General features: G+C 42.7%; 1 protein-coding gene across 2 annotated transcripts; it reads right to left on the bottom strand.

The window, feature by feature from the left end:
* Positions 1 to 68,694: 68,694 nt before the first annotated feature.
* slitrk6 (SLIT and NTRK-like family, member 6) lies at positions 68,695 to 109,959 on the bottom strand. 2 transcript variants are annotated; one of them, XM_041199088.1, is made up of 2 exons: positions 109,512 to 109,959; positions 68,695 to 74,405 (listed from the first exon to the last, which is right to left on the bottom strand). In XM_041199088.1, exon 2 carries the CDS (start codon positions 74,384 to 74,386, stop codon positions 71,834 to 71,836), a length of 2,553 nt encoding a protein of 850 aa, XP_041055022.1. In that variant the 5' UTR covers positions 74,387 to 74,405; positions 109,512 to 109,959; the 3' UTR covers positions 68,695 to 71,833. The 2 variants fall into 2 exon arrangements, with proteins under 2 accessions (XP_041055022.1, XP_041055021.1); XM_041199087.1 differs by lacking the exon at positions 109,512 to 109,959 and adding an exon at positions 109,345 to 109,463.
* Between the last annotated feature and the right edge of the window lie 34,220 nt (positions 109,960 to 144,179).

The following is a 144,179-nucleotide window of genomic DNA, read 5'->3' as shown; positions in this document are numbered from 1 at the left end:
CGTAGCTCTCCAGAGTTTATTTTCAACTGACGAACCAACAACACACCAGTTCACAGTTTGGCCACTTCTGGGAAAATACTCAACTCTTTAGCATGCCTGAGCAATTTACCTTGCTTTTGTGATCAGTCCCGTTTAGCTCGGTCATACATCACTTCCATTAGCGCTTCTGGAATTCTATTTTTCTTCTTACTGTCAAATAGAAAATGGAACTTTTTAATAGAGAGCTTGGCTTGCTTATAAACACATTAGTAGTTTAATAAATGGTATCCTGCTGCAGCACTTTTTCGTGTCTGCATCTGTGTGCCTATTGCCTTCTGCCTCTAGCAATCCTTTGTATCTACAACACCTTATGTGTCTGTCAGCCACAAGGCTCCTGGTCCTAATTTCCTTCCTATTGGTACCACTTCCATGTCAAGAACTGCCAAGCCACATGGACTAGCATTTCTTCGCCAAGATATTTTTATAATTGTTCCCTTTACAATTGATACATGCTTAAAAGTCTTTCTTTTTCAAATATTCTTAAAAGTAATTACAAATTCCACAGATATTTAAAAAAAAATAAACATTTTCCTTACTGCAAATGCCATCACAGCCCATAAAGGTAGACATGGCGAAGAATTTTCCCCCCATTAGGGGGGAAATGCAGGAGCAGGCATGGGTGGGCGCTGATCGTGGACCCTGATCGGGGGTTCACCATCATTTTACGTGGGCTGGCCAGGGTGACATCCGCCAGGAAGCGCTATGAGCTCCCAGTGCGGGCGGGGTGGGGGGGGATTCCCTCAGCTGGGAGTGCGCTCTTTCATGCATGTGCATCCACAACCTGCTGTATGTCAGCAACAAATCTGCTTCTCTCATGTTCCTTATGGGGCTGTAACTTAAAACCTGATGATCTTAATCCTGAACTTTTATTTTTTTTAATTTTTTAAAGAAAATCATGCTTTGCTTTCTGATAATTCTAAGTTGTGATGATCAAGAATGAACATCAAGCTGCCTGTTAGTAAAAAAGGACAGCTGATCATTTGTGATCTTTTGTGCACGTGCTCAAAAGAGTGCACTCATCTCCCTGAAGCTAAGCGCTGCCTCAGGGAGATCGGCGCCAAATTTAAAAACAGGGAAGGGATAAAAATAAAATTCCCCTGACATGTCCCCTCGTGTGACACTGTCACATGAGTTGGGACATGTCCATCACTTTAAAACATATATTTATTAAAATTTAAAAAACTCTCATGAAACCTCATCCCGCCCGTGGATGAGGTTTCATGCTTTTTCTGAAGCCCGCCAAGGCTCCCAGCTTGCCCGCCAACCTTAAGGTTGGACGGGCAAGTCCATTAATTATCTCAATTACTTTGTAAATGGCCTCAGTTGGCTGTTGACAGGTCGGCGTACGCACAGTTGATTCGGCTGCGCCCCCGCTGACCTGAAAATGGAAATGATGCATGGTAACGTCGGGAGTTCCACCCAACATCATCCTGCATCATTTTACGTGTCGGCAAGCGAGCCTTGCCCCCCATTCACTGACCTAAAAATCTTGGCCATGAGCGAAAGCTGTGTTGTCATGTAGATAGGAAGTGCTAAAAGATGTGCACTATCATTTTTGTGTACTAGTTCTCTCAGTATTGCTGCATCTCACACCTGTTAAGCTCTTATTAATAACTTATGTGATACCCAAAGGAGATTTGCAGCTAACAAAGGACTTTTGAAGTGTAGTTACTGTTGTAATATAGAAAACACAGCAGTCACTTTTGGAATTGTAAGGTCCCACAAACAGCAATGTGATAATGACCAAGTAAACTGTTTTTGGTCTTTGATGAATATTGGTCAGGACACCAGGGAGGCTTCTCCTGCTCTTCTTTGAAATAGTGCCAAGGGATTTTTTTTGACTGCTTGAGAGGGCATGGTTTAGCAATTCACCTGAAAGAATGCACCTCTAAGACTGCAGCATTCCTTCAGTACTGTACTGGAGTGTCAGTCTAGATTTGGTGCTCTAGTTTCTGGAGTGGGAATTGAACCCACAACCTTCTAACTCAGAGCCAATAGTTCTAGCTCTGACACTTAATGAAACTAATGACTTTTGGGTGTTTGATCTATGGACTGCTTTGGCAGCCAGTGGCATGCCCCTTTCAAAATGGAGTCAGTGACATCACTTGTGTTAATGGGGGCAGTAAGACTACTGACATAATTTTGCCCATTAATGTTCAGCAAAGGCTGTTATAACTGACTCTAATGAGAGGTAATATCTTACAATATTACCACAGTAGTGATGGAGATAAATAGTGCAATCTACATAGTGGATTTTTTTTGGGGTAATTAATCGAATTCCTTAAACTGTAAACAGGTTTAGATCTGCAGGTCTGCATCTGATTTAGTAGCCCAATTTTGTCATCTGTGCCAACATAAAAAAGACAAGACAGGCCCATGTCATCTGATCCAACAGCCATGCCCCTTCCAGACATGGTGCAGCCAGATACACTAACTAACCAACCTCCAGTCACACAACCTCCTGGGCAAGGCAAGACACACAAAAAGAAAAACTCTTACATTTATATAACACCTTCCATGATCTCAGGATGATGAAATATCTTTGATTTGTAGTCACTGTTATACTGCAGGAACAAAGCCATTGTGTATTTTCACACAGCAAGATCCCACAAATAACTAGTGTTAGGAGATAGAGATAGTTTAAGTAAGTTACATTTGTATTTGTGGGTGTTAGGAGTCAGTTTTAGCCTTAAAGTTTAAGTTTGATTTGTATTTCTGCATCTTGGTGTTAAGAAAAGGTCAAATCGAGTTTTAGTTTCACTTTAAAAGGTGCCTGCATTTCTAATGAGAGTTTTATCACTGTCACAGCTAAGTTAAACAGGAGTCCAGAGAGGCAAGTTCATTCCATAGAAATACACAGATAAACTAAAGAAACAGCAGTTTTGAGTTAAGTTTGAAGACAGCTGCCAAACAGAAGCCACCTAGAAGGGACAGATAGCCAGTCCCAAGCTAGATAAAAACAAAAAAACTGCGGATGCTAGAAATCCAGAACAAAAACAGAATTACCTGGAAAAACTCAGCAGGTCTGGCAGCATCGGTGGAGAAGAAGAGTTGATGTTTCGAGTCCTCATGACCCTTCAGCAGAACTAGGGCTAGTTCTGTTGAAGGTTCATGAGGATTCGAAACGTCAACTCTTTTCTTCTCCACCGATGCTGCCAGACCTGCTGAGTTTTTCCAGTCGCAAGCTAGAATTGGTTGAAAGTAGCTACCAGAGAAAGACTGGAGCAAACAGGACAGATAGAACGTCCCAAGCTAAAGAAAAGACCCCAAAATCCAGGGGAGTGGAACGGAATGAAGTCCCAAGCTGACCTTTCAGTCAAAAGAAGGACAGGAACCTTGAAAAGGTCCTGTTAAGTGAAGTTAAGAGTAAGAGTCAGAGAGAAAAGCTCCAAGCTTCAGATTTAAAGAGGAAAAAGCTGCAGAAAGCAGATTTAAAGCGGGAATAGCTTGCAAGAGGCAAGTAGGTCCAAAGAGACAGCTGAAGGTCTGTAACTCGTTGCTATGGGCATGTGAAGTAGTGGTGTAGTGTTGACAGCTGAGTCGGTGAGAGAGGGAAGACAGCTTGAATGCAGGTAGTGAACTAGGGGAGAGGAACATCGGAAGGAGAGTTCGAAACCCTGGAAGTGAATGCTTGAGGAAGGCGGCTGAGAGAAAGCATCAATTTGGGAGAAGATTCCAAAGTAAGTTGTTGGAAAGTGGAGATTGTAAACCCTCATGTGAACGTCTACATGAGACTCAGTGAGACCAGTTGGCTCTTGGTGGGACAAGCCTCTGGGGGGAGTTGATGAGAGATCCATAGCATCTGGTTGAGGCAGCATCTGTCACTTGGTTTCAGAGTGTGATGTGTCTGATCACAGGTTGCCAATCCAGTTACATGAATTGTCCACTTACTGTAAACATTAAAGTATAAGATAGCTTTTGTAACTTGCGTTATCCTTACAAATCTGTGTATAACTTTAAAAGTATAGTTGTGGGTGAAGGAGTATGGTAATATAGTTCATCTTTTCTTGTTTAATAAGTGTTTTATGCTTTTGTTAAAAGTTCATTAGCTGACTCCAGTGAGTCTGGTCAGTAGCCCCTCTCCATGTATCTAAACAAAAAAAAAGTTAGGATCTATCAGGCTGGGTCCCGCCCTGGGATCAGGCGTGTTCAGTGGTAACCTCAGCTGGGGATCAGAACATAAATTAAACAAACAGATAATCTGTTTTGATGGTATTGGTTGAGGGGTAAACGTTGACCTGAACATTTCCCTAAGTTCCATGGGGTCTTTTATGGCTAGCAATTATTTCAGATCTAAAGTTTTTCATGGTTTAATAGTCACCTGAAAGAGGCATCTCCAACAATGCAGTGCTTCTTCAGTACTGCAATGCAGCTCAATTTTTTTCTTCAACCTGTGGTAATTTGAAATGCTCAAGACCTCAGATTCATTTGAAATATAAAAGAGCACTGAACAGAGTTCTGCAACAGTTGTGGTGGGTTTGTTACTTTTATTCTCTGCCTGCTCCATTGGAATGGAAGCAAGTGAAGCCACATGGATGAAGCAGCTATTTAACAGCCTTTGCATTTTTATGTTTACGGTACTTTCATAGTACAGCTAATATCTCACTCAAAGAATTTGGGGCACCATGATCACAAAATTTGGCTACTTAGGGCCTGGTTTTGTGGGTGTTGCAAGTTGTGGTTTTGCCTCCAAAATGGCATCCATGGCATGTGTGCACATTGCTGGAGTGAGTCTCGCTGATGCTATTTTGTTAAGGGTATTAGAGGAGTGTACAAAGATCATCCTGGAAAAGTGTCCACTGGAAGTATACAGAGCAGGTAGATCGTGACACCAATCAGCGTGTAATGTTGATTTGATACCAATGCTGCTATATTTGAACTCAATGCTCTAGATAATGCCATAACTTAAACACAACCAGCTAAACACACATTTGGCAGCAGGGAGGACTCCCTTCCAGCCTATGTAAAGGGATTATCAACTTTTTACGTTAGTTCCAGAATGATTCATTGCACATTGTGAATCCCACACCCATTTGTGGGGGGTGTCAACTTTTGCTTCTAATAGCTATTACTTCTTAAATTAAGTTTCTTTATAGAGCACTTAAAATATAATGGGGAAGAAATTGGTTCTTGTTTGGAATGGAAAATGAGGTGGAGGGCAGATGCAAGGATCAAATTAACAGTACTATACTCCATGCTCCAAAGATGCCTGAAAGACATCCAACCCTACATTGGGCCAGCAGGGTTTTCAACCTTCTTGATAGCCTCCCTAAATAGGCATTCAGCTCTTTGCTAGGGGTCGCTTCCTAAAATTTGGATTCTGGGAGCAGAACCTGCACTAGACATGATCTGTTCAGCTTTCTGGAGTTGATGTAGTCTTACAAGTGGCTGCCACCAAACAGTGGTGATTTTCTTTAAAAAAAATTAGGGGGAGCTAGGCAGAACAGAAGTGCTCAACTGGGCATCACAGCATACCTTGAAGGCCCCAGCTGATCCATGATCATCCTGTGTTGTTTTCTTCCCCCCTCCAAACACCCATCCTACTCCCTAATACCACCTAACATTTACCTGAGGGCCAGCTGCCAACATGCCAGATAACCCAAAAAGGATCCATTAAGGAAGGTGATCTACCTCTGGAAATCTAACAAATACCAGCAACTTGCCCAGGTCATCTCGATGAGACTCAAGTCCCAATTTCCAGTTGGGTTTGAGCCAAGCTTTTCAGGTGCAACAAGAATTTCCTTCTTGGGGTGAAAGAACAACTTTGCCCTCATTATTTCTGAATTGATGTGGTCCAGGATGAAAGGAAGGGAGATCAGGCATGATGCACTGCTCTCAACTTTGGAAGAAGTCCGGATTGCTCAAGAGGGACACTCTGTTTGCCCCCATCTCATGCAGCAAAAAAACCATTTCTCCAGACGTGAACCAAAAGGATCAGGAGCAGGCTTAATCTGTTATTCCCCACCAACCTGCCCCCACCAAAAATAATCCCTCCTCCCCTACCCTGTCAATCTTGACCATGCACACCACTTGCTGGGGCTTACCTGCCTAGACCTGGTGAGGTGCTGGACTTACCTGTAAGTCTGGTCTCCACGGCTCCTCTTCTTCAGGAACTGCCTATATCATCCCAACTGTGGCCACTACTCCTGGTAGTGCTGCTGGGACAAGACAACTGTCAACAATTTGATTCGCTGGCAGCTCTTGGAGTTGGGATTTTCTCTCCAATGGGGGTGCCTCAAGCCAATAATGGTCCAACTGCTGTTAAATGGCTGGATGGTGAGATGGGCTGGGCTTGACTTTTACGCTGGGGAGATGAGGTCACTGCCCATTGTGTAAAATTTTCACTACATGTTCAGTTCATTATTTCCTCTGAACGAAGAGTCCAGAACCAGAGGCCTTAACTTTATTGTTAGAGCTAGGATTATTAGAGCTAGGATGATCGGGGTGATGTCATGAAGCACCTTTTAACATTTAGTGAAAATCTGGAACTTCCCCCAAAAAACAATTGAAAATATCAAAACTGAGACTAATAGATTCTTGTAAAAGTAAGGAAATAAGAACTACAAAAGCAAGGAAGATAGAGGGAATTAAAGCAAAATACTGCAGATGCTAGAAATCTGAAATAAAAACAGAAAATGCTGGAAAAACTCAGCAGGCATAGCAGCACCTGTGGAGAGAGAAACAGAGTTTCATGTTTCAGGTCTGTATGACCTTTCTTCAGAGCTAAAGAGAAGTAGAAATGTGATTAAATTTATGCTGTTTAAAGGGAGTGGAGCAGGTGAAGCTGGATAGAACGTTAGTGATAGGTGGGGACAACAGAGAGATTGACAAAGATATTATGAACAAAAGGACAAAGGGAGTGTTAAAGGTAATGGTAAGGGCTAAAAATGTGCTGGTAGTGACATAAAGGTAAGAAAACAAACTGTGATAATAGCAGAACAAAGGTAAGCATTTGTGTGAAAAAAACAACATGGAACAAGTAATAGATGGTCCTTTTGGAGATGGGGTTGGGGTAGGGGGCAGTGGTGGAGAAAAAAGATAGAAATGGAATAAAAGGAGTGACAAAAAAGTGGGATAAAGCAATGAATGAATGAATAAAAATAAATAAAAATTAAAATAAGTGGATAAAAGTAAAAATGAATGTAGAAAAAGAGGATTAAAAAAGGGGGTGAGGGTAGAGGAGACAGTTCATGGTCTGAAGTTGTTGAACTCAATGTTAAGTCCAGAAGGCCGTAAAGTGCCTAATCAGAAGATGAGGTGCTGTTCCTCCAGTTTGCTTGGGGCTTCACTGGAACATTGCAGCGGGCCAAGGACGGACATGTGGGCATGAGAACAGGGTGGTGTGTTGAAATGGAAAGCGACAGGAAGAGTCAACAGGACAGTTCAGGCATGACCTAATTGAACTGTGAAACAAGCACAAGGGGCGAAATGGCCTATAGATATCCTGTGTTCCTATCATAGATGTTCATGACACATAAAAACCATCAATGCTTAATATTTGAATTTTTACTGTGTTTCATTTTAATTTTATATTGAACAGTTGAAACATTTTCTTTAAAAAATATTGACATGGATTGGTATTCTATGATATACTTATGTTGTCGCAGTTTTCAAAAATCTTTATTTCAAATAGTTAATCACCACTTTTTAAATCTGCAACTTACAACTTCTCTCTGATTTTCTAGCAATGCTTTTTACTGGAGGCAGAAGCTAATGCATCTCTCCTGCTCCAGCCAGTGTCAGTCGTAATGAGCTTCAACATGATAACATTGCAGTCTCCAGGGCTAATTCAACAAGGTCTCAGTTCCACCACTGGGCCGTCCTTCCTGATATATCATGGAGTTTGTACATGTTTGAGGCATGTGCTCCCTCGCATGGAATTCCGTGAGGAGCTAGCTAACCCCTGTGACCACATTCCTGAACTGTGGCCTATCCCTCTACTTCAATTATTAGTAGGTTGAAAAGCGTGTGTGCCAAAAGCAAAAACATTTCAAATATTCACCCCTCACTGTAAAAGAGTGCACAGAGGTCCTGACATTAGTCAGAACCTGTATTTTACCACTGTATTTCTTCTTCCTTGACTTGCACTTGTAGTTTTACTTGAAACAGTACTTTGGGTTAATCTTTTCCATTTGATTAGCGTTTTATATATAATTGACTTTCCACTTTGGGTGAAATTGGGAAATTTTGGCATTAGAGGATCTGGGGAGATTTTTCCCAGACAAGTGCAGGCGGGGTTTCGGTGCATGTGGGGAGTTTAATCCCCTGAAATTGACACCTGGTCAGGATCCCAACATCACACCCCCACCCCCTGCCCCACAAACCACGGCCCTCCCAACCACCTCCGGCTCCTTTGGGTCTCTCAAGGGTAGGTTCCACGTCTCGCAAGGAACCTCCTTATGTCTGGGTGGGAAAACAATTGAGCCAGTTAAAAAGGCAATTAAGAGTGAGGTTGGAGAGTGAGTGCACAGCAAGAGCTCAGCGCAGAGTGAAGCTGACTTGATATCAATAAAGATGGAAATTGGCAAGCCATGTGGTCAGCCTCAACAAAAGACTTGTGCTGACAGAAGAAGTTTTTCCAGACAAGTTCTTTGATTCATTGGGAAAAACAACTTTGTGCAATTTCTATCAAAGGTCTCGATTTCTATTGAAGGTAATCTCATGCATGTGAGACATCTCTGCAACATGGGGTCCATGTATTTTGAGGTTGCCTCAATTTCAGAGGAGGAGGTGCAACGTGCTGCAGCTCAGCAGCCACAGCAACAGGAGGACCAACTCCAGAAAAGGCAGCTGCTGCCTTTTCCACAGCCACATGGGGCTCCATAGGATAGAGAGGACAGACACAGGGCAGCACCTCAAAGGAAACCATACCCTCAGCACATGGTACACAGGCCAGGGCTCAGCCTCCGTGACCTTCCTGAACAGCAGGGCCTCCAAAGGTTCAGGCCCCTGCATCCAGTGGTCAGAAGAAGACCTTCACCCAACAGCAGTAGCCACCCATTGCCTGTACCTGACAAGGCAACCAGAATCCTCAATTTCTTCATGTCCAAATTTTTCCAGGGATCTGCTAGTGACAGATGTAGGTAGGATCTTGCAATCTGCAGCGCGACAAACATCACCCATGTTCTCAATGCCTTGTTTATAAAGACATCCAATAATATTAACTCTAGACAGATGAAGCCAGTCAAATCTAGAGGGCTTTGCTTTCCTCGTAGGATTTCCACAGATCCAGGGCAATATGGCTTGCACTCATGTGGCCATTAAGGCACCATCAGACCAGCCAGGTGTACTTTTTAATTGGAAAAGCTTTCACTCCTTTTAATTTCAGATTTTAATCCAATGGGAACAGATCTATTCAGGTCAGAGGCTTACTTTTCACCTCGACCAATTAAATGCCTGAAGCCATGGAGCATAATATCAGACAGTGTGTAAAGCGGGCATCCAGTGTGATTCCACCAGCCCCACCAAACACGTTAGGTTAAACTTGGAGCTCATGGACATTACTTACATAAATGCTTTACCCAACATCTTAGATTACGTCTGCCAAACAGCTTCCTATTGAAATTAATTAACAACATCAGTAGGAGGTCTTGTGGCGCAGTAGGTAATGTCCCTGCATCTGAGCCAGAAGCCCAGGGTTCAAATCCCACTTCAGGACTTAATGGCCAAGCAAGGTCTATTCATAATGCAGCCAAACTGGTTGAGTGTCAACTCATAATTCCTTCCAATGCAAGCCAATGGCAGGCAATAAAAGCAGGAGAGATTTCTAGCTAGTCATGAAATAGAAATAAATGAGAGCCTCTGCCATTACAATGCATAGCTCCAAGCTGTAAATGCATGTAGAAGTGTATGCTGCCACAGCAACTTGGACTCCACAGGGTGGCCAGTTGACTGGGTTACTGGTGTGGATCTGATTGGTGCCAACTGCATGGCTTTGATCCCTGTTCCAGCTGGGATGGATTCAGGACCTATCCCTTTGATCCCCTTGGTGGAGATCACAGTGCTCTGGGTTGGGCCTGCCTTTGAGCAGAGAACTCAAGAAGAAGAAGTACAACATCAGGTTGAAATTGCATTGTGATATCAGTAACAAAAGCATAAACCCATTCAAAATAAATTGGCTTTTATTTATATTAAAACTGTAGACAAAGGAACACAGCAACTTGTTCAATACTGATCTTGCACAGTAACATGAAATGCTATGCTGGGTGAATACCTGATTTGGAAAAGTTACAAGTAACATTAAATTCTCTAGGAGACACTAAAAGTCTAATCTCGTTCAGACCAAGTGAGTGTGTGCTGCCAATAAAATCCATTATAGTTCAGTAACTAGACACTAGAGTTAGATTTAAATTCTGGGATTTATGCTTGTTTAGTAAAATAGCAACACACAAGCAAGGCACTGAACATAAGCAGTCTGTGTGCAAAGCAGTTACGCCTTAATTTCCTGGCAAGAGTTAGAAATAGCAGAGTGAAAAGAAGGCACAAAAAGTTTTACGTTTCCTCTTGACCATTTCTATTTGGAAGTCATTTTGTTTAGGATGAATGCAGTGCATATCAGAAGGACTAGGAAAAAAATGTAGCCTTTTCTTCCTCAGTCTTTTTTTTTGTTTCTATTCAGATCTCCTCACCAGGAGGTAATAGTTAAATTGGTGAACACGGACAATAGTGAGAATTGTAACATAGGCCAGAATTTTCTAGCCCCTCACGCCGGTGGGATCTTCTGGTCCTGCTGATGTGAATGGAGATTTCAAAGGCTCGGTGGCCCCACCACAGGGGAACCCACCACGGGGGGACCCGCCGCGGGGGTCTGGTGTGGGGGGGGGGGGGGGGTTGGGGGGGGCGGGGGGGTGGGGCGGGGGGAGCTGGAAAATTCTGGCCACAGGGTTGATAAGCTGGATGTGATTTTACTTTTTTACTTTCATATGGTTCATGTGAAATAATTTGTAATATTTGCATATGTAAAAAAAAAATTCAGGTGCTGCCAACCCTGCCAGTTGAATAAATTGATTAGTTATTAGAACATTTAAGAAGTGGAAATCTGATCATTTTATTTGTTTCAATTTTGCTTTTGTTCAATTTAATTATGCTTCTATGAGGAATATTTTACAGGGAGAAATACTTTCAAGTGAGTAGGTTTTGGTTTTGATTTTGACTTTGAAGTTAATAGAAATAAAAAAGTGGGAGCAATCTAAAACAGGCTACGAATTCTCTATCACCCATTTTAGCTGATGGTACAAAGTCAAAATTACCTCCAATATTTCCTAGCTCCTATTGATAACGATTCTACATGAAAACCTATAGCCACCACAAAAGTGAATGACATTTTACAGGTGGATATGTTCTGCTGATGTCAGCACTAGTTTTCGTCAGGGGACCTTAGCACAGAAAACAATCTATAGCCCTGTGCAAGCAGTGATGTTACTTGGGCACATCCACTTTGAAAATGCCTATGTAGATACTTTGATTTTTTTTAAAATGTAAGGCTAGAATCAATACATGGAATTTTAGAGCAAGCAGAGATACAGGTTAGTATTATTTAATCATAGAAGTTTGCAGAATCACAAAGAGAGGCCTTTGGATCGTGAATGTGTCACTCCTAGACTCTTGGCAAAACCAATCCCACAGCCCCGCTCTTCTCCATAGCCTTATAATCTTCCTGTGCATCAAATGTTTATCTATTTTTTTTGAAGTTGCAATGACCTCTGCCTCACTACTATCGCCCCACCACACCCCCGCCCACCATCCATCTCCCACCCCTCCCCCAACATTTATTTTTTTCAACAAACTTCCATGTAAAGAAATGCATCTTAACCTGGCACTTTACCATTTTAATGACAATTGCAACTTGGTGACTACTCAGCAATAACTCACTCAGTAAGTTCTACATTAACATCACTTCAGGCTTAAGTTGCTTTAATCATTAACAAAAACAGCTTTCAAATAGCTAAAAGGATAAAAAAAAATGCTATTTTCTTTTTACTCTGGTATTTATGACCCTTTCTTTCAAATTAAGGCTTAATTGTCTTACATACAGATCCCCATATATTGACTGTCTTGTTCTTATGGAGTTACTTCCCTAATTCCAGCATTACAGTACAATTGCAGGGTATACACTAAAATGGCTTTATAGCTTCAGGAGCTCAAGTGAGCCAATTCCAATATAGTTGCAATAAAGTAAGTTATGCAGGATATTTTTCAATAGAATGAACTTAATTGAGTTTGGTATAACTCAAATCAAAAGTGGCAAAACCACTAATATTTATTGGATTTGCTAAAACATCTGGAAGCAACAAAATAAACTTCTGTGAAATATGAAGTTGATTTGAAATAGCTGTTAGTGTGGTGATGCATTTGTACCCGCGATTAAGACAACTATTTAAATTTATGAAAGCATAAATATCACATTTTAACTATTGCTGAATCTGCATGTGGTTAAATTCTATGAACAAAGATAAAAGAAAACACTTCCAAAATTTTCCATTATGAAATTTTGTTTTGTTAAAATAATTTGCTTTATTATAATTAAATATGCATGATTTCAGGATAATATTAAACCACATTATGATGCAATATCAGTACATTGTTAAATAGATCAAAGATTGTAAGAACAACTTAGCGGTAGTCTTATATAATATTAACCAAGACTATGAAACATACATAAATACTTAGATGAAATAAGAAAAGGGAAATGGAAGATTAAACAGTATATTCCAATATTCGAGTCACATGTCAGATTTGCATACATATTTGTTTCGACTTTGCGATCTTGTGTTCTAAGGGAGCATGAATCGGGACTAGGCCTACAACATTGTAGCTCCAACTCTTCACTCTGCAGTCTCTGCCTGCATGCCTGTCCACTGGGATAGTGGAATAGCCCACTTGGTATGCTGTAATTAGTTTAATTTGAAAGTACTATTTATTACAAATGCCCAATACCACAATATTTGAAGCATATAGGACTGGGGCGATCATGCAACAAAACAAAAGTTATGTAATTTTCAACAGCTGGTTGTGAGGTCACTGAGCTCTATATGTAGGTTGCTTCCACTTTTTAGCATGCTTTTGAATCTGTGTTATAGCTTCACCAAGTTGACACCTGACTTTTGGTTATGCCTGGTGCTCCTCCCTGCAAATTCTTTTGCATTTTTCTACTTACATAGGCACAGTGCGTGCCAGCCATTTCACTTCTGTGTTTGTATGATAACAAATTTAGGCTAACAAATTTATACGCTACATTTAATGCTGATGTAATTTAGTGTGTTAGTATCCAATTTACCTAGCATTTTTTTCAATGTTTTGTAAAGAAATTAGTTTTTGGATTATTGGTAAACATGTAGAATCATTTCCAGAATGTTGTTTGATTGCTGCAGTGATACTAAGGCAAGAAAATTTCCTTTCCCAGTGCACAATACTGTGCTATGCAAACACAATAGGAAAAATTTTCCCCCAGTTGGGGGGGATGTTCAGGAGCGGAACTGTGCGGCCGAGCCTCTGATCGGCGCCCCTGATCGGGGGCACGCCGCCATTTTACATGGGCGGGCCAAATAAGGCCCACCCCGCGTGATGTCCGCCAGGAAGAGCTATACACTCCCTGTGTGGGCAGGGGGATTCCCTCAGCTGGGAGTGCGCTCTTTTGCGCATGCGCATGAAAAAGCGCACTCATCTCCCTGAGGCTAAGTGCTGCCTCAGGGAGATCGGCGCCAAATTCAAAAATGGTACATGTAGACAAATGAACTTTCCCTGACATGGACCCTCATGTCACATGAGTTGGGATATATCCATCACTTTTAAGTAACCTTTTATTACATTTTTAAATGCCTACATGAGACCTCATCCCTCCCATGGATGAGGTTTCATGCTTTTTCTGAAGCCCGCCAGAACCCTTAATGTTGGGCGGGCAAGCCCATTAACTATTCTAATTACTTTATAAATGGCCTCAATTGGCTTTTGACAGGTCAGCGGGTGTATAGCTGATTCGGCTGAGCCCCCGTCGACCTGAAAATTGAAATGATCCGGGGTGATGTCGGGAGCTCTGCCCGACGTCATCCCGCATTATTTTACGTGTCAGCCAGCAGGCCCCACCCTCCGCTTGCTGACCTCAATATCCCAGCCAATATGTAATAGAGTATTAACATACAAGTGCTTCACTACCAGTCCTGACGAGTTGGTATTCCCAGTCCAGCTGTTGAGGTGAAGTGCCTGCTGAGCAACAGACTGGTGCTTCCTCAAATGAAAGATTAGAAAGCTGAAGGCAAGTCTTTTGCTCTGCTTTTCTGTGTTTCCTAGCAACAGGTTTTGAGCACCAGCTGATTCGGCAACATAAATGAGTAACCTATTCATGCTGCTTATTTCAATTAGGACATGGGTTGAATGCTGGCAAGTAGCTGATCAACTGCTCATTATACATCACGCCTAATCATCCTTCCCACAGACTTCAAGGGAATGAGAAATCGAACAGGGTCTATAGATTGATGGCACACCTGCACTATGAACAATCTTTCTCCATTGATTTCTATTCTCTGCTGCCCTCACTGCCTGTCCCATAGAGAGGCCAGTCCATGTTCTGATATTATCCATCCATGCCTTTTTGGGTCTTCCAATGTGTTTTACCTTGCATTACTTCTTTTTCCAAACACTCCCCTCCTGTTTACATCACATGTCCAACATATGTGAACTTCCTTGATATCACTGCCTTAGAGAAGTTCCTCTTAGCATCAGCTTTCCTGAGCACCCACTCGTTTGTCTGTTTGAGCCTGCATCTATCTAGTTATGATGTATGATAATGTGTCCCAGCAGTGTGACAACCCTGCAGCTTCTGGTTTTACACTCATAATGCATTAGGGTTAAGTTTGAGTGAGAAAAATAAAGACATAAGAAATAGGAGAAGGAGTAAGTCCTTTGACCCTTTAAGTTTACTCAGATGTGCAAAAAGATGTTAGCTGATCTTCTGTCTGAGCGACACCTATCCACAGTAATTCCATATATGTGCAACTGCTGTGAGGATCAGCTGTGACAGGCAGTAGTAAGGAGGATTTGTGCCTGAATGTTGGTGAAACTCCAAGTAATAATTACTGCAGCAGGGAACAAATTTTTGAAGCTGTCTTTGCATTCAGCCTTCAATTTTGCTAGAGCTTCTTGATGTCATACTCAGTCAAATGTTATCATGATTTCAAGGGCAGCAGGACTTGCTGTTTATTGCCTGTGGGTGTTTGAGGCCACCTAGAAATTTTGACGCTGTCCCTAACCGCAGGAGCAGGTATTGAATTCCCTACAAGTATATGAACTTCTGCCATTATCAAGGAGTAAGGGGAGGATCAACAAATGATTATATCAGGTAGCCACAGGGCATCTCAGTAATATTAGCCAGAGTAGAGCATTCCTGCATTCATCAAGTGACAAACACATTTTGTAGGAGAGGTGATAAATTTATTTATGTATTTTTTATTAATTCATGGGATGTGAGCATCGCTAGCATTTGTTGTCCATCCTTATTGCCCTTGGGAAGGTGGTGGTATGTTGCCTTTTTGAACCCCTGCTGCTAGGCCACAGCCCAATTAGGAAGTGCGTTCCAGCATTTTGACTCAGTGGCCTGGAGCTTAATTCGTGAGGCAGGTAGAGGGAGTCAGGAAAATTCCAGGCTGGGCCAGCCCACTTCGGGAGAAAGTGCCTACCAAGGTGGAATCTTTATTGCTGGGGGCCGGGTGCTTGCTGGAGTCAGGCCAGCTGACCCAGGGAGATGTGCATAAATAGCCACAGGGACTGTCGGGTGTGGAGGGAGGCTGTTTTAAATAAAGCCTATGGTAACATGGACTTTGCCCAAGTGAGAACTAAACATAAAGGCCCTTCATCCCTGACTCCTCATGCCCACCTCATGATCAAAACATTCCCCTTTCCACGTCCATGCCACCTCATGCCCCTCATGTTCTGTATGCCAAGCTCTGCCCTTCCACCTACCTCTTCATGCCCTTATACCAGGTCATTTACCTTCCATGCCCATTCACCCACTGTCTGTTCTCTTAAACCAATGAACACCACAGAGTAAAGTAGGATGTGTAAAAAACACCTTGAAAAATGTAATCTTTTGATAACTTCCCCCAGTGCTTAATGAAAAGTCTGGACATGCTAATCAAAGTGTCAATCATCCACGCATTTTGAAGTTACAAAAACCACATCCAGAAACACATGAAACAACTTACATATGTCAGCAAACATAGTGAAATTCACTGCAGAGATCAGAGATGTTGAACTGTCAATCAAACAATGTTTCCTCTGGGGAGCAGGTATTCTGTTATTCTAACAGACGTCTGGGCTCTCAACCAAACATATATAATGAGACTTGGCTGAGAGCCCAGACATCTATCAAAATTATAATAAAAGAACACCTGCACCCCAGAGGAAATATTGTTTGATTGACAGCTCAGGCTGTCTGATCTCTGCAGTCAATTACAGTGTGTTTGTTGACATAACTCAAGTGGTTTGGAATGTTTGTCTTTTTTAAAGTTCAAAGGGCATGGATGATTGACACTTTTATTAGCTTGTCCAGACATTTTTTTCAAGCATAGAGAAAACTGATCAAAGGATTATATTTTTCAAAGCATTTTTTTTACAAATGCCACTTAACATTTTGGAGTTCATTGGCTCGAGCGAGTGTATAGGAGGTCAATGGGTATGGAAGTGCCAGAGATTGGCATAGGGGTATGAGAGGAAATAGGGGTTGTAAAATGGCATAGGGACATGAGGGTTCTGGAGGATGTGGGTGGAAGGACAGAGCTTGGCACAGGAGGCATGAGGAGCCCAAGGGGTTGAGAGGAAGGGCAGAGCTTGACATGAGGGGAAATAGGGGGTAGGAGATGGGTGTAGCATGGAATAGGGGGCATGAGTATACTGAGGTGGTGAGTAGAAGGGCAGAGCTTGGCATAGGTGGCACGAGGAAGACCTTTTACCTTTTAAAATGTCCTCTCATGCACACAAGAATTCATAACTCCTCTCAGGGACCATGGACAATAATTCTTTAAAAACCTGGCCTGACTCCATGAAAATTGAAGAGGAGTAGGACGTGCCGATCCCCACAATGGAGTTGGCCAGGTCAGGAGTGCTGGGTGCTGGCTTCTGACAGGAACCAGCCTGTATCCTTTAAAGGCACTCCCAAAAATCACACAGCCTGGGACTGGGGTTAGGAGTCCTGGGATAGGAACCCGGCCACCATTTTTAAAGGGCTCTCCAGTCAACCCTGTTCATTGAAAATCCAGGCTAGTGACTGTGAAGGAACAGCGATATAGTTCCAAGAGATGGAACCCCCAGGGTGGTGATGACAAGGGAATCAGTGATAGTACTACCATTCAATATTATGAAAAAGTAGTTAGATCCTCTCTTATTGGAGGTGGTCATTGCCTAGCATTGTGTGACACAAATGTTGTCCAGGTCTTGCCGCATGCAGAAAGGACTGGTTCGGTATCTGAGCAGTTGCAAATGGTATTGAACACTGTAATCATTAGCGAGCATCCCCACATCTGACCTTATTATGGAGTGAAGTTCATTGATGATGCAGTTGAAGATAGTTGGGACTAGGACACTACATCTTGCATCAACGTCCTGGGGGCCAAGCTGATTGGCCTCCAACAACCTCAACCATCTTGCTTTGTGCTAGGTATAACTCCGACCAATGGACAGTTTTCTCCCTGACTCCCATTGATTTCAATTTTTCTAGGGTTCCTTGATGCCACATTCAGTCAAATGCTACTATGATGTAAAGAGCAGTCACTCTCACTTCCACTTCTTGAACTCAGCTCTTTTGTCAATGCGTGAACCAAGGCTGCAATGAGAAGTGAAGCTAAGGGGCCCTGGCAGATCCCAAACTGAGCACTGGTAAGCAGGTTATTGTGAGTGCACCTTCCAACACTTTGCCAACTGATGGGAGATTAATCAATTAGATTGGATTTGTCTTGTTTTTGTGGACAGGGCGTACCTGTACAATTTTCACATTGCTGTGTAGTTGCCAGTGTTGTAGCTGTACTGGATCACCTTGGTGAGGGGCACAGCTAGTTCTGGAGCATAAGCCTTCAGTACTATTGCCAAGAGGTTGTCAGGATCCTTATCCTTTGCTGTAACCAGTGCATTCAGCCATTTGTAAATATCATGTGGAGTGAATCAAATTGGCTAAAGACCGGCATCTGTGATGCTGGGGCCCTCAGGAGAGGGCTGAGATGGATCATCCACTCGGCATTTTTGCCTGAAGATGGTTACAAATGCTTCAGCATAGGAGTTGATCCAGCCTACATGAGAAAGCAGCCTACTTGATTGGCACCCCATCCACAAACATTTACTCCCTCCACCACTGACGTACACTAGCAGCAGTATGTACCATCTACAAGAGGCACCAAGCCACTTTGGACAGCACCTTCCAACTTCATGACTTCTACCACCTAGAAAGAAAAAGGCAGCAGATGCATGGGAGCATCACCACCTGCAAGCTCCCCTCCAAGTCACACACCATTCTGACTTGCAAAAATATCACCATTCCTTTAATGTTGCTGGGTCAAATTTCTGGAACTGCCTTCCTAACAGCACAGTGGGTGTACCTACACCATGTGGACTGCAGGTCACCACCACCTTCTCGAGGGAAATTAGGGATGGGCAATAAATGCTGGCCTCTCGCATCAACAGCCACATCCTGTGAAAGTTTCTATGATTCTGTGATAACATGCGAAGAAAGGATGGGGAAAGAAGGTGTGAAACAGCTGTACTAATTACACATAACATGATGGCAGTAGAATAAAGTAACAAAACTAGAAATAGGATAGAAATAGAATCCATATGGATTGCAAAATTAGACAAAGAGGGGTTAAACTATCAGAGTAGGGGTGTACCTAATAGTGAAAACAAAATGGAGGATGAAATATGTAAGCAAAAACACATGGAATAAGTAAAGGCAAAGAAAAATAATCATGTTAGTTTTCAATTACCCCAAATAAATGGCAAGAAAAGGTAGTGAAGTGATACAGGAAATTATGTGTCAACAATTCAATAGGTGAAAAGTCCAACAAGAGAAAGTGCAATACTGGATATAGTAATGGGAAATTCACCAGGACAGTTAAAAGAAGTAAATATGGGAGAACATCTAGGCAAGAGTAATCACAAAATAATAATGTTTGAGATAAAGATTAAAAGAGACATAAGTAAGTCCAAACATAGATATTACATTGGAAAGAAAAAAGTTGATTTTAAGGGGATCAGAATGGATCTAGGGAACATTAACTGGAACATTTAACTGACAATAAAATAGCAGTGGGGAATAAATGCATAGAGGAAATATATCCTACTAAAAAGCAAGAATAAACAATGAAGCAATGATACATCATTGACAAATAAAGAAATAAGATACAAATTGAAACTAAAGAAAAAGACACACATTAATTACAAAGACAACAAAAAACAGAATGACAAAAGGGGTGGAATATTCCCAGAATTGCACTAAGTAAAATGGAGTCCTACCCGCTGATGAAAATGGCAGGTTTTTACGCCATATCTTCCCGAGCCCACCTCATTATATATTCACTCTCGCGAAACACACAGTTTCCATGGCGGGTGGGCTCTCATTTGCCCACTTGCCTCACCCCACTTTTGCATCACGCCAGACACCATCTTTAAAAGGCAGCCAATGCAAAGGTCTCATTGCCAGCAACTCATCACCACAGCCTGGGAGACGTGGCCAGCAAAGGCAAAAAGACTGCAGCCCCCCGCTTCAATGACAGGTCCCTCGAGCGACTGCTGGATGTCGTGGAGTTCTGCCGGTATGTGCTTTACCACCACTCTGGCTGCAGGATGAGTCGCAATGTCACCAACCCAGCTTGGGAGGCAGTGGCAGTGGTGGACAGCACGAATGCCCTGCAGAGGAGGACAGCCACCCAGCGTCGCACCAGGGTAACTCACTCTTTTCATCACTCCCAACTCGCACACTCACAAACCATCAAACATCCACAGTGCCCTTACTCAATGCCAGTGCAAGGGACATCACCATTCTCTCCTTCACATGCACCGTCATCGTCCCCATCCCATCTATGAGACCACTCACCACCCACACAGGCCAGGCATACTTATCAACCAGCCTGGCAGGCATCCTGATACACTCAGCCCATCTCTATCCATGCAGGAAAAACTGGCTCACGACAGGAGGGGAAGGTTACAGACAGGTGGAAGGATGCCAGAGATCAAAGTTCTGACAGAAAAACAAAGCCATCCAGCTGGCTGGCAATGATTGGGACCGGCCCTGTGCTGAGGGCGAGGTCAGAGCTGCTCTACCAGGTGAGGATACAGCACTGCAACATCCATCAGACAGCCATGCCGTGAGTGATGTGTCCTGTTTCACAAGCTACTGCCATGCACTAATTATCTCCCCTTTCTTTTGCAGGCACATCTGTCATGACGCTAACAGAGTCCATGACCTAGGGCCTCCAATCAAGCTCTGAGGAAACCTCTGAAGAGGAATCTGAAGGCACCCTCCCTGAAATCCCATCATAACATTCACTCAAACCTTGCACCAGCACAGAGACACACACCTCGGTGGGACCTAGCTATAGAGGAGCCTCGGAGCACTATCTGGTGAGCATGTCGCACATTGTGATCCGCAGCACATGGAGGTGGGGACTTTCCAGGTCCTCAGCACTTGGAGGATTGCTGGAGGCCAAAGTATTGCTGGACTTGGTCATGCCACAGTTGCTGGAGCTGCAAAGGCATGCTAGGGAACATTAGGAAGGAACGTCCGCTGCACTCTTCAGATTGCTAGGCACAATAGAAGAGTCCGTCCATCTTCATGCTGAGTTAAAAGTGCCGGCATTACAATGCACTGAGGTCAACACCGGCAGAATGGCAGCCACCATTGAGACCTTGATCCAGGACATCACTCCTGCACTGCTGCAAGGGCAACTCCATCGCTGATGCCATAGTTGGCCTCCAACAGTGTATACACAGGAGGGGTGCTGGACAGCTCGATCTCCCTCCAGCTACCCCTTCCGCTCACAGAGTCATCCAAGAGCCGTTGGGTGACCCTGGGAGTGACCGGCCCATCTGACTCCCCTCTTCCTGTAATCTCCGCAGCTCCAGCTTCACAGGCCGAGGAGGGTGCCACTGCCATACAGCAGGACCCCGAAAGTAGGCCCAGGCCCTCCAAGACTTGCCTTTCCAGGGGAAGTCGGCCAAAGTCATCACAGACAGGGAGCCACTGTCAGCAGGTTGCCTCCACCTCCGCTGTGGATGTCTGGGGAGCAGTGTTAGGAAAGTTAGGTAAAGTTAGTTGCACAGCCTGGCATGGGTGTTGATCACTTGTTCATACTGCTCATTATCGTCAATAAACTCCTAAGAATATCTCCCTGTCTGTGGCTGCTTGTTCTGATGAGATGTCACTTGTCACTCAGATATGAAAGCTTTCTGCACAAGATTAAAGCAGGTGTCTCAGTCCAGGGCCTCTTTACTGTGCTCTGTGCAGCCTTCAGACGACAGCGATGGTCCAGCCTCACACTCCCTGGAAACATTAGTGATGCCTGCACCTCGGCGGTGCTGGTCATTGTTGCCAGAAAGTAGTGGACAGGCACCACAGAGTTCTCTCATACTCTCTGTGTGCTCTCAGCACCTTCAAAGTGGGGTTGGCCCCCATCACACCAGCATCTGCGACCAGTGATGCTGTGCACCAAGTCCTAACGGGCTGAGGTGCTGAAGATTGACACAGCATTAGATGTGTCTAAAGTTTCATGGCTGCGTCTCTGAGATGACCCTGATCATGGAGCGCAAGCGAGCTGCCCTCGGCCAGGCAGGAGTCAAACATTCTCAGAGGCTATGTGAAGATCTATGGTGTGTCCTCACTACATGTTGTCATCATCCTTCTGTGATTGAGCAACTATTACGGCATCCACTGCATCTCCATGACAGGAGCATTCTCATAGTCAAACATTTACAACTGCGATGTGAGGATCTATGGGGACACCTCACTGCATGTCGTCATCATCCTCCACAAATCTGGCAGCTATGAGGGCCTCCCAAGTGGGCCTGCCTTGTCTAGCCAGTGCGAGAGCCTCATCCCCCTTCATCATCACCACCGAGGACCCCTCACCCTCATCCCTGTTGGTGTCCTCCTCAATGGAGGGGACGTGCAGCTCCTCCATACCTTCCTCAGTCAGCTCCTCACCCCTTTGCAGTGCCAGGTTGTAAAGGGCGCAGCAGACAACGATGATGCGTGACACCCTCTGTGGATTGTATTGCAGGGCTCCACCAGACCAGTTCAGGCACCGGAACAGCATCCCGATGGTCTGCTCCACCAGGTTGCGAGCTGCTACAAGAGCCTCATTATCGCGCCGCTCTGCTGCAGTCTGAGGCCACTGCACAAGTGTCATCAGCCACGGCCTCTGCAGGTAGCCCTTGTTATCAAGGAGCAAACCCTGCAGCTTCTGAGAATCCTGGAAGACTGAAGGAATCTGCGAGTGACTGAGGATGTAGGCGTCGTGCACACTCCCTGGAATCCATGCACATACCTGCAGGATGCGTTTCTGGTGGCCACACACCAGCTGCACATTCACTGAGTGGAAGCCCTTCGGTTGATGAAGTCCACTGAGTGTAGCTCAGGAGACCTGAGCGCCACATGAGTACAGTTAATCGCACCCTGCACCTTTGGGAATCCCGAGATCAGGGCAAATCCAATGGTCCTTGCATCCTGGCTGTCCCGGGCCCAGGTGAAATGCACAAAGTTGTGTGCCATGGAGAAGATGGCATCCATGACCTCATCGATTCATTTGTGGGTGGCAGACTGTCACCTGTGGAGCCCTGAAAGGAACCACTGGCATAGAAATTGAGTGCCACAGTCAATTTCACAGCAACTGACACTGGATGCCCTCCATGTCCCCTTGGCGCCAAGTCCTGCAGTAAGGGGCAGATGTGAGCACCAGGTCCTTAGACATGCGCAGTCATCAGTGACACTGGTTCTCAGTCATCTACAGGAATGGCATGTGGCATGTATAGACCCTGGGCATCACTAGGCACCGATCAGCCATGGCTCACTGTCGCTACTGGGCAGCATGTGTGGGAGCCCCTGCTGCCACTTCTTCATGAGGTTACTGCTCCGGCCTTTGCATGGTCAGGTCCCTCAGTCGTTCTCTCCTCCGTCTTCTACGGTCTCTGTAGGCCATCAGGCATGCAGCTAAGTCACCAGGATGCATGATTTTGACGTGGTCCTCCTGCAGCATGAAAGAGAGAGAGAGGTGATTATCATGGTTATACTTAGCACCTTTCCTGTGTAACTGCCCCTTAATGCTTCCTGGAAAGTGCTGGTCACCACTCGGATGGCCAGAGATGAGTGTCCTTCATGGCTGCCCTGTCAACCTGCAACTTGGGGGACACTGGTCCAAATTAGGTTGCTGAGATTGCAAGGGCCTGTGAGAGCATCCATCTACTACATGGCCAGCATTGGCAAGATTGTATGACATGTACAGTCCAACTGCTCCGCGGTCCAATAAAGCGGTGGTGGACTCAAAGTCTGTGCTGGGGCTATGGTGTGGGGTGATGTAAGGAGTGCTTGGTGGCCCTTTGGTGCCTCTGCGATGCTTGCATGGGCCGGCAGGCTAGGAGCCTGACCCCAATCATATCACTATGGCTGCGCCTGATCTGCCTTAGCTTTATTGCCTGTGCATGGTATGCAGTGCCAGGGCAGCACTTGATCCCAGACAATCCCCCCTCCCCCCAAACCCCAGCAGTCGCTTCTGAGACTGGCCAGCACTTGCCCCCAGACACCCCCCAATCCTCAACAGTCACCTGCGGGACCAGGCATCAGTTTCCCCACCCCCCCCACCGGCGCACCCGAGGCCGGTAAACAATGGGTGAGCTGTGGAGAATGCTGCTACTGACTCACCTCAGTTCCCCCAAAGTGAAGGCTGCCAAGTGCACCTCGCCTGCGTGCTGTTGTGAAGCATGTCGGTGTGCTTTCCCACCAACGTGGACGGATGACACGGCGGGGTTCCAAGAGCCTGGCAGGATGGCCTTTTAATTATATGCTAATGTATTACAATTAGTTCCCTGCTGACCAATGGTGGGAAACGTGTGTGCCGTTAGCAGGCTGAGCAGAAGATCACAACCTGCCTTCACGCTGTCGTGAAGTGGGTCCCACCATATTTTCCTCACATGCCACCTACCACACCCACCACCAGTGGGCTTGGAAAATTCCGCCCAAGGAAATACGTAAAGTTTAAGATGAAAGTCAAAATGCAATTAGGAAGGCAAAGATAAATTACAAAATTAATTTATCAAGGAACATTAACAGAAATATTAAAGAATTCTACTAACACAAAAAAGAAATAAAGATCAGGATACATTAGTGGCACTAAAGCATAGACCTGATAAACTCAGAGACAGTGACAGAAATATTAAATAATTCATAATCTCAGTATTTACCAGAGAATCTAACATGGTGGACATGACATTCGAGGAAGAGGTCAAGAAAGATATAAAGACACTCAGATAGAAAAGAGAGAGATAATTAACAAACTAATCAAATTTGGAGAGGATGAATCCCTGGTCCGGATGGATTTCTTTCAAGCGTATTAGAAGAAGTTAGGGAAGAGATAGCAGAAGCACTATTACACATTTGTAAAATTTAATTAGAAAACACAATAGTGCCTGGCAGACATCTAATGTGATTCCCATATTTAAAATAGGAAATAGAATAATTCCAGGGAAACATTAACCAATTGGCTTAATGCTGGTGGTAGAAAAGATAATGGAATCCTTATTCAAAGATGTACTAGAGAAAGCATTTAGGAGCAGAAAATGTAACAAATATAGCACAGGTTTCAAAAGGGAAGGTCATGTTTGTCCAACTTTATTGAATTAATTGATGTAGGAACTGAAAGGGTATCAAGAATAATGCAATTAATGGAATATATTTAGATTTTCAAAAGACCTTTGATAAACCTACTGCGCAGTAGACTTGTGACCATATGTGGAGTCAGAGGACAAGTAGAGAATGAATAGCCAGCTGGCTACAAAGCAAAGAGTAGTGGTTAAAGGCAATTACTGGTAGAAAGGTGGGAAGGTGTGTTCCACAAGGATCGGAGTTGGGACCAGTGTTATTCACCGTGTACATAAATGGTTTAGATTTGGGAATCAAAAACACAATTTCAAAATGTTCAAATTGGGGGATATAGTCAATATAGAGCAGGACTGCAACAAAATACAGGAAGACTTAATGAACTTGCAGAATAGGCATGTAATTGGCAAATAAACTTCAATATATATGTGTATCATAGTACACTGTGATAGGAAGAATGAAGAGGTCACATACTCCTTGAAAATAGTGCCTAAATGGGGTGGTGGAGCAGGGGGGTCTTTGAATACAGCTACACAAATCACTGAAAGTGATGACGCAGGTTAATACAAAAAAATCGCTGGGGTTTATTACCATTAGAATAGAATTGAAATCAGCGACCTTATGCTAACCTGTATAGATCCTTACTTAGGCCACACTTGAAATAAAGTGAACAGTTGTGATCTAAATATTATAAAAGGGATCTTGAGAGTATCGAGGAACTGGTACAAAAAAAGTTACCAGTATAATATCAGATCTGTGAGGTTATACCTATCAGGAAAAATTGTATTCGTTAGGGCTCTTTTCTCTAGAAAAGGGTGACCTGATAGAAGACTCATGATTATGCAACCATTTGAAAGGGTTGACATAAAAAAGACTTGTGGTCAAGACCAGAACCAGGAGCTATAAGTATAAGTTAGCCACTAGTACATCTAATAGGAAAATCAGCAGAAAATGTTGTTAGCAAGAGAGTGGTTAGAACGTGGAACCTGCTACCAAATGGTGTAGTTGTGGTGGCTAGCATTTTTGCATTTAAGGGAAAGCATAAGCATATGAAGAATAAAAGAATAAAAGGACCTGTTGATAGAGCTAAATGAATGAGGATAGGAGCAGATCCAATGTCAAATTATTCGTTTTGTGCCTTTAAATACTATACTTTAAATACTACATAGCACCTTTAACATAATAAAACGTCCCAATGCACTTCACAGGAGCATTAAAAATTTGACATTGAGCCACTTAGGAGATATTAAAGATCATGATCAAAGAGGTAGGTTTTAAGGAATGTCTTAAAAGAGTAAAGAGAGCTAAAGAGGTGGATATGTTTGAGAAGAGAACCTTGGTAGCTGAAGGCACAGCTACCATTGGTTGGGCGATTAAAATTGGGGACCTGCAAAAGGCCTGAGTTGGCACTTAATTTCTTCATCTCTGGCCCTCTGATGCTTCCAGGCATCTGCAGGTGAGAGACTGAATGATCTTACAGAAGTGGAAATAGGCACTCTTAGTAATAGTGTAGATACGTTATTGGAAATTCATCCCTGTGTCAAATACGGGGCCAAGTTTGCAAGTGGTTAGGTTGCAGACAACTCAAAAAGAATAAATAGGGATAGTTTATCGTGGTCACAATGACCTAAGATGTAATTTGTGACTTTGGTAAGAGTCATTTAGGTACTGTGACAGGGTGAAAACGTGCTTGTAGGGGTTTGAACATGAAGATCTAGGGAAGAAGGGAATGGATTTGGAGAGGAAAGGTTGAAGATTGGGTTGTGGTTTGCAAAGACAAATGGTTTGCAAGAATTTATTTTAGAGAAGAGTGGTGATAATGGCAGGTTTGAAGTACCTGAGAGACCTGTTAACAATATTAGCTAATATTTGGTGGGGGAGGAAAGCAGCGAAGATGTTTCAGTGAGAAAATTGTCATGGTACAGGTGGGCGGTAGTGAAAGAGAATTTCACATGAGAGAAGAGAATTGTGGAACAAGACGGAAGAGAAGATGCCAGAGTAGAGAGGATAGATCAAGATGATTAGAACCAATTTTCCATTGAGATTGTTTGGATGGGTCAAGTGGTGAAAAGATATAACCAGGTGGGGAGATTTCATTTAGAGAGAATGTATCAACATCCCTCAGTCAGATTTCCATTTAGGTCACAATGTCAATGCAATCATCCACAATAAGGTAATGGAAATATTAAGCGTTGTTCCCAAATTAATGAGCATTCTAGAGAGAGCTGCACATGGGGCAATGATAACTGATCCAGTGGTGGACTTCACAAAGTCAGCATTGAGAAAGAAAGGAAGTAGGAAGAATTAGCTCCCAATGGACAAGCTGGACTGGAAGGTTGGCAAAAGAGTAGGATGGGGCAGTTGGGGCTGCTGTGTATATAGGGGCAGTAACAAGTCAACTGAAGAGATTTGCCATTGCCCCCTGCACTATGGATGACCAGGAAGTTCTCCCATCTTAGCACCTGCCATCAGATACACTGGAAAGATTTACACCTGATAATCAGCTTGTTTGGCCACATTATGAATGCACCCTCCATGGCCACCTAGTCCTGAAGTGGGACTTGAACCCAGATCTAGGGATACTATTGTTGTGCCACAAGAGCTCCCACCATTATAACCAGGGAAACTTCAATAGTGGAAGAGAGGAGATTGGGTGAGAAGGAGGAATGGAAGGCAACAGATGGCCAAGGAGAGAGATGCATGTCAAGGTGGTTCTTAGGTAGTTTCCATACAGGAGGAAACTTGAAGTTAAAATATAGTTGAAGTTACAATCAGCTCCATGCCTGTTTTTTGATGTTTGGGTGTCTAAGTATCCTACCTCTTGCAGCCATTGTATACAAATTTCTCCTGCAATAGAAATTGAATAAAGAAAATGAAAGGCAAATAAGAACTGTCTAATAAGTGACCTTCGAGCATTGATCCATATATGATATTACTGCAATAAAGTAGATGAAGGGTTTTAAGGTTGTGTGTGCAACCCATTGCTGTTGTGGGGAGATGGCTACACTTGCTGTGATATTGTTAGTTTCTGCTTCCTTTAACCAGGGTGCAGATTGAAAGTTTTGTTGTCAAACTCTTAACGTTAGAAGGTGAAGAGTGTGTTGGTGCCTAGGGTGTCTAAGAAAGAAATGAGAAACTGACCAGTGTGTTACCTTGTCAGCCCTGGTCAGATCACTGACCTTGTTCAGCGATCTGACAATGAAATAAGTGATCATTTCCATGCTTACTTGCTGTTACTCCAGCTTGCTGCTACTATCTTTAGCTGGGTTTGGCCTTTCAAAAATTGCACACTAATTTTTAAGAATCTGCAGCACAGTACTCACATTTTTACATAGAAATTGTACTAGAGATCCTGCAATGACAATGAGTGGACCCAGAAAATTATAACAGACTCAGCATAACAGAGGGTTAGCAGGAACTAATCCTGACTCTTTGGTGCAAATCCAGCACAGCTCACTACATATGACCAGCCTTTCTATGTTTTACAGTTAATGCCAAATTGAATAGTTTTGCATCAAACAATTATACAATCTAGCAATTGGGCTGAGGCTGCCAAAACTCATTTCATGTAGGACATTTAAAGCTTGCAAACAGAGAAGACTTTCTTCCAATCACTCTGGACTTGATTTGAAACTAGGCTCTGGGCTGAAAGACTTTTTTCTAACCCATTGCATTGATCCTCTCTTGACTATTTTGGTACGATGGGGCATAAGCTCAATTATACCCAGACTGCTTCCCTTTCTTCACCACTCCGGTCACTGCTTCACCCTAAATAACCAGTGGCTCGTTGCTTATTTCACATTCCATATAAAGAGATCTAGTGTGGTATCAGTGTTAATTCAAAGTACTACTGATGAAGCTTTATTCTGACAGCACAAATGGAAGTGTGAATGGAACTGAAAGGATGCCAGGAGCAAAGCACTGACTTTATGAAGAAACATTATTAAATCGGGCTCTGAAAGCTGTTACAAGTGATGCAAAATTGTTAATTCGAACAAATTGATTAAATATGGCTCTAAATTTAATATTTTAATAACCACACATCGTCTTGCATTTAAAATGTGAAAAGATGAACAGTAATTCAAATGTTTTAAGCTTCTATTATACAGTAATTTATTAAGCCTGCTCCAAAGAAAGTTTTATGCTGTTAAAGACATTCCATCAGATTTTAAGGAGACCAATACAATGACCTAATCAAGCTACATTTAACTTTTAGATAGTTTTTGCTGTGCCTGTCAGTGGGGTAGGAACTGCCTCTCTTGCCAGTGGAGGCTAAGGAGCAGGCTGAACTTGGCTTCAGCCCCCTCAACTGGTGCTTTCTCTTCGCCTTGCTTTCAAGTTCCAGGAAGCCTGAGAAACCTGTGGAACCAAAGCTAAACTTCAAACACACCCCTCCATCCCCCAACCCTATCTCCCATCCCTTAATACTGTTGTAACTGATCAGTTAACATAGTGAAATTGACAGCTCACCATTCCCAAGGAGGTTGCTCTCTTACAACCTAAGGGACTGCAGTTAAATGCAGAAGCTGGAGCGAGCTTCATGATATGTTCATATTTTTCCAAGGTTCCACCCTCCTCTCTCGCACCCAAACCCATTTGCTCACTCCCATTAAAATTCCCCCTTTGTAACTGTGTTCACTTTCTCCTTTTCAAACTTAATATTGAATTCAATCATCTTCTAATAAATGTGGATGTATAAATTTATAAGTGGAAAGATGACAAGACAGTGCTAACAAGATATAAGAGTTCATAGGCAGGGAGTTCACACTGACATAAGATATTTTTAAAAATGTAGAATATATACATTTTCCCTTTCACTTTGAATTGTCATTTTGTGCCTTTTCTTTCAATTTCATGCCTCATTTAACCTTTCTCTGATTCCACAATTTCTCCCAGTATGGTTTCTAGATGATTTTTCAAAGCTGTGCACCATAATTGGACTCAGTATCCCCATCCTATGGAGGGGCAACTAAAGCTTTTGATTGTTTTCTTGAACGGATATATGGGGGCAGTATAAGGTTCAGCAGTGATGTCATCCATTCTTAAAAAGCCTGTTTCCATTCATTGTCCAAAATCACAAGATTGTAGAATAGTGACCTGGATAAGGCACCTGAGAGCTGCCAGTCAGTGTGGAACAATACCCAGCCAGATTTTTCAAGAAAATAGGCCACAAAATGGAGGAGGTGAATATAAGAAGCAAACTTTCAGAACAATTCACTTTATGCCGATGACCAACATATAAATCAAGGCCCTGCTTGAACATTTTTCTACTGCAAATCTTATTTTTCCTTTACATTCCAGGGTTGACCAATAAAAGGAACATAGTAAATTAATCTGAGGATGCTGAGGGAAGTAAGACTGGAAATGATGGAGACACTGGCCATAATTCTCAAATCCTCCTTAATTACAGGGGCTGGTGCCTGAGGACTGGAGAACTGAAAATGTTACACCTTTGTTCAAGAGAAAAGAAGCATACAAATAAAACTGGCAACAACAGACCAGTTAGTTCAACCTTTGCGGTGGATAGCTTTTCGAAACGCTAATCTGGGACAAAATTTGAACAAATGTGGATCAATTGAGGAGCACTAGCATGGGTTTGTTAAAGGCTGATTGTGGTTAATTTCATTGAAGTTTTTGATGAGATAACAGAGAGGGTTGATGAGGGTCATGCAGTTCATGTAATGTACTAGGACTTCCAAAAGGTACTTGAAAAGGTGCCACCTAACAGGTTTGCCAGAAAAGTTGAAACCCATGAGAAAAGAGGGACAGCAGCAGCATGGATACAGTTGGCTGAGTGACAGGAAACAGAGAGTAGTGATGAATGGTTGTTTTTCAGACTGGCAGAATGTATTCCATGGGGTTCCCCGGGTCTTGGTGTTAGGACCACTGCTTTTCTTGGCGTATGTTAATGTTAAGTGTACAGGGCACACTTTCAAACTTTGCAGATGGCACAAAACTTGGAAGCATTATGAACTTTGAGGAGGGTAATGATAGACTTCAAGAGTACTTAGCCAGGTTGATGAAATGGACATGTGGCAGGTGAACTTTAAGCAAGGAGGTACAAAGTGATCCATTTTTGCTGGAAGAATGAGGAGAGGCAAGAGAAAATAAATGGTCCAGTTCTAAAGGGGAGTCAGGAGCAAAGAGACCTTGGGGCATATGTGTGCAACTCATTAAAGGTGGGTGTCAAGTTGAGAAAGTGATTAAAAAGCTAAAGTGTATCGTGGGCTTTATAAATAGATGCTGTAGCAACTGTTGCTTTAAGGAATGTAGTGACTGCAGCTTTAAGACTTATTGTACAGTGTAGTAACAGGTGACAGTGTGAACAAATCAGCCCTGCGCACGGGGAATCCTAGGGGTGGGAGTTTGTGTCTAGTTGTGGATCTTGATGGAAGCATGTAACTGCTGCTGAAGCCCTGTAAGTGAAGTTTACTGTTTCTTATGAGAAACCTGACTGGAAAAGCAAGTCCATAGCAGATGCATAGAGTATAAAACCAAGGCAGTTATAATGAACCTTTGGAAAAGCTTCAAATGGTGTGCATTTCCAGACACCATACCTTTGGAAGGATGTGGAGGCTTTAGAAAGGGTACAGAAAAGATTTACGAGAATGGTTCCAGATATGCAGGACTTCAGTTACATCGATAGATTGGAAAAGCTGGAGTTGTTTTCCTTAGAGAAGACAAGGTTGAGAGGAGATCTCATGGAGGTGTTCAAAATTAGGTTGGATGGATAGAGTGGATAGGGAGACACTGTTCCCATTGGTGGAATGTCGACAACCAGATCCTCAATCAACATCACAAAAGCAGATATCTGATCATTATTACATTGCTGTTTGTGGGAACTTGCTGTACTCAAATTGGCTATTGCATTCCTTGCACTACAAGTTATTGTACTTAAAAAAAGTACTTCATTGATTATAAAGTGCTTTGGGACATCCTGAGGTTATGGAAGCCACTACAGAAATGTAAGTCTTTCTTTTATTTTTCTTTACAAATCTTCTAAGGGAAATTTAATCAAATGCTTATTGGAAATCAATGCATTTTGTATCAATTGGATTGCTTTTAACAGTAATGGTTAACATACATTAAATGAAGATTAAGCTTCAGGTAACATACAAAATTCTCTTTACTTGTATCAACTCATTAGTGGAATATTATTTGGTGCAACTATTTTTCAGATATTCTATTTTTTAACATGTTTATTCGTGCACCTTTTAATTTAGAGATTTGGAAGAGTGCAATGTCTTGTCTATAAATTAAGTAACCCAAAATCAATTGCTGTTAACCTCAGTTCAAGGTTTTTCACTCGCACCTTATAATTATAGTGCCTAGTTGTTATGTTAACTAAACATTTTTTGTGCAAAAAGGACTTGAATTTTTATGGAGCCTTGCACATCCAGAGTACTATAGATTCAATTAATTATTTTCAAAGTGTGGTCACTATTGTTTTTCTAGACACACCAGCTAATTTACACACAATGAGATGATTCACCAGTTAATCTGATTTTGGTTGAGGGATAACTGTTGGCCAGAACAGTAGGAAGAACTCTCCTGCACTTTTTTAATTTGTCTCCTGGGATCTTTTACATCCACCTCAGCAAGCAACCAGAATCTTGGTTTAATATCTCATCTGAAATATGGCACAGCATATGATATAGCACTCCTATTAGCCTATCTTTAGCATAGAATTGATTGCTTAGGTCCTGCAGTGGGGCTGGAACCCATGATCCAAACCTGTGGTGAAAGCGTACCCACTGACCCAAGGCTGACAATTATATTTTGAGAGTGGAACTCCTATGACATTATTGATGAGGAATTGAACTTGGGTCATACCCGGAAAGAGCTGGATGATGTAGCGGTGATGCCATGTAGATACAAAGTGATAATGAGTTACACAAATAGCTCATGCCTTTCCAGGCACCAAAAGAAGCATTGAAGCATACTGAGATCCAAATATATGAAGCCCAAGGAACATCAGGATCAAAGATGGAGGTGAAAGCTCGTAGCTCCAGGGATGGAGCAAGCCTGAACCAAAAGTTCATATTCACTGTCAAATAATAAGCGCAAACTCCATTCGAGTAAACTGATTTGTGGTAATGCTTAGCTACTGAATTGTCATATTCTAAAACTAAAATATTTTGTTGACTTAATTGTGCTGCTGATTGTAACTTTTCTTAACTGCCTGAGTTATTTCTTACTTCACATTTAGTCAAAGAAATTACTGAGCCCATCATTATGTTTACTGAATTATGATAGATATTTGAGCCATTTTCTCTTTTTTATTCTACATTCACCGTGTCCATCATGAAGTGTAACATTTACTTAAACATACGAGGCCCAATACTGGGGGCATGTACTGTACCAAGACTTTTCCCTGTGCAGCTAGATGTACAAATCATAAGAGATACAGTTAGAATAAATATACAATTCTTAATATGTCTTTGGACTCAAGATGGTTCTCTGGATTAAAGTGAATACAATTCAACACAAGGATAATACGCTGGACATAAAAGTCTAGATTTTCAGCCAAGGTATAAACCCTCTGAGCAAATTGTGCCAGTCCGGTCTGTTGTATGTTAATTGTAGAAACTTCTGGGCTGATCTTCAGGTATGGAGAATATCAGTGTTTGGAAGCTCACCAATTGTTGGGCCAGAAATCACACGCTGCGGCAGGATTTAAAATTCTGGAAGAAATTGTATACGGAAGCGACGGAGCCAACCAGAACTCAGCTCAGTTCTTTAGTGTGGCCAGTAACATTCTTCAGGAGGAAGCAACCCAGGTGGGGCTATCCTTCTTTAACACAGTGCAGCATAGATCGACAAAGGACGTGGCAGGGAAATTAGAGTGTTAATTATCTGCTTGTCCACCCCATACACATGGAAACATGGTGGGAACATTTCAAAGACTTTAGTAGGTCAGCTAAGGTAGGAAGACCCGACATGACCATCTAGTGCTTCAATGTATGAAGTATGCATCACATGCATAATTGCTCCTACTCATACTGTCTTGAAATATTTTCAAGTTTTACCCTAAACGCACATGTTAAACTGGAGAAGTTCTCTACATTCTCAGCCTTCTCTTGTAAGTGTTTCTTCAGTCCATTTATAGATGTATCAGCCCAAAGCATCCTCTCATTTATTTATGTATGCATTGATCATCATATTGACTAGGTATTGTAAGCTAACATTTAATGTATGCCAACTTAACAATTGAGACTTTTCATTTATTTTAGCCTTCTTGGACTGGAAGATAATCCATGTCAACACTGAGCAATTATTTCACATCTTTAAAATCAGGCACCTAAACCTTAATCAGAGGGGGTAGATTTTTCCCAGTGTCGTGCAGGGGTGGACCCTACACATCCATGCATAAAATGACGCAAAGTGACGTAGGACGAGTGTCCCGACATCACCATGCGCCATCGCAATATTTAGCTGGGCAAGCGCGCGATGATGTCTGAAGCGCATCTGCCATTAATTAACAGGCCACTTAAGGTCCTTGAGTGTTCAATCAACGCCGATTTTTCGGCGCCAGTGCAATCAACACGTTGACACGTGGGCGTTGCGCTCATTATGGGCAGGTGGGTAAGACACACTTGTATTAACCACGGGCGGGATAAGAGGGCTCACTGGGGCCGTGAATGTGCAGTCAAGTACTTATTTTTGGAAGATTTTCAAACTTGCCTGTGTGATCTGCAGTACTTCAAAACACATTACAGCTGCTCTTTCTGGACTCTTAACCTTCAGGTCAGCACTCTGCAGTGAGGAATCTTTCCTGGGCCTGCATGTTTCAGGAAGCCTTCGCTTAGCCTGGGAATGGGAGCTGAAATCTCCACTGGAGTCACCTCCTCTGAGGAGTAAGGGGGGGCTAGAAGGGGGAGGAGGCCAGAAGTGCACATTCAGCCTCCAGGGGAGCCATCTTTGGGAGGACAGGTGCAGGCACAAGGGCGCAGGGCCAACAGGAAGTCCAAGGTGGAAGGGGCTGCAGAAGGCGCCACTATCCTGCTGCCAGGGTATACAGGTGGCAAAGCAGCTAGCTTAATATGGCTGAGGTGCAGTGCCAAAGGAGGCTCTGAGTCTCAAGGGAGACAGTCAACTAGTCAACTATGTCTGTCAGATGATTGGGCCTGAGATCTCCGCTAACTGTGTGGGTGGACACCCCATGCCAGTGGCTCTGAAGGTCACAGTTGCCCTCAACTTCTATGCCTCCAGCTCCTTCCAGGGCTCGGTGGGTGATCTTTGCGGTGTCTCCCAACCAGCTGTCCACACTTGTGTCAAGCAAGTTACAGACTCACTGTTTAGGCATGCTTTGACCTTCATCCACTTCCGTTGAGACCAGGCAAGCCAGACACAGTGAGCCAGAGGCTTCGCGGCCATTGCTGGCTTTCCCTGCATCCAGGGTGCAATAGACTGCACACATGTGGCTATCAAAGCGCCAGCAGGTGAGTCTGGAGCCTTTGTCAAAAGGAAGGCCTTCCACACCATGAACGTGCAGATAGTGTGATCACAGGATGCTGATTTTACAAGTCTGTGCAAGGTACCCAGGCAGCTCCCAAGATGTCTACATCCTCAGACACTCCCAGGTGCCGGGGCTCTTCAGTGCTTTGGCTCAGCTTGATGGATGGCTGCTGGGTGACAAGGACTATCCCCTCAGAAGGTGGCTCATGACGCCTGTCTGCCATCCAATACCAGAAGTTGATCAGTGCTACAATAGGAGCCACACCTCCACAATAGCTGTGGTAGAGAGAACCATCGGTCTTCTCAAGATGCGCTTCCAATGCCTGGACCACTTAGGGACCGACTCCAGTACCCCCAGATCCCGTGTCAGTGATAGTGGTTGCATGTTGCGCTCTGCATGATCTTGCGCTGGAAAGGGGAGTTGCAGTGGATGATGAAGACATCGACGCAGTGGCTGCAGCTACAGACGATGAGTCCAGCAGTGAGTACCAGGATGAGCACATACAGGGAAATGCTGAGGGGGTCGATGCTGACCCGGGCATACTCCAGGGAGGCAGGGGTACCTGGGAGGCTTTAATCCAATGAACCTGCAGCTAGCTCACCACAGATGGACCACCAGGACAAGCCTGGGCTGTCGGCTCCATACTCGATACCTAAGTGCCAAATCTGCCAGGTTAGGGACAATCAGCAAGGGCCTTGTTAATAAAGCTGAATGTCCAACAAATCACTCGTTACAGTTTTGGAAAGCATACACATGCAGAAGAAAAGAGGGACCCTCAGCCATGGTGACATATCTGATTTTATCATGTCAAGCAAAGCAACTTATTACAAAAAAAAAGACAATAGTGTTACAAATCAAATAAAATCATAAGGGCCTCATCTTGGGCCAACACAAAAGCATCAGTGATAAACCCATGGTGTGCCTAAGGTGCCTTACGTTTTCGTTTCCGGGTGCTACGTCTTTGTGCTGCCCCATCGCTCAGAGTGGCATCTGAGACAGCCTGCTCACTTTGTTATCCTGTTGACCCCGATGACCTTGACAATCTTCCTCTGGCCCGTGGACCCTGTGCCGGTCCCGCCTGGGAGGAATCTTCCAGTTCCACAGCTGGCATCTCCCCAGTTGTCGCATCCTCACCGGATTAAACGGTCCCTGGGAGAGGGGTGGAGGAGCTGCCTCCCTCATCCGGAGCGCCCTGAGAGGTGCCTGCAGAGATGACAGGCAGCTTCTGCACCAACTTCGGACCTCCCTGCTCACCGTGGATGGATGGGCACCGAGCTGAGAAACTTGATGCCCACAACATCTCCCACACTGGTGGTGACCAGCTGATGTCAATGCTGATGTGAGGGCTTGCTGGTCAGAGTGCATCCTCAGGAAACCCTGATGGGTCTCCTGGAGGAACCTCTCCACGAGAGTCGCCACTCTCGTCATTTAACATTCAGCAGTGCTCTGGCTGTTTGGAGAACAATGCTGACCTCACTGTTGGGCATAAATACCTGGCCGTGGCGTCCCAGCCTTACCAACACCAGTGAGCATGGCGCCTCTCCAGATCGAGGGCTTCCTGCTCAAAATGGCTTAGAATGGCGATCTGCGCCTGGCCACCGCCAGTCCTCGCAAGCTCGGCCTCGTTATGAACATTCTTCTTCTGAAAATGAGAGACGAGCATTGATTAGTGCAAATTGCACATGGACTCTGTTCACGCATGGCCCACCCCCACCAGATCCCCTCCAAGCCACACACCATCCTGACTGGGAAATATATCACTGTTGCTTCACTGGGTCAAAATCTTGGAACTCCCTCCTTAACAGTGTTTTTCCTCAATTGAAGCTGCTCCACAGAGAAGGTTTTTGGTACTTTGAATGGTCCTTTGTCATTCTTCACTTTTCTTGTTTTTTTCTTGTATTTTCAAAAACACTTGAATGGCTTTTTCTGCCATTTTATTTTATGACAACTGATATGCAACTGGGAAAAAAAAACTAAGATTAATAACTAGTTAATTTACCGATTCAGGCATTTGCTATTCAGCTATGTAATGTGTTTCATTGTAAAATAACACAAAAAAAACTGCCAATACTCAGTAGGCTTGGCAGTATCTGTGGAGTAAGAAAATAGGGTTAATAGTTCGAATCTATGATCGGTCTGAAACAGTAATCCCACATTTCTTTCTCTACAGATGCAGCCTGACCTGCTTTGTAGTTGAAGCATTTTCTGTTTTCATTTCAGATTGCCAGCATTTGCAATTTCATTGTCTGTATTATCACATCATTGTTTATTGATATGCAGTTGAATTTGAAGGAAAAAACTTGGAAAATATTGCAGAGACAAAAGGAAAAGGAAAGTACAAAGCTGGGTCATCAGTTTTGGAAAAGGAATGAATGATTTCCATGTGGCGCATTATTCTATCATCTCTTTTCAGATGCCGATGAATGTGCTGTCTTTATCCAGAATTTCTACTTTAACCTTAAAAGTAACATAAGAATCCTGAATTAGAGCATTCAACGAATAAAAGTGCAGGATTCCTGGGTGGAGAAGTGTCTGTGTACCAGCCATGCATTTTTCTTTTTAAAGTATTAAAAACGAATTGCCTACCGAACAACTGCACAGTACCTCTGGGTTTTTAATTTGCTTAATATTGTGCTTGCTGTGTGATTAAATATTTTTTTGTGACTAATAGTAAGTAATGGAGGAACACTCTTTAACAGAGCAGCTTCTGAATATTCAAGTGTTGTCCTGCATATCAACATCATAACCAAACTTCTCAGCCAAATGTTTCTGCTTTGCTTACCACCTCTGTGCTGCCTGCTGTTTAATAATCTAATTTTATTAAATGCTGAGGTGGAATAGCAAAACAGTAAACTCTCATTATGGAGATATATTTAGGATCTAGCCATCAATATTTCAAGAATGGTTGTATTGTTCTGAGTTCAAGAACCACCCCAGAAACCTGAGCACAAAATCTAGGCTGACACTTCAGTGCAGTATTGAGGGAGTGCCGCACTATCGGAGGTTTTGTCCTTCAGATGATAAACTGAGGCACCATCAGACCTCTCAGGTTGAACCACAGGACTAGTCAAAAGGAGAGCAATAGAGTTCTCCCTGTACCCTGGCGAATGATTAGCCCTCAACCAACATCTAAAAGCAGATTATCTGGTCATTATCGCATTTCTGTGTTGATTATTAAAAAATATATTTTTATGATTAAATCACCACTAAATTAGGCCTGCAGGCACACAGATATCACAAATTTATTTAAAATTTATATTATTACATTGCTGTCTATGTCCACCCACTCTGCATTGAAAATGATAATAATAATAACAATAACAACGTTCCACTATTGCAAGAGATCTAACTTAACATTGCAAGGCAAGGAAGTAGGAAAAGTGCGGCGCATTGTTTGCATGTTATATATTTGTGTTACAAATGGAAATGTAAGTTGAGGTTTAAAAATATGAATCATCACAAATACCTTTATAGTCAGGTTATATATGCCATGTGCTTATTTTACCCCGTGCGTGAGTGAAGCCAAGTGTGCAGCATTTTCATATCCAAACATGTCTGAGTAACAGTGTTCAAATAAGTGATAAAGCTGAAAGAAGGGCATGACTTGCATTAACCATTTCCATATTACTGATTTTCTTCAGGCTTATTTCTTTTCAACCTTCCGAAAATAAATTGGGAATGTAGCACTTCATTTCATCCTGGTGAGAATGGAGCCAAATAATGCAATACTCATCGGGGAGGGAGGGGGGGGAGGTGGGGCAGTGGTGGTGGCGTAGTGGTACCATTACTATACTAGACCCAGGGTAACGCTCTGAGGACAAAAACAGAAAAAGCTGGAAAAACTCAGCAGGTCTAACAGCATCTGTGGAGAGGGAGACAGAGCTAACGTTTTGGGTCCATATGACTCTTCTTCAAAGCTAAAGAGAAGTAAAAATGTGATGAAATTTATACTATTGAAGGGGAGTGGAGCAGGTGAAACTAGACAGAAAGCCAGCTATAGGTGGAGGCAAAGGAGAGATTGACAAAGATGTCATGAACAAAAGGACAAAGGGGTATTAATAGTAGTAGTACTGGCTAAAGGAGGTGCTGATGGTGGCATTAAGGGTAGAAAGCAGAATGTGATAATAGCAGGACAAGGGTCAGCACTCTGGAAAGAACAACATGAACAAGTGATAGATAGCCCTTATGGGGGTGGGGTGGGGGGAGGGAACGGTGGTGGGAAAAATTTTGAAAATAGGATAAAATATGGGGATAAAACAATGAATAAAAATGAAAATAAATAAAAATAAAAATAAGTGGATAAAAAATTAAAAATAAAAAATGAAAATAAATATTGAAAAAAAATGATAAAAAAGGGGTGAGGATGGAGGAGAGAGTTCATGGTCTGAAGCTGTTGAACTCAATGTTAAGCCCAGAAGGCTGTAAAGTGCCTAATTGGAAGATGAGGTGCTGTTCCTCCAATTTGCTTTGAGCTTCACTGGAACATTGCAGCAGGCCAAGGACGGACATGCGGGCATGAGAGCAGGATGGTCTGTTCAGATGGCAAGCGACAGGGAGCTCTGGGTCATGCTTGTGGACAGACCGAATGTGTTCCACAAAGCAGTCACCCAGCCTGCACTTGGTCTCTCCAGTGTAGAGGAGACCGCATTGGGAGCAGCAAATGTAGTAGATCACTTTGAAGGAGATGCAAGTGAAGCGCTGCTTTGAAAGGAGTTTTTGGGCTCTTGAATGGTGAGGAGGTAAAGGGGCAGGTGTTGCACCTTCTGCAATTGCATGGGAAGTGCCGTTGGAGGGGGGTGAGGAGTTGGGGTTTACGGAGGAGTGGACCAGGGTTTCCCAGAGGGAATGGTCCCTACAGAATGCCGACAAGGAGCGGATGAAGGGAAGATGTGTTTGTTGGTGGCATCATGCTGGAGTTGACGGAAATGCTGGAGGATGATGCTTTGAATACGGAGGCTGGTAGGATTAAAAGTGAGGACAAGGTGGACCCTATCATGGTTCTGAGAGGGAGAGGAAGGTGTGAGGGCATATGCACGGGATACGGGTCGGACACGGTTGAGGGATCTGTCAACCACAGTGGGTGGGAAATCCAGTGGGTGGGTGCAGAATGTACTTTGGGTGGGGGACTTCAATGTACATCTCCAAGAGTGGTTCAGTAGCACCACTACGAGCTTGCCAATTCCTAAAAGGGTCCGCGGCAGATGGTGAGGGAACCAACAAGAGGGAAAAACATGCTTGACCTTATCCTCACCAACTTGCCTGATGCAGATGCATCTGCCCATGATAGTATCGGTAGTGGTGACCACCACAGAGTCCTTATGGACACAAAGCCACGTCTTCACATTGAGAATACCCTCCATTGTGTTGTGTGGAAAAACCACCGTGCTAAATGGGATAGGCTTATTACAGGTCTAGTAACTCAAGGCCAGGCGACCATGAGACTCTACGGGCCATCAGCAGCAGCAGAATTGCACTCGGCCACAATATGTAACCTCATGGCCTGGCAAAGGGGAGATGGTGGCACCATGGTATATTCATTGGACTAGTATTCCAGAGAACCAGCCAATTGCTCTGGGGACCCAGGTTTGAATTCCACCACGGCAGGTAGTGAAATTTGAATTCAATTAAAAACTGGAATTAAAGACTGATATTGACAATGAAAGCATTATGATTGTTGTAAAAACTCATCTGATTCACAAATGTCCTCTAGGGAAGGAAATCTGCCATCCTTACCTTGCCTGGCCCACATATCACTCCGGACACACAGCAATGTGGTTGATTCTTAAACTGCCCTCTGACCAAAGGCAGTTGGGGATGGCCAGATGCCAGGAACGGATATTAAAAAAATCCCTCACTCTACCATTAACACCTGGCCAGAGGATCAACTCTGGTTCAGAGAAGAGTACTGGAGGGCATGCCAGGAGCAGCACCTGGCATACCTAAAAATGAGGTGCCAACCTGGTGAAGCTATAATACAAGACTACTTGTGTGCCAAGCAGCATAAGCAGCAAGTGATATACAGAGCAAGACAATCTCTAAATGACATAGCTGCTAGACTGGGTCTGCGGCAGGTGGTGAGGGAACAAACAAGAGGGAAAAACATACTTGACCTCATCTTCACCAACCTGCTTGCTGCAGATGACAGTATTGGTAGGAGTGACCACCGCTTAGTCGTTGTGGAGACAAAGACCAGACTTCACACTGAGGGTACTCAACATCGTGTTGTGTGTCACTACCACCATGCTAAATGGGATAGATTTTTAATAGATCAAGCAACTCAAGACTGAGCATCCATGAGGCACTGCAGGCCATCAGCAGCAGCAGAATTGTATTCAAACACAATTCGCAACCTCATGGCCCGGCATATCCCCCACTCTACCATTACCATCAAGCCAATGGATCAATCCTGGTTCAAAGAAGAGTTCAGGAGGGCACGCCAATGGCAACACCAAGCATATCTAAAAATGAGGTGTCAACCTGGTGAAGCTATAAACACAGGACTACTTGAGTGCCAAACAGCATAAGCAGCAAGAGATAGACAGGGCTAAACGATTCCATGCCCAACGGATCAGATGATCAGATCTAAGCTCTGCAATCTGCCACACCCAGTCGTGAATGATGGTGGACAATTAAACAACTCACTGGAGGAGGAGGTTCCACAAGTATCCCCATCCTAAATGATGGATGAGCCCAGCACAGCAGTGCAAAAGATAAAGCTGAAGCATTTGCTACAACCTTCAGCCAGAAGTGCCAAGTGGACGATCCATCGTGGCCTCCTCCAGAGGTCCCCAGCATCACAGATGCCAGTCTTCAGCCAATTCAATTTACTTCACATGATATCATGAAACAGCTGAAGTCACTGGATACTGCAAAGACTATGGACCCTGACAACATTCCGACAATAGTATTCAAGACTTGTGCTCCAGAACTTGCCGTACCCCTAGCCAAGCTGTTTCAGTACAGCTAAAACACTGGCAACTACCCAGCTATGTGGAAAATTGCCCAGGTATGTCCTGTACGCAAAAGGTGGGTCAAATCCAACCCATCCAATTAGCACCTCATCAGTCTACTCTCAAACATCAGTAAAGTAATGGAAGGGGTCATCAACAGTGCTATCAAGTGGCACTTGCTTAGCGATAACCTGCTCACTGACACCCAGTTTGGGCTCCACCAGGGGGACTCAGCTCCTGACCTCATTACAGCCTTGGTTCAACATGGACAAAAGAGCTGAACTTCCGCGATGAGGTGAGAGTGACTGCCCTTAACATCAAGCAGGGTATAAAGGAGCTCTAGCAAAACTGGAGTCAATGCAAATTAGGGGGAAAACTCTCCACAGTCTCGAGTCATACCTAGCAAAAAGGAAAATGGCTGTTGTTGTTGGAGGTCAGTCATCTCGGCTCCAGGACATCACTGCAGGAGTTCCTCAGAGTAATGTCCTCAGCCCAACCATCTTCAGCTGCTTCATCAACGACCTTCCTTCCATCATAAGGTCAGAAGTGGGGATGTTCGCTGATGATTGCACAATGTTCAGCACCATTTGTGACTCCTCAGAAACTGAAGCAGTCCATGTCCAACATCCAGGCTTGAGCTGAAAAGTGGCAAATACGTTCACACCACACAAGTGCCAGGCAATGACCATCTCCAACAAGAGAGAATCTAACCATCGCCCCTTGATGTTCAATGGCATTACCATCACTGAATCCCCCACTATCAATACCCTGGGCATTACCATTGATCAGGCACTGAACTGGACAAGCCATATAAATACTGTGGCTACAAGAGTAGGGCAGAGGCAGGGAATCATGTGACGAGTAACTCACCTCCTGACTCCCCAAAGCCTGTCCACCATCTACAAGGCAGAAGTCAGGAGTGTGATGGAATATTCCCCACTTGCCTGGATGAGTGCAGCACCCACAACACTCATGAAGCTTGACACCATCCAGGACAAAGCAGCCCGTTTGATTGGCACCACATCCATCAATATTCATCCCTCCACCACCAACACACAATAGCAAGTGTGTACCACCTACAAGATGCATTGCAGGAATTCACCAATGCTCCTTCGACAGTACCTTCCAAATCCACGACCACTACCATCTAGAAAGAAAAGGGCAGCAGATATATGGGAACACCACCATCTGGAAGTTCCCCTCCAAGCCACTCACCATTCTGATGTGGGAATATATCGCTGTTCCTTCACTGTTGCTGGGTGAAAATCGTGGAACTCCCTTCCTAATAGCACTGTGGGCATACCTAAACCACATGGACTGCAGCTGTTCAAGAAGGCAGCTCACCACCACCTTCTCCATGGCAACTAGGAATGGGTAATAAATGCTGGCCCAGCCAGCGAAGCCCACATCCTGTGGATGAATTTAAAAAAATCTCGCAACCACTGGATCAAGTCCTGCCACATCCAGTCGTGATTAGTGGTGGGCAAATAAACAACTCACTGGAGGAGGAAGCTCCACAAATATCCCCATCCTCAATGATGGAGGAGCCCAGCACATCCATGCAAAAGATAAGACTGAAGCATTTGCAACAATCTTCAGCCAGAAGTGCCAAGTGGATGATCCCTCTCAGCCTCTTCTGGAGGTCCCCAGCATCACAGATGCCAGTCTTCAGCTAATTCTATTCACTCTACATAATATTAAGAAATGGCTAAAGGCACTGGATACTGCAAAGGCTATAGGCCCTGACAATATTTCGACAATAGTACTAAAGACTTGTGCTCCAGAACTTGTCGTGCCTCTGGCCAAGCTGTTCCAGTGCAGCTGCAACAGTGACATCTACCCGGCTATTTGAAAAATTGCCTAGGTTGTTCTGTACACAAAAGTCAGGACAAATACAACCCAGGCAATTACTGCCCCATCAGTCTACTCTCAATCATCAGTAAAGCGATGGAAGAGGTCATTAACAGTGCTCTCAAGCAGCACTTGCATAGCAATAGCCTGCTCACTAACACTCATATGGTTAGACACTCTGAGCTCACGGTGCAGGTAGTGCAGGATTACTCAGTGGTGAAATGCCTGTATATCAAGCACTCAAAATAATGATTTTGTAAGTGATGGCATCAGAATATCTTCTCAGCAAATGAAAAACACCTCCAAAGCTTAGCATCCGTATAAAATGAATGTTTGTCCCATTTAATCAAGTTGATTCCTATCTTTAAAGATAAATCTTGTTGCAAGCTCCATCTGGTAACCACATATTGTTTATTTCACATCACCTTCATATTTCTATACTCTATTTATTCATACCTTTTCATGTGCTATACTGTGGGTTTTAGTTGAAGGGTCTGTAATTGAGGTTTGTCTGAGTAAAACCAGCTGGTGTACCACTGGTCTCCATTCAGTATCAAGGCAGACATTCAGTACAGACCAGCCTAGGTATCTGAGATGATTGCACCCTGATGGATCTACTCTGGAGAGAGCCATTGCCAAGGAGCAGCTGAAGAAGAAGAACCCTTGTTTCAGTCAGTGCAAAAGAGGTCGGACTTCAATTATGTCAAGTGAGCCAGTGGCCATGCAGCTTACAAATACCTTTTGTTGGCTGTAGTTAGGGTACAGGGGGAAAAAAAAACATTGACATGTTTACATAGCAGCAAAATAGGTGTGCCTGTGCAGTCAGAAAGCAGCTGAATAGTTGCTATCGTGCTTTGTATTCTCCTTCAGTGGTGCATGTTATACAAGCAATGTACTAGAGCAAACTTACCAGAGAATGCGGATCCTTCTCCCCCTGGATGGCTGCACAGGACAATTTCCCCTTGCCGATGGATTCCTTGCCCCATATGATTCCACAGTGCCTCAAAAATGAAAATGACCTCTGGCAATGGATGGAACTGATAGATAATAAACAATGGACGAAGAAAACTGAATCCACTGTGAACCCGAAAACATTTATGCTCATAAATAGGCCAAAGATTCCTAAGAAGGAACTTTCTTACTATGGCAGTGACACTGAAGATGCAATATAAACGATTTGCATTTGCAATTGTTTGTACAAATTCATACTGAAAAAAAAATTGGTTTCGTTTTCTCTGTGTATAGAAAGTTGGCAACAGTGATTCATGAAAATATGGACTTTGAATTGTTTGGCAATTTTGATGATCTTGAAGTAATTGTTAATCGGAGCATATTTTTATTTAAATTCTGCAAACTAACTAAACCTATAGGACAATACCATAGAGTCTATTTTCAATACTTCACTGTGATCTAGAAGTCATGAGGGTAAGTGCTATTGTCTATGCCATCAACAGCATACATCTCTGAACTTGCAAATTCCAAGTAACTATTTGAAACGATTAACTTTCAGCATAACCTCATTCACACGCAGTTGCACAATGCCTGGTATTTCTCCAGTAACAATGAACAGACATGCTGCAGCAAAATAAAGCAGTCAGATTCCCAACAAACCTCTCCAAAGTTGGTGTCAGCTTGACTGGTCAACTCTCAGACAGAAATATAGTGCATTGTCCACTGCTTAGAAAGATAATCTAGCTAAGATAATCTACTAACTTTCTGTTCAGTAAAGATCTAACCACAGACTGAACTGTAAGATCTGGGGTTCGTTTTAACTTAATTGCAAGATTTAAGTCAGTTACAATTGTAAGAGCTGAGCTAAAAGGGATTTTCAGTTCTGAACAGCTACAAGACCATGCTGGGTACGAGTGTACTGTCAAAAATTTCACAGAATTTATTAAGTTAATCACAATGAGTATAAAAATGCAATATCCAAAGGCGATGGAAGCATTCAGTTCACTCTGGGAGCTCGCGACTTCCGGCTGACTGTGGCATTCTATCTTGTTCTATTGCCGTAATCTATCTTCTTTTTTCTTCATGTTGCATGCCATATTGCTGAAAGCTGGTGCTTATTAACTCTTTCTAGATACAGCCCCTGTGCATGATCAGTGGTGTTCCTGAACTCTGATTGGTTCAGGCAACACATGATCAGTCCTTGATTGGTTTAGTTGGAGCATGATTAGTGCCTGATTGGTCTCTTAAGGTTGATAGTCACCTTACTGACATCCCTTCCTGTTATCTCCTGACTGATTCCCTAAAATATCAGTCACTTGTGGGAGCATATTTTTCATTACAGCTTTTCCCTGTTATTTTATTAAGTTTATAGCTTTCGATTAAAATAATCAGGCGCCTCAGGGTAATTTGTGCATCTGTTGATTTGAGATAAGAGGATATGTGGTGTCACATCCTAATGAATAATACGTAGCCTCATCATTCCAAATGTTTAATTCATGTATCTAGGTGTTTTGGAGAGTTCAAGCACCTACCGATATATTTTAGTTAAAGAAACAATTTGTTTATTTGTGACTTCATTGTGACTGCTTGTTCCTGGAGCAAGTTAATTAAAAATAACAAAGAGTACAAGTGGCAGGCAGCCTCAATGACAAAGTTGCTCCAACATAAAAACTATGCAAAGTGTGTATAAAAATCAGTGCATACAGACAACCAGTGTGGTAAGCTGAGGTAACAAGATACACATATAAGGTACAGCATAACAGGTTCAACTGGTATAATAAAATAAAAGCAAAAAAATGCAGATGCAGGAAATCCAAAACAAAAACAAAAATAAAAATACCTGGAAAAACTCAGCAGGGGCTGACAGCATCTGTGGAGAGGAATACAGTTAACGTTTCGAGCCCGTATGACTCTTCAACAGAACTAAGTAAAAATAGAAGAGAGGTGAAATATGAGCTGCTTTTAGGGGGGTGGGACAAGTAGAGCTGGATTGAGGGCCAGTGATAGGTGGAGATTGCCAAAAGATGTCATAGACATAAGGACAAAGAGGTGTTGACGATGGTGATATTAGCAAAGAGTGTGCTAGTAAGTGACATTAAGGGTAGACAGCAGGACAAGTAAGGTACAGATAGCCCTAGTGGGGCTGGGGTGGGGGGGAAGGGATCAAAATAGGCTAAAAGATAGAGATAAAACAATGGATGGAAATACATTTAAAAAATAATGGAAATAGGTGGGAAAAGAAAAATCTATATAAATTATTAGAAAAAAGGTGGATCAGAAAGGGGGTGGGGATGATCTAAATTTGTTCATGATCTAAAATTGTTGAATTCAATATTCAGTCCTGAAGGCTTTAAAGTACCTAGTCAGAAGGTGAGGTGCTATTCTTCCAGTTTGCGTTGAGCTTTACTGGAACATTGCAGCAGGCCAAAGACGGACATGTGGGCATGAGAACAGGATGGAGTATTGAAATGGCAAGCGACAGGGAAGTCTGTTGCTGTCGCTTGCCATTTCAACACTCCACCCTGCTCTCATACCCACATGTCCTTGGCCTGCTACAATATTCCAGTGAAGCTCAACGCAGACTGGAGGAACAGCACCTCATCTTCTGACTAGGCACTTTACAACCTCCCGGACTGATTATTGAGTTCAACAATTTTAGATCATGAACTCTCACCTCCATCCCCTTTCTGATACCCCTTTTTTCCAATAATTTATATAGCTTTTTCTTTTCCCACCTATTTCCATTATTTTTAAATGTATTTCCATTCTGTTTTATCTCTGCCTTTTAGCCTATTTTGATCCCTCCCCCACACCCCCCGCCTCCCACCCCCACTAGGGCTATCTGCACCTTGCTCGTCCTGCTGCCTACCCTTAATGTCATCTATTAGCACATTTCTTAGCTAATATCACCACCTTCAACACCTCTTTGTCCTTTTGTGTATGACATCTTTTGGCAATCTCCACCTATCACTGGCCCTCTGTCCAGTTCTACTTCTCCCACCACCCACCCCACCCCACTTCCCCCTTAAACCAGCTTATATTTCACCTCTCTTCTATTTTTCCTTAGTTCTGTTGAAGAGTCATATGGACTCGAAATGTTAACTGTGTTCCTCTCCTCAGATGCTGTCAGACCTGCTGAGTTTTACCAGGTATTTTTAGATTCAACTGGTAGATGTTCATAAGGAATAAAAGTCACAAGAACTACACAGCTACAAAACTAATTACAGAACATAACTCCAAGGTGTAGACCTGTTACATATTTTAAAGAAAGTGACTGTTTCTCTTTAAGGCACTTAAATTAAAAGGCTAAGGCAGATTAGGACTTAGAACAAAAACAGAATTACCTAGAAAAACTCAGCAGGTCTGGCAGCATTGGCGGAGAAGAAAAGAGTTGACATTTCTAGTCCTCATGACCCTTCAGCAGAACTAGGTGAATCCAAGGAAGGGGTGAAATATAAGCTGGTTTAAGGTGTGTGTGTGTGGGGTGGGGAGGTGGTGGGTGGTTGGGGGTGGGTGAGAAGTGGATGGGGGTAATGTGGTTGTAGGGACAAGCAAGCAGTGATAGGAGCAGATCATCAAAAGATGTCACAGACAACAGAACAAAAGAACACATAGGTGTTGAAGTTGGTGATATTATCTAAACGAATGTGCTAATTAAGAATGGATGGTAGGGCACTCAAGGTATAGCTCTAGTGGGGGTGGGGGGAGTATAAAAGATTTAAAAATATTTAAAAATAATGGAAATAGGTGGGAAAAGAAAAATCTATATAATTTATTGGAAAAAACAAAAGGAAGGGGGAAGAAACAGAAAGGGGGTGGGGATGGAGGAGGGAGTTCAACACCTAAAGTTATTGAATTCAATATTCAGTCCGGAAGGCTGTAAAGTGCCTAGTCGGAAGATGGGGTGTTGTTCCTCCAGTTTGCGTTGGGCTTCACTGGAACAATGCAGCGAGCCAAGGACAGACATGTGGGCAAGAGAGCAGGGTGGAGTGTTAAAATGGCAAGCGACAGGGAGGTTTGGGTCATTCTTGCGGACAGACCACAGGTGTTCTGCAAAGCGGTCGCCCAGTTTACGTTTGGTCTCTCCAATGTAGAGGAGACCACATTGGGAGCAATGAATACAGTAGACTAAGTTGGACTGTAGCTTGACACCTAACGTCACAGAATAGGCTTTTGAGGGGAATACAACAGCGTTGATCATTGACAGGTTTGTGACATTTGCTTGGACAATTAAACTATGTGGCTTATTTCACCTGTCAAGTAAGGATGCAGCTATAGACAAAGGGTTATTCACGTGGTATTAGTGACAATGGCTATTTATATTACTTAAAGAAGAGGAGGAAGAACACAGCGATGCAAATCAATTTCATATGTCACAGATGGACTGCACCTACCTGCCATTACTATCCAAACACATTTGTTATCAAAGGCAACTTACCTAGACTCATTTGAAAAACAATGACTGTAGAAGTTCTTGATTCGCCAGGGAGGTGTGAAACACATAGTCAATCTCCAGGACGTGCACAACATTCCAGTCACTTTACTGAGTATTAAAGATTCAGTGGCACCCTTTGCAGAGGAGCAGAGAATTTCTCCTGGGGCAAAGTTTTACGATCCCCCAGAAGTGGGTTTACAGCCGGTTGCGGGCAAATGGGGGCAGAAAATATCCCAGGTTGCCTTCCCACTGCCCCCCCCACCCCCCCACGCCCCCAGGCCCCCCCACCCCCCGCCCGCCCTCAACCTGTGCATAATTTTACATGGGGCAGGCAAGGCCTAGAGGCCCACCCTCTGTTACCACAGTTGAGGCCCTTAAATGGTCAATTATTGGCCACTTAATGACCGCTTTCCGCCCTGCTCCCATTTTAAGGTTGGTGGAAGAAGTTTAGGGTCAGGGTGGAAACCTGGCCGGTCACCCTGCTTGAGCCCAGGTGTGAAGGGATGTGTTTCCTGCTCAAGGGTTCCCTTTCCACTTTGGGCACCCCCCTCAAGGGCTGCCCCCCTCACCCCATGAGCTCTCCCTCCCTCCCCTCTCTATCAAGAGCTCCACCCCTCCCTCTCTTTTCCTTACAGTCCATTCCCCCACTCCCCCACCTGGCCTCACCTGCACCCCTCCCCGCCATGAGAACCCCTGCACTTATCTGATCTAGGACTCTGAGATTTAGGATGCTTGTAGTCCCAATCCTGGCCACTGCTGCTGCTGGCACTGCTAGGACTACAGAGCTGTTAGCCAATCAGATTGGCTGGAAGACCTCTGAAGCAAGAGTCTTGTCTCCAGCCAATTAACTCTCCTGGGAAGGGAGGGGGTCTCTCCCTCTACAAAAAATCCTGCCTGATGTTCTGACCAGTATCTATTCTTTAAACATTACCTAGAAAGAGATGATCTGGTCATTTATTTCATGCTGTTTTGTTGTTTGTCACATTTCAACAATGACTATACTTCCAAGCACCTTAATTGGCTGCAAAGTGCATTCAAATGTCCTGAGGTTGTGAAAAGTGCCATATAAATTACAGTTCTTCCTTTATGTCAAATAGTTAATAAAGTTAAATCCAGTCAGCACAGGTGATTTCTGGTTGAATGTAGTTCTGTCTCTGAATGTTTCACCATGGTTGAAAATGCAGTGCAAAATGGGAGCAGTTAATTTTCCTGTGAAAACTTGTCAAAAATCTGCATGATCGGCTTTTCATACAGAATCTGAAAGATGTTGCCCATGTCATTTTTTTTTGTTATATATAATTATACTCAATTAGAAAATGGTAAATCATGTTTTGGCATATTATTACTGCTGTCATGAGATTGGAGCTTGCAAGTTGATACTGTACAGTTTGTTCTCACTTATCAAAAAAAGTTCCTCCGGCTAAAAGCAAAATCACTTGTTCTTTCACCTCCTCTATTCCATGACAGCAGTTTTAAATAAAATACTCAATTACAATCCTTCATATTGCCCTAGGGTTCCAATTAGTTGTCAGAGTTGTAAAAGTATGCTGTCTGCTTAGGGATTTATTTTAAGGTCACTCAATATTTTCAAATCAGAGGAAGTAATCTTATCTTGCTAATGCATTTCTATCTATACATGCAGACAGAAAATAAATGTGTGCTTTTTTCACAATAAGCTATTAATAGAACAATTCTATTTGTTGTGGGTTGTAGCCACTCTCCTTGGAGGGGTGGGTGGGGGGGTGGGGGGCTGTTGGCTCCATACGCTGTACAGCTTGTGTAGATCAGATTGGTACCAACAAGGTTCGATCCTCGTTTCGGCTGGTGTGAATTCAGGTCCTGCCTCCTTGGATTACACATGGAGAAGATTGCAGTGTTGTGGGTCAGACCTGCCTTTGAACAAGAAAACAAAGAAGATGTAAAAAACAAAAAAACTGCGGATGCTGAAAATCCAAAACAAAAACAGAATTACCTGGAAAAACTCAGCAGGTCTGGCAGCATCGGCGGAGAAGAAAAGAGTTGACGTTTCGAGTCCTCATGACCCTTCGACAGAACTTGCATTCGAGTCCAAGAAAGAGTTGAAATATAAGCTGGTTTAAGGTGTGTGTGTGGGGGGGCGGAGAGATAGAGAGACAAAGAGGTGGAGCGGGGGGGGCGGGGGTGTGGTTGTAGGGACAAACAAGCAGTGATAGAAGCAGCTCATCAAAAGATGTCAACGACAATAGTACAATAGAACACATAGGTGTTAAAATTAAAGTTGGTGATATTATCTAAACGAATGTGCTAATTAAGAATGGATGGTAGGGCTCTCAAGGTATAGCTCTAGTGGGTTTTTTTTTATTTATATAATGGAAATAGGTGGGAAAAGGAAAATCTTTATAATTTATTGGGAAAAAAAAAGGGAAGGGGGAAACAGAAAGGGGGTGGGGATGGGGGAGGGAGCTTACGACCTAAAGTTGTTGAATTCAATATTCAGTCCGGAAGGCTGTAAAGTCCCTAGTCGGAAGATGAGGTGTTGTAGATGGTTAGTCTGCATCTATAGATGAACACTGGTCCGGAAGCTCTACGTGTGTTCATTCCAAATTTACCTACTGGGAGATTTCAACGTAAGAGTGGATATCATGGCCTGGTAAAGATAAATGAGAATGGATGGAGGCTACTTTAGCTTGGCTGCTACCCTGGCTTTGTATAGCTAACACCTTCTTTCAGAACAAACCATGCTGCAAAATGTCCTGGAATCATCCAAGATTAGGACATTAGTACCAGATGTGACTCTCTGAACAGGATTCACAGCTACAACGGCACTGACTGTGATATAGATCACTCCCTGGTGCACACTAAGGTGAGGCTGCAACTCTTGAAGCTTTTTCCTTTAAAGCTTAAATGTTACCCTCGTATCAATGTCAGCCATACTCCCCATCCACATAAAAACCTCCTATGACTCAATCGAACAGGCGCTATCCAGCATTCCCACACAGAGTGCAGAGGGGAAATGGTACTTACTTCAAGACACTATCTACAATATCACTCTCTCAACATATGGGAGCAAGGAGTTGAAAAATGCTGACTGGTTCGAGGTTCTGTCGAAGGGTCATGAGGACTCGAAACGTCAACTCTTTTCTTCTCCGCCGATGCTGCCAGACCTGCTGAGTTTTTCCAGGTAATTCTGTTTTTGGAATGAAGAGGAGACCTGAGAAGTCCCTCAGTCTTATATGAGGGTCCTGTGAGTTGCAGTGAAGTGAACGTTCCAAAGGACAGGAGGGAGAGGGCAGCTTATCCAACGAACCAGTCACGAATGGAACAAGCCAAGGAATACAGCAGCAGAAGTGTGGTCCCTCCTGGCTAGAGACAGTGTACTAAGAGGATCCAGAATCTCAGGAGGGCAATTAAGGTGAGTGGCATAATACAGGTTCTAAGCCCCACACTCTACCTTTCCTAGAATTCTTCTGCATAGCACTCCTTAGAACAACATGCCTTACAGCTGCACTGATTCCTCTCTCTCCAGGCACCTCACATCCCAATCTGAGCAGGCAATACTCATTTGATCTCCCACAGCCATCCCTCACTTCCACCCTCTACAAATATTGTCCTTGCCTATTACCCACAGAAGGTATTACTAACACTCACAGCTTTCTGCTTTCTCTCCTTGCAGGAGAAGAGAATACACAACCTCAGCAAGAGGCAGTGAAACAGAGTAGAGAGTGAGGTGTGGCTGGGAGTTGGCACCTTGATGGCCACTGGCAATGCATGCCCACCTGGCCCACTGGGGAGGAAGTCTTATCCAACGGTTCTATGGGCTTCCCAGCTCACCTTCAAACCTAATTACTGTTTGCCCATGTTTAGATCTTTAGTATGTATCCTGGTGACCACAGAGTGGAAGCACGCATCTACCAGTTCAATTGAAAATTGATGGGCATTTTCACTGCCTGATAGCCTTAATTGGTGAATAAACTTTGTTATATTTAATCTTTACTTTAGACAGGTTGTCCAGTAGTTTAATAATGGTGATGCTGAATATAGGATAACATGTATTATTAAGACCAGATGAGAAGGGGTGAACTGGCTCCCCTCTATTCAGCCTCCTCAGTTGGCCACAACAAAGGTTTGGGTTTCTTTTTCAGAAGGATATGCTCCTTCCAAATCAGAATGTATTTAACTAGTAAAAGCTGTGAGCAATAAGGAGCCATTCACACTAGGTTTTCTTGAGTCAAAGAAAAACATTTATTAACCACTAAACCTGAAAAAAACAATAAAAACACAATGTCAAGCATTTGGCCCTCATGCAGCCATTCACACACACACACATATGAGAGATGAAAGGAGTTACAGTCCAATATAAAAAGTTAAAGAATATATGGTTAAGCGTCCTTTGATTGTCCTTGAAGCACAGATTTTAAGCGCTGCAGCCAACTTAGGTTAGCTGGTTTCTTGAATGTGGTTAGGTGTAGAAGATGTTGCAATTGTTACAAGATCTCAGTTCGCTGGTAGACTTGGCTTCTCGAACTGGGCAACACTTCTATTCCAAAAGAGAATAATATTCTCTCTGAGAGCAGTCTTCAGCCTGCATCCTCTGCTGAAGACTTCTTGACACTGCCTGTGTCCCTTGCAAATGCTCTCAAGCGGCTGGGCAGCCTTGCCTTGGAAATACTTCATCCATTGTGTATTTCCAAGAGGTTTTGGGTGTGTTGTCTGTGGCAACCATTGTTTCAATATCCAGTACTTTGAATTTTTTATGTCTCTTCCTGAGTTTCGATGGATGTCTGGATTAGAGGAAATGACTCACTCTTCACACTCCCTTGAGGGTGATTTGTTTGTTTCTCACCTTCAGTTTGGAATGTGGCCTTGCATTTTTAAGCAGTTTGCTCTATCTCAGTTCAAACTGCAAAATTTTCAGTCAGTTGAAAGTTGAAAATAATATTTTCAAAAATAAAGTGGCACAGCCTCGTGAATGTGTTGGTGGTTTCAGGCAAGCTCAATGTCAACCTTCAGCTGAAACAAAATGAAACTTCCAGGTGCACCCAAGTCCAAGCTTCAGGATGAAGAAATTGCTTGATTGGGTCAAATCAGCAGGTAAGAGAAGGCACTGCTGCACCCTCTCTTACAATTGCAGAAAAGCAGAGACTCTTTCTGGCAGCAAATCTGTTCAATGTACAGAAATAGTTGTGAAGGAGCCTCTGAACTGGATGTGCTGAAAGAAATCCGTCCCCAACATTCAAACTTGCAGTGATTCTGTGAAAGTAATTCCTGTTGGTGCATGGATAAATTTTTTTAAGGAATTAAATGCCTATTTTAGCTGTTTTAAGAAAATCCACTTTGACTAGTGTCAATTGCATTGCTCCACTTGGAATTTAGAGCCTTGATGAAGCGGAGTCTGACTATGTATCCCCAATAAATAGAGTTCCCGCTACATCCCACCTGAAGGAAACAGATGTATTTTCACAGCTTCCCATAGCTCATATAAATTTTGTGAAGTTCTTTCCATGCTTAGCTTTTAATGACAGACCCAGGGCTCCAAAGGCAAGTTCTACAAATAAAACTATTCCCAAATCAACTGGCTACAGATGTGTGTGACTATATATATATATAATATATACGTGTGTAATGCATGACCTACTGGGGAACACCAGAGAGGTGGGGAACAGGATTATTGAGCAACAGAGTATTCTTGAGCAACTGCTTGCTGTTGTTTTAGTGTTATCAGCTTTTTAGTGGTACAGGTGGTGAACTAAGTTCCCTTTCAAAATTCAAATTGAATGTTAAAAAAAAAGACAACAAGTAATAAGCTTTTTTTAGTTTCAAGGCAAACCTCCCCTAAAGCACAAAACCTATACTTGGCATGCAGGTTGCTGCTGAAAGGCTCCAGCTTCATTATGGGACTTCAGCTTAATTTACATGGAAACCACAGGCAAAATAAACATTGTACACATTTACTGCAAAGACTCAAAGTGACAATTACATAATGGGCATATTAACCAGCACAAACTGCATTGGACATTGGACAGGCCTCTGCACTCGAAACACAACTTTGAGGCCACTGGTGAAGTTGGATTCAGCTTTGTTATAAAAGTTTGCATTACAGTTAGTTGAATAAAGAAAGGACTCATATTTTATAGTGCCTTCAATAACCTCAGGACACCGCAAAGTCCTGTAGAGCCAATGAATTATATTCAAAGTATATCACTGCGGTACTGCAAGCAAAACCTGCAGCCAATTTGCCACAAACAGCAATAAGGTAACTGACGGATATTTTGTTTTAAGTGACAATGATTAAGGAATAAATATTGGTTGGGTATCTGGTGAGAACTCTCCTGCTCATTTTTGAAATAATTCCATGGAACCTGTATGCCCACCTGCATGAGAGGGCAGACAAGGCCTCAGCTTAACACTTCATTCAAAATACGGAGGTGCAGCACTCCCTCAATACTGCAATTTTTTGTCAGGCTAGATTATGTGTTCAAGTCTGTGGAATGGGACTTAAACCCAGAACCTTCTGCTCAGAGCTATCACCGAGCCACAGTAATATACCTTGTGTAATAATGGTAATCTATTCACAAAATTATTGAAACACATTAGCAAATAGACATAGCATACAGTACAGCTGTTCATCCAATACACACAGTTCTATGCAGCTACAAAGTTCAAATCTTATGTATTTGAAGTAATGGACATGAACTTCTCAATGTGATTCAGCTGGACAGCTCAGTGACACTTTCTTGGCAGGCAACAAAACAGAAAAGAAAGATAATAATTTCAGGCTTTGCAACAGAAAATGTATTTAACTGAAATTGCAACAGATGCTCTTGTGATTTGTGTTTTTTTTTTCCCCCAGTACCTTTCTAAGTTAATAAATGTATCTGCAAGCTATTGGTAATAATCCATTACACACACGACTGTAAATTGAGTTCAGTAGTGTTTGGATGTGAAATCTAGGTTTGACGTTGAGTCTTACAGACAACTAAAAGATTTATATTGGCCTTTTAAACCCTCCCTAGCACTAGCTCTGATGAAAATCTGGAACTATTTGGTTAGAAGAATTGGCCTACAAATCAACCACATAGCATTTTAATTTGATAATACAATTCAACTACAAACAGTTCTCATTTACATTCATTAACATCAATGAATCTCAGAAATAGTTTGGTTTACTGGTTTATTTTCTTTGGCAAATATCTGGTACCACTTAGTCAGAAATCCATCAAACAACAAAATGATGGCCTGAATAAACTTCCGGTTTCATTGAGATGTTACTTACTCCAAGATACTGTAAGTATTTTCAGATATTTTTGAGTTAATTTGAACATTTACAGATTTACATCGCGAATGTCTAAGAATTTTGCTATGCGTGGGCTGGTCATACACCACTAAAAGCAAAATGCATGCTATCACAGTACTTCCTTTTCTTGACTGCAGTTTCACTATTACCAGTCTCCAATCAGTCTTTATTGCAGCTTGGTGCACAAATTGCGTTAAACTTTTAACAGCACGTTATTGCAGATCATGTCCATAAGGGCCCTTGCTGCAGCAAGACCTGTTCAGAAAAATCCTCCACTTAAGGGACAATAATTTAAAGGACATTTCAGGGCAAGAGTTTCCTGAGTAGTGCAGATAACAAATCGCTAGGTTTCTGGAATGGTATGGGCTATAGCATTCCGAATCCTCCCTCCCCCGAAGTCCACTTTCTGAAGTGGTATCCCAATTGCAGTGGTTTACTTGATCTAACATATGCTCAGATCTGAGGGCACTGGGAAAGATTTGACGATACCAGCTGGACTTACAGAAAAGCCTTTCTGTACTGGGGTTTTTACCACAGGTATTTATTACCTTCGGTGCAACATCACTGGCTACTCTGGTAAGCAGACCTCACATTCCTTAGAAACACAGTGTGTGCCTTGACCAGTATCTAGTTACTTGCAGTGATACACATGAATTAAACAAACAACCCTTGATGGCTTGCTGGAAAATATCACATGCCATCACATGATCCCCTTGTCTTCAGAAGGTGAAAGAATATCAGTTTATAGATCAGGTTATAAAGCATTTTGATAATTTATTTACCATTAAGCGGTTCATTTAACATGAAAAATACCTATTGCAAACAGGTTGGTGTAGATTGTTTTCTTTACTGTCTGGCTCTAAGATTGGGTGGAGAGAATCAGATGTTCATTATAGAACTTGCCTGATTTTCTCTTAAGTTAAATGTTTGGGATGAAAATCAGGCAGGTTCTCTAACAGATGTGCAAACCTTTATATCCAATTTTCCTCTCGCTGGTTCTCCCAGATGATGTTTAATCTCAGCCATACATCTTCCACTTTGGTTACAATAATCATTGGCTCTACTCAGTGCTTCAAAATGTTAAAGGCAGCAAAAGGTACTGTTCCTGGACTGACCTTCAATATTAAACTGAGTCTTAAAGCACAATTACTTGTAGAGATACATGACTGCAGAATTGTTGACCAACCATTACATCTAATGGTTTCAAAACTGCTGTTTGGTTGCAATACAGCCTTGAGATAGATCAAAAATTCTTTGAAGATAGTACAGAATAAAAGTATTTTTAAAAATCTACATTAGATAGTCAAACCACTTATAGCGTTCAAAACAGGGTTTTCCGACACAAATACAGTGGTCAATCTTATCTGAACTCTAAATTTCCCCACAGGATGCTTATATATGAATGGAATAGCTTAGCCCATTGATCAATTTTCAAACACTGCATTACCAATAGACAGATTCTTATCCAATGCAAATGGCAGCATTCCATCCAAACACACCTGCAAGTCTGCAATATGTATTTGCTGCAACCTGCAGAATGATATGGCTGTTATATTATTCAAAGAGCTGGGAACTGCTTGTTATGTAAATATATAATATCCCAGGGTGTCACTTTTCCTGCTGCACTGTGCTGAGTAACAATGTATCATTCTACGAAAAACATGGAGAGCTGAAAGAAATGCACTTGATGAATCTCCAGTGATTTGAGTCGGAAGTGTGATTATTTCTAAATTAGGGAACCAGAAGACTAAACAGTGGCAGTGACAAATTTTAGCCCTGTTTGCAGGAAGAAATTCATAGCCAAAAATGCTTTATTTTCATCACAAAAGCTTTCTACTTGTCTATAACCTCCTGGAACCCACAGGAACCCCTTCGATTACAAATGGGCTGACTACACTGCATTAAAATTGTGTTTAGTTGAAATCCATTTTTTTTCCTGTGACTTGCAAAATCCCAGATAAATGAAAGGAATACATTAGGGCAGCAACATGAACAGTGAAAACAGCAGTACCAATGGAAAGGGGCTTTTACTGAGATTCATAATTAAAAACAACTTTAGGGGGATTTCATTGAAACACACCTCTTGGATACAAAAACTGCTATTAACCATCTCTAAGTCCTGTCACGTCTTAAAAACAGACTCCACAAAATAATGGGACCATTTTAACAAAAGGCTTTGCAACAGGAGAACACTAACTAAGTCTGAAAATATATTCAGCAGGGTCTCAGGCTGGAACTAAAACGAAGGCCAATCAACATTGAATACTCTTGGCAGAGATAGACATAAATGAAAAGAAAGCTCAACATTTGAAAAATATTCTCAGTTGTATTCATACAAAATCAAGTCACATAGAATTTATTGTTTCCAGTAAAGAGAAGTTTGTAACTATATTAAAACTAAATCAGAACCATTTCAGCTATTAGGAATATCTCATGCCAACTATCACTTCATTACAGATGACACTCGAAAGCATACATAAAGAAACATTCCAAAAGATGGTATGATAAAACAGGTACCTGGCAAACTATTGGACATGACATCGACAGGCCATGGTTTAATGGTAATGTCACTGTGCCGGTATCCAGGCTCATGCTCTGGGGGACATATGTTCAAATGCCATTGTGCAATTTAAATTTAGTTAATAAAATCTGGAAGTGAAAGCTGAATTCACTACTGGTGACCAAGAAACTATCATCAATTGTTGTAAAAACCAGTATGGTACACTAATGCTCTGCAAGAAGGCTGTCATTCTTACCTGTTCTAGCCTACATGTGACTCCAGATCCACCGCAATGTGGTCGATTCTTAACTGCCACTCAGTTTCAGGGCAATTAGGGATGGGCAACAAATGATGTCCTTGTCAGTGAATACCACATTCCATGAAAGAATATAGCAAGACAGGCCTTCATGAAATTTCTAGTGTTGAGTTACGGTCTCAGCTGGTAGAAGTCAATAATACATAAACCAGCAAAAGATTCAAGCAGCCCTGGCAATACAATGCTGGCTGAAGTGAAAAACTGGCAGCCAGTAATTGAAAGTTGCCCCAATGAATCCCAGCTATAAATACCTTTTACCCATTCCAGTCTAAAGCATGAAACGAAACCCACCTATCAGATAAACTTGAGGCAGAGGAATAGGAACTTCCTGGTGGAAAATCTGGAACTCTTGCTTGAGGACATATAATTAAACTGTATTAAAAATACCAATGAATGAGAAAAGTGTGGGAAACATGGACCATCCTAACCAGGTTCTCACTCTTATTAGTGTGCTACAACTGGTTTGTTCTTATAGCCTGAATTTTAGAGCAGACATCAAAACCCCAATATTGCAGTGAAAACTGGGTCCCAAGACCCAAGCCTGCAGTGTGTGTGGCAATGGAATTGGCTCAGCGATTTCACTGCAGATAGCCTCCTAATTGGCTGCCTGTGGGATAATTACCCAATTAAGCAAGGCAGGTGGTCTCCTAATGTTGCTAGTCTAATCAGAATGCTGACAGACCTGAAGTCTCAATTGTGCCACCAGAATTTGCAGATGGTCTTAGGAGCTAGCCATTTAAGTTTAAAAATAAATAAAAAGACTCAGGGAGCTAAGGGTCAATGGTTGGAACTATGGGGGCTGCCTCCCCTACTTGGTTCCCCCTCTTTGAGCTAGCCAACTTCTGGCTCTGATGGCCCCTGCACTAAGAGAGACCAATTTCATTTATCTGGTAGCCTCCCTGTGCTGTGGAACGATTGATCTGCAATCAGCAAGATGCCAGCAGTCCTGTAAAATAGCCCTTAATAGGGTCGTTAATTATGCCACCCCACATCTGGTCCTGCCGCTGGGGAAGTGTCTCAGTGACAGAAGAACATAAAAATATTAGAAATGGGGAGCACGAGTCCCATTGAGCCTGTTCCACCATTCAATAAGATCATTGCTAATCTGATTGTGGCCTTAATTGCACTTTCCTGCCTGCACCACCCCTCCACTGCGCCCACCACCCTTCCCTCCCTGCCCGCCCCATATCACTTGACACCCTTGCAGATCAAAAATCTGTCTAACTTAGCCTTGAATATATTCAATAAACTATGAATACTCAATGAAAATTCCAGAAAAATCCTTTGAGGGAACAAATTTCTCCTCACCCCTGTCTTAAATGGGAGACCCCATTTTCTGCACTGTGTCATCTAGTTCTAGATTCCCCCTATGTCAAGGTTCCCTCATAAGGGAAAATATTCTCTTGGGGTCTACCCTGTCAACTCCCCTCAGAATCTAATGTGTTTCAATAAGATCACATTTTACTCTTCCAAATTGCAATGAGTATAGGCCCAAACTGGTCTACCTCCTTCATAAGACAACCCCTTGCTGAAGTGGTAAGGAGTCTGCCAGCCAACATCCTGAGATGGACCCACATGTGGACAGTACTGACACTGCACTTTAGACCCCTCATTTTTTTACCTTGACTAACTGTTCACACCACCCCCACCACACCCAGGATGTCAGGCCCTTCCCACTTCACTCCTCCATGCCCTGACCCCACTCCACACCCCCCGTTACCCACTGACCTACCCTAATGGGTCCCAAGCTTCCATACAAGTTGCCACTCTCCTGCTCCCTTCCCTTGTGCCATAGAGTTCAACAAGGAAAACTGCTGACCTCAGGCAGAGCTACACAAAGTCAGGTGTGTTGCATGCCACCGATTGTAAACCAAGTGCCATGAGATTCTCTTGCACTGCTGACTTTGTCTCTTTGGTAGGTATTAAAAATTGGTTCATGCTAATGAGTATTACAAGCATGAGCTCGCCACAGGCTGGCGTAATGCTCAACACGCACTGCAACCACACTGCTGACTTTGCATCTTTGCATCTCAAAAGCTGTCAAGTTGGGTCTTGCCAATCACCTCCTCTATTTCTCTCCCCACAGATGCTGCCAGGCCTGCTGAGTGTTTCTAGCACTTTCTGTTTTTACCTCAGGTTTCAACATCAGTAGTATTTTGCTTTTCATTTAATATTTATGGGAAGTTATTCTATTAATTGAAATAATATCTTTATTTGAGCCGAATAATCATCTAAATGGGCTGAGACAGCTATTAATACTGATTTGGCCAATTGTTTTGGCTGTTATCCGTGAATTGATTGGGTGAGTGAACCAACCAGTAACAGACAATCTTACCACAGTAAAAGCAGTTCAGTTGGCATGAATTAGAATGTTGTGGAATCACACTTATCCTTTACCTTTAACATGGACTGTCTCAACAGTGAAGATATCAGTAAAATTGTCCTTAAATTGCTCTGCCAAGTAAAGCCTATTTTCTTAAAACTATTATCAAAATATTTTTTACGTGCAGCACTTTTGTATTTTAGGTGTTAAACTATTATAATTTAGATGAGCCTAATTACTAAACCATTTGAAAATGGGCCTTTTAACTCAAAAACGTTTGGAAGCACTGTGTTAGTGATCAGGTCTGTATGGGTTTTAAATGATGCAAAATGTCAGACAGGTTTTATCCACTTTTTCCCTGATTCTTTTTATACTTTGCAATGGAAGTTTAGTGAAATATTTGTAAGGCCCATGCTGCACACATTTCCAAAATTACTTAATAGGGTGCAAACAACTAGGGGCAGATTTTCAGATCGTAGTTGAGAACCCAACACCCGGGAGAATGCTGAGTCCCTGCCCTGCAATCAAGCTGTGTTGCTCATGCGATTTTTAAATATAAATGGCCAGGAGGTAAGCTTGGCACCCAACTAGATCTTCCAAATGCCTTGTGGAGGCGGGCAATGCCTGCCTGATACCAGCTCCTCAAAGCACAGGTGGCAACCAATTTGGAGGCTGCCTTGCTGAATGGACCAGGCAGCTGCTGCAAGCCATGGCAGTGAAACGAGGTGAACAGCAGCCTTCACAAGGAAAGGGTCAGCCCCACGAGTTTGCTTCAAATATAACTGTGAAGGAATTTATTTGGGTCCAGCAGAAAATATGGCACCTTTGCCCTGGCAAAAAAAAAATGAAAATTGCATCCGGGAAAATTAGGCCCCTTAAAAAAAATTCCTAAAGCAGCTTAAGGGACCATTAAATGTCAGTGACCGTGTTCTCCACTCCTTCCAGCCCACCCAGCCTTACAAAATTCGAAACTGTCCCAGAGGCATCAGGATTCTAAGGTGACTTCTGGGACCACAATTTTCAAAGCCTGTGCACACCGGGTCCTTGAAGTCCTTTGAAGATCCTGGCTCTAATATTTTGTTAGACTGAGAACCAGTTCTTACAGGAGAAGCTATTTATGCCTTTGGCGTTTGGCAGCCTTCCTAATTCAGTTTTGTTTTGTTTTTCCAGTTGAACGTAATCTCTCTTGGATCACTGAATGCAGGAAATTGTCAATATTTCTTGATAGAGCATTTCAATTTGTTAAGTATGGCCTGGATTTGCATATTACTATGGTATTTTTTGCTAGGGAACAAATGATGTCATTAGTTCCTATGCCATTAGGCAAGAGATTACAAGAAGATATATTTTCCCTTTTGACAACTCAGTTTCTGATTTTTCAAGGATTTTTCCCCCAAATTAATTATGTTCGATAAAAGAAGAAACTCATGGGGCAGAATTTTGCCATCAGCAAGCAGGGGGCGGGGCCCACACGCCAACGTGTAAAATGACAGCCCATTTAACTTTTTGGGAAGGCGGGCCCACAGCAAAATAATTAGGTAAGAACTACCCACAAATATTTTTGGCATTGACTTTTTCAAAAAAAGCCATGGGTGAAAAGTGGGAACAAAGGACATTCAAATCACTCACAGTTATGCAGATATTAAAGAGTGATGGAACTTTCAGCATGAAAACTATACACCTGGCTGATTGTGCTAGGGTTGATGCTAGTTGCTGATCAGAGATATCTAATCTAATTGTATTTCTTGCTATTTGTATATATATTTTTGCTTATCAAATAGTTTCTGCTTCTGCTTTAGTTGCGTCGGCATCGGAGACTAATGTCTGAATTCTGCCAACAATAATATTAGTAGCACGAGCCATAGCATCATGATCTGCTGAGATGGTAGTCCTGACAATGAAAACTTATAAACAAAATTTAATCTAAAGATGGTTCTTGCAGATTTCAAGTGACGGGGCTGTGACTATTCTCTTTGTTAGCTTGTTCCTTTGTGAAATTGGGAAGAAAGATTGTTGATACACTGTCTTGGAAACAAATGGTCTTTGTAGTTTGTGTGGATGGCTACCTCATGTTTTGTTCTTGCTGAAAGGCACCAGGTACTTGCTTCTGTCAATTCCCACCAGCCCATTCCATATTTTATAGAACAAGATCACTCTATTTTTTCCCTCCTTTGCTGTAATGATTCCCATTCCAAATCTTCATTCAAAGATGCGCCCCTGGTCCACTTCCCCTACAGGACCCCTTTTTCAAAACCATTGTTCAAAGTTTACTCCAAACACAGAACCAATGGAGCTCTGGACTCTAAGTCCTGAATTTTCGTGCAGACAAAGAGGCTCTCCGTCCATGCAAAAATGTTGGCAGATGCCCAAATCCATAAGTCTCACCCCCAAACCTGGCCTCTGCCATTTTTGCAGGGGTCGAATAAATGACGGGTCATAAATCATACATCCATCTTTCATGGAGACAGCTGCCCATATTAGTTAGAAGCTGACTCCACTCGTGTGATTTTGGTGAAATAGGTGTCTAAACCTGAACTGTGCAGATTAGACCTGGTAGGCACAGGTCTGAACCTTGTAGATTAGTTTGGATAGACAGGATATCCTTTCAGAGGGGTAAGGAAACCCTTTGATATGGCCCTGGGACACCTTTGGGAGAGGTAGGTCAATCCTTTGGAAGAGGTGAGGCACCCTTTGGTTAGGTTGGGTGCCTTTTGGGAAATGTTAAAAGTAGACATGATTGTGTGTAAAAAGTGCATAAGCTCATTGGAACTGTCAAGATGCCAAATAAACCTGTCAAAGCTGCCAAGAACTGTCAAGGCCACAGGGTTGAGTGGGGGGCATGCATTGGCATGGGAGTATGTAGGGGTGGGTAGAAAGACATACAATGGCAAAAGGGGTATGAGGGGCCATGGGGTTGGATGAAGTGGTGTAGGGTGGCATGGAGGGTTTGAGGAGACATGATGAATGGGTGAAGGGCATGAGATGGCAAAGGTTGGCATGGATGGGAGATGGGGGAGTGCGTAGGAGTGAGGGAGTGTGAGGGATGAGGGCTGGAAGACTTTTTTTATTTTACTCACAATTTAAAAACCTTCAACAAAGTGCCAGTGCACAGAAGCAGGCCTTCCACCTAGTCCATCTCCACACCCAGCAGCCTCCCGACTTGTTCCATGGGTGACGGGCCTGACTTCTAATTCAGCCTGTATCCCTGGAATGAAAACCCTATCTTTCGAGCCTTTATTAACCAGGCCAGTTTTGCCAAGCTGGGAACTGTCTCATCTATGCGACCCCAACCCAGGAACAAAAAACCGGGCCTATGTCTCCAAGTTTGCATTTAAACGAAAGAGACCTGATGAGACCAGCTATCCATAAGTTAAGTGTGAAAGACCACCATCTATCGCCCATCGTGTTGTGACGGCTTTGGACTTCCAAAGCATTCTGGTTCGATGATACCAGTATTGGTCATGTGATCGAAACCAGATTGCAAAAAAGTGTTTATCTAAGACCCAGGGAGAGACCTGCAGAAGGACACCATAAGCTAGCATCTGCAGAAAAGGCAGTGTCATCTTTGCCTTTATAAGAACAAAGAGGCTGTAAAGTCCTTAAAAACCTCCAACCTGATTCCAAAACTCCGAGACCACCTGTAAAGAAATTTGGCCTTTTGATGTGAAAATTACAAGTGTCTAGCTTTGCAACCTGCTGAATGTTCATCTCCTTGAGGAAATCCTGCAACAATCCTGATATCTGACTTCAGTTATTTATCCCATCTGAACTACAATTCATGAGTGGAAAAAGACACCTTTCTCCACTGGGTCCGTAATGACTCACCTCCTACAAGTCAAGCACATGAACTGTTAATTATTCTTTTGATTTAACACTTGTAGATATGCATTATCTTCTTTAATTGTATCTTTATTAAGCTTGTGGAGCATGACCTTTAGATTTTTGGGGTGAGTGTGTGAATAAATAATCTTCTCTATTTAACCCCACAAAAGTCTGTTGCTGGTTCCTTAAAAGTGAACACATACTAAAGGGGGCTTAGAAACACACAAATCTGCCTCTCCAAAACAACCACACTGATTGTGTACAGTAAGGGAAGGGAATTTGGGGTTTCAGTTTATTTTTCCTTCCCTGTCTGTAACAGTATAATCTGAATATAATTCTTGCTTTTTAAAAATTCCTTCATTATAACTATGCCCTTTCATTCCTTGTGTTATCTTAGCAAATCAATATTACACTCTCTCCATGATATAAATATCATCTCCTCATTTTCATATCCAATATTCCTAAATATAAAACCCAAAATATCATTTGCTTATTTTAAAACTTCATCCACTTACAATGCTACTTTTAAAGAGCTGTTGTTTTATATTTATTCCCAGGATATGGGCGTCACTTCATTTATTCCCTATTCCTAGCTTTTTTGCCAATGTGTGGTGGGCCTTGTTTTCTTAAATACCATTGAATGTGTTGCTAGATCACTTCAGAGAGTGGCTATCAATCACATAGGTTTGGCACTTGGGTTTACTATAGATCAGAATAGCCGGGATCCTTCCCTAAAGGACATTGGTGGACTAGATGGATTTTTTTTTTAGATATATGACAATCCAAAAGCTTCATGAAAATTTCTTTATTTCCAGATTTTTGTAAACCTGAATTCAACTGAAAGATTCTGTGCCTCTAGGTATTTCTCCTTTTCCAATGACAATTTTACTTGTTGACAGGACATGGACGTTGCTGACAAAGCCAGCATTAATTGACTACCCTTATTTACTCTTGAGAATGTGGTGATGGGAGATTTTCTTGAAGTATTGCAGTTCATATGGTGAAAATACCCCTACTCCTCTGTTAGGTAGGAAATTCCAGGATTTTAGCCTACCTACAAGTGAATGGAGGTTTACATCAAGTCAGGATGGTGAGTAATTTGGAGAAAAATTTGGAAGTGATGGTGTTCCCATGCACCTGTTGCCCTCTGCTTCTAGATGGTGGAGCTCCATGGTTTTGGAGGTTGAATTCCATTTGTGATATATAAAATCACTCTCCTGACTTCTTTATTCCCCTTCCCTTTCTCCAGGTCTAAACCTAATATAGTAATCAACATTTAAACTCCTCCATATGCCTTGTTCCACTAGCAGCTTAGACCTGCTAGAATGGAAACATACTTGGGTACAAGCAAGTGATCTGGAATCCTCAATGTTAACTCTGGACCTTATGGTGTTTCATGGCTTCAGATCAAACAAGGTTAGGGAAACCTCCTGCTGGCCACCACTTGCTTTGCACTTGATGAATCAGTACCCTTCCATTTGGAACACCCTTGAGAGAAAGCATTGAGGGAAGCATAAACACAACAAGAGCTCTGAGTGGGAGGTTTCCACATCCACCACCAAGAGTAGCTTAGTAATATCACTATTGACCAAGCTGAGGCATATAAGTACTAAACTCGATCTGCACCAAGTGATAATGGAACCAACATGAAGGAATCTCATTCTCACCAATCTATCTGTTGTAGGCATGCCTGTCACTGATAGTACTAGTACATTCTCTGTTGTGCATTAGGTATTGTCTGTTGTTAAATGAATAGATCTAGTAACAATCAGTTGGCATTCAGGAAATACTGTGGGCTATCAGTATCATAATTGTACATCTCTTCAATTTGTAACCTTATAACCCAATGTATCCCTTACTGATCTCCATCAAACTAGGAGACCAAGGTTCGATGGAGAATGTAGAAGGGCGAATCTTCATTTTTTATGCTTCTGCTTATTATATGGCCATTCATTCGAAGTTTGTGAACATTCCTATCACAAATTGTCTGTCGTGTTTGCTTATATCACAATAGTTACAGTCCTTCAACATTAATTCATTTGTTATAAGGTACTTTTAAACAACCTGAAAAGATGAAATATGTTACAAATGCAACTTTCTTTTTCTTGGACTTTGTAGTTGACCTAATCTCCTTAATCATCCATGGAACTATGACCTTTGATGGAACTTTTTTCATTCTTGGTTACAATGTCTTCAGTCCATGTCCTATCCAATTAAACTTAAATGCATGCCACATTTGACTTGCTATTTTATGTACCAATTTCGTTGTTCAGTTCTTCTGGGCTAGATCCCTTTTATTCTGGTATAACTCATTATTTTTCATTTCATTTCAACACCTTGTATATTTTATTTGAGACAGTGATAATGCCCTTAGCAATCAGACCTGAATAATGGGCATCAAACAATTAAAAGGGGGCTTTTCATTCCCAGCATACACACCTTGCTGAACAGTAAATCATTTCTCATATGCTTCTGGTATAATGCAGGGGCACCAAAGTATAAAATCTCCCTCATAAGTTTATATATTAAGATTATATACAATATATTAAATTTTGCCTTTAACTGTTTCACAAGTCCTAGTTTTGAAGACTGGTGGCAGGTCACAAGAAGAATAACTTTAACTCCCCTATCTGGTGTAAATGAGATGGTTGCAGCTCAAAAATGCCTTTTGGTCATTTACTGGCCCAATGATGCTGCAGTTGCCACCATCCTAGGTACTGTTATGGAGAAGAGGGGGCTAATTTAAACAGCATTAATTTCTCTTCTTACAACCTGTCTGTAACCAGAGAGGTGTTTTTGATTTTTTTCCACTCTTTATAAGTGGTGGTGTATTTCCCAACCCCTTGGCTTTGGTGCAATTTAATTTTCTAGTAATAACCCCAGAGCAAGCTTGAGATAGGATGAACTCAAAGGGTTAGTTTATTTGCACACACAAAACACAGGAGGGTCGCACAGCGCCTCCACACTCATACAGTAAAGGGAGGATAGAGAAAAGAAGGATTTACAGTACAGAAACCACAGAGAAAATAAATATTGGTTCATGTGTGTTCCAGAGTCTAGAATCAAAGTCCAGTGAGGTATTCCTTCACGGAGATTGGTGGTCTGAAAACCGATGCTGTATGATTCATTTTTCCATTGGTGTTGACTTCACATGATGAGATAGACACGCAGAGATGGATCAGTCTTGTGAGTGATGGTACAGAATTTCCAGCCGAAGCAGTGTAGATTGGGCCAGGTGTTCAACCTGGGCAGAGCTCCATTTCTGTGAGGCTGCCAGTTAGATGGTAAACTGAGTTTTGCAGTTCAGCAAGGCAATATTACTGGTTCCACAAGCCAGAGGCCCATGTCACATTACTTCCACCTCTCCGCACTGTCTTTGACAAAGGTTGGGTATCCCTTGTCTAGGTCCCCAAGATTGTTAAATGTTTTAACCATTAAGAATTGAAAGGAAGGTTGTGGGGCTCTTTATCTTAGCAGATGAGTAAGACTCCTTTAGGCCAGCCTGGGTTATGGAATGTAGATGGATATTTTTATAGATCTCTTTGAATTTGGCCTGTGCAGTTCACAGGAGGTCATTAGTGGCTCCCCAGAGATAACGGTGTGTGAGTTTTCTGATAGGGCCAAGCAACTCCTTTTGTTCGGGGGTCACAGAGTTAGATTCAGCCATTTTAAGGTGCTTTGTTCAGTCTTTTTTTAATTTTAGAAATGGCCATGAGGATATCTATATATATTTTATAAAATTTACAGTGTGAAGTCTTGGTCCCTCGCAGTACAGTTCTAAGCTGGGTGGCTGGATTGCCTGCCTGTTTCACTTAGATCTACTGCTGGGCCATTAGTTGATGCCTGCATTTGACTGGCAGCATGTAAACAAGGCCTAGGCCTCTAAATAGCTCGGTCATCTCTGCAGCAAGAATAGTTGCGAACAGTGGACGCTGGCCTATTCTCTACCTTTATCTATGATTAGCCCTAACATGTTTAATTAATCCTTTCATTTGTCTACCATCAGGAGGCATTCTGTTCTAGTAATGTGAAACAGTTTTGCAATGATAAAACTAGAAAATTTGTATGTTTGAATGTTTATACTTTCTTTCTCAACAAGATCTACATAGCATCAGTGAGTGACTCCTTCAAGTCTTTTCATTTGAAACTCAATAGACCATGGAATATTACACAACATATCCCATCATGTAATTTTCTATTCACACAGAGAACAGGATCACACAAATATGATGACTGGATACCTAAGGTTTGTTAGCCCAGTGATAGCTGATGGTAATCTTGAAATTCTTTTATCAGAATTCTTCCTTTTCTGTAACACCTTTGTCTTGTAATACATTTTGCAATACAGCTCGCACCTCATATAGCAGATGTGTTTGTATAATGTGATTTGGCCATTATATACGGTGGATGGTTAAAGTTGACTCCTACTCAGCTTCAATCCCTTTTCTCCCCACCAACATCTTCTGGCTGTTGACGCTGCTAATAACTATGCTGATGGAATCTGTCTACTCCCGTAATTGATTATAATGCAAAAATCTGATTGAAGCTGCTTGAATACCTAACTTTGCCTGAAATCAGTGGAGCAAGCATTGAAATTAATGCCCTGATATGGGTGGTTTATCTATGATAAGTTTGGTTAGTGCAGATGGTGAGGACTGTAGAACAAAGACATGTTGGACATCGCTTTCAAGCTCCTCACGCTCTGGCTGGTGTAACTGAGCACGAATTGCACTGGAAATCCTGTTTGCTCAGGTAAATATGGTTCCTGCCTCACCAACGTTGCATCTATTGAGCAGGTGCAGTGCTGAAGGAATTCCTGGTTTGTCTATACAGACATGAATAGCAGGAATAAGACTGGATCCATACCAGGAGCAAGGCAGAAGGGAAAGACACGGTGAAAGGAGAGCTTATTTTATCCTGACTTTATTTCAACTAAAATTTCAGTGCGCATACTTTATTATTCTTTTACAAGAAAGGCACCCCTGATTTATTTGCAAAACTGTACAGAATAAATAGTTTACAGGAATCTTACATTTTTGTAACTGAAAAAATAGCTTGCAGAGTCCTATATTGTATTTGAAACAGATCGTATCCTTCAGCATTTTGGTCTTTGTGTGCTTTTTTATCCTACGTGTGTCAGCATTAAAATTTAGAGTGATTTAAAAATTTACAAATAAAAAGCACTTTTTTTTTGTTTTAATTTCTCTTTAAAATAAAAAGCAGTGAATGGAGTCCCAGGATTAGAGGAACTGGGAATGCCTAATGACATAACTGACACAAAAAGAGAAACGTCACAAAGAGAACATGACACAGTCTAAATACAGTGCGCAGCCACCTCTGTGTCTGCTTCTTACAGTAGTTATTTCAGACTTGGCAGATTTGCAAGTACGAACTATAGTCTACAATGTAAAACAAAATCCAGCAGCATCAGAAGATTGGATTGTCAGAAGTCATGTAACACACCCCCATATCAGACAACGAAATCTTAACAGAAGACTGTAAGAGTATACACGTTAACTAAAGTAAAAATAAGCAAGGTCACTCGTTTACATTGACCAAATAAATCAGATTTGTTTTGTTACATGCAATTATTACTGTTGTTTTGGGGATCACGTTCCACGATTTCATCCATTTTTCCATGAAAACTGCAAACCAGTACCCTTGAAAATAAGGCTCCCAGTAAATGTGCATACAAGCAGTAATCATACCTTCAGGTACCCTCTTTTAACCACCATTGGCTCACATGACAACATTTTTAAGTTATATTAATAGGATTGTCTTTACGACTACAAAATGATCGTCCTGACGCTTTATAAAGCTTTGTGCTTGACTACTGCACAGTCTATACTGTGAAAGAAATGCTGTTGGCAGTTACCGTACCTGTATCTGCATTCTCAATGGCTGTTCCCAATGGTTTGTCTATCGATCCCTGAGTTTAATAAGGATTACTGCTGTAGTGTATGTAGAAAAAGAGGATCATCTGAAAAGGCACTAATGTCTTAGTATAGCAAATGAGCTCATTTATCACAATGTCACAGCCAAGATAAAAATGTTAATGTCCTTCCAGAAGTCATGGTTGGTTTAATGTTGTCTGTTGTTCCAGTACCTCTAGGTAGTCAGGCTCAGTTTGTAGCTTTGCTTTCAGCTCAAAATACTCATTTTTTGTCTCTTCCACTACAACCTTTTTAGGTCTTGAATACATGATCGCTTCCATCAGTTTCAGCTCTTCATGCCGAGATGGGTAGCGAACATCGAGTTCTGATTGCAGCGGTGGGATATTTTTCTTCAGGTATTCAGTGATCCCAATTTGCTGTAGCTCCCTTTCTTTCTCAAGGATATTCCTGTACATTGAACCAGGATCCCGGAGGGGCATAAACTCTGGGGCCTGCTCTATTACACTGAATTTGGAGCCTGTGATCAAAGAATCCTTTTCTCTCATCATGTGACCCCTGTAAATCATTTTTGGTTCATTTCCATCTTTGCTTTCATTGTCCAGCTCTACATCTCTTATGTTATAAGGACGGCTTCTGCACACTGGACCTATTGCATTAATTGTGTGCTGCTCATATATATTTCCATCTGGTCTTTCTTCAGTATGGTGGGTCCTCTTATGTCCATATACGCTATATTGAACGTGCAATGGACTGCAATCCTGTACTGGAGTAGTTTTTTGTTTTTTCTTTGATCTCCTCCGACGATGGAGAACAAGGACTACTATTCCAGCTGCACTGAATACAACCAATATGAATACCACCAACATGCTAAGAATCAAAACAGAAAGTGGCACTGTGTCCATGATAGAATTTAGGAGGCTGGAAGCTGTACTACTGGCTGCTGTGGCCGGGCTGATATCATTGGGCTGTGTTGGGATGTTTATTAATCCAGGACATATCAATTCATTGTTTAGCATTTGCAAATCTTTCTTGGCAAACTTCTCAGGGGACTCGCACATAATCTCACTCACAGTTACATTTTTGTTGAGCTTTTCCATCCATTGCTTCAAGCTGACCAAGTCACAAGTGCAATCCCATGGGTTGTCTTCTAGATCAATTTGAACTAGGAATTCAAGTTGATCTATTACATTGCTTACAGGGAGATGCATAAAATGGTTATGTTTAAGATTTAACCGTAAGAGTGGAATGCCAGAAAATATATGTGGAGGCAAACTATGAAGGAGGTTATTGTTCAAATATAAGACCTTAAGCTGTGGTAGGACACTGAATGTCCCTGGTAATATCTCTTTGATTATATTGTGTTCTAGATACAAGTATTGGAGGCAATGGAGCCCAATGAACATTTCTTTTGTTAATCTTACAATACTGTTCCCATTCAAATACATCTTGTGGAGATTAGTGAGGTTTGCAAAAGCACCATCCTCAATTACTGTTATTCTGTTGTTTCCTAAATGGAGCAAATCCAGGGTGCCATAATCTAGCAGGTCATATTTTGTCACAGCTTGGATAATGTTGTCAGTCAAATAAAGCTTTATTGGATTTGGTGGGCTGGGCACAAGGTCTGATAAACTCTTAATGTTTCTTTCTTGACATTTCATTATTTGTCCTACATTTGGTTGTGTGCTGCAATGACAAGTTGTTGTGCAGGGTGATTCTGGATATTTTCTAGGCTCTGTTATAGGAATTTTACCATCATCCTGTCCATCAGGTTGTGGAATATATGGATCCCTTTTAGGTTCTTTAATAACTGATTTATTTGCACTATGAATGTTGATATGAGTATTATCAGCAACTGGAGTGGCCGCCAAATGAATTGAATTTACGGGTTCTTCAAAGTCAGTACCAGATCCAGTTGGGCAAATCTCAGCAATGGGTGTTTTGGTTAAAACTTTACCTTTCAGTCTAAATGGGTGTACACAGACAACATCGCCAATATTGGATTGGGGAGGCATGTTTTCCAGCCAGGATCTGAGTGGTAATAAATCACAATCGCATCTCCATAAGTTATCCTCCAGTTGAAGTTCCATTATTCTACCAATATGCTCCAGCAGACCGACATAAGGAAGTGAATCTAAATGATTTCCTCGAAGATCCAGATGTGTCAGGGGCACAAACCGGAAGATGTTGGTGGGGAGAAAAGGGATTGCATTGTCATTCAGGATCAGCACTTTTAACCGGTGAAGCTTGCTGAATGCGCCAGGCTCAATAACGTGGATTAGATTATTGTCTGCTTGAAGGAATTCCAAATTGTCCAGTCCTCGAAACGTGCCCTCTCGCAGCACTTCCAAGTAGTTGCCATTTATATGCAAGCGTTTCAGAGAACTAAGGCCAGTGAAAATTCCAGCTTCCAAGTCTTGCAAATTATTTTTGCCCAGGTGTAGGGACAGAGCATTCTTGAAGTTGATAAAGCCATTGCGATGCAATACAGTCACAAAGTTTTCTTGTAGGTTAAGATTGTAGGTACACGTTTGAGGCGGTTTTATTTGAGCTATTTCGGTAATGTCCCTGTTTTGACAGTTTATGTGCAGCAAACCATCTCTTTCCTCACAGAAGCAAAGACTTTCACACACTTCCTTATCTGAAGGATCTGCCTTCTGGGAATTGATTAGAACTAAGACTGCACTTAGAAGAAGGATCCAGGTCAACATTTTCTCAGAATTGAAGCCCATCAAATTTTCACGGTAGCATCTGTGAAAAAAAAACACAATTTTTGACATATTGCAACTACTGTATATTTAAAGGAACATAAAATATGTTTCAGATTTCTTCCCAAAAATAAAATTTTTAGTAGAGACTTAAGTTATGATAAACAGGATCATGTTTCTGACGGTGTTTGAATTGCAAATTAAGAGGTTGTGCCAAGCAGTTTCTGCTTTTATACAGACACTCATATGAAGTGCAATCCTGGAGTAAGTGGTCAACTGACTCAACACAGAGAAACACTGGAGTTGTGGACTCACACCACTTATGTTATCATCATATGGAACATAACTCCAGTGCATTGCTACCTAAAGCAATGAATTTTCTCATAGGAAGAACAAAAAAAAGACAAATCAGAGTACTTCTGAATGATGCAAAATGAGAAGAGACTTGGGGGTCCATGCACATAGATCATTAGATCATAAAATGTCATGGGCGGGTACAGAGATTAATCAAAAATGGAATGCTAAACTTTATATGTGGAGCATTACTATACAAAGGGATAGAAGTTATGTTAGAACTAAACAATTTTAGACACAACTAGGGCAATACCCAGTTCTGGGCATTCAATGCCAAGAAGAATATAGATGCCTTGGGTGGGCTTATAGGGGAGAATTTTTTGCTGAGTGGGTGGGCGTGCGCCCAACCCGCTCAAGCGTAACATTACGCGTGATGATATTGGGCAAGCGTCCCGATGTCATTGCGCACTCGCGCGATATTTCGGTCGGCGGGCGGGCCGGGAATCGGCAGCACACCTGCCGACAATTAAAAAGCCTATTAAGGCCATTAAACTCCAAATTAAATGTATTTTTTTTGCTGCTTGTCCAACCATACTACAGCTGGCGGGCAGGTAAAAAGGCCAAGCGGCCCTGCACCTTTTAGGAAACCTCATCCAAGGGCAGGATGAGGTTCCCAACAGCAATTAAAAATAAAATATAAATTTTAACATTTCATTAACAACATGTCCCTGCTCATGTCACATGAGGGGACATTTTTTTTTAACAAGTTTAAAATTCTTTATTTTTAATTCTTAACCTCTTCATCTCCCTGGGGCAGCTTTGTGCCTCAGGGAGCTTTCCCAGTGAGCTCCCGTGTGCATGTGTGAAGTTGCGCACTCGCCCTCCTCCCCCCTCTACACAGGCAGCGCTGACAGGTGCGTTTCATGCTGGGCGGGCCTTAATTGGCCTGCCGGCGTGAAATCACGTACAGCCCAATCGCGGGTGGTGGTCAGCTTCCCGACCACTCCCGGCCATCCCCGTCAAGCCCCCCCCCACCGATGAGGGAAAAATCCTGGCCATGGATTCCTGGATGTTTACAGCACAGTAGGAGGCCATTTAGCCCATCGTGTGTACGCCAGTCAACAAACATCTGACTACACTAATCCCATTCTCCAGCGCTTGGCCCATTGCCTTGGAGGCTATGACAACACAAGTGAATATCTAAATGCTTCTTAAATGTTATGAGAGTCTCTGACTCAACTACCCTTTTGGGCAGTGAGTTCCAGGCTCCCACCGCCCTCTGGGTGAAAAATTTCTCCTCAACTCCCCTCTTAGTCTTCTACCTCTTACCTTAAATCTATGCCCCCTGGTTATTGACCCATCTACTAATGGAAAAATTGCCTTCTATCCACCCTATCTATGCTCCTCACAACGTTATACACCTCTATCAAGTCTCCTCTCAACATTTGCTGCTCCAAGGAAAACAACCCCAGCCTATCCAATCTTTCCTCATAGCTTAGGCCCTCCAGCCCAAGCAACATCCTGATAAATCTTCTCTGCATCTCTCCAGTGCAACCACATCCTTCCTATAATGTGATGACCAGAACTGCATGCAGCACTCCAGTTGTGGCCTAACCAGCATTTCATACAGTTCCACCATAACACCCCCTTGATATCCAGGGTTCTCTGGACTTGGTCCATCACTTTGTCTTTATGGGAACATATTTGCCCTGTACTCTCACTATTTCCTCCTTGAATGCTCTGACACAGTTTTATCTGCAAGTAGCTGCTTCTAGTCCACTTGGGCCAAATCGTATCTCATCTTCGTAAAATTAGCCTACTGATACGCCTTCCACCTGCCCAGGCTCATTTCTGAATATTAGATCCAGAACTGTCCCCTCACTTGTCAGGCTTTCTACATCCTGGCCAAAAAATTGTTTCCGCCCAAATGTGACAACCAATACGCTCTGGAAACCTGCATTATTTTTTTAAAAAAGCATACATTTGCCAGAATGATATTTGGACTCCAAGGGGGAGATTACACAAATTAAGGTTGGTATTGCCTGGAATTTTGAAGGATCAGGGATAATGTGATCAAAGTTATCAGGATGTTATGGGGAACAGATAGGATATATAGAGAGAAACTATTTTTACTTCTGGGACTCAAAGGCTATGAGACGTAGTCTACAAATTAAAGCCAGACCATTCAGTGGTAAATTTAGGAAACACTATCACACACAAAGGCCGGATTGGCAGATGGGAGGCAGTGGGGGCGGGGCATGAAGTTTGGATGCCATGCCATTTGCGCCATTTCTGGCACCTTCCTGGCTGCCCCATGCTGCAAATTTTCCAGTCGTGGGCGAGGAGTCAGAAGACCTGCCCACCCATTGGTCTCTTAAGAGCTTCCTCCTACTGCTGTAGGGATTTAACCTACGATGGGAGAGGCCTCACCATGAATCAAGGCGGCACTTTCACTGCTCGGGACAGTGGCCTGGCAGAGGGGGGGTGTACCCAGTGGAGCACCCCCCCACCTCCCCTGCCAACCCCAGGTCTTTCAAGCCTTGTGTTTCCTCTTCACCTCTGCCCTGTCCACCCCAGACCACATCATCTACCTTAACCCACCCCACACCCACATCGATGGGACCAAAATGTCAGGCCCCACCAAAAACCACCAGCAATTACTGTGATGTCTGGCTCCATTGCTGATCGCCATTGAGCACTGGGTGCAGTGCTAGCAGTGGCCACTGGTCCCAGCGATGCTGCTGGGTCCGGACAGCAGCTGAACATTTGATTGGCCGACGGCTCTCGGAAGCAGGGCTTCCTCTTCAGATGAGGGTGAAAGGCCTGCATCAAGCCAACTAATGGTCCGACAGCTGTTAAGTGGCTGCAAGACAAACCAACCCAGTGAGCTTAGGTTTGTCCCTGACTTTTACGCTGGCGTGTGGAGCAGTGGGGGTGGGGGGGGGTCTTGACGTGAACATACAATCCCAGCCCAAAAGGTGGTGGGAGCTTAAAACTCTCTTTCACAAATTACAGTTAAAGTTAAAATAATTCTTCATTTTAAATCTCAGACTGAGAGGCTGGGATTTTCCAGTCCCTTACGATGCTGGGATCTTCCACTCCTGCCGATGTGAATGGAGATTTCAATGGCTCGCTGGCCCCGCTGCCAGGGAACTCTCCATGGTGGGGCTGGAAAATTCCGGCCATAGTTTTTATAACCTGAAGTATTATTGGACGTGGGGTAAAGGGGTTAAGTCATAGATCAGTTATCATCTCATTGAATGGCAGAAGGAGGTTGAGGGGCAAAATGGTCCACTCCTGTTTCTATATTCCTATATTTCTATGTTTACTGCCAAGTTGGGTGTAAAATGTGCAATGGTATTGCTTGAATCTTCTGGACCGATTAAGCTGTTAATTTTAAAGTTTGGACAATGTGGATGCTGCAAGCTCACTGTCTAAACATTTAAAATGTCACTTCCTGGAGGGGGGTTACATGCTTACAAGCAAATAGGCAACAGGAATCTCTCCTTAACAGCTTAACTGAAGTTTCAGCAAGCCAGTATGAACAGAGCACTTCGGCATCAAGCAGCAGTCTGAATATGCCCTTAGTATCAGAACAGGCACTCTGACAAACCTATAAGCTCCAATATCCTTCATTTCAATTATTTAAGGGTGAATTTTCATCATTGACTTTCCCAGTTCAGGTCTTTGCACACTGGGAGCAAAGATTGGGCATTCAAGTGTGATCTTAGGACTTTCTAAACCATTTACTTTTAATCGGCTGAAAATCATGGCCAAGCAAGTAGTTTAGGCTTAATGGATAGAAAACTGCTTGTTGTGCATTCATAATTCCCTTGGTGAGCTCTATGGAAACATAAAGCTTTGCTCTGGGAAGCACTAAAGGTAAAAATTTATCCTTTACTGCTTATCTTCAAGCTGCTTATTATGATGTCACCTTTTTAGTCACAGTTTTCACCAATTACGTAGATGTGAAAAAAGTAATGTATTTGCTGTGCTTTGTCTTTTAGATGTTTGCAGGCCATCAGGCTTAGCAGTACATAATGGTGGGTGGGAGGTGGGGAGTAGACACAAGCAATCTCCTTCCATCATTTAGTAAACAGATAAACACCAATATTGCCTGAATAGGAAAGAAATGCAGGCAGACAGGATCACAGGCCCATAGGATGTCTGTCCAATTTCCTACTCTTTAAATAGATAGGATTATGATCTTTCACAGCAGTATGATCATCCCTATCCAATGTTCCACTATGTGCTGCGCCCCTATTGGGCCCAGGCATACAAACAGCAAAATCCAGTTTGTCATCTGCATGTCACACTTCACAGATATCGATGTGTGACCAGTTGACCTGATGGGCTCAAGTTAGATGTCCAACATCACAATAGCTTATTTTGTTCAGTAAACCAAAGGCTACACTTTTGTTCCCAGCAGGGAGATGTGCTTGCAGGATCACATTCTGGGCAGCATAGGATAGTTCATCCAGTAAAATTACTAAATGGAAAAATCACAGCTTGCGAGCTACATTTCCCATGGTGTGCTCACTGCAAGCACAGCTCCCCACTTGGAGCGTGGAATTGGACCTCAGCTTCTATTATGTTTCCCTTGTCAATTGTTACTTGAATTGTTTTAAAGCTTCAGACTAGATTGCGGCAAACATTTTAAAATTAATCAAATTTAGTCTCTGTAAGTGGTGCATGTATTATTTATACATGGCATTTTAAGATTCTTGGTGTAAATTAGCATGCAGTCAAGAACTGAACCCTTTGTAATGCATTTAGGGTTGCGCATAACATAAATACGCTTCTGTATCAAAATTAGGCAATACAAACAAATGTAAAGCTAGGAAGCTGTATGTTTTGGGGATTTTTGCCATATTGTAAATGGCTATGAATTGGGAAGCCGCAATAAATGCAAAATGCTGCAAATGCTGGTAATTTGAAATAAAAACAAAAAATGCGGGAAATACTCAGTAGGTCGGGCAGCATCTTTGGAGAGAAACAGTTAACATTTCAGGTCGAACACCTTTCATCATTTATTAATGAATTAGGAAGCATTGTGGGACTGGTGGTCTTGAGCATAGTGAAAGATTTTCACCATGTTCCATAACGATTGCCCTGTACAATGAATTCTACACCACACTGCAGCTGATGCAAAATGAAAAACTAATGTTCAGCTCTAAACTGATTATAAAATTTGAATTTATTCAAATTCAACCAAATTAGGACACTTTGGTTCATTTTGCATTTGGACTGTTTCATCTTTTATACGTGTGAGGTTTCTCAATGGTAGTTTATCTCCAGTTAGAAAAGGTGCTGAATGTTTATGCAGTTGGATACATCTTATGTATGTATATGAGTCTCAAATTTAACTCTTTCCACACATCTGGTTGTGGTTGACGTAGTTAAAATATCAGGATCAGGCAACCCAACTCCATCCCTATCCCACACCTGCTCCCTTAAATTTTAAAGTGCAGAAATAAAGTCCTGGGCAAGACTCCCACAAAAGGGAGGCCAAACTAATATCCCAAAGTCAGGGCTTGATGTTATCATCAGTTACATGAAATGAATTTAACAGTGAGTGAGGGAAAGGCCTGAGCTCTGGGATGCCTGACAGTTGATCTGAGGCAAGAGTTTCTGGCTCCCCAAGGCAAGTGACTTTTTTAAGCACTCCTTGTGGGCCAGGAGGGGCATTAGTGCTCCCTTCAGCACCTTTGGCTTCCCTAACTCACGATCCTCAGTTCCCCCTCTCCTCAGCCCTCCTGATCTCAAACCTCCCGCCAGCCCTCCAGATCACTGACCCTTTCTCAGCATCCCCCTGTCACAGCCTGGAGTTGATGCTCATTTGGAACCATCCCCAGAGGTTCCTGGCTGAAGCTTCCTGCCACTGGTGTTTGCACAGCCCAAAAAACAGGCTGTCCATTTGAAAGGAGGGAGGCAGCTCTACAAGATGTAAATGAAGCCCTGCCATTAAATTTGGTAGGGCCTCCACGTCCTCAACTTTGCTCATCCTCAGTCTTCCCATTAATATTTGGCCCATAGTATTTGAATAATGACAAGCTGTGTGTTCCATAGGTCCCAACATTTTTGTGGAAGTTTGGCAACAAAAGTCCTTGTTCCCCCTCAATGCAGATAAAAAATCTGATCAAGCAATTTTATTTATTGAAAGAAATGAAGAAGGCATTGGGTAGATTTTCTCTTTGGTATAATACCGCAAATGCTATTTGCCTGAACACTGATTTGTCAATCCTATTTCAAGTGCAGCTTGTGTTTATGCCAGGTTTTGCATTGCCAGAAAATCTTAATAGCAGCACTGGAATGCATCAATGAATGCTTTAATGGTGGTGGTGGGGGTGGTGGGGATTGAGGTCAACGTGCTCCATGTGAAATTTACACCTCACTTGTTCAACACAAATCACTAACATTTATATTCCAATGTAATACACAATTCGATGCAAAAGTAACTTGCAAAAGGAAAAAAAAAGTGTCAGAAAAAAAGATACAACTGAGTTTCATTGTTATCTCTGTGTGGGCTATCTGAAAGCAAAACTTGTGCGTTGGTGTGAGCAAGAGAGGATTTTTGGACTGAAAAGGCTGTGGGTTTTATTGATAATTAACATACATTTTGAGTGCGTCAGTTCCTAGCCTATCTAGTTCTTGTTTTATTTTAGTTTGAATTCTTAAATGTGCATAATTAGGTTGTCAGAACACGTCCTGCTTGGATTAAGATTATTCTTGTTGGGGGTGTTAACATTATGAAAGTGAATGGAAATGGAACACTGAAATTTCACAGCTGATCCAAAGAAGAGATCGTTTTATAGCAACCATGTGTGTGTGCCTGTGTGAGTGTCTTGCTGAAAGTACACTTACTTATTTTTAATATGCCAGTACTTTGCATTTTTCAATACAAGTGCCAAATTTGTTTTCTTCCAGAAAATATCTGCCAGTATCAAATGTTTATATGTCATGGAGAAAAACTTGATGATCTTCGAATGATTTGTTAATTTATCTCAGCATATTGGCCACTCTTTCCACCATAGATCATTTTACTCCTGTTGTTGTGTTCTTCCTGTGAGTCATGGAGTCTTTAAACCACAGAAGGGGGCTATTTGACCAACTGAATTCATGCTGATTCTTTGTAGAGAAATCCAGTCAGTCCCAACCCTCACTCTAACCCCATAGACCAACAAGTTTATTTCCCTCATGTCTATCCAACTTCCTTTAGAAATCAGTTATCATCTCCTCTTCCACCAGCCTCATCAACAGCAGGTCAGGTCATTCCACTCGCTGTGCAATAAAGTTCTTCCTCACATCCCCTTTTATAACTTGCCCAAGGCCTTAAACCTGTGCCCCTTTGTCCTTATTCAATAAGCTAATAGGAACAGCTTTGCTTTGTCTATCTTATCTAAGCCTGTCATAATCTTGTACACCTCTATCAAATCTCACCTTTTTTTAATTCATTCATGGGATTAGGGCTTTGCTGGCTGGGCCAGCATTTATTGCCCAGCCCCAGTTGCCCTTGAGAAGGTGGTGGTGAGCTACCTTCTTGACCTGCTGCAGTCCATGTGGTGTAGGTAAACCCACAGTGCTGTTAGGAAGGGAGTTCCAGGATATTGACCCAGTACAGTGAAGGAACGGCGATATATTTCCAACTCAGGATGGCGAGTGACTTGGAAAGGAACTTCCAGGTGGTGCTGTTACCATCTATCTGCTGCCCTTGTCCTTTCAGATGGTAATAGTTGTAGGTTTGAAAGGTGCTGCCTAAGGAGCCTTGGTAGTGCATCTTGTAGATGGTACACAGTGCTGCTACTGTGCTTCACTGGTGGAGGGGAAGAATGTTTGTGGATATGCTGCCAATCAAGCAGGTTGCTTTGTCCTGGATGGTCAAGCTTCTTAAGTGTTGTGGGAGCTGCACTCATCCAGGCAAGTGGGGAGTATTCCATCACACTCCTGACTTGTGCCTTGTCGATGTTGGGCAAACTTTGAGGAGTTAGGAAGTAAGTTACTCATCACACGATTCCTAGCCTCTGACCTGCTCTTGTAGCCACAGTATTTATATGGCTAGTCCAGTTGAGTTTCTGGTCAATGGTAACCCCCCAGGATGTTGACAGTAGATTTAGTTATGCCATTGACCATCGAGGGGCGATGGTAGGATTCTCCTTTCTTGGAGATGGTCATTGCCTGACATTTGTGTGGCACGAATGTTATTTGCCACTTGTCAGCCCATGCTTGACTATTGTCCAGGTGTTTCAGCATTTGGACAGGGGCTGCTTCAGTAACTGAGGAGTTGTATGGTGCTGAACATTGTGCAATCACCAGTGAACATCCCCACTTCTGACCTTATGATGGAAGGAAGGTCATTGATGAAGCAGCTGAAGGACACTACCCTGAGGAACTTGTGCAAGCGATGTCCTGAAGCTGAGAAGACAGATCTCCAACAATCACAACCATCTTCCTTTGTTCTAGGTATGACTCCAACCAGCAGAGATTTTTCCCCCTGGTTCTCATTGACTCCAGCTTTTCTGGGCTCCTTGATACCACATTTGGTCAAATGCAGCTTTGATGTCAAGGCAGTAACTCTTACCTCACTTCAGGAGATCAGCTCTTTTGTCCAGGTTTGAACCAAGGCTGTAATGAGGTCGGGGGCTGAGTGGCCCTGGTGGAACCCAAACTGGGTGTCAGTGAGCAGATTATTGCCAAGTGAGTGCCGCTTGATAGCACTGTTAATGACCCCTTCCATTACTTTTCCATTTGTTTGCTCCAAGAAGAAAAACCCTAGCTTCTCCAACCTAACTTTGTAGTTAAATTCCCTCATTCCTGGAGTTATTCTGGTAAATCTTCTCGGTACTCTCTCAAGGACCGACATATTGTTCCTAAAGTGTGGTGACCAGAACTGAATGTGATATTCTACTGGGGCCTAACTAGAACTTTTTCAAGGCTCAGCATAACTTCTCAGCTTTTGTATTCAATACTTCTATTTATAAAGTCCAAGATCCCATATGCTTTGCTAATTACTCTTGCAATATGTGCTGCCACCTTCAAAGATCTGTGCACATGAAGCCACAGGTCCCTCTATCTCTGGATACTCTTTAGAATTGGGTCATTAAGCCTTTATTGCCTCTCCCTATCCTTTCTGTCAAAAATCACCTCACACTTTTCTGTATTAAATTCCATCTGCTAGCCTATCTATGTTATGTTGCAGTCGATCAGTATCATTGTTTCTGTCTGTTATACCTCCAAGTTTGGTATCATTTGCAAGTTGTGAATTTTTACTCTGTATTCAAACATCCAAGCAATATATATATATATATTTATATATATATCAAAAATTCAATGACCTTAGCGCTGACCCTTGCGGAATACCACTATCTACTATCTTACCATGTCTTCTTGTTTTTTGCCTTTAAACCAAGTTTATACCCAAGGTGACCCTGACCATCCTACTCCATGAGCCTCAATTTTATGAAGCAGCCTTTTATGTGGTACCTTGTCAAACACTATCTTCACATCCATATAGAGAACATTCACTGTATTCCCTTCAACAACCTTCTCTGTTACTTCATCTAAAAGGTGATTAGGTTAGTGAGGATCACTATAGTAATGTGAAATGTTTCACACCACACCCAAACATTAATTTATGAGGGACTCATATTTTGGAAAGATGTAAAAGCCAAAGGGTTGATGTGGTGGGTGATTTTAACTTTCCCTATATTGACTGGGAATCATTTAGTGCTAGGGGTTTTGATGGTGCAGAATTTGAAAGGTGCATCCAGGAGGGCTTCCTGAGACAATATGTAGATAGCCCAATGAGGGAAGGGGCAATACTGGATCTGGTATTAGGGAATGAACCCAGCCAGGTGGTTGAAGTTTCAGGAGGGGAGCATTTCAGGAAAAGTAACCATAATTCAGTAAGTTTCAAGGTACTGGTGGATAAGGATAACAGGAGTCCTTGGGTTAAGGTGCTTAATTGGGGGAAGGCTAATTATAACAATATTAAGCGGGAACTGAGGGATCTAGACTGGAGGCGGTTGTTTGAGGGCAAATCAACAACTGACATGTGGGGTACTTTCAAACGTCAGTTGATAAGAATTCAGGACTGGCATGTTCCTGCTAGGATGAAGGATAAGTATAGGAAGTTTCAGGAACCTTGGATAACGAAGGATATTGTGAGATTAGTCAAAAAGAAAAGGGAAGCATTCATAAGGGCTAGAAGGCAGGGAACAAATGAAGCTCGTGAAAAATACAAAGAAAGTAGGAAGAAACTTAAGCAAGGAGTCAGGAGGGATAAAAGGGGTCATGAAAAGTCATTGCAAACCAGGATTAAGGAAAATCCCAAGGCCTTTTACATATATGTAAAAAGCAAGAGGGTAGCCAGGGAAAGGGGTGGAATCAACTTCATGGAAAATTATGAAGAAAACTGAAAAGAAAGGAGAGCCCAGGAGAGGCTATTAAAGTCTCCAGAACACAAAATAGGATAGAGTGTTTGGAAAGGGCTAGGAATCCACCTTCAGGCACATCAGATAAAGGGACGACAATGAGAAAGGGGACAGGAAATACAGGACTGAAGGTGTTGTATCTGAATGCACACAGTATAAAAAATAAGGTAAATGAGCTTGTGGCACAGATTGAAATTGGCAGGTATGATGTGGTGGGCATTACGGAGACATTGCTGCAAGGGGATCAGGACTGGGAGCTAAATATCCAAGGATATACATCCTATCGAAAAGATAGGCAGGTTGGCAGAGGGGGTGGGGTTGCTTTGTTAGTAAGAAATGAAATTAAATCGATAACGAGAAATGATGTAGGGTCAGATGATGTACAATCTGTGTAGGTAGAGTTTAGGAAAAGGTAAAAAAAAAACATAATGAGAGTTATGTACAGGCCTCCGAACAGTAGTCAGGATGTGGGGCACGAGATACACCAGGAGATAGAAAAGGTGTGTAAGAAAGGCAAGGTTACAGTGATCATGGGGGATTTCAGTATGCAGGTAGACTGGGAAAATCAGGTTGGTAGTGGATCCCTAGAAAAGGAATTTGTGGAATATCTACGAGATGGCTTTTTGGAGCAGCTTGTGGTGGAGCCCACTAGGGAACAGGCAATTCTAGATTTAGTGATGTGTAATGAGGCAGAATTGATAAAGGAGCTTAAGGTGAAGGAACCCTTAGGAGGAAATGACCATAATAATGTAGAATTTAGCCTGCAATTTGAGAGGAAAAAGCTGGAATCAGATGTAACTGCATTACAGTTGAATAAAGACAACTACAGAGGCATGAGGGAGGAGCTGGCCAGAATTGACTGGGAGATGAGCCTATCAGGAAAGACAGTGGAACAGCAATGGCAGGAGTTTCTGGGAGTAATTTGGGAGACACAACAAAAACTCATCCCTAGGAAGAAGCATACTAAAGGGAGGACGAGGCAATCATGGCTGACAAGGGAAGTCAGGGACAGCATAAAAACTAAAGAGAAAGCATACAATGTGGCGAAGAGCAATCGGAAACCAGGGGATTGGCAAGCCTACAAGGGCCAACAGAGGACAACTAAAAAAGAAATAAGGAGGGAGAAGATTAAATATGAGGGTAAACTAGCCAGTAATATAAAAGAAGATTGCAAGAGTTTTGTTTAGATATATAAAGGGTAAGACAGAGGCAAAAGTGGACATTGGGCCGCTGGAAAATGACGCTGGAGAAGTAGTAGTACGGAACAAAGAAATGGCGGAGGAACTGAATAGGTACTTTGCATCAGTCTTCACAGTAGAAGACATGAGTGACATCCCCAAAGTTCAATAGAGTCGGGGGACAGAGGTGAGTATGGTGGCCATTAACAAGGAGAAGGTGCTAGGAAAATTGAAAGGTCTGAAGGTGGATAAATCACCTGGACCAGATGGATTACACCCCAGAGCTCTGAAGGAAATAGCTGAAGAGATAGTGGAGGCGTTAGTGGTGATCTTTCAGGAATCACTGCAGTCAGGGAGGGTCCTAGAGGACTAGAAAATCGATAATGTAACCCCCCTGTTTAAGAAGGGAGCGAGGCAAAAGAGGGGAAATTACAGGCCAATTAGCCTGACCTCGGTCATTGGTAAGATTTTAGAATCCATTATTAAGAATGAGATTTCTGAATACTTGGAAGTGCATGGTAAAATCAGGCAAAGTCAGCATGGTTTCATCAAGGGGAGGTCATGCCTGACAAATCTGTTTGAATTTTTTGAGGAGGTAACGAGTAGGTTAGAGAAAGGAGAGCCAATGGATGTTATCTACTTGGATTTCCAGAAGGCCTTTGACAAAGTGCTGCACAGGAGGCTGCTCAGTAAGATAAGAGCCCATGGTGTTAGAGGCAAGGTACTAGAATGGATAGAAGATTGGCTCTCTGGCAGGAGGCAGAGAGTGGGGATAAGGGGGTCCTTCTCAGGATGGTGGCCGGTGATTAGCGGAGTTCCGCAGGGATCAGTGTTGGGACCACAACTTTTCACTTTATACATTAATGATCTAGATGAAGGAACTGAGGGCATCCTGGCTAAGTTTGCAGATGATACAAAGATAGGTGGAGGGGCAGGTAGTATTGAGGAGGCGGGGAGGCTGCAGAAGGATTTGGACAGGTTAGGAGAATGGGCAAAGAGGTAGCTGATGGAATACAATGTGGGGATGTGTGAGGTCATGCACTTTGGTAGGAAGAATACAGGCATAGACTATTTTCTAAATGGGGAGTGAATTTAGAAAGCTGGAGTGCAAAGGGACTTGGCAGTCCTAGTTCAGGATTCTCTTAAGGTTAACTTGCAGGTTGAGTCGGTAGTTAGAAAGGCAAATGCAATGTTGGCATTTATTTTGAGAGGACTAGAATATAAAAGCAGGGATGTCTGCTGAGGCTTTATAAGGCTCTGGTCAGACCACATTTAGAATATTGTGAGCAATTTTGAGCCCCGTATCTCAGGAAGGATGTGCTGGCCCTGGAGAGGGTCCAGAGGAGGTTCACAAGAATAATCCCAGGAATGAAAGGCTTAACATATGAGGAACGTTTGAGGACTCTGGGTCTATACTCAATGGAGTTTAGAAGGATGAAGGGGGACCTGATTGAAACTTACAGAATACTGTAAGGCCTGGCTGGAGTGGACGTGGGGGAGATGTTTCCATTCGTAGGAGAGACTAGGACCAGAGGGCACAGCCTCAGAGTAAAGGGAAGACCTTTTAGAACAGAGATGAGGAGAAACATCTTTAGCCAGAGAGTGGTGAATCTATGGAATCCATTGCCACAGAAGGCTGTGGAGGCCAGGTCATTGAGTGTATTTAAGACCAAGATAGATAGGTTCTTGATTGGTAAGGGAATCAAAGGTTACGGGGAGAAGGTGGGAGAATGGGGTTGAGAAACTTATCAGCCATGATTGAATGGCGGAGCAGACTCGATGGGCCAAATGACTTAATTTCTGCTCCTATGTCTTATGATCTTATAGAAAGGGTAGGCCCATTCAGGGACAGGGGTGGGAATCTGTGTGTGGAGTCAGAAGAAATAGGAAAGATACTAAATGAGTACTTCTCATCAGTATTCACCAAAGAGAAGGACTTAGCGGTCGATTTGTCTAGGGAAGAGTGTGTAGATAGCCTGGATCATGTTGAGATCAAAAAAGAGATGTTAGGCGTCCTGAAGAATATTAAGGTGGATAAGTCCCTAGGGCCAGATGGGGTTTACCCCAGCATACTGATGGGGGCAAGGGAGAAGATTGCTGGGGCCTTGACAGAAATCTTTATATCCACACTGGCTACGGGTGAGATTTCAGAGGACTGGAGTATGGCCAATGTTGTTCTATTGTTTAAGAAGGGTAGCAGGGATAATCCAGGAAATTACAGGCCAGTGAGCCTTATGTCAGTGGTAGGGAAATTATTGGAGAAGATTCTTTGTGACAGGAGTTACTACCATTTGGAAGCAAATGGGTGTATTTGTGAGAGGCAGCTTGGTTTTGTGAAGGGGAGGTCGTGCCTCACTAACTTGATCGAGCTTTTCGAGGAAGTGACAAAGATGATCGATGATGGAAGGGCGGTGGATGTTATCTACATGGATTTCAGAAAGGCCTTTGACAAGGTCCCTCATGGCAGACTGCTACAGAAGGTAAAGTCACATGGGATCAGAGGTGAGCTGACAAGATGCACACAGAATTAGCTTGGTCATAGAAGACAGAGGGTAGCAGTGGAAGGGTACTTTTCTGAATGGAGAGCAGTGACTGGTGGTGTTCCGTAGGGATCAGTGCTGGGACCTTTGCTGTTTGTAGTATACGTAAATGATTTGGAAGAAAATATCACTGGGCTAATTAGTAAGTTTGCAGATGACACTAAGGTTAGATTATTGCAGAGGATAGTCAAAGGATACAACAGGATATAGATCGGTTGGAGACTTGGGCGGAGAAATTCAGATGGAGTTTAATCCTGACAAATAAAAGGTAATGCATTTTGGAAGGTCCAATACAGGTTGGAATTATACAGTAAAAGTGCATCGACGGGCAGAGGGATCTGGTTGTACAGGTCCATAGGTCACTGAAAGTGGCAACGCAGGTGGATAAGGTAGTCAGGAAGGCATATGGCATGCTTGCCTTCATTGGCAGGGGTATTGAGTATAAAAGCTGGGAAGTCATGCTGCAGCTGTATAGAACCTTGGTTAGGCCACACTTAGAATATTGCATGCAATTCTGGTCGCCACATTACCAGAAGGATATGGAGGCATTGGAGAGGGTGCACAAGAAGTTTACTAGGATGCTGCTGGTCTGGAGGTTATTAACTATGAGGAGAGATTAGAGAAACTCAGATTGTTCTCACTAGAGCAACGGAGATTGAGGGGCGACTTGATAGAAGCTTACAAAATTATGAGTGGCATGGACAGAGTAGATAGTCAGAAGCTTTTTCCCAGGGTGGAAGAGTCAATTACTAGGGGACATAGATTTAAGGTGAGAGGACAAAACTCTAGAGGAGATGTGCAGGGCAAGTTTTTTACGTAGAGGGTAGTGAGTGTCTGGAATTTGCTGTCAGAGGAGGTGGTGGAAGCAGGTACGATAGTGGTGTTTAAGAGGCAGCTTGACAAATACATGAATAGGATGGGAATAGAGGGATACGAACCCCGGAAGTGCAAAATGTTTTAGTTTGACAGGCAATATGATCGGCGCAGGCTTGGAGGGCCGAAGGGCCTGGTCCTGTGCTGTACTTTTCTTTGTTCTTTGTTCTTCTTTATTTTACTCTAAATTAGAAAGTTTCACCGTATACTTATGTTCTTTAGCAGACTCCACTTCAGCAAGTTTTTTATTTTTCCTAGCAGTTTCAGGTGTTTGTCAGCTTTAACAGAATAGAAATGTGAACAGATGTCTTCTGCAGTGTATTGATATAGAGAATATACTGTACTGGTCGCTCTGTCGGGTGTTACATGTCATCATTATGAAGACATATGTGAGGACTGCTATTGATCACAGCTCTCTTTCATCATCACCCTCACTCCAATGCCCTTGTTAGATGGAAGTGTCTGAAGCAACAGTATATGAGATCGTCTCTATATAACAGGCTATGGCACAGTGGTATCAACTAAAGGTTAACCAGATCCTTTATTGAGGTTAATATAAAACAAAATACTGTGGATGCTGGAAATCTGAAATAAAAACAGAAATTGCTGGAAATATCAGCTGGTATGGCAGCATCTATGAAGAAGAGTCATATTCGACTTGAAACCTTAATCTTGTTTCTCTCTCCACAGAAGCTGCCAGACCTCCTGAGTATTTCCAGTACTTTCTGTTTTCATTTCTTTATTGAAGCACTTTTTTATTTACCACAGTTAGTGACAACTTCATGACAATGCCATTGTAACAAAAACTATCTTTCTTGTACTGTGACAGTTATCGTGTTCAATGCAAAATGATGATCCCACGTGAAAGAAAGCAGGAATCGTTTGACAAGGCATGTAAGAAATGATCCAAAAATACCCCAGAGACCTGTCACAGTCAAGTCTCTTCTCACCGAATTCCAGTTGTTGTGGTGCTCTCTCTGTCTGTAAGGATCACTTATAAATATGAAGTATTTTATGTCACACCCTAGTGGCGTGACTTTGTGAAGGACTCTACTATTTTACTCCAAATTAGAAAATTTGAAGTTCCACAGATGTACTTCAGCGAGTTTTTATTTCTCCTAGCACTGTTTCAGGTGTTTGCCAGCTTTAACAGAATAGAAACGTGAACAGAGGCATAAATGAACACTTGTCGTAATAAAACAAAAGTGATAAAGGAATATTTTGACAAGATGTGGAAGACATGATCCAAAAATACCTCAGCGATGTATCACCGCAAAATCCCCTTTCATTGTCTGATTAATATTCATAAAAATGTAGAGTTACAGAAAGAGGTTTTAAATTTTTTTTTTAATGAAAACAAATGACTTTAAAAATATACTCAAGCTAATAGAGAGACTTTGAACAAATATCTGAAAAAAGGAAAAAAGAATAATGGTTTTTCTCAAGTACAAAAATTCACTTGACCTTAGCTAATGGCAAATGGCCAAATTAGTAAGAAACACAAGCTACGAATTAGGGGCTCGGGTGAAAATGTTTCATTAACTTACGGAACAAAGTAACAAAGAAGGTGCATAGCACTTATATGGAAGGAAGAATTGAGGATTTGGTGAAAAGCTGAGCATGTGAGGCTGTTCGCTGAATAAGCATCAAAGACTTGTTGGTTATGATATTCTTTTCCTGTTTCTAAAAAATCTTGAGCTGGATTTTCCTCTCCCCCGCCGGTGGTTCTGAAGATCAGGGCAGGGGTAGGGGAGGGTGCTTGGGAGGGGCATGAAAGTCCAGGGGGTGGCCTTCCCACCATCTACCTGCTTGCTCCTGACCTGTCTGGATATTTTACGGGAGGACATGGGAGAGGCATCAAATGACCTGCCTTCCCTTAAGCCTATTGAGGCCCTTAAGTGGCCAATTAATGCTCACTTAAGGGCCTCATCCTGACCCTGTCAGTACTTTACCTAGGGCATTAGTTGGCCCACGTCATGTGGGAAGCCCAATAGCTTTATTTGCACGGGCTGCTCTCGGGCAAGGACCTCTTAGGCCCACTGGAGGCATCACCGCACCATCCCCTCAACACCAAGAGCAATCCCACCTTTAATCTACCCCCCTCGACATCTTGAACCCAATCCCCTTGTCCCAACTCAACTCCCTCATGATGACCTCTATCCCTGGACTTACCTGTTGCTCCAGGTTCCTCATCATTGATGATTGCTTGTATTCCCATCTGTGGCTCTCGGTAGCACTACTTGGAGTACATAGCCGTGGCTGGCAGCTCTCTGAGGTGGGACTTCCTCCTGAGAAAGGGGTAGACATCTAACCTTAAAGCAATTAACATTGCTCCCAGCATTACATTGCTACAAGGGCAACCTTGCAATCGTGAGCAGCTCTTAGCCAGGGCAGCAGGGTCCAAAGTGCCTCATAAAATCCATCACTTTATGTTGCAACTGTCTGCTTACATCTGATTTATTTTAAATTCATCATGGGATGTGGGCATCGCTGGCTGGGCCAGCATTTATTGCCCATCCCTAATTACCCTTGAGAAGGTGATGGGAGTCTGGAACTCACTGCCTGAAAGGATGGTTGAGTCAGAAACTCTCGTAACATTTAAGAAGTATTTAGATATTCACTTGCTTTGCCATAGGTTCCTGGGCTAAGGGCCAAGTGCTGGAAAATGGGATTAGTATAGTCAGATCTTTGTTGACTGGTGTGGACATGATAGGTCAAATGGCCTCCTTCTGTGCTGCAGATGTCTATGATTAAACTGCTGCAGTCCATGTAGTGTAGATACACCCACAGTATAACATGTCCACACCTGCTTATTGGCACATGCTTCCAATACATGAGGCAAGCCCTCCATCCCATGTATACAAGTGCACGATAATATTCTAAATAAGACATCTAGCATATACGTAGATTCAATATTTTAATGGAATAAATAAATTATCTTTTGTAACTGCAATAAGTCAAGATAGCTTTTATTTCAGTTTGTGAAGTTTAGCTGCAACCACAAGCCAAAATTAACTGTGGACAGGAACTATAAGGGCAATATTGAGTAAAAGAAAGAACTTGTATGTATCCGTATTTTTTTATTTATTTATATATAGTACCCTCCACAACCTCTAGACATCTCAAAACACTTCACAGCAAATTAAGTACTTTTCATGAAATGTAAGAAAATGGCCTTGGCCAATTTACACACAGGAAGGTCTATTCAACAAGAATCAAATCAAGAGGTTTATTTTTGTGAAGTCAGTTGAAGGATAAATAGTGGCTAGAATACCTGGGAAAATTCGAAGTTCTTCCTTGAACAGTGTCATGAGAACGTCTACGCCCACCTGAGAGAGCAGGAAGGGATTTGGTTCAACATCCCACCCAAAAGGGTATTGAAAAGGATTGTTGTTCTGACAGTAAAGGTGTTCTTTCTGAACTGCACTAGAGTGCCAACCTAGATCATGTTCACAAGATTTGGAATGGGGCTTAAACACATGGGACAGAATTGTCCCAGATTTGCACTGTGCGGTAGCGGGCTAGTAAAATGATGTTAAACCCACTGGCCGCGATGGCGGCTTGCCACACCTTATCATCCTAAACCCGCCGCATTATTTATGCATTCCCAGGAAACATGCCATTTCCATGGTGGGCGGGCTCCCATTTGCCCATCACACCATCACGTTCCCGCTTCATCACACTGGGCACCATATTTAATGTCCAGCCACATGTACACATCTCAGTGCTTCCAGCCCATGACTACAGCCAGGAAAAGGTCCACGAAAGGCAAAAAGACTGCAGTCCCAGGTTTAATGGCACGTCACTGGAATGCCATTTGGATGCCATGGAGGCCCCCCGCAATGTCCTCTACCCCTGCTCTGGCCACAGAACAGGCAGTGGCATCACGAATCCAGCATGGCAGGTGGTGTCAGCGGTGGTCAGTGTCAATGCTGCACAGATGTGATTGGCCACCCAATGCTGATATAGGATGAACATAGGATGAATGCAGCTAGGGTATGGCAACCATCTCATCACTCTAAACTCACACACTCAAGCCCATCACACATTCACTGGCATCTCAGTCACTGCCAGCTCAAGGGACATCACCACTCACTCTCTCATACACACCCTCACATGTCCATCTGACCTCGTCTCCTCTGGAGACTGCCTCCTCAGCCCTCACCACCTTGAGACCACTTGCACAGATCACATGTGCTCCCACGCACACCCTGGGATACCCTCCTTCCCCAGTACAGCTCTCATCCTGCAGCCTCTTCCCCTGCCTGAGGCCACTTCTTGCCCTTCCCCAAACAAGACCTTGTCCTGCAGCTGTTGAAAAGTCATCCAAATGTGGCTAAAAGTGAAATGGTGCTGTGAAAACTGTCGCTGGTGACTGCGAGTGCTGACCAAAGCAGGGTAGGCAAACAAACCTTCAAGTTAACAGTGAAGTGCAGCCCACAAGGTGCACGTCACTTATGTGCTGTTGTGAAACACATCGGTGTGTTTTCCCGCCAATGTGAGCGAACGATTCAGCAGGGGCGGGAGGGTGAGACCAGCAGGCTGGTCTTATAATGATATGCAGATGTATTACAATGAGGTTCCTGACTTCCAGTGGTGGGAAATGTTCCAAACTGACATAAAATATTTTGGAGATTTTGAATCAACATATGAAATATGGATTTGAAAAACTAATTTAAAAGGAGACACTGTAGATATTGAAGGCAGTAGGGACATTGCATACAGGGGTAATTGCTTAACAGGATTGGATGCTGGCATGATTGCAGCTTTCAGCCATGCCAACGCCTGATGCACCCCCTACTGACCAGCTAGAGGGAGGCTACCTCCAGGCAACGGCTGCGCTTCAGCAAAGGGCTCATCCTCCGTTGGGAAGATCTTGGTGGCATCACTAATATGACCCCAAATGGGGACCTAATTGGCTTAATAAGTTAACTGCTGCTGTCAGGTATGTAGCTGGTACCAATCAGACCCACCTCTCACAAGGTCGCTCGGAGCCGGGATCAGGTCGGAATGCTACCCCTATGCGAGAATCTCCAATTTTGCTGTGAAATTGAATGAAAAAGTATTGAATCAAACTGCGTCATATTGCGCAGGGTGACTATTACTGTGCATCTGCAAATTGGCATGAACACTGTTAGTGGCCTGATGCTGGTTCTGAAGTTATGGTCAAGGTAGCCAGCATCTGCTTTGTCTGGCTGGCATGATCCATCATATATTCTTTTTTTTTTAATTCATTTATGGGAAGAAGGCGTCACTGGCTGGGCAAGCATATATTGCCCAAACCTAGACTCATAGGCATTTACAGTACAGAAGGAGACCATTCGGTCCATCGTGTCCGTGCCAGTCACCAAAACCTGATGACACTAATCCCATTTTTCAGCGCTTAGCCCATAGCCCTGGAGGCTATGGCACAGCAAGTGAACATCTGAATACATCTTAAATGTTATGAGAATTTCTGACTCAACCCCCTTTCAGGCAGAGAGTTCCAGACTCCCACCAACCTCTGAGTGAAAAAAAAATCTCCTTAACTCCCCTCTTAGTCTTCTACCTCTTACCTTAAATCTATGCCCCCTGGTTATTGACTCCTCTACTAATGGTAAAAGTACCTTCCTATCCAGCCTATCTATGCCCCTCATACTCTTATACATCACTAACAGGTCTCCTCTCAACCTTCACTGCTCCAAGGAAAACAACTCCAGCCTATCCTATCTTCCCTCAGAGCTCAGACCCTCCAGCCCAGGCTGCATCCTGGTAAATCTCCTGTGCACCCTTTGCAGTGCAATCACATTCTTCCTATAACGTGATGACCAGAACTGCACACAGTACACCAGCTGTGGCCTAACCTGCATTTTATACAATTTCAGCATAACCTCCATGCTCTTGTATTCAATGCCTTAACTAATAAAGGCAAGTATCCCAAGTGCCTTCTTAACCATCTTATATACCTGCCCTGCTACCTTCAAGGACCTGTGGAAAATGCACACCAAGGTCCCTTTGATCTTCAGTACTTTCCAGGGTCCTAGCATTCATAGTGTAATCCTTTGCATTGTTAGCCCTTCCCAACTGCATTACCTCACACTATTCTGGGTTGAATTCCATTTGCCACTGCTCTGCCCGCCTGACCTGTCCATTGGTATCCTCCTGCAGTTTACGGCTATCCTCCTCACTATTTACCACCCTACCAATTTTTGTTCATCCGTGAACTTCTTGATCATATCTCCTACATATATGCCCAATCCCTAGTTGCCCTTGAGAAGGTGGTGGTGAGCTGCATTCTTGAATAGCTCCAGTACATGTAGTGTAGGTACACCCACACTGCTGTTAGGAAGGGAGTTCCAGGATTTTGGCCCAGTGACAGCAAAGGAAGGCAATATATTTCCAAGTCGGGATGGTAAGTGATTTGGAGGGGAACTTCCAGGTGGTGGTGTTCCCGTTTATCTGCTGCCCTTGTCCTTCTAGATGGTAACGGTCATGGGTTTGGAAGGTGCTATTGAAGGAGCCTTGATGAGTTCCTGCAGTGCATCTTGTAGATGGTACACACTGCTGCTACTGTGCGTCGGTGGTGGAAGGGGTGAATGCTTGAATGATGTGGTGCTATACATGCAGGCCGCTTTGTCCTGGATGGTGTCAAGCTTTTGGACTGTTGTGGGAGCTACATTCACCCAGGCAAGTGGGGAATATTCCATCACACTCCTAACTTGTGCCTTGTAGATGGTGGACAGGCTTTGGGGAGTCAGGAGGTGAGTTACTTGTTGCAGGATTCCTAGCCTCTGACCCACTCTTGTAGCCACAGTGTTTTTATGGCTAGCCCAGTTCAGTGTCTGGTCAATGGTAACCCCCAGGATGTTGATAGTGGGGGATTCAGTTATGGTAATGCCATTGAACATCAAGGGATGATGGTTGATTTCTCTCGTTGGAGGTTGTCATTGCCTGGCACTTGAGTGGTGCAAATGTTATTTGCCACTTGTCAGCCCAAACCTGGATGTTGTCCTAGTCTTGTTGCATTTGGACATGGACTGCTTCAGTATCTGAGGAGTAGTGAATGGTGCTGAACATTGTGCAATAATCAGCAAACATCCCCTCTCCTGACCTTATGATGGAAGAAATGTCATTGATGAAGCAGCAGAAGATGGTTGGGCTGAGGACACTACCCTGAGGAACTCCTGTAGTGATGTCCTGGAACTGAGGTGACTGACCTCCAACAACGACAGCCATCTTCCTTAGTGCTAGGTATGACTTCAACCAGTGGAGAGTTTTCCTCCTGATTCCCATTGACTCCAATCTTGCTAGTGTTCCTTGATGTCACATTTGGTCAAGTGCGACCTTGATTTCAAGGGCAGTCACTCTCATCTCACCTCTGGAGTTCAGCTCTTTTTTTCATGTTTGAACCAATGGGGTCAGAAGCTGAGTTGTCCTGATGGAAACCAAACTGGGCATAAATGAGCAGATTATTGCTAAACCAGTGCTGCTTGATAGAACTGTTGATGCTGCCTTCTATTACTTTACTGGTAATCAAGAGTAGACTAATAGGGCGATAATTGGCCAGGTGGATTTGTCCGGCTTTTTGTGAACAGGGCATACCTGGGCAATTTCCACATAGCCGGGTAGATGCCAGTGTTGTAACTGTACTGGAACAGCTTGACCAGGGGTACTGCAAGTTCTGGAGCACAAGGTTTCAGTACTATAGACAGAGTATTGTCAGGTCCCATAGCCTTTGCAGTAATCCAGTGCCTTCAAGTGTTTCTTGAAATCATGTCTAGTGAATTGAATTGGCTGAAGACTGGCAACTGTCATGCTGGGGCCTCCAGAGGAAGCAGAGATGAATCATCTGCTTGGCACTTCTGGCTGCAGATTGTAGCAAATGCTTCAGCCTTATCTTCTGCACTGATGTTCTGGACCCCCATCATTGAGGATGGGGATATTTGTGGAGCTTCCTCCTCCAGTGAGTTGTTTAATTCTCCACTACCATTCATGACTGCATGTGGCAGGACTGCAGAGCTTAGATCTGATCCATTGGTTGTGGGATCGCTTAGTCTTGTCTATCACTTGCTGCTTATGCTGTTTCGCACACAAGTAGTCCTGTGTTATAGCTTCACCAGGTTGACACCTCATTTTTAGGTATGCCTGGTGCTGTTCCTGGCATGCCCTCCTGCACTCTTCATTTAACCAGGGTTGATCCCCTGGCTTGATGGTAATGGTAGAGTGGGGGATATGCCGGGCCATGAGGTTAGATTGCTTTTGACTACATTCTGCTGCTGCTGATGGCCTACAGCGTCTCATGGATGCTCTATCTTGAGTTGCTAAATCTGTTTGATATCTGTCCCATTTAGCACAGTGGTAGTGCCACACAACATGAGGGAGGGTATCCTCAATGTGAAGGACTGTGCCGTGGTTACTCCTACAGGTACTGTCATGGACAGATGCATCTGCGGCAGGCTGGTTGGCGAGGATGAGTTCAGGTATGTTTTTCCCTCTTGTTGGTTCCCTCACCACCTGCTGCAGACTCAGTCTAGCAGCTATGTCCTTTAGGACTCGGCCAGCTTGGTCAGTAGTGGTACTGCCAAGCCACTGTTGGTGATGGACATTGAAGTCTCCCACCTAGAGTACAATCTGCATCCCTGCCACCCTCAGTGCTTCTTCCACATGGTGTTCAACATGGAGGAGCACTGATTCATCAGCTAAAGGAGGGCGGCATGGTATTCAGCAGGAGGTTTCTTTGCCCCCATGTTTGACCTGATGTGATTAGACTTCCGGAGTCAACTGTATACCACTGTGCCGCCATCAGGAATGGTAATGGTGCTGTTTGGGACATTATCTGTAGGATATGGTTCCATGAGGATGACAATGTCAGGCTATTGCTTGACTAATCTTTGAGACAGCTCTCCAATTTTGGCACTAGCCCCCAGATGTTAGTAAGGTCAAGGAGGACTTACTAAGCAGGGTCAACAGGGCTGAATTTGCCATTGTAGATGCCCTTAGTCGATGCCAGGTGATCCGTCCAGTTACATTCCTTTTTTTTTGAGCTGTTGTTTGCTTGGCCGTTGCAGAGGACAGTTAAGGGTCAACTAGACCAGGTAAGGATGGCAGATGTCCTTCCCTAAAGGGCATTCATGAAGCACATGTTCATCATTAGACTTTTAATTCCAGATTTTTATTGGATTCAAGTTCCCCCAAGCCATGGCAGGATTCAAACCAAGGTCACCAGAGCATTACCCTAGGCCTCCGGAATACTAGTCCAGCAACAATACCACTATGCCATTGCCTCCACTAAAGGAGGAGACCCTTTAACTTCTATGTTACACTCCAGGTAAAGTCCTGTGGGTAATTCAGTGAAATATGAAGAGTCTCACTCTCCCATCCCACTGCACAATATAAACCTTGGGTTCCCTATGGCTGATTATTTGATATCTCTAGTGCTTTATTATGATGTCCAAGAAAGCTATATTAGGTTTGGATTTGGCAGACCTGGGTGAAGGCAGATGGTCTGTGGAAACAAGAAAGAAATGATACTCACAATCTTTCTAGGCCATTTATAAGTTCTTGTTTATTGGAATTTCATTTTTTATCTACCCATTTTACATGAATAATATGCAAACCTTTGCACTTTGTGAAATTTTAGAAGCTTTTGTTGACTTCATTTATAAACTTGTCCAAGCTTTTTTGAGCCCTTCTATATTTGGGAAAAAAATATATACTAAAAAACAGCTTCACTTTGAAGAAATGGTTTTTATCAAAACAAACTGTTCAGTTGCAGAAAATCTTGCTTTATTTGGTCATTGATTTTGCACTTTTCATCAAAGATTTATTGCTATTAGTGTGCATTACATTTATTAGCACACATCAAGTATTCCCTCAATACCAGTTGATAAAGTAAACTTGAATCATTTCAGATAATATCTCATTGGATGTCTTAACTTACTGTCGGCCATAGGTTAAGTTAGCGCAAATAGAAGTGTTCTTGACTGTGTGACTATGTGGTAATTAAACACGCTAACCACCTGCGCAAATGTATGAAGTGTCTTAATACCCAACAGTTCAAGTCAAACCTCCTCCAAATTAGTGTGATGCCACTACATATTTAATTCTATCAGCATAAACTATTTTTCTGTTTTGGAGTGGCTACTTACACCAATAAAGGCAGGAAGAGTATTACATCAGTTAACAATCAGCATAACATTATGTATTTAAAAAGCCACATCAGATTCAGGTGATCTTTAGTTGTTCACTTCACAGAGATCCCAAACATTCTTTCACTGATATCCAAAGTACAGATGTTGCATCATTCTAGATTTATGTCTTTCTCATCCATCAAAGACCATCTGGAATTTATACTAATCTGTAGCATATTTGTTCTGCAGTGATTACATAAAACATATCGCATTAACAAAGAAAGGTAACTTTCTTGCATAACTTAATTTGAGTACAAAAAGGCTTCAAATGGCATTTTGTGTCAATTAGAAGTAAATTTGTAAGATTTATAAAACAAAATAACTATATTTGGTGAAGGAAACTGAAGGGAACTAACAACCCTTCCAAGTTTTGAAAGAAAACAATATCCTTTGGAGGGTATGAAAATTCACTGTTTACCCACTTAATTAACATGAATTTACCCCTCTAATATCATATGGATTAGCATATTCCTTAGTAAATAATTCCACATATACCTGTCATGTTAGTGTAACCTTTATATTAAAAATGTTATACTACCCTCAGCATCCAGCAGCACGATACACTTTTTCCCCAGACAATCAATATTATATGACATTTAGAATGATTAAAAATATATATACACGAGTATATTCATAAAAAGTATGAAATGGAAGAGGAGATTTGATTGGAGAAAAGCCTGTAATGCAATACTACACTCCAAATTATATTTATTAACCACTTGAATTCTGTTCTTCTGTCTTATATTACTATCTTAATCCTTCAATTCAGCTATAACCTTTAAAACTTTATTCAAGAGTGTGCACTGGTATTTATTGAAATGAGTCATATCTCTTTATCTCAATGCAGCAAATGGCCATCACTGAACTATTAAACCAATAGTCCACAGATTTAACACATTTCCACATGAAAATTATATCCATTAAATGCGGTAACATGTTCCAATTTGCAAAAACCCTTTAGCTGGTTAAATTATTACACGATGAATGCTTTAGCATGCAGTGCCTTTAGTCATGATTTTAACAGGGGCATTAGTCTGTTGAAAACAAACAGATTAAGTATTCACATGTTAAAATTTGAAAAAAAATCATTTCAAAGTATTAAACTCTTGAAAACATTTTAGACGTCAGTTTATCCAATGAATTTCCTTCGGCCATGACCCCAAAATGCAGGCCAATGATTGACACTGATCAGAGCAGACCAGACCACCTTCATTATAATGGCATTATATAGCACCTGAATAGTCAGAATCCCACAAAAACATTTCACATTTTGAAACTGCTATGTAAGCAAGAATAGGTTGTCCACATATTTATCCACCAGACAGCACTTAGATTCTAAGGGGGCACTTTCATGTGAGCTCAGTGGCCAAACACTTTTGCACAGTGAGATATGGCACCATATAAAACAAGAGGTTATGGGTCCCACTACTCAACTGTGATAAGTTAACTAATCTTAATTGGGGTTGTACTTACCTTGGCCTTAACCTTTTCCCAAACTAAGGAGTTGGTGATAGTTTCTGCTCTTGATCATTATCCAACGGGCCCTGGCTGCATAATGTACACAGCTGGATTCAGAGTGAGGACAGAATTAGACTCAGCTATGCTTCCATCCATTGTAGCCAGCAGCTTGAAAGCAGTATCTGCCAGCTGTTGTGCAAAGTTGGCAAATCTTTGTTAAAACACATGCTGATTCTGAAAAGCGCCCACGTGCAGTTGCAATGATAATGTTTGATGCTACTAGAGCTGTTCTGAAAGTTCACATAAGGTCCAATGAACTGACTAAGCATCTTTAAAACTTTAGTTTCCACCAGCTGAGTTATGTGAGCCTTCCTTTTCGAAAAGACACATATCACTTGGTTTAAGGCATTTGCATGTCATGCTGGAACCTGACAAGCAAAATGTACTGCTAATTGGTGGTGTGAAAGTGGCACTCTACTCTGGGAGTTGAAAATTAAGCATTCAATTTTTTTATTGTATCTCTGCAAACCAACAGCCCCAAGTCAGTGACTAGTCCTATGTTATTAACTGTTAATCCCTCTGTCATCAAATGGTGACAATTAAGCAGAAAAGCCTGCACTTTCCTTGAGTTTTTAAAAACATAAATTAGTATACCTAATCTATATATACATGAACAGGGAGCCTAAAACAAAATGGAAGATACAACAAATGCTTTTACATAAAACACAGCTCTTCGAATGTGATTAGATTTCTTTTCATTCTTTCATGGGGTGTGGGCGTTGCTGACTAGCCCAGCATTTATCGCCCATCCCTAATTGCCCTTGGTGATGGGCCGCCTTCTTGAACTGCTGCAGTCCTTGTGGTTTAGTCACACCCACAGTGCTGTTAGGAAGGGAGTTCCAAGATTTTGACCCAGTGACAGTGAATGATCAGCAATATAGTTCCAAGTCAGGATGGTGTGTGGCATGGAGGGGAACTTGCAAGTTCTGGTGTTCCCATTCTTCTGCTGCCCTTGTCCTTCTAGGTGGTAGAGGTCACAGGTTTGGATGGCACTGTTGAAGGAGCAAATGCCATGAGATGGGATTTGTAAGAACATTGTATATTTTATTGTGATAATGTGACAGCTTGTTAAAAGAAATGTTCCTTCCTTTTCCACTCATTTCTCTTTTCTTAATCAGGTCTCTTGCCATCAATGGTGAAGAGAGTGGGAAGGAAAAGGGCTTTGTGGCATCTGCCAAATTATCTCAGACATCAACCATGAAGGAGGGTGAACAAGTGTCCCGTAGCTGATTCTTCATAATTTTTTTCTTTTTGTGAGAAGGTAACTTCCTGTCATTAAGTAGCTAACCACTGCAACACAGCTGAGATGAGAGGGCTGGTTTTAGGCATGGGCAGTCCTGACATGGTGCTTCATCTGCCAGGGACATATATTAGGAACAAAGCTCCTTGAGCCTGTTCTGGCAATCACAGGAAATCACCCAAGCTACCAATTTTTTGCAGGATCTCTACAGTGTTGAGGAAACGGCTGCAAACATACTTCCAATCAACACTCCAGTCATATTGAAACTTGATGCATACACATGTCTTAAATATAAAATGTTAAACCAACAGAAATAAATCTAGGGAAGAAACTTTCTGAGTCTGCATCTCACTGGTGCAATTTGCCTTTGGAGTCTCAGGAAAAATAAAGTATATTAACTAGTGATGGAAAGAACCAACACCTATAACGGTTGGTCTCTATAACGCAAACTTGGGCACCAGATGTTTACAGATTCCTTGAGCTTTGATTTTCTAGCAATGGAACCTTCTGAATCCTTGTATTATATTTGTGTTTTTCTCAGCATCTAAATACTGGGGCATTTATTTTCATAAGTCATAAACGTTATTCTTTGCGTCTCTTTGGAAACAAACTCAGTGCTGCAATGGTTATCACAGTGTCATAAAGTTCTCTAATATGCCCACTGAATCTGCCTCTATGTCGGGATTCTATTCCCCTTTGAACATTGAAGGAATCATGCGATATGTATCATCTTAATGGCTAAACAAATAGTATGCTCGAAACTTTAAGGATATAGATCAAGTACATTTTCAGTTTCACCGCATCTGATGGAGCAAATCGACTGCCCTTTGTAGAATCTGCCTCGTGTATATACCACAATAAAAGGAGGTTTTCATATTCACTTAAAAAAGAATTAGGGCTTATTTATTTTCATTAAAAATGTATACATTCAAAGGATCAAATATTTTATTTACCCATCTTTAGATCTTAGCTTATTAAACTTTGGCTGCACCTTTGCATTTTGGAGGTTACCAATAAGTTAGTAGTTATCTACTTTTCTGTAGAATATAAACATTTAAGGCCATAAAACGATTCTTCAGCTACCAACGTTCATTGTTAATATGACCCAGGCTGACTGGTGAAGCCGAAATCAATAAAATTAGTTTATTGACTTGTTCAGCCTCGTGGCTCTCCTCCCGACCAACCCTGTGTCCCAGCTATCCCCTATTTGTATGTGCTCAAAGACAATGCCCATCACCTGTTTCTCTTAACCGTAACAATGTAATTGACATGATATTAACAAGCCTTAACAATATAATTTACAAGACACTAATATTTAACACTCACCCCTAAAGGGGTAATTCACGAACATGTGCAAGCAATAACACCATAGCCAGATTTTTTGAGCTGCATCTGTCATTAGCAAGGTGCAGTTCCAACAGTAGAATATTCTGAAATTAGTTCTCAAATCTTATAACCATGCACACTCAGGTTTTTTTTTCCTAATACAAGTCTGACAAATTATTCCATACAATTATCCTTTGTATGAAGAAATTATATTATTTCAGCTTTTGATCCTATCAGTTTACTTATAGCGGGTTCGTTAAGTCAGCTGGTTACAGCATGTGCTTAATAATACCGTGGTTGGGTTCAGCCTCTGTACCAGCTGAGGTAGTTCTTGGGGTCTGCCTCTTCTCATTGCCCCATTGTGCTATCATGGCATCATGGAACCATGATTAACAACCCTCACGCAATGAGGGATGGCACACAAATGGAGGGAGTTTACTTTGAAGTAATAATTTGTACCCAATTTAACTAAGCCATAAAATATCTGATGTATTTAATTGTCATCTCTTTAACCTGCAGAGATTGAGCTTTATCAAGCCTTTCTCATAACTCATCCTTACACACCCAGAATGATCTCTGTAGCTTTTCTTTGCACCTTTTTCAGGGCTTGTGCAGACCTTTGTACAGTTAAGATTGCACACAACAGAGAAAGAATAGTGCCTGGGAGTGTGATCACACTCGACTGGAGCATGAGTTGGAGAATTAGATGTACAGGTCATTCATTTTAACAGACAGGTAACTGAGACTATCATGAGTTAGGTGTGCTAAATCCAAATCCGATTCAATGGGGTAGATTTGCAACTTGCTGCCCAGATTTTAAACTGGTGATGCAGATCATTCAACTTAATTGAAAGCAACTGATTTTTGATTTCTATTGATTTTACAAAGGCTTTCACATCCATTGAGCATAATTATGATTATAATGGAAACTTAGTCTCTGAAAATACACATGTCTTCTGATCAGTGCATTGTATAGACACAAAATAATCTTTATAGAATTGTATTCTGATGAGGTAATATACATCCCAGCACTTTAGTGATCTTTTAAAAATTGCCTTCCCAGACATTGCCTATGATGGCAGATTAATATCCCCACGTTCCCTTTCTCAGTCTTCCTAGGCTAATTCTATTCCATTCATGTATCACGTCATTGTGTTACAATGCGCAATATTTCCTTTGACTGCCAAGTTCCAAACCCGAGTGTGCTACTACCTGGAAGGACAAGGGCAGCAGATGTATGGGAACACTTTCATCTGCTAACTTCCCTCCAAGTCATCCACATCCTGATTTGGGACGATATTACCGCTCCCTCACTGTTGTGTCAAAATCCTGGAACTCCTTCCTAACAGCACTGTGAGTGTTCCTACACCACATGGGCTGCAGCGATTCAAGAAGGTAGCCCACCAGCACCTTCTCAAGGGCAATTAGGGATGGGCAATAAATGCCAGCTTGCCAGAGCTGCCCATATCCCATGAAAAAATAAAAATTACTTTTTGCAGTATTATATTTCAGCCACCGACTTCCAAACTGTTGAACTTATTTTGCTTATTTTGAGTTCCTATTGCTCTCAGCCATAAATTCGGAATGTTGCACTTGGCATGAATATCTAAGTCAGTTTTATTAATATGATGTGGCACATGTCTGAACGTGACCTCCATGGGACTTCATCCAACACTTCAACCCAATCCTACTTTACATTGCTGAACTTTAAGACAACTTTGCATCCAGTTCCCTATTCTACTTTTCTAAGCTTTGTTGTCTACTTTATGTTCCAGTTCTAAATTAAACATACAGTTCTGTGTCAATCCCAATGAATATTTTTTAGTGTTTCGATTTTTCTTTCTATCTGCATGTTTCTCAAATGGTACTGCTCTTTTTACTATCTGTGATTTCTCCCCTCCCATACTCTCCCTTTTTTCATTATTAGCACAGTTTGTGGATGTTGCACATTTTCGCAAAGCAATGAGTAGTGGGAGATTACATGAATTTTTTTGATTTTTGTCAAAAGTAAGCAGGTGGCATGGATAATATATAAATAGAGATGTTTTGAAGTAAATACAGCATGCATAAATGTAGCTGGACAAAGCCACTATACTCAGGAGTGAATTTGGCCATGTATGGAGAATGCAATATTGTAAATAATGATGGATGCAGGATTTCTATATGTACATGGAAGCCATACAGCAAACAAAGCATGACATGCATAGAGACTACTACACACCAGAAGCATTATCATATATATGGCTAGGATTCAGCTTACTGATAACAAAATTAGGACAAATGGGCTAGAAGATCTTCCTGTCACAATTATATGCTATTTTTCCTCACAAATACTTGTGCCATGTCTGAGAATAATAACAGGACTAGCACTCTGCTGCTTGTTAGTAGAGGAGTCATGACACAAGCTAATTTCTAATGGTGCTGAGTTCTAAAAGCTGTCATTACATCTGTTAACGACACAGTTTGGCATGCACTATGTCTTTTCCATGCCTGCCTCTGAAATTAGTGTTTTAACAACTTTGCGGTGATTCATATAAATGTGTAGGTGTGCAACACAACACAAAGAGAAATTGCAGATTAATGATGCAGATTGGATCAGCTCACTAACATTAGGGATTGTAAAAATTCTGAAGCATGCCACATAGTCAACATAAGGGAAATTCTCCAAAAAAAATATTGCTTGGCCAATTGGCCACTTAGTGACAATCATATTCAGAAAAACGTTTCCACAGTATGCATTTTCTTACTCTTGGCTAATCATAAAAATAGACCATCAAGTCTGCATTTGTATATTTCTGAAATGTGATGGCTGTGAGTTTGATGCAAGATTTATACACAGATACATCCATGCTGAAACATGAAAACAAGCTTGCAGTTAAACTGCAGATACCAGTCTCATACCAGTATCAGTGGAGCATAATGCAGAGCTAGATCAAGAATTTCTGCCAATTGTGTAACACACTGAGGGCAGTAACAATGGAGCTCTGTACATGTAAAGAACATTAGGAGTGGGCACGAGTGTTCACTTTAGTATTTAAAAGGTTTGGCGTGAAACTGAACAATCTGATATTAGCATATACATGTGATAATGTGTTGATATATATTTATGTTGTCAATTATTATAATTAAGGCACTATGAAATAATTAATTTAAATGAATGTCTTTGTTATAGTAGCAAAGAAATCTCACAGAAATTATATATCACACAGGACAATGTTATGAAATTTAATGAATGAGCTTGCAAAGTGCCCAAGTGATCCTATAGACTGCCTAAAGCAGCCTGGAGTTATATAACACCTGAAGCTTGTGTGGCATAGCCTCTGGAGAAAGTTTCATACCTGTTTTAGTGTCCTGAGGGTCAGACGGGGGACTGGCTCACAACATCACAAGCTGTTACCATGCTCTGAAGAAGAGTTGTATGGACTCAAAACCAACTCTGTTTCTCCCTCCACTGATGCTGCCAGACCTGCTGAGTTTTTCCAACATTTTCTGTTTTCATGTGTTACTGTGCCTAGGTTGCACTTTCATCTTTAGCTCAGAAGGCTGCGGGTTCAAATCCCACTTCAGGTTTTGAGCATAAAAATTAAGGCTGACACTGGTGCAATACTGAGGGGGTGCTGTGCTGTTGGGCAGGGGCTGCCTTTAGCAGGAGGTGCCCTGTCTGCCCTCTCAAGTGGATGTAAAAGATCCCAGGGCACTATTTCAAAAAACATCAAAGCTGTTATTCCCTGGCCGATATTTATCCTTCAATCGACATCACTTAAACAGATTATCCTGTCATTGTCACATTGCTGTTTGTAGGGTTATAATGTGTGCAAATTTTCTGCCGCTTTTCCTACATTACAAAAGTAACTCCACTTTGAAACGTAGTTCATTGACTGTAAAGCACTTTGATACTGTTGGTCCGGAGCTTTGTGGTAGTGAGCAGCCACCATTTGTTTTGACAATAACATGAGTGGGACAATATAATCATAAATCAAAGTCCTGATCAAAAATAAAACAAAAGACATTTTACTTGTGTTCCTACGTTTGGTCATCTCTGTCGTTGACAATTTAAAAAAAAAGTTATTAAGTGTCTGCTTGACCCACCTTCCCAATTCCGTTTCTAAATGAAACTACATCTCTATTATTTCTCTTCCTATTTTGAAGATTAAAGCAATTGGAGAAAGAGTCTTTTCATTGTTTGAAATCTAGGATTACATGGTGCTTTGGGTACAAAAGAAATATTTGCTTGGTCGCGTCAATGCTGAAGGGACTCTCAATAGGCGTCGCAAGCCCCTAGCACAACAGCCCTAATAGATGCAAGCTGTTACCAACAGTGACCTGTGCTCCTAGCGTTATACTGCATGGTTGTCGCAAGCTGTTATACAATAGTCTGGTTAACTGCAACTTGATTGCTTGTTCTGACCTATTGCATAGATTAGGATTTGACTGTAAATGTAGGTCAGCGTGATACAAAGTGATCGACACCGGGCGCCCCTATGAACCTGCACCGGCCACTGATTGGGGAACACAGCCACACGCGCAGCAAGAATTTGCTGAGGTTTCATTCCCACGGAAGTGGATTGCGACAACATTCACTTGGTCCACGGGAACACGGCTCAGCCAATTGATGGCAAACACCTTCGAGCTGATATCACAAGCTCGGACTTATTTCTGAGGTAAATAACCAGCGTGTTTTGTTTTACTTTCTGAGTCGTAGAGAAAAGCGCAGAAAACTGAAACAATTCGCCACTCCGTATGAAGCACCCGCGCACTTTAAATTGCGACGGGACCAAAGTATCTCGAACGGTTTCTGAAGCAAATATCCACAGGGAGGAATTTCCCCTCTACTGGAGTGCAGTGTGGCGGAATGAGTGATGCCCCTCATCACCTGCACTGTACTCAAAATTTTATAAAGGTGACACTCCACTACAGCACAATAACGGTAGATGTATCAAATAGATAATTGCACAGTGAAACAAAGTTTGAATACACGGCTCTTTGGAATCTGAATGCTGCCACAATTTCATTGTCACTGTTCAACATTTTCAAAGAGGCATTATAGTTATTCTTGTTTAAAGTTACAGAAATAGACCTTTTTAGTGACAAGCTGTGCATGACTATCCCGAAAGTGCTCGGATTCCCAAGTGGCAAAATCTAAGGAAAATCCCCAAAACGCGTCATTATAAACTGAAAAAGCCCCTTAAACTTTTTAAAAAAAAACACCATCTTATCATCAAGCAAGCAGTTTAACCAATTCGGCGACCTCTGGCATTTGTCATCATCGGACATTTTTTTTTTCAAAAAGCCAGAAAAGCTTAAAAATAAAGCAGAAAAACGTTTTGCTCTTTCTTCCATAAATCGACGTTTGCTGAGCGCTGCTGGAAAGAAGCCGCGTCGGTAAGGAGCAGCTGTGATGGTGGGTCACTTACCTGCAGGGCAGCTGGACAGTCCCAGGAACAGATCCCGGCGGGTTAGATCCAGGCATTTGCAGAGCGAGGCGAGGCAGAATCACACAATTCTTAAAACTGCAAGTGGTGAATCGAACTGCATTTCCCAGTGGAGGATGTAAGGATGGAGGATGTTAAGATTCACTTACCCACAACTGCAGTTTGGCCAGGATCCGAGCTGCCCAGTTTATCGATTGTGCAGAAGAGGAAACAGGTAATTTTCAGTGAAGTTTCTTTCACTTCGCTTTTTTCCTTAGAGAGCAAAATCGTCTCATTTTGACCTCGTCTGTCAGTTTTCCAACAGGTCCGGAATTGTACTGACGTCGTGTGGGAGTTGGACAAACTTGCAGCTGCTTGTTTTAAAACGATCGGAAGTACCAATCAAGCTGGATAGGAGGATTCCTCTTTGATGGTCAAAAGCTGTGTTCACTCTCCCGGCGAAAAGACTCAACTTGTTCCTCAGATGCTGCTGTGTTTTTTTTAAATGAAGGCTTTTTTTTTCTCGTAAAAATAAAGGCCAACAGCAGAGAGAGAGAGAGAGAAAACAGTCCAATTCCTCAAACTAGCCTTTCCTGGTGTCCTCTCAGTGATCAGATTGCCAGAGGGTTCTTATTTGGAGACGACTTGACTTCTGAATCAGCTCGGGAAGCCCTGCCCCCCCCCCTTTAGATCGCTTTAATCTGCCCTTCGTCAGAAAGCTTCCGAGCTCCACCCTGGCTATTTGCATAATACCTCGCCCCGTACCCCCAGCGTCACAAAGTACCACCTAGATCGTCCGGGGCTTCATAGAGCAGCGCTCATCTGCTCCTGGTGGGATACTTAAAACATGCTTAATTTTTGACTGCAGCAGCTCCATTTTTCACTTTGCAACGAGGCTTGATTTCCCGGCGAAGTGATGCAGCGAACTCGCTCAGATCGGGAAGTAACAACGTCCTCCATCGCTTATTGGCTGTGTATCAGGGGACATTTTCCCGATTTAATACCGGTGACAATAAACGGCTAGCAGAGGGAAGAGTGATGGGGAGCGGGGGGTGGGGGTTGGGGGGAGATGAATAGAATTGTGTCTATGCCGAGAAACAGCGCCTGAATGAAACTGTCAAATTCATTCAAGCCTTTGTAATGAATATGGTAAAAGTTTTTTAAAAAATGATGGGGTATGCGAATAACGTATTTTGCCCTGCGACTCTATGCATTATTACACTCTCAGCACGTAGGCAAGCGACTGCATTACTTGCATTTCCTTGGATTTGGCAGAACAAACGGTGATCTAATCTTGAATAAAGTAAAAACAGCAGGAGCCCCTGATCTTGCAACTAACAGAACAGGAACAAAATTTATGGAAAAACTCAGCAGGTCTGGCAGCATCGGCGGAGAAGAAAAGAGTTGACGTTTCGAGTCCTCATGACCCTCATGAGTTCTGTCGAAGGGTCATGAGGACTCGAAACGTCAACTCTTTTCTTCTCCGCCGATGCTGCCAGACCTGCTGAGTTTTTCCAGGTAATTCTGTTTTTGAACAAAATTTATGGGTCGTGCAAGAAGAACATGCATTTAGGCTTTTGCTCAGCGTACATTCCAAGTAATTTGGTTTCAAACGCCCTATGCTTCGTTCTCGTTGATTCTTCCTTTAATCTCACTGTCTTGTATTATATGTTAACATGTTTTACAAATAAAATACCGCAACAGCATATTCTTTATTCAGTGTAGGACATAGATGATAGAAACCGAAAACATTCATTGTTGCTAACTTGTATTTGTGACACCTCTCCAAAGCGAAAGAGACTGGAAAGTAGCAAAAGATCGCCTTTGCAGTTGCAGTACGGGCCAACCATGCATCCCGTTCTAAAGGTGAATCAGATAGCCACCAATGCTCCTGTTAAAGTGATTCTCAATGCAGGAGGAAACTCAACTCTCTAAAAGTACAATGATTAGGCTGAATGCCTGATTTTCAAACGAAGATACCACGCACCCACTCAATATACTTTTCCTGATGAATGCAGCAAGGTCTCTCTGGTAACATATTGCTTTTATTTGCTTTGCCAAATAAATACCATGCTAATATCGATGGGCAAATATTCGGCAGCCCAATTCAGCATTTTAAATAAGCAGCAGGTTAGTGTTCATGTCTCACTGTTTGATCCATATGTAGTGGAATCTTGTGGGCGGACTTTAGTGAAGTTATGGATTTCGCCACTTGATCGTGGTCTGATTGCTTTGGAATATTCACGTTAATTACAAGAAGTCTGGTTAACAACCAATGGATTAAGTGAGAGCGACCTAGAAACACGATTTTCAACTGTAATTCAACACCGCCCCCTCCTGACCACAAAATTTAAAGAGGGATTTGCAATATTTGAATTTCTTTGGTAACTAGGAGTTCCGTGGGACACGAGTGGGGTTCATAGCATTGACTATGTTTTTAGAACAGTTTGCCTAATGCTCTCACGGTGCGTTCCAACTCCTTGTGAAGTTGGAATGGAGGAAATATATCTACAGAGTCTAGTTCAACAGTCACCCTGTGGGACTGAAAATTAATGATAAAATAATCGGTTCTTTCAAGCCCGAAACCAATAATTGTGCTGCAAACAGAACATAAGCATTTATTTTAAATGTTTTACTTCTGGCTTTGTTTTTGTAGCCGTTGCTTAGAATATGCATATTTTTACTGGTGCAAACCATTTATTCCAGATGGGTCCTACCAACGTATGTTTGCCCATTTTATCTTTCAGTTTTTGGAGTTAAGCCAGTGCCCAAGAGACAGAGAGGCAGCAATGATGCCAATGTCTAGCATAAAAACAGCTCTAGATGGAAAATATATGCTGGAACCCATTGTTTGAATAATACACCAAGTGATGCCAGCATTTATAAATTACATTAGCTGTTGGAATAGAACTTAATCCTTTCTAAACCGCAGCTACTGATGTATTCCAGTTGTGCAACATAAATTATAACGGTAAATGTTGCGGTATGGTTTGTGTTGGTTAGGTTACAGTTCATTATTCAAATTAAATTAATTTACATAATCACAAATTGATTATGCATGAACAGCCTAATTGGACAGTGTAGTAGATGAAGGCATTGGATTTTGCATCAAGAAGTATACATACTTTAAGATATTGAAGGCTTTAAATAACTGGTGCAGTTTCATTAATACAGCTGAAAGTGAATTTTATCACATACACAAATACTTTTTTTGGAAGATTATCCAGTCTTCCAGCCTGATCGGACATCAGTGTAAAGGGCTTTAATCAAACTATGTGGGACCACTGACTACTTTCATTGGTGGACACTCATTGGTTTTTCAGTAAAATTAAATATCTTTTGAGATGCAAGAATTTGAAAAAGGCATTTGTTAGTGTCTCTGTATCCAAGAAAATTAATACACTTTGAAGAGCCTAATCCGATCAATTTGCACTGTCGACTTGGAGGCATGGCCATTGTGGTGAGGGGAGATTTGGCTGAACTGATCTTAAACCAACATAAAAGATCTCAGAAACTTGAATATAAATAGCTTTCATTATATTTTCAATTCCTTCATCTTTTGCACTGGTTTGGCCAATGTCTCCTGGATTATGCTGACATTATTGGCACAAAGTAGCAGAAAGTCTGCCTCATCATATTTATTTTAGTTTTTGATCCAGACAGATGTATTGGTGTGATTTAATTATAGGCTGTTTAAATGACATGCAGAGTGATATAAAGTAAACTAACTCAAAGGCTAAAAGCACAGAGTTAGCTATTTTTTCCAGATTGTACTGTTGTGACACTGGTTTAATATGTTTGGAAACGGGATGAATAAACTTGTCACTTTCACAGGTTTTGCTCTTAATGTAATTCTGATGTGTGGAACAGTCTGATGCTCATGGGGTGTTCTTGACAGCTGTTAAGAGCAGATATAGAACATAGAGAAGCCCTTCTGATCTTTTAAAGTAGAAGGTAAGCCTACAGGGAATACTTTCAATATTAAAGTACTCCATTACCTAGATATTGCAAAAATATGAAGAGGAAAGCAATCAGATATCTGGAATAAGATAATCATTATATTAATCTTTAGTTCTCACTGCACCATTCCTTTGGGTCTCCCCTCTCTTGCAGAAATAAGTCAACAAGTGGCTTTGCAAGTAATCCTATAGATTGACATTTGGATTCATCCTGGAAAGTTCAGAATTAGACGCTATACCTGGATTGATGTTGAATTTCCCTGCCTTGATGCTGACCTGTGGGATTACAAAGGAGCTGCTCACTAATGAAATCATTTTCTCCCGCACTGTTATCTTTGATTCATCACCAGGGTGATGTTCCTTAAGTGCCTTTTGGCATATCATGTCACATGACCGTTCTTCATATGCGTGTGTCTGTGCAGTTTCAGGAGGCATCACAGTCAATCTGATCCGTTCCCTTCCAACATCTACATTGTTCACTTTTCAGCAAAGGTGCTTTTGGGATTTGGACTCTATACTAAACCCCAGAGTATAACTATTCTTGCCGGGGAATAACCTTATTGGCAAAAGGGACAATTACTAATTTAGAGTGCAAACTAACAAGGTTTATTGAATACCAATGATTAATACTTAACATTTCACTAGTTGAGGCGTGACATGATACACAAGTTTAAGCATATTGGTCTGTCTTTCCTTAGATCCTGGGACTTTTGGAGTCTTTTTGGTTCATTGATCCTGATCTCATGACTCACAACATATTTGAGAATGGCCTTTTGACCCATGCCACACTTTGAGGTTTTAAATTAGTCAGCTTCATTCTAATATACATGCAAAACCCCTTTGCAGCTTTAAGACTTCAGTTCTAATTTCCCAGTCCACCTTAACTAGTTGAGTGCTTTCTGCTGAAAGTGCCTCTCTGTACAGCTGCTGTTGAGTGCTCTCTGCTAATAACAGCTTCCTCACAAAGACTTTTTACTTTCACTTTCTCTTAAGGCAGTTTCCTTTATCTCTAATACTAAATTCTAATGCTGATCTAACACCTATGCCTGGATTTCTTAAAGCAAATCCCATAACCTATATCTGGATTCCTTACAGCAAATCTTTCAAATATAACAATTACCCTGGCAAGTACCGAACACTAACTCCTAACTTTCTGTCCCAGCAACAGCCCCCTTTTATCAGTATCCTCTTGAGAAGTGCTGCCCCAGACTAGTGCAAAAACAGCTGGCAAATGTCCAATTCTTACATTCTTTTTGCAGGTAGCCCATGCAACATTCAGCCCAAGTCTGAGCACCTGTGCAAATACAACAAATAACTTTTGCCAAATATTTGTAACTCCTGACTAATGGGAATGGAGGTAATGGCTTCCCTACAACAATTCAACCTTAATTTGTACCCTTTATTTGCAGTTCTTGTCCTCAGACCATTCTGCTAGCCAAGCTATATCCCAGTTTTGGCTTCTGTTTACTCCTAATGCCAAGCTTACTGGAACCCAAATGCAAAATATATCCCAACTGCAACCTCAGTTCAATCTTGTGTTTTTTTCCTCCTTAAAGCTACATTACAGTATTTTGGCATTTAAAGAAATGTCAACATAAAGACTTCTTAACATTCCAATATTACATGCAAATTAAAACTTTTCATTATTAATCTGATGTATGGTATAATTTGATCACTTAAGCCTTATTAATTACACAAATGTGTCAATGAGATGAAGTCTAATAGTTCACTGGATATCAATCAAGACCAGGAAACCTAGCTACTTTTTCTACACTTAACCAGTTGGTAGCATTATATCAGTCCAGCTTTAGTTTTAATTGATCTGTCTTTATGAGACAATAGCGTGCATAGGCTGAAGTGCAGTTCTTCGATGACATCACACCAATATTTGTGTTCACTCTATATACATTATTGGAAATGGAGCCTGTACAGAGGAACACCAGTCACTCACTTAAAATTCAATATAATGGGAGAGAGATGTGCTTTCTAAAACAATGTTTTCTCCCACTCTGCAGATATTTACACTCTTCCTATTTGGACAAATTAACCTTAATTGCATGTAACTTATCCTACACTGATGAAATTTTGTCAGTACAGTTTGTCATGACTGTTATAAATCATGTAAAAGGTTGCCTTTTTAAAAAATGGACTGACTCAAAATGGACATGATGAGGTCATCGTCCCTTGTGAAGTTGACCACCACCCTTTACCTCCTGAGGAGTCAAAGGAGATTCCCAGACATGAAAGACACTTCATAATTCAATGGTTGTTTCACAGACGTAAATAGAAGCCATAGACTTTGATGGTCTTCCTCCAAACACAGAAGACGTTCACTGATAAGAAACTTTGAAGTGTGAAAAGCCACCACAGCAGGTGGGATAGAAATTCAGACTGAAGTTAAAATTATTCTATTGTTTGGAAGGTGACTTGCAATTTGTTACAGGGTCACATGATACGTGACCATCTTTACTCCCTGTTAAAATACAACAAACTTTTACAAGCAGGCAGACTTACTACACAGATTGAACTCCAAGACAGAACTCCATCAGAGAGGGACCAACAAGCACAACTATCAAACTGCTGTAATCAACCAGGCTAAAGAAGGGCCACACGACAGTTCCTTGCAAGAGAAATAAAGAGCCTACTGTCTCTCCTCCAGCCCCCCGCAAACCTTGTCCAACCTTCAAGCTTACCTGAGAAAAACAACCACCTGCAGATAGACCATGGGAGCCATCATCACTGCTGAGACATCTCTGCAATTTCAAAGCCTTCTCTTCAGACAACATAACAACATCATTATGAAATGACAGGCCTGTATCAAAACAGAGACTGAGATCCATTCTGTATTTTATAAGTAATATTTTTATCTTCACCTGTACTTAGTTGTGTGTGTGAGAGAGTGTGAGTGAGTGAGTGAGGCATAGGGTATGAAGTAATAAACTAACCATTTTCCCTTTTTTTAAAGTATAAAAGACTTGCTGCTGTGTCATTTAAGGTTGACTCACTCCAAGGGTAAGAAAACACAGACTCACATATATATAAATGATATGGGCAGCAAAAGGTAACAACTTATAATTGTCTGACAATTTGGTTTACTTTAAGCTTACAATTTCCCTTACTAATCATTCCTACAAATTTGTCACGTACATAACTGTGTCACTTCTTCACAGGCCCATTCATAAAAGTACAAGAAGCTGCTTGTCCACTGCACAAATTGGCTAACACTGTCTACTTATACCAATAATTTATATACTTTTCTTTCCACATTATTTAAAATTAATTTTGCTCCTACATCTTTATCTAGCCTCATCTTGCTCACACAGCTTTCCATCTGAAAGGCCCAACAAGCACTGCTGATCTGTAACTGCACATACAGGGCAGAAATTAATCCAGGGGAAAGGCGTCTCACCTGCCAGTCAAGCACTTAAGTGGCCAGTGACGGGCTTTTCCTGGGATCAAGGAAACAGGATGGCGCTCCAGCTGTCTATCTCAAGGCCCCTACCAAGATGATGGCTGGAGCACGAGTGTAAATTGGATAATAAGTGACCCAATGGCATTTCCATCCTGCTTATGCTGGGCAGCCACAGTACAAGTCAGGTCCCAATCTTTATGGAGCTATGTACTTTCAACTAACAGATATATCAAGAATCAATAAGTTAAAGAGTTAAATTAAGCATTATAAATAATGATGACTGTGAGCAAAAAGAATTTACTTATAATTTGCACCAGTCCCCTAGGTTAAATTATTAAATTCAAAAGATGCATTATGGTACATAGATGCATGATATTTCATGATTTCATGCCTTAGTTGGTACACTCTGCTTTATTACCATATGGCTAATGGTGACATTGGTCGATAACTGCCACTCCACTCCTATTACACTTCATGCAGCTGCATCTTTCTCGACCCACCTTCCAATCCAGGCCCGGTGAGAAAATTACAGTGCAGTTGTCTGGAAAACCTCTTAGTCGAATGCAGGAGAGTAGGACGAAAGGAAGCCATGACCCCTTTTTTAACGCACTAGCTGCAGTAAAGCAGGTAAGTTTAAAGGTCCGGCCACTTTAAACCAGGGAGAAGCTAAATGTGTTAAGTGCATTAGGTAAGACGGCTGGTTGGGGGACTGGGGGGAGGTTGGGGCAGAGGGTAGGATGGTTGGTGGGCTAAGAGGTTCATTTGGGGGGTTGAGTGGTTGGGAGGAGGACGGATAGTTGGGGGAGTTGGGTGGTCAGAGGTAGTGGTAAGGGGTGGTCGATGGGGTAATCAGGGGGTGTCTGGGGGGTGGAGGGGTGTTCCATGGGGCTCAGGTGGGGTCAATTCTATGGCCAGCGTTTTCACATTGTTGTGCGGGGGTAGGCCCGCGGTGGGTAAAATAATGTGAGCTATCATCGGGCGTGTGTCCCACTGTCACCACACATCATTCGGATCTTTCATCCAGCAGGTGCGCACCAGAGGTGGCTGTGCACCCACTGAGCTGTCAAAGGCCTGTTAAGGCCATTAACAAACCAACTAAAGTAATAATCAACGCTACCCGTCCAACCATAATGTCGGCGGGCAGGCGAAGAACCCAAGAGGCCTTCTCATTTTTCAGGGAACATCACCTATGGATGGGATGAGGTTTCCTGAAAGTTTTATTAAATAAATTAATACATTTTGCTCAATTCATAAACATGTCCCAGCTCATGTGACACTGCCACATGAAGGGACATGTTTAAATAAATTTTTACTTTATTTATTAAAAGTTTTCTAATCCATTCAATCTCCTGGAGGCAACTCCATGCCTCAGGGAGATTTCTCCTCTCTTTCACACGTGTGCGCGATAGAGCGCAGGCTCTGAGTCTCCACCTTGCTCCCCGCCTGCACAGGTAGCGCTGAGTGCTACCGCCCACATAAAATGGTGGCGGGCAGCGATTGGGTCCCTGCCCACCCATGCCCACTCCCAACCGACTCACCCGACATTGGGAAAATTTTCCTCTATAATTACCCAAGAGCTAGAAGTGGCTTTAATTCTTCTAAGATAAAAGCAAAAAACCACAGATGCTGGAAATCCAAAACAAAAACAAAAATACCTGGATAAACTCAGCAGGGCTGACAGCATCTGCGGAGAGGAACACAGTTAACGTTTCAAGTCCGGATGACTCTTCACCTGAACTAAAGAAATATAGAAATGTGGTGAAATATAAGCTGGTAGAGTTGGGTGGGACAGGTAGAGCTGGATAGGGGGCCAGTGATAGGTGGAGGCAAAGAAGAGATTGCCAAAGAGGTCACAGACAAAAGGACAAAGGGGTGCTCAGCTATTTTTGTTTCTGTTTCAGGTTTCCAGCATCTGCAGTATTTTGCTTTTAAATATTTAATACTCTGTTCCTAATAACAAAACTATTTAATTGAAAAGGGATCATTCTTTCAGGTGACAAATTCTCATTATTTTTTCTTCTGTGATGGTTTTGAGTTCTGGCTGGGCTGTTCCTATATTTGAGTAAGATCTTATTTCCTGTGGCGACTATATCAACCTTATCTCTCTCTGAAGTTGAGCATGACACTGTACAGCAAGGTCACTTCTTTTTTTCCTTTTTGCTTTTGTAAATTGTTAAATTTTCAAAAAAATAATCTTGAGTAACAGAATTAAATAGCCTTTGACCTCAGGAATTGTATTGCACTTAACAGGTTCTATGGACTTATGAAATGGAACTTGAAGCAAAAAATGAACAACAGAAATAAAACCTTTGATTATGCTGTGATTTCTACTGGAACTGGGGATGTGCCAAGAGAGTGCCATATGCAGCCAGCACCTGAGTCATGCTTTTAGCAGCTTACTTTTTAATCATGAGCTGACAGTGCTGACAGGAGTATGAACTGCTCACTCACCTTCAACACATTGACATTTGTGTTCGGAAAGCTCCTACTTCATTGTGCCACTTGAAATCTTTTGTACTCGGCTTGGCAATGCTACCTGCTGGTTTAATGAGATTGCCTAGGAAGTAATTCAGCCAGGTAGACCAGGAAACCCACTGGTTTGATCCTTGGTCTGTACTCAGTTACATGACCTCAGCTAGGGCAGTAATATGGAAGCTACAGTTGACCCCATTAAGGAGAATTGCTCTTCATTTTTCTACAATGACCTGTACAGGAAATTATATGGAGTTAGAAGAAGAGCAGTTGGCTCAGTTGCAATGCTTTCCCATTATTGACAAGCCTGCCATCAATCACTGTCAGGACTTCCATGTCAATCATGGATAATTCAAGGTGCCACTGGAGAGTGACCAGTAGCTGTGCAACTAGCAAAAATTCAAATCCTTAAAAAGAGCAAGAAAGAATAAGTTGACAAGCAAAAATCCTCGATTAAAATCAGGCTGTCAATATACAGTAGCTGGTGTGAAACCCAAAAAGGATGAGACTGCTTCCTGGAGGTAACTTCTTTTGCATTTAGTGCAGTTTTGAGTCAGATCACTGACATGATTCCTGAACGTGCTATTGGTTTTGCATTTAATGTGCATCTAAAATTGTTTTATACCAATACAAAATTAATGGCATAAGAGCACCATTGAACAATTTCTTGAATTAATGAAAACATTCCAGTGACAACTAGCTTGTTTGGATTTTGGACAGTTTTTTTTTCCAAATATGTCCATCTGCTAGGGATGATTTAGCCTTCCTCATTGAAATGGCACCAAAACAGTAGTCTACCTCTGAGGTTCCATGCTTGCAGATTCAGTCAGGTCAGCTAATGATTTTAACTTGAATCTGCTTCCCATACATTTTCAAATGTGCAGGGAGCTCTATGGCTGTCCGTCATCATATCCAGAGGCCTGCAGCGACAAAATGCTGCCATATTCCCACTGCAAAGCTGCTATTTTATACATACAAAGATACAAATATATGAATTAGGAACAGGAGTAGGCCACTCAGCCCCTAGGCCTGCTGTACCATTCAATAAGATCATGGCTGATCTGAATGTAACCTCAAGCCTATCCCCAATAACCTTTCACCCCTTTGTTAATCAATAATCTATTTAGCTCTGCCTTGAAAATATTAAAAGACTCTGCTTCCACCGCCTTTTGAGGAAGAAAGTTCCAAAGGCACACAACTCTCGGAGAGAAGAAGAAAAAATTCTCCTCACCTCTGTCTTAAATGAGCGACCCCTTATTTTTAAACAGTGATTGCTAGTTCTAGGCTCTTCTATAAGAGGAAACATCCTATCCACATACACCCTGTCAAGACTCCTCAGGGTCTTAAAGGTTTCAATTAAGTCGTCTCTTAATCTTCTAAATTCCAGTGGATACAAGCCTAACCTGTCCAGCCTTTCCTCATAAACAACCAGCCAGTTCCTAGCATTAGTGTAGTAAACCTTCTCTGAACTGCATCTAACACATTTACACCTTTCTTTAACTAAGGGGACCAGTATTGTACACAATGCTCCAAATGTGGTCTCACCAATGCCCTCTGCAACTCAAGCGTAAGCTCCCTACTTTTGTAATCAATTGCTCTCACAATAAATGATAACATTCTATTAACTTTCCCAATTACCTGCTGATGTTTGCATGCTAACCTTTTGCAATTCATGCATTAGGAGAAGCTGGTCCCTCTGAATCCCAGAACTCTGCGATCGCTCACCATTTAGATAATAAGCTTCTTTTTTATTCTTCCTGTCAAAATGAATGATTTTGAAGTGAGAGATCTTGGCGTACAAGTACACAGATCCCTGAAGGCAGCAGTTCGAGTAGACAAGGTTGTAAAGAAGGCTTATGGAAGGATCTCCTTCATTGGCAGAGGTAGAGAATATAAAAGTAAGGACATAATGTTGGAATTGTATAAAACACTGGTGAGGCCATAACTGGAGTATTGTGTGCAGTTCTGGTCACCACATTACAGGAAGGACATAATAGCTCTGGAGAGAGTGCAGAGGATGTTTACAAGAATGTGGCCAGGGTTAGAAAAGAGTAGCTACGAGGAGAGATTGGCTAGGTTGGGGTTATTTTCCTTGGAACAAGGAAGGCTGAGAGGTGACTTGATTGAGGTGTACAAAATTATGAGGGGAATAGATAGAGTGGACAGGATAAAATTGTTTCCCTCGAGGGAGAATTCTAGAACCAGGGGGCATAGATTCAAGATAAGTGGCAGAAGGTGTAGGGGGACATGAGGAAGAACTTTTTTATGCAGAGGGTAGTGGGTGTCTGGAATTCACAGCCCAAGTTGGTGGCAGAGGCAGAAACTTTAATCTCTTTTAGAAAGTACCTGGATCTGCACCTAAAGTGCTATAAGCTGCAGGGCTATGGGCCAGCTGCAGGAAGGTGGGATTAGAAAGGGCACCTGGGTGTCCTTGGGCTGGCATGGACAAGATGGACCGAATGGCCTCCTTCTGTGCTGTAACTTTTCTATGGTTCTATGGTTCTATTTGCTCACATTATGCTCCATTTGCCAGGTGTTTGCCCACTCACTTAACTTATCAATGTCATTTTATAGCCTCCTTATGTCCTCTCCACAAGTTACTTTCCTACCTATCTTTGTGTCATCAGAAAATTTAGCAATCATTCCTTCGGTCCCTTCATCCAAGTCATTTATATAAAATGTGAAATGTTGAGGCACCAGCACTGATCCCTGTGGCACACCACTCGTCACACCCTGCCAACCAGAAAAAAGATCCATTTATGCCAACCCTCTGGCTCCTGTTAGCTAACCAATCATCTATCCATGCCAATATGTTACCCCCTAATCCATGAGCTTTTACTTTACGCAATAACCTTTGATGTAGCACTTAATCAAATGCCCTCTGGAAATCTAAGTACAGTGCATCCAGCGGTGACTCCATCAAAGAACTCCAATAAATTGGTTAAACATGATTTCCCTTTCACAAAGCCATGTTGTCTCTGCCTGATTGCCTTTAATTTTTCTAAGTACCCTGACATAACATCTTTAATGATAGTTTCTAACATTTTCCCTAAAACAGATGTTAGGCTAACCAGCCTATAAGTTCCTGCTTTCTGTCTCCCTCCCTTTTTGAATAAAGGAGTTATATTTTCTATCTTCCAATCTAATGGAAACTTCCCCGAATCTAGGGAATTTTGGAAATTTAAAACCAGTGCATCAGCCATCTCACTAGCCGTTTCTTTCAAGACCTTAGGATGAAGTCCATCAGGACCTGCGGATTTGTCCGCCCACAGCCCTAACAATTCACACAATACGACTTCCCTGGTGATTGTAATTTTCCTGAGTTACTGCCTTCCATTTCCAGTTTATGATAAGAAGGAAAACAGAGGCTGTTAGCAGGTACAAGGGAAGCAAATCAGCAAAGGCATTAGTGGAGTACAGAAAGTTCAGAGTGGAGCTTAAGAAAGCAATTAGGAGAGCAAAAAGGGGATATGAGAAAGCTCTGGCTAGTAAAAGTAGGGAAAATACCAAGATATTCTACATGTATATCAATTGGAAGAGGATAACCAGGGAAAGAGTAGGGACCAAGGGGGCAATCCATGGGTGGAGCCAGATGACATCGCCAGAATGTTGAATGAATACTTCACATCCGTCTTCACCCAAGAGAATGAGGATGAAGGTATCAAACTCCAAGAAGGTTCTTAAGCAAATTGATAAAGGGAGTGACAAGGTATTGGAGGTGTTGGCAGGCTTAAAAGTGGACAAATCTCCAGGTCTGGATGATTTGTGCCCCTGACTGGGAGGAGATTGCAGGGGCTCTGACCCAAATTTTTAATACCTCTCTAGCCACAGGGGAGGTGCCAGAGGACTGGAGAAAGCTAATATGGCTCTGCTGTTTAAGAAGGGTTGTAGACATAGACCAAGGAACGACAGGCCAATGATTCTTACGTCAGTGGTAGGGAAACTATTGGAGAAAATTCTGAAGGAGAGAATCTATCTCCACTTGGAGAGACAAGGTTTGATCAGGAATAGTCAGCATGGCTTTGTCAGAGGGAGGTCATGCCCAACAAAGTTGATTGAATTTTTTGAGGAGGTGACCAGGTGTGTAGATGAGGGTAGTGCAGTTGATGTAGTTTATATGGATTTTAGCAAAGCCTGGGTCCCCTATTATTTGTCATTTATATAAACAACATAGATGACTATGTCGGGGGTAGGATTGGTAAGTTTGCGGATGACACAAAGATTGGCTGGGTGATTAACAGTGAGGTTGAGTGACTTGGGCTACAGGAAGATATAGACGGGATGGTCAAATGGGCAGATAAGTGACAGATGGAATTTAACCCTGAAAAGTGTGAGGTAATATGCTTTGGAAGGAGTAATTTGACAAGGAAGTATTCAATGAATGGCATGACACTAGGTGGTTCTGAGGAACAAAGGGACCTTGGCGTGTGTGTCCATAGATCTCTGAAGACGGAGGGGCATGCTAGTGGGGTGGTGAAAAAGGCATATGGGACACTTGCCCTTATCAATCGAGGCATAGATTACAAAAGTAGGGAGGGCATTTCGGATTTGTGTAGAGCCTTGGTGAGGCCACAACTGGAGTACTGTGTGCAGTTCTGATTGCTACATTATAGGAAGGATGTAATTGCACTGGAGGGGGTGCAGAGGAGATTCACCAGGATGTTGCCTGGGATGAAACACTTAAGTTATGAAGAGAGGTTGGATAGACTTGGGTTGTTTTTGTTGGAGCAGAGAAGACCGAGGGGCGACCTGATCGAGGTGTAGAAGATTATGAGGGGCATGGACAGGATGGAAAGAGAGCAGCTGTTTCCCTTAGTTAAAGGGTCAGTCACGAGGGGACATAAGTTCAAGGTGAGGGGCAGGAGGTTTAGGGGGTATGTGAGAAAAAACTTTTTTTACCCAGAGGGTGGTGCCGGTCTGGAATGCACTGCCTGGGAGGGTGGTGGAGGCAGGTTGCCTCACATCCTTTAAAAAGTACCTGGATGAGCACTTGGCACGTCATAACATTCAAGGCTATGGGCCATGTGCTGGTAAATGGGATTAGGTAGGTAGGTCAGGTGTTTCTCACATGTCGCTGCAGACTTGATGGGCCGAAGGGCCCCTTCTGCACTGTGATTCAGTGATTTACAGCTATTTTCAGGATGTTAGTTGTGTCCTCTATAGTGAAGATCGAAGCAAAATACCTCTTTAATTTCTCCCTACATTCCATTATAGATGCACTCTCTATAGGATCAATGCTCACTTTGTTAACTATTCTTATTTAAATATCTATAGAAACTCTTACTATCCATCTTTATGTTACTAGCTAGCTTTCTCCCTGCTCTAATTTTTCCCTTCTTATTAATCCTTTTGTCATTATTTGCTGTCCTTTATATTCTTTCCAATCTTCTGACCTGCCACCGGTCTTTGCATAATTATATGCTTTTTCTTTAAAGTTTGATACTGTCTTTAACATTTTTAGTTAACCACGGATGGTGGGTCCTCCCTTGGGTTTTTTCTTTCTCATTGTAATGTATATATTCTGTGCATTCTGAGATATCCCTTTAAATGCCTGGCACTGAACTTTTATTGACGTACCCCTGCATCTCATTTGCCAGTTCACTTTAGCTTGCTCTGCCTTCATGCTCTCATAATTGCCCTTATTAACGTTTAAAATACTAGTCTTGGATGCACTCATTTCTCCCTCAAAATGAATGTAAAATTCTCACATGTTATGATCGCTATTACCTAGAGGTGCCTTCACTAGGAGGTTATCAATTAATCCTATCTCGTTGCTCAATACCAGATCTGGTATAGTCTGCTCTCTGCTTGGCTCCAGAACGTGTTGTTCTAAGAAACTATCCTGAAAACATTCATTGAACTCATCTACGTGACCTTTGCCCATCTGGTTTTTCCAGTCTGTATGCAGATTAAATCCACCATGATTATTGCTGTACCTTTCTGGCAAGCTTCCATTATCCTTTCTGTTATAGCCTGTCCTACTGTGTGCTTACAATCAGGAGGCCTGCACACCACTCCCACAAGTGGTTTCTTGCCTTCAACCCAAACCACTTCTACATCCGAGTTTCCTGAACTTGGGTCATCCCTCTCTAATGTGCAAATACCGTCATTAATTAACAGAGCTACCCTTCCAGCTTTTCCTAACTTCCTGTCCTTCCTAAATGTCACGTATCCTTCAATATTCAGTTCCCAATCAATGTCATTCTGTAGCCAAGTCCCTGTAATGGCTATCAGATCGTACTTATATTTATTTCTATTTGTGCTATCAGTCATCTGCTTTGCTTTGAATGCCACATGCATTTAGATACAGAGCAGTTAGTTTTGTCCTTTTATTATTTTTGTAGCGTCTAGCCTCATCTGCTGATTTACTCTTAGAATTGTAGTGTCTGCCCTTCCGATCCCAGTCTGTTTATCATTTCCCATATTAATACCTATTTCTCTTGCCTTGTCTCTACACTTTGGTTTAACACATCTCCCCACATTTGATCCCTTGCCCCCCACTATTCAGTTTAAAACCCTCTACTTTCCTAGTTAGGCAGCTCATGAGGACACCAGCCCCAGCAAAGTTCAGTTGTAGACTGTCCGAATGGTACAGATCCTACTTTTCCCAATAATGGTATCTGTGCCGCACAAAATGGAACCCGCTTCTCCCACACTAGTCTTTGAGTCACGTATTAATTCATCTAACCTTATTTGCCCTATGCCAATTTGCATGTGGCTCAGGTAATAATCCAGAAATTATTACCTTTGAGATTCTGCTTCTTAATTTGATGCCCATCTCATCATATTGACTATGCAGAGCCTCCTTCCTCATCCTGCCTGTCACTGGTACCTATATGGACCACAACCACTGGATCCTCCCCCTCCCACTGCAAGTTCCTCTCCAGACCTGAGCAGATGTCCTAAATCCTGACACAGGGCAAGGAACAAAGCCCTCTGTACTCCCGATCTTTGCTACAGAGAACAGTGTTAATTCCCCTTGCTCTACTGTCCCCTACTACCACTACATTCCTTCTTGCTCCCTCCACTTGGAGGTACTCCAGTGCCATGGTCAGTTTGCTCATCCTCCTTGCAGACCCCACTCTCATCCAAACAAGCTGAGAGAATCTCAAACCTGTTGGACAATTGCAGAGGTTCACACTCCTGTCCTCTGGGTCCCCTTACCTGCCTCACTCGCAGCCACACCCTCATGTCCCTGACCACTGACCAAATCAGAAGACCTATCCTAATTTGTGTGACTACCTCCTGGCATAAAGCATCCAGGTGACTTATCCCCCTGCCTGAAGTGTCACAGAGTTTGCAGCTTAGCCTCCAGCTCAATGGCTCTGAGCTGAAGTTCCCCAAGCCACAAATATTTACTGCAGATATGTTTTCCCTGGATCACAATGTTATCCAAGGGCTCCAACTTGCTGCAGCCCTGTCCTGCCATGCTTAATGTGTTTTAAATAATTACGTAAGTGTTAATCACTTATTTAATATTGCTTTCTTATATATTTAACTTTATCACCAAATTGTGCACTATCTTAAACTTTAGGGATAGAATAGAACTTACCCACTTACCAGATACTCACCAAACAGTTAGCTCCTTTCCCTGTAGTAGAGCAAGAACCCATTTCTATGGGGTGAGAAAGAGGGTATGAACACCTCCTACCATCCCCCTTCACCGAACTCCCCTCTCACCGAACTTCAAGCCTTCACTCGGTTTGTCAGCTGCACTCCGTTTTATATTGGTTGCAGATTTCTGTCTGCTCAGCAAGGGAAAGTGGGCAAGAGAATATGCACTGATTTGCTACCTCTCCCCTCTTTTGATGAAGAAAGCTTCAATATTCTGTTGGAAGAGATGGAGCAGAGGAGGTTAGTCATGTCTGAGGCTAAGGGGGGATCCTCCCTTGCATCACAATTTGCAATAATCATGTCCAAAGGACAAAAATGAATGCAGGAAAAGTTCCTTAGTCAGAGAAAGTGCCAAGTTAAATTTGACTAGAGTTTTCTAGATCAAATAAAAATCTCTGGCTGTAGATTACAGGTGGAATTGCCCCAGATTTGCACTAAGTGTGATAGTGGGCATGAAAAAATACTTTTTACCCACCAGCCGTATTGTCCCCTTCCTAGTGCATCCTGCCTCAATAATAATGCATTCAAGGGAAACACCCTGGATCGCTGGTGGGCGGGCTCAGATTTGCCCACCATGCCATGACCTCAGTGCTTCCTCGCTCTAGGCACCATATTTCAAGTGCATCAGAGCGCAGTCTACTTCATGCCTACAGACCATAACTGCTCCAGGTGACAGGCGGCTCCGAAAACAAAGGTGACAGCTGACCCCAAATTTAGTGATGCCTCTCTGGGGTGCCGGCTGGACGCAGTGGAAGGTTGCGGCAATGCTCTCTAGCCCCGCTCTGGCTATGGGAGGTCCACCAGAGTCATCAATCTGGCCTGGGAAGTGGTGGCAGCGGTGGTCAGCATCACCGGAGCACAGAGGAGGTCAGCTATCCAGTGCAGGAAGAGGATGAATGTGCTCATCCTTTCCACCAGGGTATGTGAACCACCTCATCACTCTGAACTCTCACACTCACAAACCCTTCACACATCCACAGGGATCTCACACCTCAAGGGACAAAACCACTAACTCTCCCACACACCCTCATATCTCCATAAGGCTCATATCCTCTGGAACTGGTGTTCTCATCCATCCATGGCTCCACTCACCACACAAATATTCCATGCAGTGCCATGGGTCCTGCTCCTACTCTCTCTATCTTTTCATGCATGACAAGCTGGCTCAAAACAGTTGGGAGAAGTCCTAGACTGAGAGTGGCGTGGCCCACTTTAGGCCCCTCACTCACTTTGAGGAGTGTGCCATCGGGCTGACTGGTAAGGGCGTGGGCCATGCTTGTGGCGACAGTGAGGTCGGCGGCAAACACCCACATGAGGATCCTGCACCACATCATCCCTCTCTCACTGTAATTGTGAGTGCTCTCTCTCTTGCTTTAGACTCTACTGCTATGCACTAGTTGTCTATACTTTGGTTCAGAAGGAGCTCTGCCAAGTGACCAATGCTCTCAGCCAGCCAGTCCCTCAGCTCCATCCATGTCCTCACCTCCAGCCAATGGGACACCTCCTCCATTCACAGAATCACAGAATCTTAACGGCACAAAAGGAAGCCATTCGGCCCATCATGTCGGCATTGGTTCTCCAAATGGGCTTTATGATCTTTTGCCATTGCCCTGCCTTTTCCCCATACTATTACACGTTGTTTCTATTCAAATAATCATCTAATGTCCTCCTGAATGCCTCGATTGAACCTACCTCCACCACATTTCCATGGAGTGCATTCCGAGCCACTCAAAGCGTGAAAAAGTTTTTTTTCATGTCACAGTTGCTTCTCCTGAAAATCATTTCAAGTCTGTGCCCCCTCTTTCTTGATCCTTTTATGAGCAAGAGCAGTTTATCTCTATCTACTCTGTCCAGTCTCCTCATGATTTTGAACATCTCTATCAAATCTCCTCTCAGCCTTCTCCTCTTCAAGGAGAACAGTCCCAACCCTTCCAACCTATCCTCTGGGCTGAAGTCTCTCATCCCTGCAACCATACTTGTAAACCTCTTCTGCATTCTTTCCAATGTGTTCACATCCTTCCTATAGCGTGGTGCCCAGAACTGTACACAATATTCCAGCTGAGGTCTAACGAATGTCTTATATAATTTCAGCATAACCTCCTTCCTCTTGTGCTCTTTGCCCCTATTAATTAAGCCCAGGATATGATATGCTTTATTAATTGCTTTCTCCAACTGTCCTGCCACCTTCAATGATCTGTGCACGTACATACCCAAGTCTTTCTGCTCCTGCACCCACTTCAAAATTTCACCCCTTATTTTATATTGTCTGTCCATGTTCTTCCTACCAAAATGTGTCACCTCACACTTTCCTGCATTGAACTTCATCTACCACCTATCTGCCTAGTCTGCCAAATTGTCTATGTCGTCTTGAAGTTCACAACACCTCCAAGCTTCGCATCATCCGCAAACTTTGAAATTGTCCCCTGCACACCAAGATCTAGATCATTGATATATATCAGGAAAAGCAAGGGTCCCAATCCCGACCCCTGGGGAACTCCACTACAAACCTTCCTCCAGCAGGAAAAAATCCATTGACCATCACTCTCTGTTTCTTATTTTTCAGCCAATTTTACATCCATGTTGCGACTGTCCCTTTTGTTCCATGAGCAATAACTTTTCTCACAAGTTTGTTGTGTGGCACTGTATCAAATACCTTTTCAAAGCCCATGTACACCACATCAACAGCATTACTCTCATCGATCTTTTCTGTTATTTATTCAAAAAACTCCACAAGTTAGTTAAACTTGATTTCCCCTCTAGAAATCCATGCCTGCTCTTCTTTATCAACCCATACTTTTCCATGTGACTACTAATTCTATCCCGAATAATTGTTTCTAGAATCTTGCCCACCACTGAAGTTAAACTGTCTGGTCTGTAATTTCTGAGCTTATCCTTACAATCTTTTTTAAACAAATCTGAAGAGCAGAAAATAAGCAGCCTGGAAGACCCATCACAGCAGTTACCCGCCCTCTACCTGTGCGGAGACACACACCTCGGTGGGACCTAGATCTAGAGCAAGCTTGGGTTCACAATCTGGTGGTCACTACACGGACACATGACACAGGAAGAGGCAGGTTCAGTCGAACTCCCCGGTATTTGAAGGTCTGTTGGGGAAGAAGAATCTGTGAGGTCAGAGTCACATGACAAGCTTCTGGATTTAGCCTTCGATCTCATCGTGGAGCATCAGCTGAAAGCGTGAGAACATCATGCAGAGCTGCTGGAAGCCCTCAACAGAGAGGCATGCGAGTCGGTGGAATGCGTCCGCCTGCTCTTTGATGAAGTGGTACTGAAATGTGCGCGTATGGAGGTCTCCATGGGAAAGATGACAGACACCATGGAGACCTTGGTGGAGCAGAACCTGGAGATGCGCACAGACCTGCACCCCATCACAGTAGTCACGGGTGAATTCCTGCGGTGGCAATACACGAGGGAAATGGGGCACGGCAACATCCCTCCAGGTGCTCCTTCCCCTCAAGAAGTCAGGCCGGGGCCTTTGGGCATCCGAAGGGAAGAGGAGTGGCAGCTGGACACCCCTGGGTCATCCACTCAGGATATCCACTCCTGCTGAGTTCCCTTTGCCTGTGACCCCCTCAACCACATCCCCTGTCATTACAGAGGGTGCAGCTGGCCCACAGGAAGATGGTTAAAGCAAGGTGGGGCTTCAAGGTCCTGGGAGTCCAAAGGATGCATGCCAAAGTAATCAGAGGCAACAGGGCCAGCCATTGCATAGGCTGTCTCCACCCCTGCTGTGATGTCAGGGCAGCACCTAGAAGAATTGGTAGGCCTAGAAAAGTTATAAAATTCTGATCACATGTGGTTGCATGGGTGACATTTTGTTGCTTTACAATCTGAAAATGTATTCAGTTTCACTGAATAATGTGTAATGTTGTCTTTCAGCTTCATTGACAGGCTTCAAGAGTCCTCCTTGTGTATCACCACCCCCCAACTAGCTGTTCAGCTGCACACAGCCAGACCACAAGTGATTCTGAGGCAAGAAGTGTGTGTGTGGCAGGGCCTTTCAGAGCCTATTTCAAGCCCTCTCCCATGCACGCAGAGCCTTCATTGATCACACTCATCTTACTGTCCTGACATTTCCAATGCTGCCTGCTGGGGCTCTCTTTCAGTTGTCCATCTGAGCTGACCTGCATCTCCACCCACCCACTGATCACACTCCCATGTAACACCTTTGTCCATCCAACATGAGGCTCTGCTCACTTTTGATTTCTGTGAAAAGGTAGTTGTCAAGTTTCTCATAAACTCCCCTGTTCTTTCCCCACTCCAGTCATCCATGTCCTTTCCCCCAATACTGGGGCACTCCTGTACTGCCTTCCACCTCCCCACTGTGACCTATCAACCCGAACCCTTTCCTTTCCAGCATGTCCAGGTGAACACGCACTTTTTCTACCTTCCTGAGAACCCCACCCCCATGGACATTGACCTCCTTGACTGCCTCCTTCCCACCCCCAGGGTCCGTGTTTGTCTCTGAGTCCCCACCAACCACCTTCGCTGCCCCTTCTACTATTACCAATGCACCCTCACTATGCCACCCTACTGGCTCCCCCTGCCCCCTTTCACGCTCACCATTCCTTCCTCCCACACCACCCTCAATTTGCTCCCCAGGAGGCAGTCATTGACTCCACAGACCCCACCCTTGCACATTCGCCTGGACACCTCCCCCTTTCCTCTGTCCCCCACCCTTACTCCCTCCTCTCCCGGATATCTTCCCCCTCAGAATTCCCTCTTCCTCCTGGATACCTTCCCCTCTCCAAACTCCATCCTCCCCTGGATACCTTTCCCTTTCCGAACGTCCTCCTTCTCCTGGACACCTTCCCCTCTCTGAACTCCCTCCCTTACACCTTCCACCACCCCCCCGACCTTACACCTACCTCTCCAATTACAGCATTCTCCTTGTTACACCTTTCTCCCCCGTACTCCCTCCTCCTCCTCACAGACCCCCTCTTTTCCCTTCCTAAACTCACCCCCGTGACACTTTTGTTTCCCCCCTCCTAACCTCACCCCACTCAACACCTTCAACCGCCCCCAACCTGATCCCCATGACACCTTTGCACCACCCCTCCCAAACTCACCCCCTGACACCTTCATCCCCACCCTCCCAACCTCACCTATCCTGGCACTTTCATTTACCCCCTCCCTGTTACATGTTCCTCTCCCACTCACACCTAGACCTTCCTCTCCCCCACCCTTTACTGGTCACCCATAGCAGCCCATGGCCAAGACTGTGATGTTCGAAAGCTGGTCTGAAGCATCAACAGAGACCTACCACCTTTGGAGAGCTTCTTCGCGATGGAGCCGTGTGCATGAGGATCCACCCAGCATGTGATGCACATGTTCCTCCAGTGTCCAGTAACTGTAGGTCTCCAGCATCTTCTTCTCCTCCGATGTGTGTGATCTGAGCAAGGCCCTAACGGCAAGTCCTGACTTCTATGCGTCACACTTGTCCAGACATATTCTGGGCCAGAGTGCTTTCCCCACTGACGTAAGGGGAAATCGGGCATGGGGGCGATGATTCTGGTTGGGCCTTTCATTGCATCTTAATATCGGGAAACAATTCGGGTTCAAGCCGGCCTCCATTGGGATTCATGTTCGCCATGGCAGACACCATCGGATGATCCTGCTGTGATTTGACATCAGCATGAAACCAATTTCTACCCCTCACGCTGAATTCTCACCCCCTTCCACCATGATGCCCACTGCCAACGGGACCAGAGGATTTTACCCTACATGTCATGATCAGTGTGTTCCAAACAAAATACAGCATGGTTGCAGAAAAATGTAAATTGGTGTTTGACACACAAATATTTCTGATTGTATGTCACATTTTCCCCCTCCTCCTCCTCCTCCTCCTCCTCATTTTTCTTTCTTTATCAAGGGTTGGGACTGTGCATCCTGGTCTTCCTGATCCTTTATTCCTCTGTTGATGTGAAATTGTGCAATATGCAATACAATATGCCTTTGGAGATAGGACGATATTATCCAAAAAATGGAACTCCTTCAGCATGGGACTAACATGTTTAACTAGAATATCAGGTGGAGGTAGTTGCCTTCAGATTGTAACTTTCTCGAAGAAGTTTGTAGCTGCGGTTGAAATGGGTTTTGTTGGTCCCTAGTGGCAGTTGTCCTGTCTGCCTACTCCTTCAAATAATAGTGGTATTATTTACTGCAAAATGAAGACATCTAGCAGTGGGACAAGCCCATTCAGGCTGCTGCCAACTTTCCATGTGAGGGCATAGTTATAGGAGGTCTTGTGGCACAGTGGTAGCGTCCTTACCTCTGAGTCAGAAGCTTAGGGTTAAGTCCCAATCCAGGGCTTGATGGCCAGGGAAAGTGCAGTCATAACAAGGCCAAGTAGGCTGAGTATCAATCTGCAAATCCTTCCAACATATGCCAATAGCAGACAGTAAGAATGGGAGAGATTCCTGGTCAGCCATATGATGGAAAGAAAATTGGAGCCGCTACCATCGCCAGACTACAGCACGCATGTAAATGTGCATGGTGCCATAGCAACTCAGACTCCATGTGGAGCCGGTTGGCTCAGTTTGCTGGATGGCCAGTGTGGATCAACAGCAGAGGCTTCGATCCCTGTTCCAACTGGGGTTGACTTAGGACCTGTCTTCTTGCCCTGTCCATGGTGGAGATCGTGGCACTTTGAGTCAGAGAACAGATGAAGAAGAAGATGGCATAGTTATGTTGCCAGTTAAATTTAACTCTGCAACCACTTCTCAAATATGAGCAGAGTTCTCCTTGGGATAAAACTTGTCTGGATGTTGTGTTTGAAAGGATTATAAATAACAGTGACAGCCTACGTTCTGAGTTGCAGATAACAAAAGCAAGACTCTAGAAACCTACAAGGGCAAGTGTATCTAGAGTAAGACTGAGTTAGCTAAGACCTTCCCTCCAAATGAAATGTTCTTTTTCCTTCAAATCCAGGGCTGTAGGAATGACCAAAGGTATTCACATTCCCAAGCCACTAAGTCTTGTAATGGAAAATAAACTACACAAAACAGCACTGGCTATTTATTTATCATGGACAATAGAGATACAGTTTTTTAAAGGAAAGACAAAACTTTAGATCTAACAAAAAAACAGTTCAAGCAGGTATGTAAGGAGGAAATTCTCAAACAATGGAGCAATGAATTCCAGCATTGCCCATGTTGGAGAAGGCTTTTAAAATTATCAGTGGTCCTAATCTACAAAAGATTGTCTTTAATTAGGACTCCAATGAAAATAAAGATTGAGAGAAATGTAAAAAAGGCTGTCAATTCACTACCATCCATTTTACTCCATTGCACAAAGTCAAAATTATCTTCTCAGAGGGCACCATTGGTAAATTAGCCCTTGTGTACTTTTGAGATGGATTGGCAACAGAACTTAATTCACACTTACTGCATCAGTAGATATTTAAGTAGCTTCAGTAAGTTGGCTTGTTTTTTGAGACTAGTCCATTAGGATGGTAAACAACATTGATTTTGCATTTCTTTTCCATGAAATATGTAGTGGTGTTTTGTTTTGCTAAGGCCCTCTAGCAGAAAGGCAATGTTCAAAGTAGCTTTGATGCTGATGTTCTTGTTTTCTGTGCTTATGTTAGAACTATATTTGCTATTCTTTATTCATAATATTGATTTTTAAAAGCTAATGTTGATGTTAGTTATTAATTTCTCATTCTCCAAACTATCATAGCAAGGAAATAGTGCAAATAAAAAACATTCTGTTCAGTAAACTACTTCCTTGGATAGTTGTCAATATGTTGGGTGCATAATAGTCAATAATTATTACAAATAAGCTATTGAAATAGATCCATCTATCTAAAAGAGGGACGTTTGAAACAAAAACTAATATTTCATAGTGCAGTGCAGAAACATTCTCACCAGAGAGTCTAGCAAAGATTAACTGCAAAATGATCCTTTTCAAATTGAAGTGTCAGTACACTGCAGAGAGAAAAGACAGTCTATATATATAAAAGTGATGTTTTCAATTCCCTCTTTGTCTCTTTAAATAGCACTGGCATTCAAATCATTGCTTGGCAGATAGTTAATGTAAATGAATATCTATTACAAATAATTAATATTCAGAACTCTATAAACAGGCATGTACAGAAATAAAAGCCATAATTTCTTTTGATCAGCTATCATTTTCTAGCAATTTTTTCTGCCAGTTGCATATCACATGCTGGGGTCGCCCACTGAGGCACTGGGACAGAACCAACCTGCAGAATTTTGGGATCAAGTACACAGCTAAGAGAAAGTCTACTCCATCAATGTTGAATATTGTTTTTTACATGTTAATGCTGTTATGATCCTATACCAGACTAGGTCTGGTTAGGGACCAATACAATTTTGTTTAAAATAGGCAAAGTTTGAGATTTAAGACATTTGCTTAGTGAAGAAAGCCACAAGGTCCCACGTATTTTGAACAAAAAAAAATTTACTATACAAGGTCAGAAAGACAAAACAATTTACAATATCTATTTCATACTATAACATTGGAGAGGTTGGGACTGTTCTCCTTGGAGAGGAGAAGACTAAGAGGAGATTTTGATAGAGGAGTTCAAAATCATGAGGGGCTGGATAGAGTGGATAGGGAGAAACAGTTCCCATTATTAAAGGATCTAGAATGCGACAGCACAGATTTAAAGTGATTTGCAAAAGAAGCAAATGCAATATGAAAAAAATCTTTTCACACACCGAGTGGTTTAAGTCTGGAATGCACTACATGGAGGTGTGGCAGAGGCAGGTTCAACCGAAGCATTCAAGAGGACATTAGATGATTATTTAAACAGAAACAATGTGCAGGGTTACGGGAAAAAGGCAGAAGAATGGCACTGAGTCATAATGCTCATTTGGCGAGCTGGTGCAGACATGATGGGCCGAAAGACCTCCTTCTGCATTGTAACAATTCTGTGATTCTGTGATTCAGGGTTACTATGAGGTACATATGAACTAACAGGCAGACCGTGGTCGAACACATCACACTGCACAATAAATGCCAAATGCAACCAAAACAAATTCCACCTGTTAATGGTTACACTAACTTTGCCCCTGCAAAAACCTGCTCCCTAATCTCAACCAAAAAAAAAAATCCAAGTATTAAAGGATCACAATCTTAGACTGTGTCCTCAAATAAAAAGTCCTCTCTCCTATTAATTTAACCAAATTAACTTAGGACAGAACAAACGTGGGGATATGTTACAGCAAAATGAATTACTGTGGAATTCCCCAAAATCAGCCCTTAGGAGTCTAACTCAGATTTCTAGAGTAATATGATTATTTGGGTCCTCGAGATAATATAGATTTGAGACTACAGCCCCTTGTAGGCTTCATTAATACATGTTTTTTTTAATAAAAAACAATTATGGATTCCAGCTTATACAAAAGGATTATAGATGGCAATTAAAACTAATCATGACATGCCAATAATGTTTAAAAATACATGTAATTTTTGAATCCACCATGATCAGCAATGTTATTGGAGAGTCAAGCAAGCATCGATTAAGAAGATTATACTCAAAATCCAATATGTTTGTTTAATTGAAAGTGTCTTTGCCTCAAGAAGATGGGGAGCCCGAGCTAAGCCGGGACTCAACCTTTGTGCAAAGATGGCTAACTGACCTGTCAGCTAACATTGTGCATTTTAAAGTCAGTTTAGCTGAGATTTAAAAAAAATGGCTGTCATTGTGCCTTGTACTTTAGAAAAATACATGTGTTATCAAATCTGAGAATGATCTTGGAGCATCTTAAAAGCCTAGAAAACATGACCAATTTGGCTGCTTCCCAATTTACAAAGTTTGAAGGGCGTCTTGTTTACACTATACATATTGGCAATTATTCAATCTAGCAGCCATATTTCTAACAATTTTTATGTCAAGTTACCATTAATGCTCATTTGCAATTATTACTTTAACGTTTTAAATTCCCCATTGAATATGTGAGTTTTGTAACATTTGTACCACACGGATTTCTCAACATTCCACCCAAATATCAGTAACACTGTGAGTGTCAACTCCTGACATTCCATTCACCTGGATTTCCGAAGCTGCACTCAAAACACCAACTCTCGAGAACAATTTCCCATCTTTGGCCACATTGGGCAGAACATTACTGCTCCAAATGGGTGCCTCTGCCCAAACGGCCTGCAGCTCGGCTGACTTTTTCACTTAAAGTCTCCTCCACACCCCCTCCTCGTGTTTGGGACCTTTTCCTGTCCTTGTCCCCTCCCTGGGTCACTTTCCTTGGGACATCTCCTTGTCCCCTCTCCCCCTTTGGACCTCTCCCTGTCCCCTCTGGCAGTGGCATAGTGGTATTATCACTAACTAGTATTCTAGATACCCAGAATAATGCTCTGGGGACCTGGGTTTGAATCCTGCCGTGGCAGATGGTGGAATTTGTAATCAATAAAAATCTGGAATTAAAAGTCTGATAATGACCATGAAACCATTGCTGATTGTTATAAAAATCCATCTGGCTCACTAATGCCCTTTAGACCTCCAATGTGGTTGATTCTTAAATGCCCTCTGAACAAGGGCAGTTAGGGATGGGCAATAAATGCTGGCCTAGCCAGCGATGCCCAGATCCCATGGACGAATTAACAAAAAATGTCCCCACCCCACCATTACCATCAAGCTAGGGGATCAACCCTGGTTCAATGAAGAGTGCAGGAGATCATGCCAGGAGCAGTGCTAGGCATACTTAAAAATGAGATGTCAACCCAGTGAAGCTACAACACAGGATTAATTGCATGTCAGACAGCATAAGCAGCATGTGATAGACAATGCTAAGCATTTGCACAACCAACAGATCAGATCTAAGCTCTGCAGTCCTGCCACATCCAGTTGTGAGTGGTGGTGGATAATTAGACAACTCGATGGAGGTGGAGGCTCCACAAATATCTGCATCCACAATGATGGGCGAGCCCAGCCCAGCCCAGTATGAAAGATAAGCATTTGCTACAATCTTCAGCCAGAAGTGCTGAGTGGATAATTCAACTCAGCCTCCTCCGGAGGTACCCAGCATCATAGATGCCAGTCTTCAGCCAATTTGATTCACTTGTCAAGAAATGGCTGAAGGCACTGTATACAAAAAAGCCTATGGTCACTGACGATATTCCGACAATAGTACTGAAGGCTTGTGTTTCAGAACATGCCATGTCCTGAGCCAAGCTGTTCCAGTACAATTACAACATTGATATCTACCCGAATATGTAAAAAATTGTCCAGGTATGTCCTGTACACAAAAAAGAGGACAAATCCAACCCGGCCAATTACTACCCCATCAGTCTACTCATGATCATCAGTAAAGTGATGGGAGGGGTCATCAATTGTGCTATCAAGGGGTACTTGCTTAGCAATGACCTGCTCACTGATGCACAGGTCAACGATCCACAGCATTGGAAATTGTGTGCGAGTGAGGTGAAGTATCAGAATGTTAGTCATGAGTGCTGAGTGCTAGGGACTGCTGCTGGGTATGTAATGGAGATGTGGTGCATTGAGTAGAATTGAAAGTTGATGGCGCAGTCTATATTGATAAACCCTTTGAAGATGCGTTAATTGACCATGGCATCTGCATGAGGTCATCTCCTTCCGGCACTGTTGGCAGATTCTCAGAGCCAGGCTCTGGGAATTCATCCCCTTGGTCACCTTCTCCCAATGCCTGAGTAGAGCATCCCTTAAGGCTCTTCTGACTCCCTGCAGAAGCATAGCAGACCTCCTCCTGACGACCTCCAAGACTAAGGCCTCCAGCACCGCATCAGTAAATCAAGAGTCCTCTCTCTTGCCATGGGGCTCCATTTCCCTCCTCTCCATTTCCATTGCTGACACTCCTTTCATTCCATGCAGCTTTCCTTTAAGAGGGACAGACCTTGTAAAAGCTGAAGGCTCACTGGAACATTTGCTAACCTGTTGACTGTGCAGCCACCCAGCAGCATGGCTCATGCTGAGATGCGTACTGAAATTATAAAAATGGGGAGGCAGCAGAAGTTTGTGTGCTGTATGACTCACCTTGAATGGGCAGCTCACAAGTTGTAACCCCATGCCTGAAAACATGGCCAAACTCCTTCAGGAAGAATTTCACAGGGAAGCAGTCACCTGCATTGACTTCGCTTCCCACTTCAGCACTGTTACCTTTGGTATTTCCCAGGGATCTAGCCTCGGCCCCTCTCCTATTTCTCCCTCTCAGTGACATCATCAGAAAACACATCAGGTTTCACATGTGCACTGGCAACACCCATTTTAACGTTATCACCACCTCTTTTAACCAGTCTATTGTCTCTAAGTTCCCCCACTGTTTGTCCAACATTCAGCATTGGGTGAGAAGAAATTTGCTCCAACTAAACATTGGAAGACAAAAGCCAATGTCTTTGGTCCCCACCACAAACTCAGTTTTCTAGCCAGAGCCAATGCCTCCCCCCACCCCCAGCAACTGTCTGAGGCTCTCAATCTTGGTATTTGTCCCCGAGTTGAGATTTCAACAACATTTTCAGGCTATCGCTAAGACGACCTCTTTTCACCTAAAACCTGCTCATCCATCACCCACATGCTATCTGTCCCACACTGACTCCCAGTCAAATAGCACCTCAGTTTTAAATTCTCAAAACCTTGTTTTCAAATCCTGACAGTGCCTTGCCCCTAACTAACTATGTACAGCCTACACCCCTCTGAGATATCCAATTTCTCAAATTCTGACCCCTTGAGCATCTCTGATTTTATTCACACTACCATTGGTGCCTTCAGCTCCCGAGACACTAATCTCTAGAGTTACCTCCCTAAACCTCTCTGCCTGTTTACCTTTCTTTTCTCCTTTATGATGTCCCTTAAACTCTGCCATTGACCAATAATTTGGTTAACACCTCCTTATGTGGATCAGTGCCAAATTATCTTTGATAATGGTCCTATGAAACACCTTGGCTTGTTTAAACATGAGAAGAGCAATAAGTGCAAGTTGCTTTTGTTGTTGTTATTGAGCTATGCTATTTGTTGCAAGAAGACAAGAAGACTATGCTTTAGCATAGCAAAGGCCATGTTAGTGACAGTCAAGATGATTTAAAAAATTTATGCCTCTTCCTGCTTCCAAAATACTACTGGAAACACCTGCAGTATCAGACAATTTGCTCTCTTCAGTCAGCCTCCAGTTTCCTGATGTGAAAAGGGGCAGATCGAGGATCAGGAGGCAAGCAAGCACCAGCAGGCCAGGATGTGAAGGCTTACAGGCCTTCAGCAGTGGCCTGGCTGCTCTGTCTATTTTTATATTTGAATTTTCAAAGAAGTGGCATCTTCTTGCTGCTGATCCCTTTCAGTTCTTAACAGCTTCAGCCAAGTGTGTCTCTGAGCTGGAGGCTTCTGGTTAGCTTGGAGGACTCAGCCACCACACTTATTTGTTCCCATACCAATTAACGGGGTGCCCTAGTCAAAATCCTAATATGTGACTGGTCCCCTCCCACCCCACTCCTCCCGCGCCACACACCACCGCCCCCGCCCCCCCACCCCCCACCCCCAAGGCAGGATCAGGACCCGGAAACAGACTGGGCTCCTGTTTCCAATACCAAAAGCAAAAATTAAGCCCATGGTTGAGTCGTATCTGAATCCAAATTTTATCCTTTAATCCAGGCCAGAGTTTTGACGTTGGCGTGCGGGGGCGGGCCCGACAGGACAATGCACAAATGATGCGCGATGACACCGGGCGCGCTTCCCGACATCATCGCGTGTCATTTAGACCTTTCGTTCGATGGGCATGCACCGGAGGTAGCTGTGTGCCCACCGAATTGTCAAAGGCCATTAGGAAACTTATTCAGATAATTAGCAGGGCTGCCCATCCAACGTTAAGGTTGGTGGGGGGCAGGCGAAGAGCACAGGCGGCCTTCGTGTTTTTCAGGAAACCTCATCCACAGGCAGGATGAGGTTTCCTGAAGGTCGAATAAAATCAATAAATTAATTTTGCTAAATTGACAAAAAATGTCCCAGCTCATGTGACATTGTCACATGAGGGGACACGTGTAAATAATTTTTGACTTTCTTTGTTCAAAAATTTCAATATGTACTTAATCTCCCTGAGGCAGCTGCGTGCCTCAGGGAGATTTCTGCACTCTTCCGCGCGCATGAGCGAAAGAGCACAGGTCCCGACTCATCCCTCTTCCCTCTGCCCACACAGGTAGCGCTCGCCACCCGCCATGCGTCACTCTGCGTGGGCCTTAATTGGCCCACCCAAGTAAAATGGCAGCACGGAGCCGAACATGGGCGGCAATTGGCCATGAGTCCACCCGCATCCGCTTCTGACCAGACCCACCCGACATGGAGAAAATTCTCCTCCATGGGTATTGAGCCAAGTAAAGAGTCTCTATAACCATTCCAGCTGAGCTCAACAAATTCACCAAGCCAGAGACCTTTATCTGCCATTTGTATACACTGAATAAACTTGCACAACTATTAGATTCAAGAAACTGATGTGTAAAAAGCATAAAATCACTGTTAGCAATATTAGGCTTAATGTACTTGTATGGCATATCTCTCAGCTATTTTATTAAAGTAAATACATTAAACAAATGGGATAACATGTTAACAACTAAACTGTTAACAAAGGTATAAATGTGTGTAGAACTTGTTGATATTGTTGGAAGTAATTTCTAAACTCTTATGTTGTAATATTTAATTTCAAAATACTTGGCAAAAGTGAGCTCAAGGCACCTTGAATTTTTGTAACGCTAGGTTATTTTGGTACCTACATGGTCAACAGACTTTAATTACCTGGTAATAAACATGACATATGGACCTATTATTAAATAACTCTCAGCTTAAAACTTGATAATGCAGGACAAATAAGTTTGACTCTGTCTCCATCAGCTGGCATCTTTAGGTATTGCTCAACTTCTGTTGTGACCATTATTTATGGCAAGTTAAGGCAGGCTACAGGTCATCAGGCTGACCATTGTTCGCTTTGGACAGACATATGGTGAGAATGTCATTGAGGAGTCCAGGTAGTGTCCTTGTTTTGCTCTGTTTTTGAACTGTATGGTTGGTGTGATGGACTGAAATGGCCTCTTCTGGCCCCAGTCCATTCCTGTTTCCAGACGTTGTTACCCTAATGCCCCTTCGGCTTTGCCGAGAGAAAGCCAGTTAAACCAATTAATTGCCCTATCAACGGCCATTTTACCAGCCCATGTGACAATTTGTTGGTGTCAGAACGGCTCCCCTGCTGCTAGGAGAGTCCGCCATCTGCATCGAAGTGGACTCCCAGTGGCTTCCAGGAGGGTGGGGGAGGGGGTGGGGGTGCAGAGGCATGAAGCATACCAAATTCTTACAGGGCTTGACAACATAAATGCAGGGAGGATATAATCCCTGGCTGGGGCAGTCTAGAACCAGGGGACAGTGTCACAGAATACGAGTTAGGCCAGTTAAGGACTGGTCTGAGGATGAATTTCTGCACTCAGAGGGTGGTGAACGTTTTGAATTCTCTGCCCCAGAGGGCTGTGGAGGTTCAGGCATTGAGTATATTCAAGACAGAGATCAATAAATTATTAGATATTAAAGATAAATAGGAATATGGGGATAGTATGGGAAATTAGGTTGAAGTATAAGATCTGCTATGACCTAGTTGAATGGCAGAGCAGGCTTGCAGGGTCGAATGGCCTACTGCTCCAATTTCCTAGGTTCCCATGTTCCCCCAGCAGCAAGGACTGAGTCCAGGGCCCAAAGTTAGGGATGGAGAATTCACTCCTTTGATTGCTGGGAGCCTGACTGCCTGGCCCCAGCAGAACAAGTGTTTTCCTACCTGCCCTTTGAGAGTGCCTGAATTTGGAGGCAGCCGCTCCTTCCCCTTGCTGCTCAAGAAGAGGCTACCTGTCTTGATGGCGTTGCTGAGACTGCAGAACTGCCAGCCCTCTGTTTGGGCGGACAGCACATACAGCCAGCCCGCTGTCCGTAATTGGATGGCAAACCCAAATGGGTGGCTTTTAATTGGCTGCTGCTGGCAAAATAGCTGTCGTGATCCTGCTGCCCATTGGCAAGTACTCGGGTCACATATAGTGTCCCAATGGCAAGGCTTCAGTCTTGCCAATAAAATTCTGGCCTTTGTAATATCCAGATGTGTTTTGAATGCCCATAATGTTTTTGCCTTTACTGGTCCCAACAATTCCTATCCATCCAGCCAGATCACTCAACCAAATGTTTATCAAACCTTGATGAAAGACTTTTTCCCTAATCCTTGTTTTTGTTTTCCTTTTCACATGAACCACATTGGCCTAGGTCCTGGTATGATGTCAAGCACCTTCAACATGATCAGATTCACAGCCTTAGAAACCTTCCTTAAATCCCATGAAAGCACAGCCAAGCAGGTCTCTTAAGAATATGTATTCCATGGCCTGAACATTGTGCTTGTTGGGCAGGCGCACACCCGACCCGAACGAGTGGAAAATGATGCGTGACGACGTCGGGCAGGCGTTCCGATGTCATCGTGCACTTGCGCGATATTTCAGTCGGCATGCGTGCAAGCCGACAATTGACAAGCCTAGCAAGGCAGTTAAAGATCTAATTGAATTAAATTTCTCGTTGCCCGTCCAAGCTTACGGTGAAAAGGCCAAGCGGCCTTTGGATTTTTTGCGTAACCTCATCCATGGGTGGGATGATGTTTTGATCCATGGTGAATAAAAATTTAAAAATTTTCAAACCAATTTCTAACCTGACAGAGTCACATGGGTGGACGTGTTGCTAACATTTTAAAAACCTTTCTTTTTTATTTTCATAAATCTTCATCTCCTTAAGGTAACTCTGTGCCTCAGGGAGCTTTTCCTGCACAGATATGTGCACGTGCACGAACTTGCGCACTCGCCCTCCTCCCGCCCCCACACAGGCAGCGCTGCAGCGTGTGTTTCATACTGGGCAGGCTTTAATTGGCCCACCAGCATGAGATTGCAGTCGTGGCCAGATTGCGGGAGGCGGTCGGCTTCCCGACTACACCTGCTCGCCCTCGCGGAGCCCGCCTGACGAGGGCAAAACTTTGCCCTATGTTTCCATGAGCTTTGCGAATCCAAATACAAATAAAAAGACATTCTGATAGAGAGTTCTATCATTCCATGTTAATTAGGAATCCATTTGTGAATGAACGTATAGAGTTTCCATCTGCTCGAGATTAATAAACAGGGCAGTAGTGGTAGAATTATCGTTGCTCAAGTATATCCAAGCTGTATGTGATTTCATCGTCTTCTGTGGCCCATCTCCTAACTCAGAAGCCTGATGAAGGATGGGCATGGATGTCCACAGAACCATTGGTTTATGTTGGTGCTATGGGGAAGTGCAGCTCACCCATCCCTGACCTTCCTCTGGGCACACTGGAAGTTCTAAGTTTGGTGCAGATAGTCCGTGAAGCTGGACCAAGCTCTAG

The sequence above is a fragment of the Carcharodon carcharias genome, chromosome 11, assembly GCF_017639515.1.
Source record: "Carcharodon carcharias isolate sCarCar2 chromosome 11, sCarCar2.pri, whole genome shotgun sequence".
NCBI classification, from domain to species: Eukaryota; Metazoa; Chordata; class Chondrichthyes; order Lamniformes; family Lamnidae; genus Carcharodon; species Carcharodon carcharias.
This window is presented reverse-complemented; position numbering and strand designations above follow the sequence as displayed.

Bases quoted from the DNA above. Each gene is read 5' to 3' on its own strand.
- slitrk6 (XM_041199087.1), bottom strand. From the start codon at position 109,400: ATGCCTGGATCTAACCCGCCGGGATCTGTTCCTGGGACTGTCCAGCTG. The intron at 74,406-109,344 runs GTAAGTGACCCA...TTTTTTTCACAG, and splicing joins ACTGTCCAGCTGCCCTGCAG to ATGCTACCGTGAAAATTTGA.